This window comes from Schistocerca americana, chromosome X, assembly GCF_021461395.2.
Source record: "Schistocerca americana isolate TAMUIC-IGC-003095 chromosome X, iqSchAmer2.1, whole genome shotgun sequence".
Classification (NCBI taxonomy): Eukaryota; Metazoa; Arthropoda; class Insecta; order Orthoptera; family Acrididae; genus Schistocerca; species Schistocerca americana.
Genome location: NC_060130.1, coordinates 286,378,467 through 286,522,645, shown reverse-complemented (window position 1 = coordinate 286,522,645; position 144,179 = coordinate 286,378,467).

Here is a 144,179-nt window from a genome sequence, read left to right as displayed (position 1 = left end):
ATATCATAGTCGTTGAGGGGAGCCACATTCCTAATGGAAGGTAACTTGATGAAGACTGTAAGAAGATGAGGAGGTGGCCATGGAAGCTCCATTGATGCAATTCCGCAAGAATACTGTGTCTCCAAGTAGTGTCATATGTCTTACTGATGTCAAAGAAGATGCCAATACAGTGATGGTTACGTAGGAAAGACTGATGAATAGCCGCCTCTGGTAGGGTCAGGTTGTCAACAGTGGACCAAAATTTCCGGAATCCACACTGACGGTGGATAAGGAGTTGAGAAGTCTCTAACAGATAGACCAGACAACGGTTAACCATTCGCTCCAGGGTTAAGGTGGTACTCCTGTAACTACTTAGAGATGTGCGGTTCTTCCATGACTTTAGGAGAGGTATCAGAATCGCTTCTCTCCACGAATTGGGGAAGTAATCTGTATGCCATGTAAGATTAAATCAGTCGAGGAGGATTTCCATTGGCGCTGCTGGCGAATTTCGAAGCACGCAGTACTGAATTTGGTCGTGACCGGGTGTGGTGTCACGAGGCTCAGACAGCGTCAACTCCAGTTCGCACATGGAGAAAGGAGAATTGTAAGCCTCAAAACTGTTGCATCAGGTGTGCAACTTGCCCCTCTCTACAGCTGCACAGTAGTGACGAAATACTGGATCCTGAGTTGCACTGGCTGTAGTTTTGCAAAATGATCGGCCAGCGTCTGAGTGATGCCACTGGGTATTGTTTGGGGGCACACCTGTTTCAGCACTGCTGCTATCGGTAAACGACTGGACTTACCGTAAATCCTCCAGATGGCTTCCTATACTTTCGTAGAACACTTGGAATGGCTGATGGAGACCAGGAACGGTTGCCATGATATTTTCTTGCTCTCCTTAACTACACGTCGATTCATGGCTTCGCGACTCGAAAGGGCGTGTTTTTGTCTGCTGTTGGACGGTATTTAAACCGTTGAAGAACCACGATCGTGTCCCGGATTGCTGAACGGCACCCATCTGTCCACCAAGGTACAGGTCGCCTCCAGAGATGACCTGAAGGCTGTGGTCTGGATAAGTCAGCGGCTTGATGGATCATTCATGTGATGTGGTCCATCCATTCCTCAACACTGTTGCGATGTTCAAACACAGCCATCTGCCTGAACAATGCCCAGTTAGCCCTGCTGATCATCTTTTTTGGTGGCTTCTGTACCAGCAGTCCTCCATCCGGCAGGTGGATCCACAGTGGGAAGCAGTCACTGGAATGGAGGTCATTTGTGGCTTCCTTCCGATTGCCAACGCTTCAACTCAAACGGGCATAAGGGTATGCCTATGCCAGAAGTTTCAGTTCCTCTGTATGAGTCCTGAACCTGTTCATGTTCCACTGTAGTATGGGAGCCATCTATAATGGGGGCTTTACTTTCACCCTGTCTTTCTCCCGGGGCAGGGAGTCCACAATGGTTACAGTTTCAGCCTTGGGGCAAGATAGATGCCCTGGAAAAACATTGCAGTCCATTGGCTCTGAAGGAGAAGCAGAGGAACCATCAAGTCGAATGAAATAGACGAGGTCTGATGGTCTACCGCCTGTTTTCACCTGTGGTGGAAGCTTCCCGTTTGCTTTCTTGGCCTGGGAGGTCTTTGAGGAAACTACCGCAGCAACTTCAGAGGCAATGCTGGATTTTTTACAAGACTCTACCTTTGCAGGTACCGTGAGCTCCACAATGAAGGTCTCAGAGGGGATATGGTCTCTGAAACATCTGCCGCTTGACAAGTACACTGACAAACGCAGGTACTGGTGCTGACATTAGCAACCTCCGTTTGCGTAGAAGCGTTGGCAGTCGAAATAGGATTTTTAAGGGCGCAAGCAAAATATTTAGAGAATGTGGGAGCCTGCGTGGCCTCTCCATATGGGATGCGTTTCGATCTCTTAATCTTCTGTACCCCCCACTCTTCAAGGGAGGCGTTACAATCCTTACTCGATACAGTGTTACCCTCAGCGCAGTTTACACATTTAGGTGGGGAGGAGCAGCCAATGCCATCACGGGCGGCCTTGCCAGATTTGCCACAAGTGGCTTCAACCTAACGCCCTAAGGTGGTGTGCCCAATGTGCTGGCACTTAAAACATTGCCATGATATGCTCTGGGAGTTTCGTGCTATTGAACGTAAGGATAAAGGAGTCAGATTTTACCAGATCGCCATCCACCCTTACCAGAATATTCCGCGCATCGACGATCCTTTCTTGAGCGCACTCATCTTTCAACTCCTCCTTAGGAATGTCTACCAGATGTCTGGACGCCACAATACCTTTGCTATATTTCAAGGTGTTGTGGAACTCCGTTTCGAAGGCATATTCTCTAAGGCATTTAGTTTTTCGGAGGTTTGTTGCTTGTTGGGAACTAGCTTTTTCTACAAACAGCATACCATTACGCAATCTGCCAGACAGCATGCCAGCATGCGTTCTATTAACATTCATTGTCAAATTCTGTATAACCCCTGAGTCTGGAGGACTGGCTACACGTGCCCTCTTATTTGACTGGGTGTTAGTGCCTACCAGCGGCCCACCCTTTCCACTGGGACGAGCAGGAGAAATCTTCGAGGATTCCATTTCGAACTCACGATCGTCTAGGGAAATAAGGATGCACTCAGACAGAGCCCCGTGTACCTGAGTAAACCTTATGCAACTGAGGTGCAGCAGAGTCCCCAGAAGTGGCCAGCTAACGACTGTTCCACCCAACAGCCATGCATCTCATCAATTCGCAGCAAACCTTGACACTGAGGTGTTTTTTCTTTTTAGAGGTTTGTACCATCCTCGCGAACCGGACAGTCAAGCTAAGATCTCTGTTGACCGTGACACACAACGTTCCACTGTCACGCTGTGCGGCGGCGGCGCCGTCTTTTACAAGAGCCTGAAAACTATTTCTGTGGTCAACGAGAAAGCGATAGAGAACATACTGACCTTAGTTTCCACATTCCTGTCCCGCCCACTAGAAGAAATATTTCTATTCTCCGTTTACTCAGTGGGAACAGGAACTATGATTATAAATGTAGATTTGGAGTTCTAATTTATATATATATATTTTTAAACTTTCACACGCACAACATAGTAATATTCCCGATAATAATAATGATAAATATATATCTATTATAAACAGCACTATGAGCATTTCAGAGGCGACCTCTACGGTAAGTTCCCATTAAATGGTCTTTCGCCCTGACTTATGATAATCAAGGGTAATGGCTAGCCACAAAAGTGGAAAATAATCTCACCACTTGCCAATCGGTTTTGGTATCATTACGGGCAGCACACAAACTGTTACTTACGCGAAATCTAAGCGATCCAAGACGGTTTACAGTCCTTGCTAGTTCACTTCCTATTTGTACCAAGAACATGCGTTTAGTTGCAGTCTGGCTGTGACGTCACCCGATGTAGCGAGTAATAAGCTTTTGACTGACGCAGATCTTATCGTAGTCACTGCGTCTCAGGCCGTATTTAAAGATGGGCGCCAAGGGAACACCTGCCGCCAACCGCTCTATGCCCCGATAGTAGCCTCTACATGGCCGCTTTCTCGGACACATAATATTTTAAAACACAGTTGTTTATTTATTTAAAATTCTCGTGATTTTTGTGTGAATGTTATTAAGTTGGCTGTAATCACAGAAAAGGATTCAGCTCAACTGCATTAAAACTTCTCCGTCTAGAATTTTTAGAACGAAGCTGACAGTAGAACATGACCTCTGAACTGCAACTTTAAGATACCTTGTACTGATTGTTATTTACATCAAAGTCTTGAAACTTGTTATAGCTGTATTATTCAATGGGTTTCATCAGGTGCTGTAATCAAACATTTCTATCATTAATATAAATCATACTTAATCACCTACAAAATGGACGTTATTGTTCCAAATTTAGTTTTGAGTAAATTACTGAAAAACTGTTAGAGGTAGGTTAAAGAGGCCAGATCTTCAGGTTTTTATATCGAACTAAGGTTTCATAGCTTTATTATTTAGCGTCACTTATTTTTCATAAAAACATGGATTCTGACTAAAATTTGTTCAAATCAAGTTCAAACTTGTAACAGTTGATTTTGACATACATTTGCACATTCTGACCAATTTCTTGCTTTCTTGCTTTATTATTTAGCGCCACTTGTTTTTTACTTTAAACCATGTATATAGTTGAAGATAATCATTTGACCACTCTACGATTTGACAATTTAAACATTAATATACTAAAGCATATTTTGACAGAGTCTGGAAAGGCTTCTCTAATTTTTAAATTCATTCGTAAGTTATGACGCAATACTTGTATGCTACGCAAAGGCGCGTTATGATGACGTGGCGCTAGTAGCAGTGAACTGGGGCAAGTCGCGGCACACGCGCTTGCCTCTGCATCTCTCAAATGATACAGCGCTTCATTCGTAACAACGCCATACAGTGGTGGTCGAAGCATGCTGAGAACTTACAGTGACAGGTGGCGGCGCTTTACCACCCACCAGATCAGGAACTGCCAGGTCGCCAAGCCCGTACTGAAAAACGAATGCTGAGCCCCAGAGGGCGACTGTGCAGTATATAATTAAGTCCAAGCATTATCTTGTTTCTATTATTAATCACGACAAAACTGGTTTAATTGCACAAGATGATAAACGTTTCATACTGCCTGATAAGATGAATACAGTAGCTTGGGGTCGCTTGCACATCAAAAATGATGAAATGTAAATAGCTATAAACTGTAGCTTAAGATGAATACCATCTATTTCTGACTGAAATATTTTGTGATCCATCGTAATTATATTTTATTTTAAGTAATATAAACTGCAGTGTATAACGTGAGGTGAGTAACATCTTTCTCTGAAGGAAAAATTTTGGTCCACAGTAATTTCAAAAAAATGGTTCAAATGGCTCTGAGCACAACGGGACTCAACTTCTGAGGTCATCAGTCCCCTAGAACTTAGAACTACTTAAACCTAACTAACCTAAGGACATCACACACATCCATGCCCGAGGCAGGATTCGAACCTGCAACCGTAGAGGTCGCGCGGTTCCAGACTGTAGTGCCTAGAACCGCCGGCCACAGTAATTTCAGTTTATCGTAAAAATGAAGTAATATAAATACTTAAAAAATATCGCGTGAATATTGTAAAATGTAAATATGTATGAAAAAGCATTGTATGGAAAAATATTTTCTTTTCTCATAAATCTTGTTTGTACTATATTCTTTCGCTTTGACTTTTCCTTCCCACTCTTCTATAATCTATTTCCATACAATATTAGCTGGTGTATACGTCTCTCAGTGCGCTGCGTCTTCACAGAATGCTTACAAGGGAACCTCCCTATCGCACCCCCTCAGATTTAGTTATAAGTCGGCACAGTGGATAGGCCTTGAAAAACTGAAGACTGATCAATCGAGAAAACAGGAAGAAGTTGTGTGGAACTATAAAAAAATAAGCAAAATATACAAACTGAGTAGTCCACGCGAAGATATGCAACATCAAGGACAATGTGAGCTCAGGAGCGCCGTGGTCCCGCGGTTAGCGTGAGCAGCTGCGGAACGAGAGGTCATTGGTTCAAATCGCCCCTCGAGCGAAAAATTTTTCTTTATTTTCGAAAAGTTATGGTCTGTCCATTCGTTCATTGACGTCTCTGTTCACTGTAACAAGTTTAGTGTCTGTGTTTTGCGACCGCACCGCTAATCCTTGCGATTAGTAGACGAAAGGACGTGCCTCTCCAATGGGAACCGAAAACATTTGACAGCAAGGTCATAGGTCAACCGATTCCTCCACAGGAAAACGCGTCTGATATATTCTATACGACACTGGTGACGGCATGTGCGTCACATGACAGGAATATGTTGTCGACCCACCTAACTTGTACACTTGGCGAATGGGTAAAAAGATTCTTCTACGTTGCCCGATTGAGGTTTTATTGTGGATGTGATAATTATTCCCAAAAAAGTGATGAAAACATAAGAGTTTTCACATAAACTGCAACACGTGAATCCAAAAGTCTCACGGTCGCACACTTTTCCCTGTGCTCTGTCAAACATATGTTTTTAACGTTTTCAAATTTTTCCGTGTGTAGACCGTCAAATCCTGCATATGTCCAAGCAAATCTGAAAATGTCCTGGAATTTTTGAGAGCGAAGTTGATTATGTGTGAGTGCCTGAACTTTGATAATTGTCTGAAAATAAAAAATTAAACTTTTTGCTCGAAGGAAGACTTGAACCAAGGACCTCTCCCCCCGCAGCTGCTCACGCAAACCACGGGACCACGGCGCTCCTGAGTTCTGGCTATCCTTGATGTTGCCTATCTTGCTCATGGACTACTCAGTTTGTATATTTTGCTTACTTTTTTAATAGTTCCACACAACTTCTTCCTGTTTTCTCGATTGATCTGTGTTCAGTTTCTCAAGGTCTATCCACTGCGGCAACTTATAACTAAATCTGAGGTGGGTGCGATGGGGAGGTTCCCTTGTTAGTGGAAATACCATTGTCTACTTTATCTAACCCGCTTCAGCATGAGTATGCTGCAATGATATGTATGTCTTATGAGTGTCTATGACAGATGAAAAGCTTGAGAGATGGTACTAGCTGTACTATTTATCTGAACATGACACAAAGATGATAAGATACTTTTTTAATGCTGTGAGAAATGGAATATGGAATCTTAGAGAGAGAGAGGGAGAGAAAGAGAGAGAGAGAGAGAGAGAGAGAGAGAGAGAGAGAGAGAGAGAGTGAGTGAGAGAGAGGTGGAGGGGGGGAGGAAGGAGAGAGTAATGATTACTAGAGATCGCAGTATTTAACATACCAAATAGAGAGACATACATTATGTGATCGAAAGTATCGGGACACTTGGCTGAAAATGACTTACAGGTTCGTGGCGCCCTCCATCGGTAATGCTGGAATTCAATATGGTGTTGACCGACGCTGAGCCTTGATGACAGCTTCCACTCTCGTAGGCATACGTTCAATCAAGTGCTGGAAGGTTTCTTGGGGAATGGCAGCCCATTCTTCACGGAGTCCTGCACTGAGGTGAGGTATCGATGTCCGTCGGTGTGCCCTGGCACGAAGTCGGTGTTCCAAAACATCCCAAAGGCGTTCTATAGCATTCAGGTCAAGACTCCGTGCAGACCAGTCCATTACAGGGATGTTACTGTCGTGCAACCACTCTGCCACAGGCCGTGCATTATGAACAGGTACTCGATCGTGTTGAAAGATGCAATCGCCATCCCCGAGTTGCTCTTCAATAGTGGGAAGCAAGAAGGTGCTTAAAACATCAATGTAAACCTGTGCTGTGAGAGTGCTACGTAAAACAACAAGGTGTGCAAGCCCTCTCCACGAAAAACACGACCACACCATAACACCACCAACTCTGAATTTTACTGTTGGCACTACACACGCTGGCAAATGACGTTCACCGGGCATTCGCCATACCCACACCCTGCCATCGGATCGCCGCACTGTGTACTGTGATCCGTCACTCCACACAACGTGTTTCCACTGTTCAGTCGTCCAATGTTCACACCCCTTACACCAAGGGAGGCGTCGTCTGGCATTTACCGGCGTGATGTGTGGCTTATGAGCAGCCGCTTGCCCATGAAATCCTAATTTTCCCACCTCCTGCCTAACTATCATAGTTTGTGTATGTGTATGGAACTGGGGACCTAGAAACGACGGAGAGGCTTCGTCCCCGCCGTAGTCATCAGTGGTTCACAACCTCTCAAGAGGCTACAGCAGTCCACACACCCCACTGCCGCCCCACACCGAACCCAGGGTTATTGTGCGGTTCTGCCCCCAGTGGAATCCCCCGCGAACGTGTCATACCAACGAGCCTAACTCCATATGTCTGCGTGGTAGAGTAATTATGGTGTACGCGTACGTGGAGACAGTGTTTGTGCAGGAATCACCGACATCACCGGAATAAGAGGACCAGCCCGCATTTCCCGAGGCAGATGGAAAACGGCCTTAATAACCATCCACAGACTGGCCAGCACACCGGACCTCGACACTAATCCGCCGGACGGATTCGTGCTGGGGACCGGCATGCCTTCCCGCTCGGGAAGCAGCAACTGTCAAAGTACTTGCAGTGGATCCTGAAATGTGCTTCTGCAATAATAATTAACGCTTGCAGTTATCGATTAATGCATGTTTTGTTTCTAGATAGCTTAGGCGAAAATACAGTAATCTCTGAATGGGTCGATGCCACAGCCACTGGTATAGAACATAATTTGAGGAATATTTTGTATGATAACAAAACACGATGCCTTTCTCGACACTAAGTTCTCAGCGGTGGACTCTGATTGTGGAAGACCAGTTACTTAAATGATAATTCATATAAAGGTCTATCTACAATAATTATTTACACTTTCCGCCTCGATAGCTGAGTGGTCAGCACAATAATTATCTACTTCTTTTGTTTCCACTGGAATGTTGGAATCGTCTCGGTCTTGTGGCAACAACACCTCAGCTGGGGCCGTCGTCGTCACCATACTTTGGACTTTCATTATCGTCACGACAACCTCGTCCGTTGTTGTCGAACTACCTCATCTTGGACCGTAAACATCACCTCGGCATCACTCCGACATGCACTGATCAGCCAGAACATTATGATCACTTACCTAATAGCCGGGATGTCCACCTTTGACACGAATAACAGCGGCAACGCGTAGTAGCATAGAAGCAATGAGACTTTAGTAGGTCGCTGGAGGGAGCCTGCACCACATCTGCACAAACAAGTCACCTAATTCCCCTAAAGCCAGGTGAGGGTGGCGATGAGGTCTGACGCCACATCACTGGTGTGCTCGTTGGGGCTCATACCTGGCCATTTTGGGGCCAGCACATCAATTGGAACGCGCCAGTGTGTTCCTCGAACCATTCCATCACACTCTTGGCCTTGTGACATTGCGCATTATCTTACTGAAAAATGTCACTGCCGTCGGGAACACCATCGTCATGATGGGGGGAGGGGGCGGGACGGAGAACGTGGTTTGCAACCAGTGTACGATACTCCTTGGCCCTCACGGTGTTTTACACGAGCTCCACTGGACCCATGAATGTCCATATGAATGTTCCCCAGAGCACAATGGAGCCACCGCCAGCTTATCTCCGCCACGCAATACATGTTCAAGAAGCTGTTCCCCTGAAAGATGACATATTCTCACCCTTCTATCGGCATGGTGAAGAAGGTGTCGGGATTCATCACACCATGCAACGCTCTGCCACTGCGTCAAAATCCAGTGCCGATGGTCACGCGAACATTTCAGTCGTATTTTCCGATGTTAACATTAGCACACGCATGGGTCGTCGGCTCTGGAGTCCCATCGTTAGAAGTGTTCGGTGTACTGTATGTTCAGACACACTTGTACTCTGCCCAGCATTAAATTCTAATGATTGTTCCGCCACAGTTCACCGCCTGTCCTGTTTTTCCAGTTTGCTCAGCCTACAACGTTTGACATCTGTAGTTAGGGTGGCAGCCCAACCTCACGAGGTCTGAACGTGGTTTAACTTGGTTTCGCCAGTGGTGAAGACACTCAGCACAGCACTCTCGCAACACCCGCCAATTCGTGCAGTTTCCGAAGTATTGGTGTCTGGGCCATCACTATCTGCCCTCTGTCGAACTCAGATAGATCGCGCGACTTCCCATTCTACACACGGACAGCACGCTCACTGATACGGCATGAACCATGCGTGTGTCTCACCATTCCTCGTTAGGTGGCGCTGCTATATCCTGGACGGGCTTATGTAAAAAGCAGGTCGGTGGTCACCAGTGGCGTAGCGTGAAGGGAGACTTTGAGACTTAGTCTCCCCTGTACTCGTGCTTAAAAAAGATGCAATAGTAATTCATACCAAAATATAAACAACTTTCTAATAAGAGCTCTAAATGTGCGAAGACATCAGTTTTGTAGCCCTCGCCGCACCCTGAGTATTGGTGTATTTGCCTGCTTGAAATTCGACTGCTCTCAGTCTCTTTCTTCCTTCCCTTACCTGGCTGTGTGCTCCCCTCCACTTCCCCTTTTCCACGAAGGCCGATGCGTTGCACTTGCTAGCAGGTATCGAGACTAGTCTCTGCCCGTTCTATGCTGGCTTTTAACACGGAAGTGAACAGTCGCGCGGTTTGTGTTCGTGGTCATTCTTGTGTGATTTTAGTGCATATTTTCGTTGTGTCGCCAACATGAGTGAGCCAGCAACTGAACACCTTATAGAATTTTTATTAAAAACGCCTTTTTGTACATTAATGTACGAGAAAAAGTGCGAATTGAAGGACAAACGACCTACTCCTATACTAAGTGTAGTTTTAAGTGAAGCCAAACAAAACGCACTTTTCAGACAGCCTGGTACGAAAAGTATACATGACTGACTGCGAATGCATTTAATAATGGATTATATTGTTATATATGTCTTCTGTTTGGTGGTGAAAAGGAATGGTGCAATGAGGGCATTTGTACGATAAAGAACTTTGACAGGAAAGCACAAAAGCATCAGATATCAAAACGTCACCTGCACAACAAAGAATCATTTCAGTTATTGGGCAAAAGTAGAATTGAGCACGCCCTTCCTGAAGCCGCTCGTCTGACAGCAATAAAATACAACGAACAAGTTGCATCCAACAAGAGAATATTGGCTCGTCTTATTCGGGCAATTGTATTTCTTTGTAAACAAGAACTAGCCTTTCACGGCCATCGAGAAGGCGAATCCTCCAGCAACAAAGGTAACTATCTGGAATTGTTGGATTTACTAGCTCAAGGAGAGCAGTTAATTGGAGACCATCTGTCATTATCTTCAACCTTTAAAGGAACTTCTCCAGATATACAGAATTATGTATTGGAAATGATAACTCTGGCAGTGAATGAGAAAATAAAATCTGAAATTCAGAACTGCAATTTCATTTCGATTCAGGCTGACGAAACATTGCACGTGCCATGCAAGAGTCAAATGTGTATAATATCCAGGTACTGTATTGCAGACAAAACTGAGGAAAGATTCGTTGGGTTTTACGATGTTTCTGGAGGTAAAACTGCTGAAGGTATGTCAAACATTATTCATGCTGTATTGGAAGAATGGAATGTGAATGGAAAAGTGGTTAGTGAAACATATGATGGCGTTTCAGTAATGGCGGGCAGAGAAAGAGGACTACAGCAACTGGTGAAGTAGTTCTGTCCCTATGCGCTTTTTATTCATTGTTACGTACACCAACTGAATTTGGTACTGTTACATGCCTCCAAAGTCATACGACAAGTACGCATGTTTGTAAGTGATCTTATTGCATTCCATTCGTTTTTCAGCACATCATCAAAACGAACTCTATTGCTATCTGAGAAAGGATTTAAACTGCCACATACAAACAACACTAGTTGGAACTTTCGTTCCAGGGCAGTTTCAACAATATCTAATCATTTCTCAGAGCTATATAGTGTTTTTAATTATACGTATAATTGATGATACAGACTCTCAGTAGGACCCAGAATCTTTGAGCTGTGCTGTGGGAATGAAACGATGGCTGGATGATCCTTCGTTTGTCTACTTGCTTTGCTTCTACCGAGGGTGCTTTTTTATGTTGATAATCTCTTTAATGTTCTTCAGTCAAAATCTGTCAGTATAACTGCTTGCCACGACGAAATAAGAACTGTTTTGAGAAACTTACAACAGTTGAGAACGGAAACATTCGTTGATGAATCCATTAAATGCAGCTCGTGTTTGAATGACAATTTATTCTGTGACAGTCAAAATACATCTCTTAGGGCGCTAACTTACGATATAATGGACTTGCAAATTGTTCAGATTGAAAGAAGATTTCAAGACTTTGCCCAAATTCAGTTTGTTGAACTTTTGAACGAAAAGTGTTTCCCGAAATATCAAAAAGAATTCCCAAAGGTGAAACTGCTTCAGTTCTTAGAACAGTACCCTTTTTTCAAACAACAAATTGAAAATAAACTGTGTAACGTACACGCTGATGAGAAAAAACGCTTATCTCCTAGAATCCTCTTAAAGTACATTGTCAACAATGATTTAGACTCTTTTCATTGAAGAAACAACGAAGTTCGTGCGTTTCGTTTTGACCCTACCCGCCACTACAGCAAGCTGTGAAAGAAGCATGAGTACTCTTAAACGAGTGAAGAATTATTTAAAGAATTCAATGTCCAACACCCGACTGTCGTGTTTGAGCACGTTAGCAATAGAAAAGACACTACTTGGAGAGCTATCCAGTGATCAGATCTTTGTAGACCGAGTTATAGACTTATTCCTGGAAAGAAAAGACAGGCGCATTGCACTTGTGTACAAAAAAATGTAAGTGCTTCGTCTCTTGCTGCTGGAGTTCTACAAATTTGTCATCGTTTCTTGAACAAGTTAGTTATTATTATTATTCTTGCGGTGGTAGTAGTAGTAGTAGTAGTAGTAGTAGTAGCAGCAGTTTTTGTTGTTTTATTTCATGCATTTTGTTTCATTTGTTTAAATTGTTTAATGTACTATTTTGTCTCCCTATAATAACTGAAGAGTCTCCCCAAACTTTATAACCACGCTACGCCACTGGTGGTCACAATGATCTGGCTGATAAGTGTAGTTTATATGGCGAAAGACGCGGCTGGAGGATTTCCTTCACTAGTCTTACAGCAAGACCTCTAAATGTGTCTGATTCAGTACACAGACTACTGATAAAAAATATGAAAATATATGTACATAAAAAAGGAACAAACGTACATTCGAAGAATGCATCGTTCCAGTGAATTAAGCTGTGTGAAAGAGAAGAACAGTGATAATAATATAACAAAGTAGATAACGTAAGGTTACAACAGAATGTAAGAAAAGACAGCGAATTTTCTCTGATAAATAAATACCGAAAAACAGCGTCATCAGGTGCAAATGAGATAAGGTAGCTAGAGAACGCAGAACAATTATTGAACTATATAAAGAAAAAACTTAAATTACTTACAAACTACGGCTTGCACACACTTTATTCAACATGTAAACGTCACTACAGATATTCGGATTTAGGCTATGCAATCTATCATTGGCGAGACGTGGCGCAGACGAACAGCGAAATTCTGCATGACTCGCTGAAGTGTCGGAACATCGATGTTGTCGATGACCTAAATGGCTGTTTTCATCTCAGCAATGGTTTTGTAGTTATTGCTATACACCTTGTATTTATCATAGCCTCCAAAAAAAGGAGTCGCATGTGGTCAGATCCAGAGAATATGGCGGCCAATCGAGGCCCAAGCCAGTGGCCTCTGAGTACCCCAGAGTCAGAATGCGGTTCCCAAAGTGCTCCTCTAGGACATCAAACACTCTCCTGCTTCGAAGGGATCGAGCTCGAATGAACCACATCTTATCGATAGTCGTTTGGATAATGGGGATGAAAGCATCTTCCAAAACCTTCACGTACCGTTAGGTAGTCACCGTGTCATCAAGGAATATCGCACCGATTATTCCGTGACTGGACATTGCACACCACACAGTCAGACGTTGAGGTGAAAGACTTCTCGATCGCGAAATGCGGATTCTCAGTCCCCCAAATGAGCCAATTTTGCTTATGACGAAGCCATCCAGATGGAAGTCGACTTCGTCGCTGAACAAAACCATGAAGCGCATATTATTTTCCACCATGCCCCACGGCCAACCGAGGAGTTTGAACATCCCATCGCAAACCATTCAGAAGTTATGACGATTTTATTTCATATAATTAAGCAACTGTCACCCTGCAGAAAGAAAAATAAAAGCTGTAGAAAATATGTTAATAATTTCATCATTAGAACATGCAATGAGAGTATCACTCTGGCCATTGCCCATCTTATGTGGCCGTGATAAAGCAAAAGATCTGTCCAGGGATTTCGAGTACCTTCCAAAGGTTATCAGAAACAGCCACAGTGCAGTCGTCGCAGGCACAGAGAGAACAGAACAAGTCTATGAAAAAAAATTGTGGAGATCCATTATTTGATAAAACGTGTGTTGACACCTATTAGTGTACACTGATACAGTGTGTGTCCACCCTTCGCGCTTATGATAGATTGAACTCTGCTACGTACACATTCAATGGAGTGCCTGAATGTCAGTGGAGGATTGGTAGCTCATTCTTCCTCAGGAGCCAAAACCAGAGGAGATAGTGACATTGTACACTGTAGTCTGGCGCTAAGTCGACGTTATAACTCATCCCAAAGGCGGTCCATGGAGTTCAAGTCGGGACTTTGGGCGGGCAAGTCCGTTTGAGGAATGTTAGTCTCCATAAACACTGCCTCACTGATGTTGTTTTATGACAGGATGCATTGTCATCATCATCATCATCATTTAAGACTGATTATGCCTTTCAGCGTTCAGTCTGGAGCATAGCCCCCTTATATAATTCCTCCATGATCCCCTATTCAGTGCTAACATTGGTGCCTCTTCTGATGTTAAACCTATTACTTCAAAATCATTCTTAAACGAATCTAGGTACCTTCTCCTTGGTCTGCCCCGACTCCTCCTACCCTCTACTGCTGAACCCATGAGTGTCTTGGGTAACCTTGCTTCTCCCATGCGTGTAAGATGACCCCACCATCTAAGCCTGTTCGCCCTGACTGCTACATCTATAGAGTTCCTCTAAGAGGCCTAAACCCACACTGATTTTCATCCAATGTCTCCTCAACTAATACTCGCACTTTCCTTTCAACAATACCTGAGAAGATTTTACCCACAACGCTGATTAAAGAGATTCCTCTGTAGTTGTAACAATATTCTCTGTTTCCATGTTTAAAGATTGGTGTGATTACTGATTTTATCCAGTCTGATGGAGCCTGTCCCGACTCCCAGGCCATTTCAATTATCCTGTGTAGCCATTTAAGACCTGACATTCCACTGTATTTGATGAGTTCCGACTTAATTTCATCCACTCCAGCTGCTTTAATGCACTGCAATCTATTGACCATTTTCTCCACTTCCTCAAATGTGATCCTATTTCCACCATCATTCCTATTCCATTCTACCTCGAAATCTGAAACATTGCTGATCGTATTTTCACCTACACTGAGCAACTCTTCAAAATATTCCCTCCATCTGCCCAAGGCATCCACAGGTTTCACCAGCAGTTTTCCTGACCTGTCCAAAATACTTGTCATTTCCTTCTTACCTCCCTTTCGAAGACTGCTAATTACACTCCAGAATGGTTTTCCAGCAGCTTGAGCCATAGTCTCCAACCTGTTTCCAAAGTCTTCCCAAGATTTCTTCTTGGACGCTACAATTATCTGTTTGGCTTTGTTTCTTTCTTCAACATAACTTTCTCTGTCTACCCGAGTTCTAGTATGTAGCCATTTTTGATACGCCTTCTTTTTCCTTTTACAGGCTGCCTTGACTGTGTCATTCCACCAAGCTGTTTGCTTCATCCTACTTTTACACACTACTGTTCCAAGACATTCGTTAGCCACTTCTAGTACTGTGTCCCTGTACCTTGTCCATTCCTTCTCCAATGACTGTAATTGACTACACTCAACTAACTGGTACCTTTCTGTGATCGCTGTTATGTACTTGTGCCTGATTTCCTTATCCTGAAGTTTCTCCACTCTTATCCTCCACATATGGACCTGACCTCCTGCACTTTCGGCCTCACAATCCCAATTTCACTGCAGATTAATTAATGATCGGTGTCATCAAAGAATCCCCTGAACACACGTGTATCCCTCACAGCCTTCCTGAATTCCTGAGCTGTTATTATATAGTCAGTGACAGATCTGGTTCCCCTGCCTTCCCAAGTATACCGGTGAATGTTCTTATGTTTAAAAAAGGAGTTTGTGATTACTTAGCCCATACTGGCACAGAAATCCAAGAGTTGTTTCCCGTTCCTGTTGGCCTCCATATCCTCTCCAAATTTACCCATAACCTTTTCATACCCTTCTGTTCGATTTCCAATCCTGGCATTAAAATCACCCATGAGCAGAACACTGTCCTTGTCCTTTACTCTAACAACTACATCACTGAGTGCGTCATAAAAACTATCCATCTTATCTTGATGTGTCCCTTCACAATGCGAATATACTAACACAATCCTAATTTTCTTCTTAGACACTGTCAAATATATCCACATCAGTCGTTCGTTTACATACCTTACAGCAACTACGCAGGGTTCCATTTCTTTCCTGATGTAAAGCTCTACACCCCATTGTGCTATTCCTGCTTTGACTCCTGACAGGTAGACTTTGCATTCTCCCACTTCCTCTTCTTTTTCACCCTTTACCCGAATGTCAGTAACAGCTAAAACGTCCAGCCCCATCTTACTTGCAGCCTGTGCCAGCTCTACGTTCTTCCCAGAGTAGCCCCCATTGATATTAATGGCTCCCCATCTCATTACCATTTGTTTGCCAAGTCGTATCTTAGGAGTCCCTGGTTTGTCAGTTAGAGGTGGGACTCCGTCACCTCCAAAGGCCCGAGGCATTTTGCTCTGATTGTTGCCAGCATCATATTTAAAGTACCAGTGAAGCAGGTTGCTAGCCTTACTTGCCCCGAGTCCCATTGAGTTTTACCCCTAACGGTTGAGGGACTAACCGGTGGATTTGGTAGTCTTTGCCGTATGAGCACAAAGGTGACCACGACTCAGAATATGTCCGAGATGCCCAGCCTTATTCCAAAGTAGCTGGTATCCCGACTGTCGGGACCACTTACTTGGCCACTCGTACGTTGCCCGTGGTTCATGAACTAGGACATGACTACGGAACCCACACCATGAACCACTGTCATACTGATAAAAATAATCTTCGCCCCCGAAGTCTTCCACAAGTGTACCAAGTGCACAATACTGTAAAATGTGTTCATAACCTTCCCCACCGCCATACCGTAACACCACCCCTCTGCACTTCACTATTGGCGCAATGCATGTTGGCAGCTCACGTTCTCCAAACCCAAACCATTCCATCGGATTACCAAAGGGTATAGCGTGATTCATAACTACAAATTAGTCATTTACAGTCACACACTGGCCAGTGGTGTCACTCTTTACACCACCTCAGGCGTCGCTTAGTACTGACTACAGAAATTTGTGGCTTATGAGGAGCTGCTCGACCATTATACCCCATTCTTTTAACCTCACTACGTCAGGTCATTGTGCTGGCCTATCTGTTGGTAACATTTTGGAACTCACGAGTCATTTCTTCTTGTGATTTAAGGCGACTTTTTAACATCTGCCCTCCCCAATAGTCGTCAGTCCCTTTCTGTCAGTACATGAGGTCTACTTGGTTTTGTTTCAGCTGATGTTGTTTGCTGAATCTATAGAGCAACAACCAATTCGTTTTGCCAACTTTGTTTTATTAAGGAAACTACAACAAACCACCAGCAGTAACACACTGTTCAGAACCAACAAAACATTAACGATCCCTTCTGCGGATCAAGTAAATATCAACTAATTTCTATAATCAGAGTCCTCTTCGACTCTATACCTGTACAATTGTTCTACGTCGAAGTTGGCTGTTAGCAGCTGGTAGATAGCGTAATAAAGTAACACAACGGAAGCGACGTCTCACAATCGCTGCAGAAGACAAAAAAATTGTTCAAATGGCTCTGAGCACTATCGGACTTAACTTCTGAGGTCATCAGTTCCCTAGAACTTAGAACTACTTAAACCTAACTAACCTAAGGATATCACACACATCCATGCCCGAGGCAGGATTCGAACCTGCGACCGTAGCGGTCGCGCGGTTCCAGACTGTAGCGCCTAGAACCGCTCGGCCACCCCAGCCGGCTGCAGAAGACAGGGTGGTCGAGGTTGCACACCGATGTACCGGGCGACCATCTCCGCAATTGGCGAGTCGCGAACTGCCTGCTGAACGACCAGGCGTCAGCTTATCCAGCCCCGGACGGAAGGATATTTCCGGGACTATTTGCACCCACGTGATCGCCAAGAAATAGTTCGTTGATCGTCGCGCCCCCTTCCTCTGCTGCTGTTTGATACTTTCTGATGGACGCTACGTGTTTGTTGTCAATTGTGGCACTTGCTTGTAAACACTATTGTGTGAGCCAGACTTCGCAGCACAGTCTGCAACCCCCGTCGCTGGTCTGTCCATGGAATTGCCGCTGCAGTGATGACTGCAACACTGTCCCTTCGTGTTTGCACTTCACGGTTTTATCAACAACAATCGACGTCGGCTGCTATAGAAGGATTAAAAAGTCCTTGAAGGATTTGTTACTCAGGTGACAGCCAACGAGTAGTCACCTTTCGAAATCACTAACGTCTCCTGACCGACGAATTCTGCTTTTTCTTCTTCTTTACTAACAACACAATACTCTCTGCCGCTTTTTAAGTAGCGGGCCTGCCTCCCATGACATGTAGTGGTCAATTCCACATTAGACAGGGATACCGGACACTTTGATAAGATAGTAGGTACAGTGATATCACCAATGGCGCAAATAATAAGAACAACACTTCCCTGAAAATGGAAGAGGAAAAGTGACAGAAAACTCAAATCTGAATGGTGGGTGGGAACTGAAATCTCCAGTATCCTAGCTGCAAATCCAGTGTCTTAGCACTGCATCCCTCACTTGGCATTAATTTTGCAATCACTAGCTACCATCCACACCCCAGAAGGTTCAAATAAGGTGACAAACTCCTGAAACAGTTAATACAAGTCATATTTAGTTTACACAGGGCGAATCACTTAAGACTTGCTCTGAAAATATTGTCTACATGAAAAGCGCTATTGATGTGCGGTGTCCGCAGAATGGATTGACGTCCAGGGGCTCGTATTATTAGCCAATAAACAGACTGCAATAATACTTAGAAAGCGTGGTTTTTGTGCAAACATAACTTTTTAAAATGGAACAATGCCTATTGACGCCTGCCGGATTGGCCGAGCGGTTCTAGGGGCTTCAGTCTGGAACCGCGCGACCGCTACGGTCGCAGGTTCGAATCCTGCCTTGGGCATGGATGTGTGTGGTGTCCTTAGGTTAGTTTTAGGTTCACGTAGTTCCAAGTTCTAGGGGACTGATGACCTCAGATGTTAAGTCCCATAGCGCTCCGAGCCATTTGATTTGAGCCTATTAACACTGGCAGACTAAAAGTAGGGTAAATTAGAATGTAAGTGGTGTTTGTTTCGGAATTCTACGTTTAAAAATGGCTCTGAGCACTATGGGACTTAACTGCAGAGGTCATCAGTGCCCTAGAACTTAGAACTACTTAAGCCTAACTAACCTAAGGACATCACACACATCCATGCCCGAGGCAGGATTCGAACCTGCGACCGTAGCGGTAGCGGCTAGAACCGCTCGGCCATCCCTGCCGGCACACCCCAGAAGGTACCAAGGCATGAATTAGAGAAAACAGTTACTGAAGTCCTGACGATAAGTAAGGAAGAAGGTATTAGTAGTATTCATAAAGTCTGTACCTCCAAATCAAAATCAGTAAATTCGATGTAAAATGTTTACTATACCATTTTTTAATACTTGCAAACAGAATACTGCAGTTACAGGGCCATGTACCTAAGCTATCTACTACACTATGAAACAACAAAAGTTTGGTCAATAGCTGAGATTTAGCTGATCCAATTTATTTTGGAAGCAGTCTCTTAGAATTAATAATCTACGAAGTACGATCTTGTCAATTAGACGTCCAGGGTGACTGAGTAAGAAATGATAAGCGAAACTCTTTCTGATACCTCTGCCAGTGAAATACATGTGCTGGCATTGTTTTAGCTACAAGAAAAGAAGTCTAGTAAACCTGGCCTCTAAAATGCATACCTTAAGAGCAATGAGAACTGCAATCAATACCACACTCCCGGCGTATCACAACTGGCAACGGAATTGCTAGTTTCCATTCTACGCCGATACCAGTTGCACGGTATGCGATGCAACAAATTGCGTGTGCCTGCTGAGCAACACCTCCAGCAGCTCTGGGCGCTGATGACCTCGATGTTGAGCGCTCATAAACCCCAACACACACACACTCCAGCAGCTCTGTACTATGAGCACCCTCTGCTGCCGAAATGGCCACTCACGCTCGAAATCACATTGCTACAGGAAGCTGCATGGACACCACTTTGTAGTGGCGCCACCATTTAAGATAGGAAAAAGGTAGATTTGGTGCGTTATTTCTGAGTGCACAAGTTACAGCCAGTTGCGGGCCTGTTGACAGTAAGTTACGCTTACCAGCAGTTACGAAGTAGAATGGAGGCCTCAGGGCCGTAGAACCGCTGCAAAGAGTAAACACAGTGGTTTTCATGGCGCAAGTTACAGGCAGAAGGGGCCCATAGGCCCAACCTAGTTGTTATGAGTACATGACTCGGAGCAGCGCATTAGCAAAAAAAAAAAGGCACACAGCTGCACATAAATAGGTGCCAGTTTTCTAACGAGGGGGATTCAAGTGTGGCAGCTCTCCTGGATAGTGGGGCATGTCACACCACCAGCTACACGCAGCAGCAAATGGGGTGCCAGCGTTCCAGTCCACGGCGGGTCACTGGTTCGACTCTCTGAGGCCAACGCGGTGTCTGTAGCCATCCAGTGGCGGGCCACTCGATGGCTCGCTACTGCGGGTAGTATTGTTGGCTCCCAACAAACGCCAGAGGCATCCCAAGGCGAGGGCCGCAGATTTGGCTGTCAGATCGCTGGCGCGTGTTGTCGCCCGCGATCTTAACCACGACAGCAAAGAAGCACGCAGTGGGCCACCCCGTGGCTCCCGGCGAATGGCGCTGAGGCAACGGGGAGGAAGGCTGCCGAGTCGGCTGCAGGCACATCTTGACGTCGTCCAAACACCGCAGCTTTAAACGGCCGGCACACCGCATTACGTTGCACAGTTCGCTGAGGTAGCCCTTCTGTGTCACGCTGTTTTGCAGACAGTGAAATGGCATCCTCAGCGTCGTGGGACCCTGTGACGCAGAGAGATGGGAATGCAGCTCTGTAGCTGGGAGTAATAAAATACTTGAAGATCACGGCCGAGTTTTAATAAGGCGCATCCTAATAATTTCCATCCACATCCTACATTCCACCACTGCACGCCAACATCTACATTCGGCAGTGACAGCTACATTTGGTGTCAGAATAGCGGGCGTCGTCTGTGCAGTACGTCGATCAACCCCACCACCTGCATTACAGTCACAAAATGTGGTGAGTGTTGACAAGTTTTTCTTTCAGAGTGTTGGATGTTTTCTTTCTTTGTGTTGCCAGAGTAAGTGTTAGTGTGTTTATATACAGTAAGATCTTTTTTTCGTGCCATTTAATTACTTTTGTATTGGGTTGAGTATGATGTTTTATTTATCTCCTCCTATTACATCATCGCATAAAACATAAGGTGAGATATTGATCTGTAGGAAGTCAGTTTATTTTTGTAGTTGAATGTTTTGTATCTGCGGGATTTTATAGGTTAAAATGGGACTAAGAGGGAGCGAAAGGAACTCAATGGCAGAGTCAGGGACGCAAGGTGTGTCGGAACCAGAAGCGGTACGGATTTTTTTGGAAAAGGTAGCACAACTGATAGCGGACAATACGCAGTTGAGAAGTGCATTAACATCTAGAAGTGAGCGGGAAACCGTATCTGATCAGTCGTTGTTGCCTAGCGTGCTGCAGCAGGAGATTGATCCAGCTGCTGCGAGTTTGATTATTCCGTTTTCTGGCATTGGATCTGAGGATGTGCGTTCGTTTGTGGATGACTTGGAAATTTCAGCTGTGATGAATGGTTGGTCTGATGAACAGTTGTTACATGTAGAATGACGAAGAGACAGGGGGGAGCTGGTAGAGAAATTTGTGGACAGAATAAGAGAAATTAACGAGTATACTTACGAGTTGGGTCAGAGCGATGAAGATTCGGTGTTCTGTTACAGGAGGCCGAGCGAAGGGCACTAGATGTACTTTTGAGGGAGTTACCAGCGCATATGGCGCGGAAAGTGAGTGAAAGGACTTCGAAAGATTTGTATTCAGCCATTCAGCTGGTAATCCTGTGGTGTCACCACCAGACACCACACATGCTAGGTGGTAGCCTTTAAATCGGCCGCGGTCCGTTAGTATACGTCGGACCCGCGTGTCGCCACTATCAGTGATTGCAGACCGAGCGCCGCCACACGGCAGGTCTAAAGAGACGTCCTAGCACTCGCCCCAGTTGTACAGCCGACTTTGCTAGCGATGGTTCACTGACAAATTACGCTCTCATTTGCCGAGACGATAGTTAGCATAGCCTTCAGCTACGTCATTTGCTACGACCTAGCAAGGCGCCATTATCATTTGCTATTTATCTTGTGATGCATGTACCGTCAGACCGATGTTCACCAATTATGAATTAAAGTTAAGTATTCCAGAAGCTACGTACTTGTTTTACTAGACTCAACTCCTTTAACTGTTCCAGACCTCACGCCAGCCTGCGTGAGCTTAAACGCGTGCCTTTCGGCTACCTCATAGTGGCTTGGCTGCCTTGCCAAGTCACAACAAATCCAACGTCAGGAAGGGACGTGGCAACAGGGGTACGTGATAGACAAACCGTGTTTAAAGTGGGTATAAAATGTTATAGTGTGGTCGTACGGGACATGTGCAGAGGCAATGTACCCAGTCACTGAGGAATAGAGGAAGGGGTATAAATCAGCAGCCTGGAGGATGGAGAAGTGGAGTTAGTAGAGATGGACAACCGTTACACAGCAGAGGGGGCCCAAGACCCACCTAAGGGAGCTCCCGTTTAATTTCAATGCTACAAATATGTATGCAGAGGTAGAATGATCAGTGGTAGGATCCATAGGAACTAAAAAGTTTAAGATTTTGTTGGACACAGAGGCGCAAGTGTCAGTGGCTACTGAGAGTTTAATGTGATGAAGGAAGTTAAACTCACCACGTTATAGGTTGCGTGGAGTCGGGGATAATGAGGTCACACCTTTGGGATCAGTGAAAGTCCAATTTGATGCATACATGGAGGTAGTACCATGGGTGAACGAGGGCTACGACATGATCGTAGGAGTAGATTTCTTGCATTATCATCATACCAAAATTGACCTTGGACAACGAACTGTGGAACTTGGTGGAATTTTATTTCAACTAGGGGAAACTGTTGTCGATGCTGAGCTGTCACGAGGGGCGTTCAACGTAATGAACAAACGAATTGAGCTGCGTACATTTGCATTAAGGCTTAATTCGCGTGAGTGTGTGTTTCTAGTGGCACCGGGAAGTCGCTTTGGCTAAGTGTAGAAATGTGTTCAAATGTGTGTGAAATCTTATGGGACTTAACTGCTAAGGTCATCAGTCCCTAAGCTTACACACTACTTAACCTAAATTATCCTAAGGGCAAACACGCACACCCATGCCCGAGGGAGGACTCGAACCTCCGCAAGGACCAGTCGCGCAGTCCATGGCTACAGCGCTCAAGACCGCTCGGCTAAAACAGCGCGGCGCTAAGTGTAGAGTCAAGTCTACCTGTGGGTACGGTATGTGTTACTGAACTATTGGAGGATAATGAAGTTTTAGATCCATTAGGTTGTTTCGTGAAACGTATTATTGTATGCGTACAAGAGGGAAACGACGGGCGGGTAGTCCCCGTGAACGTGGATAAGTTTAGCACTGTAGACGCGAATTTAGATGTGCCAGATGACGAAGACTGTTGTTCGAGAGGTAGGCTTAGTGATCAGTCACTAACTGCCGATTGAACTGCTTCGTGTAACAAAGTTAAGCATTTGAAAGGAGGAGAAAAAGAGCATATGGAAGAATTGTTGTGCGAATTTAAGGGCCGTTACCAGCAACTCGATTAGTTCAACACAGAATACCAACAGGGAACGAAGCACCTGTTTAACATAAACCATACAGAATACCGAGGTATTTGCAGCCGACTGTGGAGGATTTCATTGATCAGCAGCTTGCGGATGGTATTATAGAGCGTAGTAATAGTTTCTGGGGATCGGGCATTGTCGTTGAGCCTAAGAAATCTATGGATGAAACTAAGAAATACAGGTTCTGTTGTGACTACCGACACCTCAGTAATAAGACATTAATGGACGTATACCCCATTCCAAACATATCGGAGACTTTGGTTCACTTATGACAATGTCAGTACTTTTCTACGATGGATTTGGCAAGTGTTTATCATTAGTTAGAGGTGGCTCCATAGGATCGCCCAAAAATTGCTTTCTCTACTCCTGGAGGCCATTACATCAGAATGCCATTCGGTTTGAAAAACGCTCCGACAACGTTTCAGAGGTTGCTAGACAGTGTATTGAGGGTTTTGAAACCATGACAGTGTCTTGTCTATTTGCATGACATTATAGTGTTTCCAAGTAGTATGGAGCAGCGTAGACAGGGGTTAAGGGAAGTCTTTATGAGATTAAGAGCAGCTCGTTTGACGTTGAGACTGGGGAAGTGTCATTCCCCTTGGAAGAAGTGAAATATTTAGGTCATATCATCAGTAAGAATGGAGTGCGAACAGATCCGAGGTTGGTACAGGCTGTAAGGGATTTTCGGGAGCCGAAAACAGTTAAGGAAGTGGAATCATTCGTCGGAATTTGCAATTTATATCGAATGTTCGAGAAGGGTTTTGCAAATTTAGCACAGGCATCGATACTATTGTTACAGGAGGGTGTGAAATTTGAGTGGACAGAAGAGTGCCAGAAAGCGTTTGACAAACTGAAAGAAGTGTTAACATCAAGTCCGGCTCTTGTGTTTCCAGATTTTGAAAAGGAATTTATTCTAGCATGCGACGCATCGAATCAAGCATTAGGGTATGTTCTTAGTCAGGAAATCGATGGGAAAGAACATCCTGTAGCCTATGCGTCTAGGCAGTTGAATGCAGCAGAGAGAAATTACTCAACAACAGAGAGGGAGATGCTTAGCGTAATCTATGGAATCACATATTTTAAATATAATTTATATGGGAGAAGATTTCGGGTAGTGACAGATCATGCTGCGTTGTAGTGGTTGTTGGGGTTGAAGGATCCGTCCACTAGACTCGCTAGATGGTCTGTGAGGCTTAGTGAATTCGACTAAGAGGTGGTGCATAATCCTGGGAAGAAGCGCGGTAAAGCGGATGCAAAAGTAGAAGTCATAGGTTATGACCTAGCAGTATGGCAAGAATTACAGGACACTGAAAACGATTGTAAATTTTATCAGACACAGCCGCAATTTAATATGTATGACGGTCTTCTGTGCAGGAAACTAAGTTAGGGCCAAGGGTAGTAGCGCCAGCGAAGCTGAGAAATGAAGTTTTAAAAGAAGCACATGATCACGCGTTATGTTGTCTACACTCATATCTCACGGACAGGAATTTTAACACCGACGTGCAGGGCAATCAATCAACACTGCATGGTATCCAGGCTGGAGTACCCAAAGGAAACATCCTAGGGCCCTTAATGTTTAACCTCTACATTAATGACCTCCCAGCTACACGCAACACGACGGTGGCGATCTACGCGAATGACACTGCAATCCTCGCGCAAGATTGGAAGCCGTTTAACATTAACTCACGACTACAGACTGCACTCAGAGCGGCAGAGCCTTGGCTGGTGAAATGGCGTGTTAGAGTAAACGTTGACAAGTGCGGAGCTGTTATGTTCACTAGAAGACCGAAACTACTGCGCAAACATCAACACTGCAACCCAATAACACTACATGCACGACCAATACGTTTCCGTGAGAAGATCAAATACCTCGGTGTCTGGCTGGACCGAAAACTACTCTGGGGGGGCCACATTCAACAGGTGAACAACAAAGCAAATGCGAGGCTCAAACAACTCTGCCCTATGCTTAACAGGCGTAGCATACTGAACAGGAGGGTGTCCAGGTCCATTTGCACCACACTTATCAGACCTCTGATGACCTATGCTGCTCCCGTGTGGGGATACACTGTGTCCACACGCCTGCTCCGCCTGCAGCTCATACAGAACAAAGTACTCAGTATAATAAGCAACGCTCCGCGCGACACACGCACCGCGGATCTTCACCGGGAATATCGGCTAGGTACTATATTGCAGATATTCCAAAAACTCTCCACACGACTGTACAGAAACACGAGACACTCGAGTAACCAGTTTATCGTTTCTCTGGGTAACTACGATCATAACAATAGATGGAAAGATGATAGACCAAAGACACTATTAGCAAGAAACTAAACATCTACGGTCCATAGCACTCTAACACGACAGTACTGGCGAGCCTCTGCAACACAGCCCCTGGTGCTCGACCAGCCGAAAAACAGGCAATCGCAGGGAAACCGTAGTGTACACAGCACGAAAACCTGCCACACACACCCCCTACACTGTGAGCTGATCTGTGACCGATCGCCCACCAATGTACGACGACCTCGAACTGCTACAGGGACGCAGCAACTGCAGCAGGCCCTACAACGAGCACCCGCAACGACAAAGGAAGCGATGCACGATACCTCGCACTAACATAATCATACCTAGCATGCACTGTCGCAGCTAGCAAGCTGCTACTGCCCTTACTACCCATCTTATAATCTTATAGTCGCAGAGGTTTTTTCTCCCTTGGCGCTTGCATTGGCACTTTTTTCCCTCTGCCCTTACAAACCGCCTGTGACTACCGACTCGAAAACTAACATGTTATACGGAGGTGACAGTAGAACGTTTTGTTTGGTCACCACGTTGGTGTGGGCGTGGAGGGGCCCCATCACGAGTAATATATATATATATATATATATATATATATATATATATATATATATATATATATATTATCTGATTATGGTGGGGGTACAGCAACGAATAGGAGAGTGGCAGAGAGGTATTGGTGGCGGAGAGGTAGGAAACTAGATGTGGATCAGTATGTCAATAATTGTATACCATGTGCGCAGAGAGCAGATTTGAGTCAGAAACGGATACAGCTACAACGATTGCCGAAAGCGACATGTCTGTTTTCCATGAAGGGAATTTATGTCTTAGGACCTTTCAGTCACACACCATTGGGGAACAGATTCGTTCTGACAATAATAGACTATTTTTCGAGGTATGTGGAGATGGTGGCTATGCCAAATCAACAGACAGCAATGGTCACACAAGCGTTAATAAACAACTGGATTTTGAAGTTTGGTGTACTGGAGACAACAATTACTGACCAAGGGACCAACTTCATGACGGATTAAATGAAGGAACTGTGTAAATTGTTGAACGTAAGGAAGTTGAGGACGAGCATGTTGCATCCACAGGTCAACGGAAGGGCAGAACGGGTACACAGAACAGCGGGGAAGATGCTGAGTTTTTATATGACTCCTCATCACATTCAGTGGGACGAGTATTTGAAGCATATTCTATGCCCATACCACGCAAAAATCCGTACCAATACCGGTTTGTCTCCGTTTGAGGTAGTGTATGGGCGAAAAATGCTATCACCGTTTGATTTAGTGAAGCTACAGAAAGAAAGGACCAGTGAATCTGTATGTCAATTCGCGATGACAATTCGGTATGTTTGCAAACGGGTACCAAAGGCGAATACGAAGGCTTTGGAAAGGCAGGAAGACGCAGTGAAGCAGAAAGGAAGCTAACTGCAGTGTAGAGTAGGGCTATGGGTAATGCTATCCAGCACCTATACGCCAAAAAAGAGAAAACGAAGAAGTTCGTCACGAGGAATCACGGGCCATACGAAGTAGTAGATGCCACATTTCCCGTTAATGTTAAGCTTCAGCTGCCAACTAGAACAACGATAGTACACATTGGGCGGTTGCGGCCATTTAAGGATTGTCCGAATGTGATTCCAGGCGTGTCACAGGAAGAGAAGAGGAAGAAAGAGAGTGGAGAGAGGTGTTAAGCGCAGGGAAAACCAGGTAGACAGAGTACAGCATGATGTACCATATGCCTTGTGATCCAGAAAGTAGTAAGGTATTTGTAGTTTTGTTTTCTTGTTAAGTACCATTGGGTTTGTGTAGTTTAATTAGGCATTGTATTATCATATGTTGTATGTGTTTCCGAGTATTGTGAGCCTGCTGGGGACAGCAGTCTTTTTGAGGAGGGAGGACAGGTGATGGTGGTCCCTGTCCTCAGGTCACTGAAGTGGGGAGCGTTGAGCAAGTTTGTACAAGTGAAAACTGAGGACGTATAGGCAGTTAACAGCCGATACGCCGAGATGACAAGGGGGGAATCACGGAGCTGCCATAGAGGGAAGGTAACGGTATGTCTAGCCAGGGTGATACGTACCAATCTGAACACGTGCATGGTGCAATTATTTTTAGCCAGGAGGAAAGACATTGTGGAGCCAAAATTGAGCTTGCAGTGGGTCGGGATGCATTTGATCTTCTCCACCTACGAAAATTTGATAGTAGTATCGAGTGTTTCAAATGGTTCAAATGGCTCTGAGCACTATGGGACTTAACGTCTGAGGTCATCGGTCCCCTAGAACTTAGAACTACTTGAACCTAACTAGCCGAAGGACATCACACACATCCATGCCCGAGGCAGGATTCGAACCTGCGACCGTAGCGGTCGCGCGGTTCCAGACTGTAGCGCCCAGAACCGCTCGGCCACTCCGGCCGGCTAGTATTGAGTGGCTTTGAGCAGCGAGTATTTGCAGGAGCGAAACGTATAAGGCTTGAGGAGAGAGGAATTTTAATCAATGGAACTACGTGTAACACAATAGGACCAACATTCCATCTGCCAGCGTCAATTTCAGGAGTCACGCAATTTAATGCTACATAACCACGTCTGTACTGCCCAGAAGCAACATTAGAGTTTTTGTCAAGGCAGAATCTGACCTTGTTAAATCAAACTCTGGAGTCAAGTCTGTTGAGATCCGTAAACCAGTTCATTTCAGAGCAAGAGGGGCGCATATCAGCCGAGCAGCTTGTGCAGCATGTCGCTCAATATAGGGAAAGGCAACAACAAGTAAAGATTCTTCTGAGCACCTCTGCGCCAAGTGCCATCGCAGCCTTAACTTTGTTGTGTGTTGTTTTCATTCTGATCAGGCGGAGAGCCAATTCCAAGAGGGAACCGACGGTAGTCCAAATCACAGTGGATTGGATACAAATAGCATAAGATGGGTAGGTAAGGGGTTGATTGAGCATTAAGTGGAGTGTTCATCCAGTAAGGAATTTTTACGTTTTGTCTCATGTCTTGTGTTTTAAGAGGACTACACCTCATCTAAGTTTTCTGATAGCAGTAGTAAATATGTCATAAGCACGTGTCGACCCAAACAAGTTTAAGAGTAGTTAGAGGTCGACCCTGGGACCGGGTGTTTCCGAGGGGTGGAATAATGTAGTGGAACCACCGTTTAAGATAAGAAAAAGTTAGATTCTGTGCATTATTTCTGAGCATGCAAGTTACAGCCAACTGCCAGCCTCTTGACAGTAAGTTAAGCTTACCAGCGGTTGCGAAGTATAATGGAGGCCTCAGGACCGTAGAACCGCTAAAAAGAGTAAACACAGAGGTTTTCATGGCGCAAGTCACAAGCAGAAGGGGCCCACTGGCCCAGCCTATGTGTTATAAGTACACTCATGATCATAAATTAAGGCTAATACTGAAACATGGTGAAACAACGTTCTCGTTTGCGGTTTGCAGGTTTAAATAACTTCGGGGTATGACCATGCTGTACATTTGACCTGCGGTCGTTGCATGGTGGCGCTGGCAGCTGTCCAAATACGCAGAGGTGTGTTGGTGCATGTCAGAGTACGGTGCAGCGAGAAAGTGTGCAGACGTTTTCAGACGTGCTAATGGTGACCGTGTGTTGAAAATGGCTCAAAGAACACACATTGATGACGTTATGAGGGTAGAATGCTAGGGCGACTGGAGGCTTTGTGTGCCACAAAGTGTGATCTCAAGATTATGGCAACGATTCCAGCAGACAGGAAACGTTTCCAGGCGCTACAGTAGTGGACGTCCACAGTGTACAACACCACAAGAAGACCGATATATCACCATAAGCGCCCACAGACTGCCACGGAATACTGCAGGTAGCCTTGCTCGGGACCTTACCGAAGCCAATGGAACAGTTGTCCCCAGACACACTGTCTACAGACGACTGAACAGACATGGTTTATTCGCCCAGAGACCTGCAAGGTGCATTCCACTGATCCTTGGTCACAGGAGGACTCTTAAAGCCTGGTGTCAAGAACACAGTACATGGCCATTGGAACAGTGGTCCGAGATTATGTTCATGGACGAGTCCAGGTATAGTCTGAACAGTAATTCTCGCTGGGGTTTCATCTGGCATGAACCAGGAACCAGATACCAACCCCTTAATGTACTTGAAAGGGACATGTTTGGAGGTCATGGTTTTGATGGTGTGGGGTGGGATTACTATTGGTGCACGTACACCCCTGCATGCCTTTGACAGAGGAACTGTAACAGGTCAGGTGTATTGGGACCATTTTGCACCAGTATGTCGGCCTTTTCAGGGGTGCAGTTGGTCCCATGTTCCACTTGATGGATGATAACGCACAGCCCCACCGAGCTGTCATCGTGGAGGAGTACCTTGAAACAGAAGATATCAAGCGAATGGAGTAGCCTGCGCCGGCCGCGGTGGGCGCGCGGTTCTAGGCGCGCCAGTCCGGAGCCGCGCTGTTGCTACGGTCGCAGGTTCGAATCTTGCCTCGGGCATGGGTATATGTGATGTCCTTAGGTTAGTTAGGTTTAAGTAGTTCTAAGTTCTAGGGGACTGATGACCACAGCAGTTGAGTCCCATAGTGCTCAGAGCCATTTGAACCATTTTTGAGTAGCCTGCCTGTTCTCCAGACCTAAACCTCATCGAGCAAGTCTGGGATGCTCTCGGTTGATGTATCGCTGTACGTCTTCAAACCCCTATGACACTTCAGGAGCTCCGACAGGCACTGGGGCAAGAATGGGAGGCTACACCTCAGCACCTGCTCGACCACGTGATCCAGAGTAAGCCAACCCATTGTGTGGCCTGTGTACATGTGCATGCTGATCATATCCCATATTCATGTCGGGGTACATGCACAGGAAACAGTGGCGTTTTGTAGTACATGTGTTTCAGGATGGCTTACTCAACATATTACCAATGCCATGGACTTACAGATCTGTGTCGTGTATGTTCCCTATGTGCCTATGCTATTAGCGCAAATTATGTGTAGTGCCACATTGTGTGACACCTCATTCTGAAGTTATCCTTAATTAGGAGCATAAGTGTACATGACTAGAAGCGGCACGTTAGCAAAACAGAGATGCACAGCCTCGTATAAATAGGTGCTGGTGTTCTAACGAGGGAGATTCAAGTGTGGCAGCTCTCCTGGACTGCGAGGCGTGTCACACCACCAGCTACACGCAGCAGCAGATGGGGCACAAGCATTCCAGTCCATGGCAGGTCGCTGGTTCGACCCTTTGAGGCCAACATAGGGTCCATAGCTAGCCAGCGATGGGCCACTCGACGGCTTACTCCCGCGGGTAGTCTTGTTGGCTCCAAACACACGCTGGAGGCATCCCAAGGCAAGGGCCACAGATTTGGCTGTTGGATCACTGGCGCGTGTTGTCGCCCGCAATCTTAACGACGATGCTGAAGAAGCATGCAGCGGGCCGGCCCGAAGTTCCCGGCGAGCTCGGTGAGGGAACGGGGACGAAGGCAGTTGATTCAGCTGCTGGCGCATCCTGACATCGTCAAAACACCACAGCTGTACACGGCTGGCACACCGCAGTACGTTGCACGGGTCGCTGAGGTAGCCCTTCCGTGCCAAGCTGCTTTGCAGACAGCGAACTGGCGTCCTTAGCACCACAGGACCCTGTGTCGCCGACAGAGGGGAATACGGCACTGTAGCAGGGAATAATAAAATACTTGAAGATCAAGGCCGAGTTTTAATACGGCGCATCCTGACTGTTTACATCCACATCCAACATTCGTCCAATGCACGCCAACATCTACATTCGGCAGCGACAGCTACAACTTAGTCAGAGCTCCGGTACCATTGCTGTTGGTGTTGTAATAGCTGGACTTTCTTTCTCACTGTTCTCTTTGTACTGAATCTTCACACATTTGGAGAGATACAAATTAAGTAAATCTTCTGTTTGCTGTGCTACTTGTTCCTTAATCATTTCTGCTCCTGTCCACATTTCGTATGACGACAGTTGCCACTGAACTCTGAAGCTCGACTCTCCTTACCCTTGTGTACGAAGTCGTACACAAGAAGAACTTGTTCATTATCGATACTGTGAAACATATCTGTACTTCTGCAAACTCTTTGGTTTCCATATTTTTGGTGGAGGTAGTATGGACGAAAACAAGAAAAAAATACCTAGTAACTATGAGCTGTAAAACGCATAACTGGAGACAAAAATCAAATAGTTCCAAGAACTATGAGACGTAACATCTGAGGTCATCAGTCCCCTAGACCTAGAACTACTTAAACCTAACTAACCTAAGGACATCACACACATCCATGCCTGAGGCTGGATTCGAACGTGCGACTGTAGCGGCAGCACGGTTCCAAACTGAAGCGCCTAGAACCGCTCGGCTACATGGGCCGGCACCAGGAGACCTATGAGCACTTGATCAGTAGGAGAGATGTGTTTCACAGTATCGAATGCGAAGAGTGCTCACAGCTCTAATGGTATACATTTTACAGCCAACGTTTACTGGATTTTTTTTCTTCTTTTCGTGCATTATACGACCTTTGAAAGCTGCCTGCCCTACGATCCTACCAGGAACAGTAACGGTATGTGTCTTCCACTGTAAGAGGTACCAGAACGATTTTCGCTTCTAACTTTGGACTGGATCATTTCTGGGCCAGATTTCCTCACCTCAGATTGATACACTTATCCTTCTCTATCGTTATCACAGAATAATCCTATATAAATGAGAACGTGTTCTGTGACCGACGCTGTGCAAAGCTTCTCTTACATCTCTCATGAAAGGCGTTCAAGGATACTGAGATGGAAGTATGTGTTTAAGAGACCAAGTAGTCAATAAAAGTACGTACAAGAGTAAAGATTTTCTACACGATTCCAGCAAATGGCTATATAATTAATGAGTCTTACTGCTCTTTTTCCTTGAGGGTGTGGGATGAGAAAATTATATATTTTTTTGTAGTAAGCACAAAAAATTTCAGTGGTTACTAAATAGTTACGTTTCCTTCGCATCTAAATATTTCTGGTAGACTTATTACACAATTTTAACAAAAAATGTACGTATGGCATCTGTGGCTGAAAGTCTTGTTCGGTCGGTTGGTGGAAGTTTTTCTATGTGATATCAGTGCGGCGACTTGCGCGTCAAAGATGTTGACCTAGTTCCAAACGGAAAAAATTCCCGCGTGTGCCGGTAATGGAACCAGCAGCTAACCACAAGACCTCTAGCGGATAACATAACATTCAAAGAAACTTTGTTGTTTCAGCTAAAGTTGAAGTCTAAGTCGAACGTGCACGAGGCTGAGCTGAATTATTGTAGTCCCTTCGTTTTTCTTTACAGATACAATTACAGGAGCTCTGATGTAATAAACGCAGAACATAAATTAAATGGGTTGTAATCTTTCTGCCCTGAAACAAAACAAACGGTTCTCAGCCTTTTACCAGTCTAGAAACTGTAAACGTTCCTCTTCTGACATTAACAGTTTACATGACACAAACAGATGGCTGGATGTCTCTTCAGAATTTACGTGCGCTACGCCTCTTGTATCACGTGAGCAAAGAAGTGGAATAACAGTGGGCTATATATAATGCAGCTGGAAGCGGCCAAACCCCAGAACAAAGCGTGCGTATTTCACTGTGGGGAAAGAAATCTAAGGAAGCCTTTTCTCTGACGTTCCTCCTGGAATATTCTGTCACAACACAGCAGCCCCAGAAATAAATTTTTATTCGTGCTTTGATGGTGTTCTGCGGATATCATCGGTTTTAGCCACCAAAAATTAATGAATATTGTACGTTTAGGGAGGCTAGTTTGACAAATATAACAACATACAGACACTGCTTAATGTTTACCATTCAGCGCAGAGAAGGATACGACATGAGAAATTGTGAGATTTTCTCACCTTATAACAAGGGTAAATAAATAACTTAACCCGACCATCACACAAGAGGTAAGTTTAGTGTTTACTAAAAGTTCCTTTGTTTTCAGACTGGAGCAGCACCAGAAATGACAAACAGTTTACAAGCTTTGCGCTTTTACTCGACTGTACTATCTAATTTTTCTTTACTTATTTCAAATGGACGGCAATCCTGATATGGATGACATGGGAACCGGACCTATCCGTTCATTTAACTTTGCATATGTTTTTTTGCGGCGAGATTTTTTCACGAAACTTCGGATAAATGATAATCTTAAAAAAATAAGATAAATTTGAGCTCGTACGGAAAGATTTACGTGTTCATTTTTACCACGCACCGTTAGAGAATGGAACAGTAGAGAAATAGTCTGAAGACGATGCGGAGAGCCCTCTGCCAGGCCTTTAAGCGTGAATTGCGGAGCAGTCATGTACATGTAGATGTAGATCTGTGTCCTGGTTCCCAGGAAATTTGAACCAAGTAGGAATAAACTAAACATTGCAGCACATTGGTTCGAATTTAACAACAAAACATTTCTTACATGACACCGATCGAGTCATCTAATCACGCTCCGAACAGAAATTAAAGCCATGATTCAAGAGTCACGAGCTAAAATCTGAGCATTGTCGTAGACTAAATAATTTTGTTGCTAACAGTTTCACGGATTATTTTAGTAGCTTCCGTTTATTAGGACGAAAGTAAGAAGCTGTTCTACGTATCAGTCCTTAGTTGCATCTATGAGGACAGTCGTGCGCATATCAAAATGCAACTGCCAAGTCAGAGAAATAAGCAACAACAGACCAATGCCGCTCATCTACATACAATGAAGATAATGATCTATCTATCAAACTTCATTTTCGTAGTAATTTCTGCTTCTACACAGCTTATGTTGTGGACGAGGGCGTGCTACAAGGATTAGGAAATGTCTTGCTCTCGTGATGTCCGCTGATCTAGATATTTCAAACACTGAAGAGAGCAAAACTAAGGTCACATTGCAGCTGCTTTTATATAAGGTTCAGTGGCAAACGATTGTTAGGAGATTTAAGAAATCAGTGACTTCAAATGTATGCTGTGCATATAAGCTGTATAAACATAGTCTCCACGGTTTTACAGGAGACGTTACAGGTGAAAACAAGAAAGGTCCAATAAAAATTTGTCCGGAAACAACTAATTATTTAGATACAGTCCTTTCCGCCCTGTGATAACTACCCATTTGTTCATACTACAGGGAACACACCTGGTAACCTCGGATTTGGTCACATGCGCAAGACACGTGCTCTTGTAAAGTGTGTACCTTGACCGCATCTACATGACTACTCTGCAGTTCGCACTTAAGTGCCTGGCAGAGGATTCATCGAACCATCTTCGGACTTTCTCTACCATTACCCGCTAACATCACGTGAGAAAAATGAAAACGTAAATCTTTCCGTTAGAGCTCTGATTTCTCTAATTTTATGACGATGATCATTTCTCCGCGTGTAAGTTGGCGTCAACAACATATTTTCACATCCAGAGGAGACAGGTGGTGATTGAAATTACGTGGAAAGATCCCGCCGCAACGAAAAATGCGTTTGTTTTAATGATTGCCAAACCAACTTGCTTATAATATACGTGACACTCTGTCTCCTGTTTCGCGATGATACGAAACAAGCTAGCCTTTTTTTGTATTTTTCCAATGTCCTCATTCAATCCTACCTGGCAAGGTACAGCAGTACTCTACAAGAATTCGGACAAATGTAGTACTAACAGAAAAATGCTCCTATCGGAGAACAGAAATGGGTCTGAGCACTATGGGACTTAACATCTTAGGTCATCAGTCCCTTAGAACTTAGAACTACTTAAACCTAACTAACCTAAGGACATCACACACATCCATGCCCGAGGCAGGATTCGAACCTGCGACCGTAGCGGTTGCGCGGTTCTAGACTGAAGCGCCTACAACCGCTCGGCCACTTCGGCCGGCTCGGAGAACAACAAATGCGAATATGTTCCTATTTATTTGAATGACTATGACCGAAACGTGTGTTGCCAGCTGTCTCATTCTACTTTCCTCAGCATCTTTAAAATTTTGCCAAAAATTTTGGCATGCGAACATTATTGCGCTTTTTTGAGATGCAACTCACCTCAGTCTCCCACAAGCTACCCAAATTGTAACTCACTCACTTCCACTAGTCCAACGCTGTAAGTCTCTCATACGGTTCCACTTCCAGTTGCCCTTTCTCACTGAAGCATTCAGCCCAACTTATTGTCGTTATCTCTTCGCGTTTCTCTATCATTGTCCTCACGGACATAGTCCCATTCGTTCTCTCCTACTGCTACAGTCTCCTATCACTGTCATTGTCTGCCACTCGTTTCTCATACGGCCAATATCATATTCCTTCCTTTCTACTGCTGCTATCTCTTCTTACTGCTAATATTTTATTCCTTCCTTTCTACTGTTGCTATCGCTTCTCACTGTCACTATCTCTCTCTTCCTCGTTGTCATTATCTTACAATCTGTCTCCCATTATCACTGGCTCTCTTCCAGTTTCACTTTCTATTTCTCTTCATTCCTGCCCCCCTGGCACTGTCTCCTTCACTATTTTCTTAGCACTCTTCTATCTCTGTCAGTTGTGTTCCACTGCCAGTTTGTGCTCTTTCTCTCACACTGCCACAGTCTCATTCGCTGTTTCTATAACACAACTACTGTCTACTATCTTGCAGCATTTATTACTTTTCTGTTTATTTCTCACTGCCACTGTCATCTTCTCTCTCAGCATAAAAAGCACAAATATGTTCCGATGCAAAAAATTTTGAGAAAATTTTGAACGTGCTGAGGAAGGTAGAATGAGCCAGCTGGTACCCCACTTTTCAGTCATATTTTGTTCCAGATCGGGATCTTAGAAATATATAGAAAAATTTCAGCCATTTGCTGTGTAGAGCAGATTTGGAATCCTCGGCTAGGTTTTGATCAATTGTCTTCGGCGAAAACAAAGCAAAAAACACTTGTTGTTGGGCTTGCCGAGGAGACCCCTGTGATCTAATAGTGACTCTGTAAAGCTCATTAAGCCCACAGTAGACCACATCGGATGCAAAAAATACCAACAGATTTGCTCCATTTACCTAAGCAGGAGGAGGCGTGTAATATCCACACCTTGACCCTGTATTGTAGGATAGTGACACTAAGATGATCCTTCCGTTGGGTGTACAAAGGGTCCCTATCCCAAGGGCTACCCTCAACACTGCGCATGCGGTCCATGCATACCGATGGGCAGGCTCTTTAATGGACCTGATGCATCTTCTAAGTGTTCTGCCAATAAAACGCAGTCTTTTGTTTGCCTTCCTCACCACCTTATCTATTTGATAGTTCCAGTTTAGGTTGTTCGTAATTGTAATTCCTAGGTATATAGTTGAACTGACTGCCTTTAGATTTTTGTAAATTATCATGTAGCCGAAGTTTAACAGACAGATTTTAGTACTCATGTGAATGACCTTACACGATTCTTTATTTAAAGTCAAACACCACTTTTCGCACCACACAGGAACCGTTTCTAAGTCAGTTTGCAATTGTTTTTCATCTGATGATGATTTTAACAGGTGGTAAATGACAGTGACATCTGCAAACAATCTCAGAGGGCTGTTCAGATTGTCACCTAAGTTGTTTATATAGGTTACGAACAGCAGGGGGCCTATAATATTTCCTTATTACTTCTGTATTACTGAATGACTATTCTTCGATTACTACTAACAATGATCTTCTTGACAGGATATCACGAACCCAGTTACATAAATGAGACAATACTCCATGGGCACGTAATTTTATTACATGTCGCTTCCGAGTAACAGCGTCAAAAGCATTCTGGAAATTTAAAAAAGTTTGGAATCAATTTGACTTCTCCATCTGATAGCACTAATTACTTTGTGAGAATAAAGAGGTAGTTGTGTTTCACATGAACGATATTTTCTGAATCTGTATTGGGTACTTTTCAATAAATCGTTCTCTTCAAGGTAATTCATAGTGTTTGTAAACAGTATATGTTCCAAAATTCTACAGCAAAGTGAGGTAAGTGATATGGGTCTATAATTCATCGCATTGTTCCTATTTCTTTTCATTAGTATTGGTGTGACCTGTGCAACTTTCCAGTCTTTAGATATAGATCTCCCATCGAGCGAGCGGTTGTATGTGATTGTTATGTATGGAGCTATTACGTCAGTATGCTCCGAAAGTAATCTTTGGTATACAGTGTGAGCTTGAGGATTTGCCTCTTTAAGTGATTTAAGCCGCCTTGCTACACCTTCGATATCTGCTTTTAAGTCACTCACGATGGTAGCTGTTGTTGATTCAAATTATGGACTAGTTACTTCGTTGTCTTTGGTGAAGAAATTTCGGAAAACGTTGTCTAGTAACTTCGCTTTAGTGGCACGGTCAGCGGTAAAATTATTATATTTATCGATGAAAATATCGATTGTGCCTCGCCTCTGATATGCTTTACATATGACTCGAATCGCTTTAGATTTTCTGCCAGATTTCGAACTCTGTTCCGTTGTGGAAGCTATTAAAAGCACCTCACTTTGAAGTCCGTACTAAGTTTCTAGCTTCAGTAAAACGACTCCAGTCTTAAGGATTTTGTGTTCTTTTAAATTTTTCTGTTTTTTTCTTAGTTGCAGCAACAGTGTTCTCACCTGATTTGCGTACCATGGGGCACCAGTGCCATATTTTTAGTTTAGTCGAAATAAATCTCTCAACTGCCACCAACACCATTTCTTTGAATTTAAGCCACCTCTGGTCTAGACTTACATAGCTAGATTGAAAGGAGTGCAGACTGTCTCTCATGTCGGTGTCAGGCGAATTTTATCTGCTTTTTGATATAGATAGGCTTGGCGTTTTTTTTTTTTTTTTTGGTTAATCTGGGTGTCACTACTACTAACTTGGGGTCACTAATCCCTGAATCCGTATGGGACGTGCTAGATGTCCTTTGGATACACATGTGCTGCTCCACGCAGTGATGGCCATTGGCAACAAAATGGTTCAAATGTCTCAGAGCACTATGGGACTTAACATCTGAGGTCATCAGTCCCCTAGAACGTAGAACTACTTAAACCTAACTAACCTAAGGGCATCACACGCGTCCATGCCCGAGGCAGGATTCGAACCTGCGGCCGTAGCGGTCGCGCAGTTCCAGACTGCAGCGCCTAGAACCGCTCGGCCACCCCGGCCGGCCGTTGGCAACAACCTCAGGCTGAGTGACTGAAGGCAGGACCACCCAGATCTGTGAAGAAAGGGGCACCATCTGAGCTTGCATCTGAACGCAGCGATCACAGTTCCAATCGATGTTAAACAGGGCGGAACTACGCATTACACAGTTATGAAAACATGGAACTGTAGCTACTGCATACAAAAACACGCTAGAAATTTAAGAATTTAAACTAAAACACACACAGTAAATCAAAAGAAGTCGCTTCTTGTGAGAAGCTTGCACAGCTTACATACGAAACGCTGGGCTGCCATGTTCTGCTGCAAAGACGGAAGCTGCAGCCGAACTAACGATTTCAGTGACTGTAACAGCAAGTTCACGTGAAAACAAAAGACTTCCGCGACACAAACGCCGATACTGTGAGGGATGGTCAACAAATTTTCATTCGAAGACCATTCGGTTCTGAATCGCTATGCCAATCAAGCAAAATCGCCGTGAGCACTGAGGCATTCATCCCAGCGACGCACCAGGTTGAATATATCAGTGCAGTAAAACGCCATGTCATGCTGTGCTAAGAGGTCCGTAACTGCATGCTACACATCCTTGTTCGACAGGAATCGCAGATCGTTCACGGCCTTTTTAAGGGACTGAAGGCACGACGAGACATGAGGACTACATGGCGTGTGCTCCAGTGTCCCCCACCTGAGTTGGCGTAACATCTGCGTTACGACCTCTCCGATAATGGGACGTGCGTTATCATGAAGCAGCAGCGTCCCTTGTCGCCGTTTTCCCGGATGTTTCGCCTTATGGTAGTTTGTATAACCAAATCGCTGCCGCACTGGGTTGGACATACGCTGCAACAACGCCCTCACACGGAAACTTCTTGATCGCCTCTTGTAAGTACTACACAGTTATTACACCACGGAACTGTGGCTACGAGATTCAAAAACACTCAGAAATTTAAAAATTTGAACTATAAAGTAAGTCTTTTCTTGTTGCGAGCTTGTACAACTCACAAACGAAACGCTGTGCTCTGGTGTGCTGCTGTAGAGACGGCAACTGCTGCCTTACTAACGAGTTCCGCAACTGTAACTGCCTGTTCACATGAAAACAAAGTCTGTAGCGATACAAAGGTCGGAACTAGATATTACAGACTTATTAAAATGCGGGACTATGGCAACGAGATAAACAAACATAAATGAAATGTAAGAAGTTAAACACAGACGGTAAATAAAAATAAATCACTTCTTGTTGGAAGCTCAGAAGCGAAATGCTGTGCTCTGTTGTGCTACGGCAGAGACAGACACCGTGGGCTCGAACCTCTATAATTTGATCTTCAGCGTCTTTTCGTGCAATGTACATTGGAGGAAGCTAAATAATATGGTTTTGGAATGTGTCATACAGCCACCTCAGCACTGTATGTGTTGTACTGCAGTTCGCTCTGACAGTTGAGAGTACATTACTCTAATTCGTACCTTGGTACGAACTTATACAGGCTTAAGAAAGGCTAGATTCCGCTAGAGAACAAATTTTCACATGCACTGCGTAATGAGGCACGTAAACAAGAAAAAAATTAAGACGGGCTGCACAGAGGTAGTATGCTTTTAGAATCGTATTTGTAATACAGTAAGAGTTGACAATTCTCCGTTGTTACACATTTGGGATATTTGTAATTAAATACAGATTAATGCCTATTTGACAAAAGTAACAATAAAGTGTCCTTTTGGATGTCCTGTACGAAATGGTTCAAGGTCGCGGATACGTAACTTAATTCTTGTGCTAGTCTATAAATACCAACCAGACAGCCTTCTGCACACTATAAAAAACAGATTTGGGTATTACACCAATATTCATGGACACACTAGTACTCAGACGCATACATATAGCAAAAAATGTTTGCAGGTGACTGTCAACAGCAGCAATATACTTGCAGATATGAATGCTAAACACTGTGCAGTCTTACAATACATCTTTTCACAACTGGTTTCGATCCTTGATCATTTTCATAGTGCTGACACAAGAATGAAAACAAAGTGAAAACTGTGAATATCAACACAAATTACATTTTCAGGATAACACACAAGTGTTGATCAAAGAAGCTACAAGTCGGAGTCAAAGAACAGTTACTAAAATATGTGTACACTATAATACAGTCACAGAGTAATACTTATGGACTAAATTACAATAAAAGAATACAATAAAAACATATACAAATGTACAATACTTTATTTTTATGTATTATTATTATTATTATTATTGTTATTACTTTTAATCCTATTTTTCTTTTCCACTTCATTTCAATACAATATTTTGTAATAGAATAGCCACATGATGCTAATCCTTTGACGAAAAGAACCACATAGGAGGAATATACACAATCATGTACAATAATATGCAATGGAACAGTCACATGATGCTATTACAATGTTACATGATAGTACAATGTCACATGATAAACTGACCATTTAGTAAGACCTACATCATATGAAACTGTAAGTAGGTATGCGACCTCGAAGAAATTATATTAGACAATCCAACTACCGTGAAACATCCAAACTAGCAGCAGCTAGAGGTTTGAGGATACAAATATTAAAAAAATGAGGAGTGCATACTCCATACAGTATTATGTCACATGATAATCACATGGTACTATTAAAAATCCAGTGATATTACAATGTTACATAACAAACTACAGATCTGTTGAGAGCAGTTGAGAAAATATGTACACAGACACATAATGTTAATATATTATGAGTAGCAATAACTAATACAACCAAACAACAACCAAAACAATTTCAATGTCAAGTCCATAACAGAAGTTCAGTAGTCAACGTAGTGTAACCAACTGGACACCAAAGCTAAAATCTCTCTTAATGGTGTCATGCAGAAACTGTAATTATTCATATTATTACAATATGTATGATGGTTCAAATGGCTCTGAACACTATGGGACTTAGCTTCTAAGGTCATCAGTCCCCTAGAACTTAGAACTACTTAAACCTAACTAACCTAAGGACAGCACACACATCCATGCCCGAGGCAGGATTCGAACCTGCGACCGTAGCGGTCACGCGGTTCTAGACTGTAGCGCCTTTAACCACTTGGCAACCCCGGCCGGCCAATATGTATGACCCTACTGCCTAACACTAAGCTATTTTATTACACTAATTTACGAGTAACCTGAACATTGTATATGCCCAATATCCTTTATATTATCCAACAGCACCACCTTCTACCTACTATTCCTTTGTGTTGTTAGGGATTTAATATTAGAATGGCTCCACAGACATGTGGAAAATGATTAACAGCATACATTTTATTGGCGATGCCATAGATACAAGATTTTTTATTTGCCTCACACCCCTACCCCCTTTTTATACCTTTACATTTCCACATTGTTGAAATGTTTCTGGTTAGAGACAAAATGCTATAATGGGTCTATGCACATGGTACAAATACTAAATAATATATATTCTATGCAATAGGTGATAGAGACGCATAGCAAATTTTACTCAGATCTCTGCCTCCCCCCACCTCTTTCTAAAATCTTATGGGTACACTTTCATGAAATATGAATAATTTCACAGCTGGCTTATTTGGGCACGAAAACAGGTGAGTAAGTCTTTTCTGATAGATAAATACAGATTTTTAATACTGTTGCTACTGGATAATATAAAGGATATTAGGCATATGCCATGTTCAGATTACTGGTAAATTAGTTTAATTAAATTATTTAGGGATGGACAGTAGGGCCACACATGTTGTGATAATATGAATGATTACAGTTTCTGTATGACTCCACTAGAAGAGATTTTAGCCTTGGTGTCTTAGTTGGTGACACTACATTATCCCTGAATATCTGATGTGGACCTGACATTGAAATTGCTTTGGCTGTTGTTTGGTTTTAATGCTCTCTGGTTTTAGTGGTTATTGCTTCTCATAATGTTTTAACGTTATATGTCTATGTACATTTTTATTATGGTACTGTTCTCAACCAATCAGACTCCATTAGAAGAGATTTTAGCCTTGATGTCTTAGCTGGTGACACGACATTATCGCTGAACATCTGATGTGGACCTGACATTGGAATTTCTTTGGCTGTTTTTTGGTTTTTATGCTCTCTGGTTTTAGTGGTTATTGCTTCTCATGATGTTTTAACGTTATATGTCTATGCACATTTTTATTATGGTACTGTTCTCAACAAATCTTCCGTTTGTTATGAGACATTGTGATATCACTGGATACTTTAATAGTATCATGTGTTTATTATATGACACAATACTGTATAAAGTATGCAACCCATCATTTCATTATACTATTTGTATCCTCAAACCTCTGGCTACTGCCAGTTTGAATGTTTCGGGGTAGTTGGATTGCCTAATATAGTTTTTTTAACACCACATGGCTATGTACAGTTTCATGTAATGTAGGTCTTACTAAATGATCTGTTAGTTCATCATGTGACACTGTAGTATCATGTGACATTGCAATAACATCATGTAACTGTTTTATTGCATATTTTGTACATGACTAAGTATATTTTTCTTATGTGGTGGTTTTCACCAAATAGTTAGCATATTGTGGCTGATATATTAAATAATATTGTTTTGAAATGAAGTGAAAAAGAAAAATAGGATTTAAAAGTAATAACAATTATAAATAACAATAAAAAATATTATACATTCGTATACGCTATTATTGTTTTTCATTTATTGTAACTTCAGTGCATATGTATTTTTTATGACTGTACTATGTTGTTGTTGTGGTCTTCAGTCCTGAGACTGGTTTGATGCAGCTTTCCATGCTACTCTGTCCTGTGCAAGCTTCTTTATCTCCCAGTACCTACTGCAGCCTACATCCTTCTGAATCTGCTTAGTGTATTGATCTCTTGGTCTCCCTCTACGATTTTTACCTTCCACACTGCCCTCCAGTACTAAATTGGTGATCCCTTGATGCCTCAGAACATGTCCTACCAACCAATCCCATCTTCTAATCAAGTTGTGCCACAAACTCCTCTTCTCCCCAATTCTGTACTATAGCGTACACACATTTTGGAAATCGTTCTTTAACCTTGTCCTTTGACTCTGGCTTGTAGCTTCTTTGATCAACAGTTGTGTGACAACCTACTGGATGTTGTGCCTGAGCAATGGCGCTGTGCACTTATTGCTGTCACATGGTTTAATTTATCAATGTTTTCTTTCTGCTTAAGCCGGTATTATGTCCTGAGGTATATTTTTCTGACGTTTAAAAATCAGCTATGGCATCTTTTCTGGTTAAACAGCATGAATGACATGTGAAGTTGTCACAGTATTTTTCGTAGGTACACATAGTATTTCCGACTAATAATTCTTATGAAAATGTAGTTTGTGTTTATATTCACAGTTTTCATCTTTGTTTCCAGTTTTGTACCAGCACTGTGAAGATGACCTATGTTCGAAGCCAGTTGTCAATAAGTGTATTGTAAGACAGCTGTGTGTTTACCATGCATTTCTCTAACCACAGAAATAGGTCGTGCACAGTGACATATATTAATGAGCCTCCTGAGTAGTGCGTGGAAAGATAGTAAGTTCAATTGTGCTTTGGTCTTACTCTGGAATTCTAATTATCAAGAGCATTAGATTAGCACCACAGAGAACTAAATCTGGATTTTGGGGCTGGTGTCAAACCCATAGATGAGTACTGGTTAAAAACAGTCTTGGTTGCAATTTTAGTTTTTTTTTTTTTTTTCAATGACGCGTTTCGCCTTATTTAGGCATCTTCAGGTAATCACATGGTGATTACTCGGTCCTGTGAACGGCAACGCGTTATGCATATCTTGGTGCCTCTCGCCTTCATCTAGAAAAGATAACCTGAAGATGCCTAAATAAGGCGCAACGCGTCGTTGAAAAACAAAAAAAAAATAAAAAAGTAAAATTGCAACCAAGTTCGTTTTTAACCAATTCTGTTAATCACTGGTTTGCTGTTATGCTACATATGGACTGGAAGAATTTCCATTCTGAGTTTGTACGGTACTATATCGTTGGACGCTAACAAGGTGTGAAGCAGTGTATTTCTTGACTCTTCTAGGACCGTACGCTTTCGGAATTTTCACAGTAAACCGCAATGTGATGCAGAACGCTTCTTTCCCTCCATCTCCCACAGTAGTTGGTTGATCATCTCCGTAAGGCTTTCGAGCTTACTAAATGAACCTATAACGAAACGCGCTGCTCTTATTTGGACCCCTGCTCTATCAGACCTACATGGTATGGATGCCATACTGACGAGCAAAATTTAAGTGTCGATCGAACGAGGGTTTTGTAAGCTCCTTCTTCGTTGGCGGACTACATTTCCTGGGGATTCTTTCTATGAATCTCCGTCTGACATCTGCCTTTCCCGCCCTTAGTTTTATGCGGTCGTTCCACTTTAAATCGATTCGTATCCATACCGCTAGATATTTTGTGTGTTATGATGAGAGTCGGTAACATTTGTTCCGAGGAACCAAAAGTTACATCCTCGCTGCTAATGATAAATGGGTAGAAGGTGACCAAAGGATATGTCGCCTTAAAAATCTATACGGGTAAGCGAAAGATTAATTGACACAAGTGCACTTTAACTAAATATAATTTACTCACCTTGTGCGAAAGAACTGCTACCCTGTTTACAACGTATGACAAAGGCAGCGAGGTATAAACCCGACGCGCACGTGCGCGTAACAAGGGGATCTCACGACTTTCTAATCACGGATTTACTTCAAACCATGTAAACTTTTAGTTCTCCATTAGGACAATATAATGTGGGGATCATAAGGCGTACTCCTAGGGCGATACCGAGAAAATCGCAAGAGAAGTTTCACGTGTCAGTCATGTAACTGTGCGTTGTGACCCTTAGCACAAGGTGGCGGCGGTCATGTACGTAGCGTTCAAGCTCCATAATCGGTGGATTTCTATATCGAGTACCCATCATGTTTTCCTAAATTTATATTTTTTTCAACACTAGCCAGATTAATTCATACATTTTACATTTGAAAAGTAATATGGCGAAAAGATACATGCACTTGTGTGAACTTTTTAATTGAATTTCCAGTGTTATTTGTTTGTTAAATTTTACTATAACAGTAAATATTATATTGATAACTATCGGTCAGTAAACAACCAAACGCATGTTTTCCAGAAAATGCATGTCTGTCGTGATAACCGAAACGGACGCTTAGATCTATAGACGTATGTTACAAGGACGAGGGACAGACCTGGAAAGCCTAAGTCAAACATCGATAAATAAAACTGTAAATAACTTTATTCAATAATACGATGAGTTACAATATGCCAGAATATGTGGGTAATGTACGATTAATCGTGAGATGTACTTTTTATATTACAAATTGCAGGACGATATTTTTATTACAGACACGGAAAACGTAAATTAAAACGGTATCTGCTACATCGAATGAATTCAATCTTCACGCGTGCACAAGGAATCTGCAGTGAGTCTAAGGAAAAACAATGTTAGTTGACATTTCTTAAAAATTTCTCTCTCTTACTACAATTTGGATCCAAACCATGCATAACGCAACATTTTCGTGAATATCGGTGCCGAAAACTGGGGATGTACGATTATATGTATTTTAATAGCATCTTAACGAGAACCAATTTCTCGTTTGTTGTCAGTCATATATGAACAAGTTTGTAGGCGCTTCATAATGTTTTAACATTCCTATAGTAATAAAAGCCGCAAACATTTGCCGTAATAACAATAATTACTTAACAGCGAAGTAACATTGGAAATTCAATAAAAGTTTATGGATGTACTCGTGGCCTTCCATCGTATTATATTTCAAATGTAATATGTATGCAGCGATCCGGATAACGTTGAAAAAAACATAAATTTAAAAAAAAGTGAGTGCCTCTATCCATTGACTGGGCTGCCTGAACGCTAACCACATGCCCGCCGCCAGCTCGCGCTCAGGGGCGCGGCGCAATGCTACATCACTGACGCGTAAAACTTACATACACACATCGAAAAAAGTTTTGTATCACCTCGGTTACGAGAGTTCCGGAACCTGCACAGAAAATTGGAGTATAAATCAACATAAACATCATTTACACCCTTTTTATTCCTCATGAAAACCACACATTGCATGTTGTACGACCATACAGCGAGACCATCAGAAGTGGTAGTCCAGATTGCTGCACACACTCGTACCTCTAATACCCAGTAGCACGTCCTCTTGCACTGATGCATGCCTGTATTCGTCGTGGCATACTATCCACAAGTTCATCAAGGCACTGTTGGTCCAGATTGTCCCACTCCTCAACGACGATTCGGATTAGATCCCACAGAGTGGCTGGTGGGTCACGTCGTCCATAAACAGCCATTTCAGTTTATCGCAGGCTTATTGGATAGGGTTCATGTCTGGAGAACATGCTGGCCACCATAGTCGAGCGATGTCGTTATCCTGAAGGAAGTCATTCACAAGATGGTCACGATGGGGGCGAGAATTGTTGTCCATGAAGACGGATGCCTCGCCAATACGCTGCCGATATGGTTGCACTATCGGTCGGAGGATGGCATTCACGTATCGTACAGCCGTTACGGCGCCTTCCATGACCACCAGAGTCGTACGTCAGCCCCACATAATGCCACCCCAAAACAGCAGGGAACCTCAACCTTGCTGCACTCGCTGGACATTGTGTCTAAGGCGTTCATCCTGACCGGGTTGCCTCCAAACACGTCTCCGCCGATTGTCTGGTTGAAGGTATAAGCGACACTCATCGTTGAAGAGAACGTGATGTCAATCCTGAGCAGTCCATTCGGTATGTTGTTGTTCCCATCTGTAGCACGCTGCATGGTGTCATGGTTGCAAAGATGGACCGTGCCATGGACGTCGGTAGTGAAGTTACGCATTATGTAGCGTATTGCGCACACTTTGAGTCCTAACACGACGTCCTGTGACTGCACGAAAATCATTATTGAACATGGTGGGGTTGCTGTCAAGGTTCCTTCAAGCCATAATCCGTAGTTAGCGGTTATCCACCGTAGTAGTTGCGCTTGGGCGGCCTGAGCGATGCATGTCATCAACAGTTCCTGTCTCTCTGTATCTCCTCCATGTTCAAATAACATCGCTTTCGTTCATGCCGAGACGCCTGGACACTTCTCTTGTTGAGAGCCCTTCCTGGAACAAAGTAACAATGCGGACGCGATCGAACCGCGGTATTGACCGTCTAGGCATTGTTGAACTACAGACAACACAAGCCGTGTACCTCCTTCCTGGTGGAATCACTAGATCTGATCGGCTGCCAGACCCTCTCCGTCTAATAGGCGCTGCTCATGCATGATTGTTTACATCTTTGGGCGGGTTTGGTTCAAATGGCTCTGAGCACTATGGGACTTTACATCTGAGGTCATCAGTTCCCTAGAACTTAGAACTACTTAAACCTAACTAACCTAAGGACATGACAAACATCCATGCCCGAGGCAGGATTGGAACCTGTGACCGTAGCAGTCGCGTGGTTCCGGACTGAAGCGCCTAGAACCGCTCGGCCACCAACGGCTGGCTGGGCGGGTTTAGTGGCATCTGCGAATAGTCAAAGGGATTCTGTCTGTGGTGCAATATTCACAGTCAACGTCTATCTTCAGGAGTTCAGGGAACCGGGGTGAAGCAAAACGTTTTTTGGTGTGTGTATATTCTGAAGAATAATGTACCTATAACGCCCACTAGGGGTACCACTGAAGATACTTTTACGTATGAAGGCTTCTCTCCGTTGAGAACGACATGCTGTGTTCTGTTTGATAGAAACTGATCAGTCCAGTTATACAGATAGTCTGATTTTTCGCACGCCAGTACTTCGTTCATTATGCCGCAATCCGGAGCTGTATCGAACGCCTTACATAAGTCATGGAACATGGCATCTACTTGGGCATCGGCTTGTAATGCTTTTTGGATTCTTTGGAAGAACAGAGCTCGTTGGGTTTCACACGATCACACGTGAGCATAAAACATGTTCCAAATTTGTACAACAGACTGATATTTAGCGCGTCTGTTCGACGACCCTTCCTTAAAAGGGAAACGAACTGTGGCTTTTTCCAATCACCAGGAACACTTCGCTCCTCCAGAGACCAACGGTACACTGCTGCTAGAAGAGGGTCAGTTCTTCTGAGTACTCTATGTAGAGTCATACTGGCATCCAGTCTCGTCCAGTCGCCTACTCATTGTTGAGAAACTTCACTTGCTTTTCTATCTTATGGTTATTTATTTCGATACCAGCCATTTTGAGGTTCGTGTGACGATTTAGAGGAGTCACTAGAGAGCGATCTTTCTGTGTGAACTGGTTTTGGAAAAAAGAAGTTCAGTATATCTGTGTTATTCTCCGTTTCAGTGTCATTAGGGCATAAAGTGTCTGAACAGATGGCTATGATCTGTTTACTGATTTAACAAAAGATTGCAACTTCTTAGGATTTTCTGTCAAGCCGGTGGACACAATATTGCTTTAGAATTTGTTGAACTCTTTAGGCATGATTTATTTTCACTAATTTTTGTTTCTTTTTTTTATGTTTGTGAGGCTTTCTATACGTTTAAATTTGCAGTGAAACAGTCTTTCCTTTCGCAGAAGCTTATTAACACGGTTGCCGACCTACAGCGGGTCTTTCCCAACCCTCACAACTTTGTCAGGCACGTAATTGTCTGCAGCGTGTTGTACAGTATTCTTAAACTTTTTCTGTTGATACTCAGCATTGTTAGTGCTGCAGATGAAATTTTCTATGCTGGCTGCCAAGATAATTTGAAATCTGTGTTTTGCCATTCTTCCTAAGCAGGAACATCTTCTTACGTTCCTTTGATTCTTATACACTGCCGTATTCGTTAATTCTGTGACGGCCTTATGATCATTAAATCTCTGTTCTGTGCTACTTGAGTCGAAAAGTTCTGGTCTGTTTGTCACCAACAGATGTTACTTTCACGAGTCGGTTCTCTGATAAACTGCTCAAGGGAAATTTCGTATGAGGCATATAGAACAATTTCACACTATTCATTGCCCCTACTACCCGCCTTAATCCCTTGAATTTCCTTGCCTATAGCTGGAAAGTTAAAATCGCTACCTAATACTATAGCACGACCAGGAAATTTACTTGAAATTTTTTTTCAAATTTCCTATCATTGGTTCCACCGTTACTGCTTCTGAGGCAGTGAGTGGCCCTATAAAAGCATCCGATGACAGTGTTTGATCCACTGTTAACATCTGTGTTCACCCAAATTATTTTGCATTCGGAATCTGTTCTAATTTGTAATCGGTAAGTTAAAACCATCCTGATTGCATTAATTTTTTTAATGACCTATTTTGGTTCATGTTGGTGATATGATTTCAACCAGCTTTCTATCTATAGTGTTACGTGGAAATTGCTACCATATATCTGAGACTTGTTGCGCCACCTTCCCATAGTCGCTCTTGCAGTTAACTGTTATGACCTCCCTTGCACGATGTATGGCTCTTTAGAAGATACAGGAGTGAATAACAGTTCATGAACAAAGTAATCAGATATTAACTTATTACAAATCTAATATCAAATAGTAAAAATAATGCATAACTTTGTTGATGTAGATTGCATCGTCAGTCGCTAACAGCAGATTTGAATGTAGAAATATAAACATGAACAAAAGATTAATAAATCTGTCGCTCTTGAATACAATGTCTTTTTAGAATACGTCGACCCTGGCCTCTCTGAAATGGTGTGAATGTTATTCAGCTGGTAAACTCACAAAATCGGGCTCAGTGCACGAATATTTGAACTTAGGTACGCCTGCCGCTGGAATTCCGGAGAGGGAACGCTTGAATTTCACAGGCAGCAATCGTTCGTGGCACCACACTCGTGCCGCTGTGGCACGAGTACGAAATGCAACGGCGTAATTGGCGGCGCGCGTATTTCCAAGTGCGGCCGACCGGATATCAGCCGCTACCGCATTGGCTACTACTGTATTTACATTTTAGTTCTCTAAACTGCTGTGACGAATGCTAACCTGTCTGGAATCAGAATGTATTTTATCGGGCCTGCAAAAGTATTTCTCTACCCTAAAAAAACCACTTATGCACGCCACAAGAACTCCGCTACTCTTGTACTACTTCCTGCTTGTAATGCACGCCCGACCTATTAAAGGAAGCATTACAATTCTCCACCGTATAGTGGATGTCGAGAAATCCGCATCTAATATCGCTATAGAACCTCTTGTTCATGCCTTCCACTCGTCCCCGCACCAGAGGACCGTGATCGGTTCTGGGAACGATGCTGCAAAATTAGGGAAGCTGTCTTCACCAAAGCAGTTAGCCATCCGTAAGAACCGAGTATGGCCTCTGTTACCGATGATGGTGTCACTAAAGCGGAGGTACTAAATACAGTTTTCCGTAATTCCTTCACGAAAGAAGACGAAGTAAATATTCCAGAATTCGAAACCAGAACACCTGTTAGTATGAGTGACATAAAAGTAGGTATCTTAGGTATTGCGAAATAACTCAAATTACATAAGAAAGGCAAGTCTTCCGGTCCAGATTGTATACCAATCAGGTTCTTTTCGGAGTATGCAGACACAATAGCGCCTTTCGTAGCAATCATATACAACCGCTCACTTGACGAAAGGTCTGTCCCTAAAGACTAGAAAGTAGCACAGGTCACACCAATATTCAAGAAAGGAAATAGGAGTAACCGATTGAATTACAGACCTACATCACTGGCCTCAATTTGCAGTAGGATTTTGGAGCATATACTGTACTCTAACATTATGAATAATCTTGAAGAAAATGACTTATTGATACATAACCAACACGGATCCAGAAAATATCGTTCTTGTGGAACACAACTACCTCTAGATTCCCATGAAGTAATGAGTGCTGTCGACAAGGGATCTCAGATCGATTCCATATTCCTAGATTTCCAGAAGGCTTTTGGCACCATTCCTCACAAGCTACTGTTAATCAAATTGCGTGCATATGGAGTATCGTCGCAGTTGTGTGACTAGATTCGTGATTTCCTCTTAGAGAGGTCACAGTTGGTAGTGATTGACGGTATATCATCCAGTACAACAGAAGTAATATCTAGCGTTCCTCAAGGTAGTGTCACAGGCCCTCTGCTGTTCCTGATTTACATAAATGATCTATGTGATAATCTGAGCAGCCCCCTTAGGTTGTTTGCAGATGACGCTGTAATTTACCATCTAGTAAAATCATCAGACGATCAATACCAATTACAAAATAATCTAGAGAGATTTTCTGTATGGTGCAAAAAGTGGCAATTGGCACTAAACAAAGAAAAGTGCGAGGTCATCCACATGGGTACTAAAAGAAATCCGATAAATTTTAGGTATACGATAAATCGCACAAATCTAAGGGCTGTCAATTCGCTAAATACCTAGGAATTAAAATTACGAGCAACGTAAATTGGAAAGACCACATAGATAGTATTGTGGGGAAGGCGAAACAAAGACTGCGCTTTGTTGGCAGATCACTTACAAGATGCGACCAACCCACTAAAGAGACAGCCTACATTACACTTGTCCGTCCTCTGCTGGAATATTGCAGCGCGGCATGGGATCCTTACCGGGTAGAATTGGCGGAGGACGTCGAAAAAGTGCAAAGAAGGGCAGCTCGTTTCGCTTTATCGCGTAATGGGGGTGAAAGTGTCACTGATATTAGACGCGAGTTGGGGTGGCAGTCACTGAAACAAAGGCGGTTTTCTTTGCGGTGAGATTTATTTACGAAATTTCAATCACCAACTTTTTCTTTCGAGTGCAAAAATATTTTGTTGACACCCACCTTTGTAGGGAAAAATGATCATCATAGCAAAATAAGAGAAATCAGAGCTCTAACGGAAAGATTTAGGTGTTCCTTTTTCCCACGCACCATTCGAGAGTGGAATGGTTGAGAAGTAGAATGAAAATGGTTCGATGAACCCTCTGCCAGGCACTTAAGTGTGAAATGCAGAGTAACCATGTAGATGTAGATGTAGACCCAGGTGGCAGGCATCATTCACGACTATGTGAGCCACGACTTGTAGCCGGGTGCACACAGTGCACAGAGCCGCCCGGCAGTTCCACCCGCACAACTCAAATGAGACCCCTGATAATCAGAGAGGATACTGGGCCTACGTCACGACCTGCCTGCCATTTCTCTGAGAGGATCCATCACCCGCGTAACACTGGAGCTCCCAGTGACAAGCAATCTCACCTTCTACCCTTGTTCGGACCTCTCAGGAAGACCTCTCAGTCCCTACAAGCGAAGCGTCCATTCCTGGCAATAGGCAACAGCTCAAATCTGTTTTTAAGACGTAGGGTTGACAGCAGTGTGGCAGGCACCCACTTTCATTTCCATTCATAGATACGTGACCATGCCATTGTTCGACAATGACAGATAAGTAAGTGCCGACAGGCTGGTATATGCGAATCGTAAGGTGTAGCGGAATCAGGGATCCTAGGGGCGTTATAGGCTCCAGAGGCGCTAAAGCATTTTTATGAATCGCCTTAATCCCACCGCAGCCTACTGCGTAGGACAAGAGTATGAAGCCTGTCGATCAGGACGAGCACCGTTTCCGTCTGTTTACAGAAAGTGTCCAGTTCCCCCGGCATTCGTACATAACAGGTGCAGTTACTATCCATTTTTAACTGAGTTTTAGCTGTATCACACATAACATGATACTAACCCAGAAGACGTTGTGTGCAATCTAAGTTGTGATGCTACACTACTTCTCGTTGGTGTTTTTTGCTACGCTCCAAAGTCGGCTCACACAAAGATAATGTACTCCAATTTAGGCAGAAACGTAGAATTATCTTGCAAATACTAGTCTACACAGTAAAATACAGTTACACAATTCACATCTTCGCAGAAGTATGCGAAAAAAGAAACTAAAGTAATAGTGTAGAATCTCGCTCTGCCTTTAACCGCTCCATTACTCAGAAATCTATGGCATTACGATCAGGTGAACGGGTATGCCACGATACAGGATCTTCTCCATTAATCCAGTCCTTATTAAACGTTTGTGTTATGTATTGTCGTACGAGATGTAGAAAACTGGTTAGTGCCGCGTCGTCTATAAACCACTGTCGCTGTTTTTCAGTGCTAATATTAGTCAGCAGGCCCGCTAAAGTTATCTAACAGCACGTGCAGCTTGACATGCATAAACAAGTGGTAAATAAAAGCAGTCAATTTGATCGGTTAATTGTAGGGCGTACGAGTATGACACATACAGTTAGTACCACACGTTGATACTGACGTGAACATGTTGCCTTACTCCGTGGCCGCTCTAGGACTTGCATCTGCCTTCAATTTGTAATTGTTATAAATTAGTATCGCACTCCGACAAGGAAACCCTCGAATGCGAGGTTACAAAAGGCCAATGATATTTACGGCATTCGACGCCCCACATATTGTCTACCATGCAGCCGGAATATTGGCGACTAATGGCAACAGGGTGAGGGACTAGAGATATCCAATGGAGAGCCCAGCATGACGCTATGGAGTGTAGCTGAACTGCTTAGTTGGCGAGTAACTCACATAGCGCTACAGTGCTAGTGGTGTCGATACACAGCAGAGCAATGGCAACGATAAACAAAGCAAACATTGCGTTATGACTGTAACAGCTGCAGAAGTTGACATTTCATCCGAAAAGACCCCAAGGAATTTCGCAGAATGACAAAGAATTGACAGATGAAATATTAGCATTTCTGAAAGATGAATCAGTGGAATTTGTCGTGTCGTATACGCTCGACTGTGCGGACGATGTACATGAGTACAATGATGTCTGTATTTAGTTAACCAGCGAAAGCGATATTGAAACTGGTGTCGAGCCATGTGGTTCATCATCCTTGTCGGACAGGGAGCCGCAAATCGCTTCTCCAGTGAGGCGTAGTAATGGACAATCTCTGTCGAAGGAGCGGGTACTAAACATAATTACGTACATGGAAGATCATCCGCAGCATAACAAAAAATTATAATGAACAGACTCTACAGTTTCTCCCGGGGTATTTCTTGCTCGAAACTCGTACCAGGGACGGACTCATCAACCGAGATTGCGGCTACATCAGCAGACATGGGAACCATCATTCAGTCTAATCAAAAAGACGCTCAGCAAAGGAAACGAACGTGCGACTAGGGAGGACGAGGCAATTACACCGACGCCACCACAGACGCCGACGCTAGCGTCTCAGCGACCGCTGACGCGCGGGCGCGGACCGCGGAGAGAACGCCTCGCAAGGGGAGGGGATTTAATACCGCCGCCCGCCCTCAGGAGCTCAATTCGTCAGCGCACCTGACGATGGCGACATGTCTGATCGCAGAAATATTGTGCCCATTGGACACTATGGACTGGCAGTACACCCGTGGACTGTTCGAGCAATTATGAACAGATATGCTATGAGTCTTCAGCAATATAACCGCGTAGTGCATAAAGCGGAATACTGTTATTCAAGGGAGGACAAGGCGCACTTGTTACAAAAACTGGTATTAGCGCGTTTCAAGGATGATCGGTACAATTAACAGAATGTGCATGGTAGTGACCTACTATGTTATGTACATCAAATTACACGCGGCATAGAGTACAGTGATTTCAATGCAACCAGTGAATGGTTATCACTTGAAACACTGTTATAGAACTGGAAGACGTAAGATAACGAAATCTGAAACAAAGCGTGAACAGGACGATGCACAGCAACCTGGTAAATCGATCCAACAATTTGTAAATGTGATAAACATACTAATCACATCTTTGAATAAGAAATCTGAAAAGAACGCATGTGAAAGGAACTCGGAAAATTAGAGGTACCAAGACAGCTGTATCAAGGTCAACTAACATCAATGCCTCAACGCATTCCTATTCAATGATACCGACAGTTAATTTGGATGGTAAATTGGCTGGAAAATTATTATGCGAGAAGCTAAAGGTGCTTTGCCCCCTATGATTCTCTCTCGTGTGCGTGCGTCAAAATAACTTGCTTTTGTTGGATTCCTGATCTGTGTGTAAAAACCGTAATGCCTTAGAGCGAACTATCCCTTCTGAAAATTTTGTGGCATTATAATCCAGACCACCTGAAACCATAGGACAAATTCAGCCCCTGGATGTACTTTTCCCCCGTGCCTATAAAATATTGTTGCAGTACCTGCAGGTACGCCTTAAAGGATAGCCAGATTCACGATAAGCTCCACTCCAGACTGTTTCACATTCGGCTGTATGCCATCACATTCCATCAGTTCTCATCATCCCGTTATACCAATACGATTCTATATGCATTTTTAAAGAGAGGATACCTAGCTGAACGTCCTGCACGGTTTGTAACTTCCAAGGATTTCGCTTTCGATCTTGATGTTGCTGACTTTTGTGATTATTGTGGCGCGCCGTTATTCATTCGGTGTTCAGGGTCAAGTTAATGGTTTGTTTTGAACATTCTTGTATTCGATGACGTCCAGTTTGTGAAGTGTAATACATACATCCTATAGAAGCACCTCCTGGATACTTATTTTCTGTCGCCCTGTTATGCACAAGGTGAGTCATTAGCAGCAACATAATTATTAACATAACGCTTTCAAATGAGCCTTACTACAGGCTGAACTTACAACCTCGCACTCAAAGGATTCTTTGTGGATTAATCTCGTCTTATCCATAAATAAAATTAAAGCAGTGTTCTATGGATTTACAGTGTCACGTCGTAGAATCTATAGACAGATATGGAATGTGACATGGCGATCTTGTGAACAGAGAGATTGCATGTGCTGTAAGTAATTAGGTGAATGTCCTTTTCCTCAGTCATCCCATATTTGCGAGGCACTAAAAGAGCCTACTGAACATTCTTTTTTATTGAGATGTAATACTGCGTTTAGGATATCGTTCGGCACATAGTCTACGTGGCTATCGATTAACGCCGTTGGCTAAACTATAGAAGAATGCTATGTCTTCCATTTCCCACGCTGGCCACTGTGGCCGAGCGGTTCTAGGCGCTTCAGTCCGTAACTGCGCTGCTGCTACGGTCGCAGGGTCATATCGTGCCTAGGGCATTGATATGTGTGATGTCCTTAAATGGCTCTGAGCACTATGGGACTCAACTGCTGTGGTCATAAGTCCCCTAGAACTTAAAACTACTTAAACCTAACTAACCTAAGGACATCACACACATCCATGCCCGAGGCAGGATTCGAACCTGCGACCGTAGCGGTCGTGCGTTCCAGACTGTCGCCCCTTTAACCGCTCGGCCACTGTGATGTCCTTAGGTTAGTAGTTCTAAGACTAGGGGACTGATGACCTCCGATGTTAAGTCCCATAGTGCTTAGCGCCATTTGAACAATTTAAACCATTTCCCACATGGAATAATAGGGCTCAATTTGACTGTGTTCGTTGTTCACACTCCACTGAATGATGATTGTGGTGTGATGCCAGCACAACCTCAAAACGATACTTATAGAATGGCTAACGTAGGACACAGCTGTAACTGCAATGTCTGTCAATAGCTTCACAAGCAGAAGACTAACTACAGTGACAAACGCAACCAACAAAACTCAAGATACTAACGTCAAAAGGAAGGCAGCCCATATCAGTCAATACTTGAATGAAGTGAAGTAGATCGTATCTGAATCAGGATTTTCTCCACCCATATCTTTGTGGCACATTTTTTCTTGGTAAATTTTTTCTGGTTTTGACCTGTACTATCTCCTGTATTGATATGGGATACATTTGTAAGCACCTTCCATGCAGTTATTCTTAGTCCAAACTGAAGGTTAAATTTACAATTGTAACAGGGTAAATAAGCTGTAAATTAAGTTATAACCCATTCTTTGTGTTTTATTTTTGACAGTATGTACTAAAATAATCGGTAAGAGAAGAGCAAAGGTGTAAACTAGTGGTGTAAGAAACTGGCTTATTGGCCACTTTTCTACATCTACATCTACATCTATACTCCGCAAGCCACCTGACGGTGTGTGGCGGAGGGTACCTTGAGTAACTCTATCGGTTCTCTTTTCTATTCGAGTCTCGTATTGTTCGTGGAAAGAAGGATTGTCGGAATGCTTCTGTGTGGGCTCTAATCTCTCTGATTTTATCCTCATGGTCTCTTCGCGAGATATACGTACGAGGGAGCAATATACTGCTTGACTCTTCGGTGAAGGTATGTTCTCGAAACTTTAACAAAACCCCGTACCGAGCTACTTAGCGTCTCTCCTGCAGAGTCTTCCACTGGAGTTTATCTATCATCTCCGTAACGCTTTTGCGATTACTAAATGATCCTGTAACGAAGCGCGCTACTCTCCGTTGGATCTTCTCTATCTCTTCTATCAACCCTATCTGGTACGGATCCCACACTGCTGAGCAGTATTCAAACAGTGGGCGAACAAGCGTACTGTAACCTACTTCCTTTGTTTTCGGATTGCATTTCCTTAGGATTCTTCCAATGAATCTCAGTCTGGCATCTGCTTTACCAACGATCAACTTTATATGATCATTCCATTTTAAATCACTCCTAATGCGTACTCCCAGATAATTTATGGTATTAACTGCTTCCAGTTGCTGACCTGCTATTTTGTAGCTAAATGATAAGGGATCTATCTTTCTATGTATTCGCAGCACATTACACTTGTCTACATTGAGATTCAATTGCCATTCCCTGCACCATGCGTCAATTCGCTGCAGATCCTCCTGCATTTCAGTACAATTTTCCATTGTTACAACCTCTCGATACACCACAGCATCATCTGCAAAAAGCCTCAGTGAACTTCCAATGTCATCCACAAGGTCATTTACGTATATTGTGAATAGCAACGGTCCTATGACACTCCCCTGCGGCACACCTGAAATCACTCTTACTTCGGAAGACTTCTCTCCATTGAGAATGACATGCTGCGTTCTGTTATCTGTTTTATGATTTTCACTATACACTATGTGATAAAATGTATCCGGACCCCCCAAAAAACATACCTTTTTCATATTAGGTGCATTGTGCTGCCATCTTCTGCCAAGTACTCCATATCAGCGAACTCAGTAGTCATTAGACATTGTGAGAGAGCAGAATGGGGCGCTCCGCAGAACCAACAGGCTTCGAACGTGGTCAGGTGATTGGGTGTCACTTATGTCATACTTCGGTATACTAGATTTCCACACTACTGAAAAACCCTATGTCCAAAGTTTCCGATGTGTCAGTGAACTGGAAACGTCAAGGGACACGTACAGAACAAAAGCGTACAGGCCGACCTCTTCTGTTGACGTACAGAGACCGCCGACAGTTGAAGAGGTCGTAATGTAAATAGGTAGACATCTATCCAGACCATCACACATGAATTCCAAACTGCATCAGGACCCACTGAAAGTACTATGACAGACAGGCGTTGACTTAAGTCAACGGGGACAGTTGAAAGTGTGCACCCGACCGGGACTCGAACCCGGGATCTCCTGCTTACATGTCAGATGCTCTATCCATCTGAGCCACAGAGGACACAGAGGATAGCGCGACTGCAGGGACTTATTATCTCTGGCACGCCTCCCGTGAGACCCACATTCTGAACTTACTGTCCCGCACTCTATTCATAGGCCCATTATACACATTACTCGCGGTTCAAATGGCTCGGAGCACTATGGGACTCAACTGCTGAGGTCATTAGTCCCCTAGAACTTAGAACTAGTTAAACCGAACTAACCTAAGGACATCACAAACATCTATGCCCGAGGCAGGATTCGAACCTGCGACCGTAGCGGTCTTGCGGTTCCAGACTGCAGATTACTCGCGGTCTGTTGCCGACTCCCGTAAGAGTTCGGGCACTGTTTGTGCATCCGCACAGAAGAAGATGGTCAAATGGCCTGTGAGCCTTAGCTATATGTATGTATGAGGCGAAAGGAACCTACTTTGACATGCGCTGGAAGTTTTGTCGTGTTCAAAGTAAGTATGAAGGAGTCCGATTTCGTTAGATTACCATCCACACTTTTCATTATATTTTGCACATCAACAATGCCTTCTTGTGCCCATTCAGTTTCCTGTTCTCCTCTGGAAATTTCAATGAGATCCCTGCAAGTCACAAAACACCGCCATCTTTGCCTACTTCAAGGTTCAAAAATGGTTCAAATGGCTCTGAGCACTATGGGACACAACTGCTGAGGTCATTAGTCCCCTAGAACTTAGAACTAGTTAAACCTAACTAACCTAAGGACATCACAAACATCCATGCTTGACGCAGGATTCGAACCTGCGACCGTAGCGGTCTTGCGGTTCCAGACTGCAGCGCCTTTAACCGCACGGCCACTTCGGCCGGCCTACTTCAAGGTACTGTGCAGTTCTATCGCTATTACATACTTCCCAAAACACCTTGCTTTTCAGAGCTTAGCTTCTTGCTGTGAATTAGAAGTGTCCACCTACAGTGTCTCGTTACGCAAGTGCTTGACTGTCTTTAGAGGGACACAGATTCTATTTCAATCCTTTTGGATAGAGAAGGGCGAAACCTTCTCAAAAATACCCTCTTTCCACTTGACTATTAAAAACACATTCTGTCCACCAGCATATGTTATGTTACTGCAAACACCACTACTCTGAATAAGTCCAGAATAAGGGCGACTGGCTGCATGAGCCCTGTTGTTTGACTGGGTGTTGGTACCTACCAGTAGCCCACCACTTTCGCTGGGAGGAGGAAGAGAAAATTTCCAAGGTTCCCCAAAGGTTGCCAGCTAACGACTCACAGCACATCTTGAGATGGAGGTTTTTTTTATAGAGATTTTTACCATTCTCGCGATCCAAGTGGTCAATGCAAGATCCCCGTTCCCTGTGATACACAAAGTTCCACCACAGCGCCACATGGCGGACGTTTAAGCACACCCATAGCTTATGGTGATAGAAGACTGGCGGCGCTACCGGTCCCCAGTTCAAGAACCCTATGGTCACCAAGCCCTTCCCCAGCAAACGAATGCTGAATCCCTGGGGGCTAAAACAGTGCATTGGGTTGAGGAATTAACGCCGCGAGCTAACGTCAAGAAAACCTGCCTTAACAAGCTATCGAAGTTTCGTGTTGTTGAAAGTATAGACGAGTTTGATTTCACGCGATCGCAGTCCACCCTCTTCGTTATGTTTTGCACATCAACGATGTCTTCCTGGGGCCACACAGGTTTCAGTTCTTCTCAGGGAGTATAGACCAGATCCCTGCACGTCACAACACCGTTGCTATAGTTCAAGGTGTTGTGCAGTTCACTTTCTATTTCATAATTTCATGACACTGAGCTTTCTGGATGTTTGTTTGCAATTAGATGTTTCTATCAACAGGGTCCAGTTTGGCAAGTGGTTGACAGATTTTAAACTTCCAGCGATGCCTTCTAAACCTTTTTGTTTGTGAGCAAGTGAAACTTTCTCAAGGCTCCCTGTCTGTCCGTTTAAGTATAAGAAACACATACTGGTCACCAGCATGTGTTCTGTTATTCGAGAATGAATAACTCTGAAACCCTCAAGTCTGGAGGACTGGCCACATGAGCCTTCTTGTGCGGCTGGGTGTTAGCACATGCGTGCAGCACACCCTTTCCATTGGAAAAAGGAGGAGTAAATTTCAAGGGGTCAATCTCCGTCCCACGAGCAGAGAGGGAAATAGAAGTCCCCTTAGACAGAGCCGCACATACCTTGGTAAGCCTTATACAACTGAGTTACGGCAGTTTCACCAGAGGTCGCCCACTATCGATATTTCCACCTCAACAGCCACGCATCTCAATGGAGCGCAGCACACTTTGAGGCTGAGCTATTTTCATAGATGTTCTTACCATCACTGTAACCTGGGTTGTCAAGTCAAGGACCCTATTCCCTGCAACACACAACATTCCACGGTCACGCCGCATGGTGGTCGCTGAAGCATGTCAGCGCTTATGGTGACAGAGGACTGGTGGCGCTTACCAGTTCCCAACTCACGAACTCTGGGCTCGCTAAGCCTGCTCCCAGCAAATGAATACTGAGCCCCCAGGGCACTAATCGCTCAGTCGTCCAGACTGTTGTCCCAGCAACCAATGAAAAGGCTACTGCCCGTCTTCAGTATCTGTATGTCATTCTGGTCTCTCCAGAGATATCCCATGGGTGTGGGTGCACATATCGTACAGCTACCGGTATCATCGAGACAGAAGCCTCACCATCGTGACCATGTCCATGATTGGTGGCAACAGCGAGAGACAAATATTTCGTGGGTGTTGTGACAAGAACTGCATTCTGATAAAAATGTGTCTGATATTTAAAGAAGCGGTGGTAGCTGTTGCAAAAGAAGTTCGCTAAACATTGGCCTCGAAGCAGATAATCACTATACATCTTCACCTACAACTAACTATATACACCGCAAGCCACCGTACGACGCGTGGGGGAGGGTACCAGTTACCACTACTAGTCATTTCCTTTCCTGTCCCACTCACAAACAGAGCGAGAGAAAAACGACTATCTGTATGCCTCCGCATGAGCTCTAATTTCTCGTACTTTATCTTCGTGGTCCTTCCACGGGGTTTATGTAGGAAGCAGTAGGATCGATCTGCAGTCAGCCCCTAATTCCGGTTGTCTAATTTTTCTCAACAGCGTTCCTCGAAAAGAACGTCTGCGCCCCTCTAGGGATTCCTATTTGAGCTACCAAATCATCTCCGTAATACTTGCTTATTGTGCGAACCTACCGGGACGAATATATCAACCCACATTTGAACTGCTTCGATATCTTCCTTTAGTGTGACCTGTTGAGGGTCCCAAACACTCGGACAGTACTCAAGAATAGGTCGCACTAGCGCCCTACGAGAATATATGCGGTCTCCTTTACAGCGAACCGCATTTCCGTTAAATTCTCCCAATAAGCCGAAGTCAATCATTCGCCTTCGCCACTACAATCCTCACATCTTCGTTCCATTTCACATTGCTTTGCAACTTTAGGCCCGGATGTTTAAATTACGTGACGATGTCAAGCGGCACACTACTAACGCTGTATTTACACGTTACGGGCGACGGTTTCCACATGAGGGGACTGTGTGGATGGGCTAGACCGCTTTTTAGCTTTGAAGGTCTCAGGAAACTACAGAAAGGCCATCAGTATAGGAGGGTGCAGGACAAACACATGAAGGTAGACCTAGCGACAATCGGTGTTCTAGCTGTAAATTGTCATTGCTGTGTTGGGAAAGAACCAGAGCTCCGAGCGCTAACAGAAAGTACTGAAGCTCTTATCATTATACGTACTGGAAGTTGGCTAAAGCCGGAAATAAGTTCTGCCGAAATTTTTACAAAGGACCTAACCGCGTTCGATAAATATAGACTAAATATAGTTAGTGGCGGAATGTTTATTGCTGTCAGAAGTAATTTACCTTGTAATGATATTGAAGCTGGTTCTTCATGTAAGTTGTTGAGGTCATACTTGAAAACCAAAATAAATTAGTAACAGATTCGTTTTTCCTATCTCCTATTCAGATAGAACAGTTGCTGAACAGTTCAAAGAAACCTTGTGCCTTATTTCAAATAGGTACCCTACTCATAGAAATATAGTAGGTGATGACTTAAATCTACCTCGATATGTTGGCAAAAATAAACGTTTAAAGCTTGCCGTATGCATAAAATTTTGTCTCAAACGGTAATGAATGTTATCTCAAAAAATTATTTAGAACAGTTGGTTCAGGAGCCCATTCATAGTGTAAATAGTGGCGGAAACATAATTGATCTCCTGGTAACAAATAGCACTGAGCAATTGGGGAGCATAATCACGGTTACAAGGATTAGTGACCACAAGACTGTTGTAGCGAGACTGAATACTGTAACACCCAAACCCACCAAAAACAAACGCTAAGTACATCAACTTAAAAAAAGCAGATATAAATTCTCTTAACGTGTTTCTAAGAGACAGTCTCCACCCCATCCGATATGAATACACCAGATGTGGTTTGAACTCAAATAATATCGCAGGCAGTCGAGGGATATATACCAAATAAATTAATAAGAGATCGTACTGATCCCTGATGGAACACGAACGGGTTAGAATGATATTGCAGAAGCAACGAAAAACGCAACCCAAATTCGAAAGAATGCAAAATCCTCGAGACTGTTGAAGTTTTACAGGAGCTTTAGCGCGAACTTTAGTGAGAAGTGCTTTTAGTAGTTTCCACAATGAAACTGAGTCCGGAAATTCGGCAGAAAACCCAAAGAGATTCTGGTGATACGTAAAGTAAACCAGCGGCAAGACGCAATCAATACCTTCACTGCACGATAAGAATGGTAATGTCACTCATGGCAGTGCCACTTAAGTAGAGTTACTAAACACGGTTCTCCGAAAGTCCTTCACTAAAGAAGGCCAAGTAAGTATATCAGAATTCGAATCTAAAACAAATGCCAAATGTTAGAAGCAAATTTCCTTTGTGTAGCGAAGCACTTAAAGTCACTTACTAAAGGTAAAGCCTTTGGTCCTGACAGTATTCAAGCCAGATGTCTTTAAAAGTATGCTGATACAATAGCTCCATACTTAGCAGTAGCAATCAAATACAACCGCTCGCTCTTCTAAAGACCCGTATCTAAAGACTGGACAGTTGCGCAAGGCACACAAATACCCAAGAAAGGATTTAGGAGTAATCCACTGAATTACATACCAACATCAATAACGTCCATTTGTAGTAGCATTTTCGAACATATACTGTGTTCGAACATCATGAATTACCTTGAAAAAGCTGATTCAGAAAACGTCGTTCTCGTCTAACATATTTAGCTTTTTATTCTCACTAAGTAATGAGTTTCAGCGACAGGGAATGTCAAATTGATTCCATATTTTTAGATTCCCAGAAGATTTTCGTCCCCACTTCTAATCAAGTTGCGTGCGTATGGAGTATCGCCTCAGTTGTGCGACTGGATTCGTGAGTACCTGTCAGACAGGTCACAGTTCGTAGTAACCGAGGGAATGTCACAGAGTAAAACAGAAGATTTATTTTGCGTTCCCAAAGGAAGTCGTATAGACCCTATGCTGTTTCTCGTCTACATAAACGACATAGGAGACAATCTCCGTAGCCCTCTCAGATATTTTGCTGATGAGTCTGTCATTTATCGTCTTGTTAAGTCATCAGATGATGAAAACCAATTGCAAAATGATTTAACAAGATACCTGAGTGGTACTGAAAGTGGCAATTAACTCTAAATAATGGAAAGTGTGAAGTCATCCACATAACTACTAAAAGGAATCCACTAAATTTCGATTACACGATAAATCACACAAATCTAAAGGCTTTAAATTTTATTAAATATTTAGGTATTACAATTACTAATAACTTTAAATGGAACGATCACATCGATAATGTTGTGGGGAAAGTAAACCAACGACTGCGATTTACTAGCAGAACACTTAGAAAGTGCTACAGGTCTACTAAAGAGACTGCTCACACCACGCTCGTCCGCCCTCTTCCGGAGCACTGCTGTTCATTGTGGGATCCGCATCAGGTGGGACTGACGGAGAACATCGAAAAAGTTCAAAGGACAGCTCGTCTTGCATTATGGCGAAACAAGGGAGAGGGTGCTACGGACATGAGATGTGAACTGGAGTGGCAATGATTAAAACAAAAGCACTTTTTGCTGCCACAGAATCTTCGAATGAAATTTCAATCACCAACTTCCTCCCCCTACTGCGAAAATATTCTGTTGGCGTCATCTTACATTGGGATAAGTGGACGTCATCATAAAACAAGAGAAGTTAGAGCTCGCACAAAAAGAGTTAAGTGCTCGTTGTTCCCGCGCGGCATTCGAACTGGAAAGATAGAGAAATAACTTGAAGGTGGTAGATGTATAGTGACTACTTAAGCTGAAATTGGACGACGACGATTGCCTGGTGGTAATTCACCCGCCATTGCGTGTGCATCGTAAATCTCCTGCATGCTGTACACTGGCGGATGACACGCATGAGCGCTCGCGAGGTGACACGTCCACCAATCCGGCGTCACGCAGAACATCGGAAGGACAGCCTGCTCTTGCGAAGCTGTTGTGAAAACCTAGCCTGCACCCTCGCTACTGTTCCCCATCTTGTCAACGCCGCAGCGCCCTAGGGAGCGTATTCATGTCGTCTTCGCTGGTCCATCTCACAGAGATACGTGGCTCAACGGTATAGACTCATCCTCTAAGTTGCCTAATGTAGTTCGAATGTCAAATATCATACCAACAGAGAGAATAAAAGCCTTACCGGAAACATTCGCCCAGAAACAATCGTTTTGGACAATGGCCCTCAATTTTCAGCCAGTATGTTTCATGGCTTCTGCTCTCAGAACGGCACAACGCACCTGATTACGGCGCCGCTCCACCCAGAGTTCGGCGGTGAAGCCGAGCGGTTAATCTGCACCTTAACGCTGTCAGCAGCACCCAAGACCGGAGTCTTAAACCCGTCCCTGGCCTCCTACAGGACCACACTAATACGAAGTTTTCGAGGACCGCAGAGGTAAAGAGATGTGAAGTGCCAAGTGACTTCAGCGTTCCCATGCCTTCTGTGCAATAAAGTGTGTATCGTACCATAGTAGGTGTAACACGCTCCTTCTTATTCAGTTCGGAATTCCACCACGAAGTTGAACCTTTGAGATACAATGATCTACGTGTTGGGCATCTACGATCTGCCTGCACGAACACAATGAAATGTACTGATATTGCCTATCTTTTCTATCATGCTCTCGACTGTCACTGTGTCTGCTAGTATAGGGTGACGACGTTCCAGCTACATTACACACTGAACTATCCCAGTCACCCCAGTCACCATGGCAACTGGAGTGCCCATTCTCCAACATTTAATTCAGGTACTCATGAGTGTAGGTACCATCATACACAACACATACACAGCAGCACAGCTAACCTGGTTAGTCATTCTCTGTACAAAATTTGTGTGCTCTGTCAAGCTGGTAGCACCATCGTTTACGTCTCAAACATGGTCGATACTGATATCACAGTTTATTCTTGTCACGCTCTGTGTTTCACACCTTGATTAATATTCATCATATTCGACACATAATTGCTTAAATTATAATTATCAGCATTTTTTATTTCTGTCTTGATTTGAGAATACCAGTATACGTGACTGGCTACAGTACTATTTTGTTACGTAATATCAAAACAGATAATAGAAAAATAAGAGATAGTTATATAGAACGTTCTACACGATTAATCCGTAATCTATGATGCAAGTGCACGTTGGCGTTACGACCGTGACGGGAAGCGCGCCGAGGAAAGCTGGAAGTAGAAGCTGTCATGTGTACTGCAGCAGCGCGTCGAAGCGTGAGAGGTGAGCGACAGCGTACACCGTAGCTTAAGCCCGCAGATCGATGGCTAGAGTGACACGCCTTGCTCATCTGCACCGGCTACAGCCGCTTCCCATTTACCGCAGTGCGACGCTCCAACTCAGCACTCCCTCATCGCATCGACACTTTCCCTTTTCCGTCCTTCGTCCGGCGGATAGCTAGGGTTTCAGTCACGAAGATCATTATACCGAAAGTGTCTACATTTCGGAAGTCTTGTTACATTTCCGGAGCTTGTGGGAAATATGCTTCAGTAGTTACACAAGTATACAGTATATCGGTCTGTGTTACACTTTACTGTAAAATTAATATAGTAGTTTTCCTATTCTGAAAATGTATGCATTTGCCTTAATGTCACACGATTTAGCGCGCTGTACAGACGAACAGTAAGTTATTATAATATTTTATGCGACTTCATTCTCGTCAGAGGTGGGAAAAATACCAAACACTTTTCTGCGGAAAGCAGAAGTCTCAGCTAAAAGATGTTTTGCCTACAATTTTAAAGTTAGCGAGACTGTTTATGTGTATTTACTATGGGACTTCAGGGTAACGCTAACGAGATCTTCGCCGTTGCATGTAACGTTAAGCTTGCCGTACTGGGTGGCTCAGCAATGTCGACAGCAGGAGTGAAAGCGTGTGTGGTCTTCTGGTATTATAATACACTCCTGGGATTTGAAATAAGAACACCGTGAATTCATTGTCCCAGGAAGGGGAAACTTTATTGACACATTCCTGGGGTCAGATACATCACATGATCACACTGACAGAACCACAGGCACATAGACACAGGCAACAGAGCATGAACAATGTCGGCACTAGTACAGTGTATATCCACCTTTCGCAGCAATGCAGGCTGCTATTCTCCCATGGAGACGATCGTAGAGATGCTGGATGTAGTCCTGTGGAACGGCTTGCCATGCCATTTCCACCTGGCGCCTCAGTTGGACCAGCGTTCGTGCTGGACGTGCAGACCGCGTGAGACGACGCTTCATCCAGTCCCAAACATGCTCAATGGGGGACAGATCCGGAGATCTTGCTGGCCAGGGTAGTTGACTTACACCTTCTAGAGCACGTTGGGTGGCACGGGATACATGCGGACGTGCATTGTCCTGTTGGAACAGCAAGTTCCCTTGCCGGTCTAGAAATGGTAGAACGATGGGTTCGATGACGGTTTGGATGTACCGTGCACTATTCAGTGTCCCCTCGACGATCACCAGTAGTGTACGGCCAGTGTAGGAGATCGCTCCCCACACCATGATGCCGGGTGTTGGCCCTGTGTGCCTCGGTCGTATGCAGTCCTGATTGTGGCGCTCACCTGCACGGCGCCAAACACGCATACGACCATCATTGGCACCAAGGCAGAAGCGACTCTCATCGCTGAAGACGACACGTCTCCATTCGTCCCTCCATTCACGCCTTCCGCGACACCACTGGAGGCGGGCTGCACGATGTTGGGGCGTGAGCGGAAGACGGCCTAACGGTGTGCGGGACCGTAGCCCAGCTTCATGGAGACGGTTGCGAATGGTCCTCGCCGATACCCCAGGAGCAACAGTGTCCCTAATTTGCTGGGAAGTGGCGGTGCGGTCCCCTACGGCACTGCGTAGGATCCTACGGTCTTGGCGTGCATCCGTGCGTCGCTGCGGTCCGGTCCCAGGTCGACGGGCAGGTGCACTTTCCGCCGACCACTGGCGACAACATCGATGTACTGTGGAGATCTCACGCCCCACGTGTTGAGCAATTCGGCGGTACGTCCACCCGGCCTCCCGCATGCCCACTATACGCCCTCGCTCAAAGTCCGTCAACTGCACATACGGTTCACGTCCACGCTGTCGCGGCAAGCTACCAGTGTTAAAGACTGCGATGGAGCTCCGTATGCCACGGCAAACTGGCAGACACTGACGGCGGCGGTGCACAAATGCTGCGCAGCTAGCGCCATTCGACGGCCAACACCGCGGTTCCTGGTGTGTCCGCTGTGCCGTGCGTGTGATCATTGCTTGTACAGCCCTCTCGCAGTGTCCGGAGCAAGTATGGTGGGTCTGACACACCGGTGTCAATGTGTTCTTTTTCCATTTCCAGGAGTGTACTTATAGTACGGCTGTAGTGAGAGCGAGTCTTGAGTGGATTCTTATTTCCTTTCGTAAATTTTGTTCTGTGTAAATACAGAGTTTATTTAACTATAAAAATAGCAACGCACCAACAGCACATATTAGAAAAGTTAGGTGTAACTGTTCTACAGAGACATGAAATGTATTCGCATTTGCGAATAACAACGTTCATCAGCTGTATAATGGAACGACGACAGTAAAAATTTGTGCCGGACCGGGTTTCCAACAAGGATTACCCATTTATCATCGGCGGTTGCCTTAGCACTAGGCTATCTGAGCACGCCTCACGGCCACACCCAAACTTACATTTGTCGTCAACCATATGACTGCAACGTGCACTCGTACGTCTACCGTACAGGGGAGACATTTTAATTAAAAGTCGTTTGCTCTGTGTCGGTGGATATTGCATGCATGTACGAAGGAACATTGCATCGTACTTCTGAACAAAACAGGCAGTGCAATATCGTATTTAACCACCAACGTCCGGTAGGCGACTTTCAATTACACTACTGGCCATTAAAATTGCTACACCAAGAAGAATTGCAGATGATAAACAGGTATTCATTGGGCCAACATATTATACTAGAACTGACGTGTGATTAAATTTTCACGCAGATTGGGTTAATAGATACTGAGAAATCAGTACCCAGAACAACCACATCTGGCCGTAATAACGGCCTCCATAGCCTGGGCATTGTGTCAAACAGAGCTAGGTGCAGCTACCCATGCAGCTTCAATATGATACTACAGTTCATCAAGAGTAGTAACTGGCGTACTGTGAAGAGCCAGTTACTCGGCCACCATAGACCAGACGTTTTCAATTGATGAGAGATCTGGAGAATGTGCTGGCCAGCGCAGCGGTCGAACATTTTCTGTATCCAGAGAGGCTCGTAAGGGTCCTACAACATGAGGTCGTGCATTATCCTGTTGAAATGTAGGGTTTCGCAGGGATCGATTGAAGGGTAGAGCCACGGGTCGTAACACATCTGAAATGTAACGTCCACTGTTCAAAGCGCCGTCAATGCGAACAAAAGGTGACCGAGACGTGTAACCAATGGCACCCCATACCATCACGCCAGGCAATACGCCAGTATGGCGATGACGAATACACCCTTCCAATGTGCGTTCACCGCGATGTCGCCAAACATGGATGCGACCATCATTATGCTGTAAACCCTCTTGAACCCACCGACTCCATATTCTGCTAACAGTTATTGGATCTCGACCAACGCGAGCAGCAATGTCGCGATACGATAAACCGCAATCGCGATAGGCTACAATCCGACCTTTATCAAAGTCGGAAACGTGATGGTACGCATTTCTTCTCCTTACACGAGGCATCACAACAATGCGGGTCAATTGCTGTTTGTGTATGAGAAATCGGTTGTAAACTTCCCTCATGTCAGCGGGTTGTAGGTGTCGCCACCGGCACCATCCTGGTGTGAATGCTCTGGAAAGCTAATCATTTGCATATCACAGCATTTTCTTCCTGTCGGTTAAATTTCGCGTCTGTAGCACGTCATCTTCGTGGAGTAGCAATTTTAATGGCCAGTAGTGTACAACGTCTCCCTGTATGGGAATATATATAATGATTGTGCGAGTGCAGGTCGTAGACATGTTGAAGTCTGGATGTGGCCGTGAGGTGTTCCCGGAAAGCCTATGGCAAGGTGACCTTTCACGATAATCGGGAACTCCAGTTTCGTGTCCCGGTCCAACACAAATTTACACTGTCGTCATTCCATTATACGGATGATAGTTATCCATATTCGCAACTGCGAATACATTTCATGTATTTCATAACAGCTGTAGTCACCGCAGAGTCTGTTCCTGAGGGAACATTGAATCGTACTTCTGAACGACACAGGCAGTGTGATATCGTGTTCTACAGTTGGCATGTCAAAGCAAAAATAGGCCGTGAGATAGCTGTGGGAATATTTTATAAATGCGATGACGGCACGCAAAGTTCAGAAGATTAACCCAAATTGGAGATTGTAGACAAAGCAAATTTCATCGAATACAGGACAAGCAGAATAGGAAAAAGATATCGATGCCACAAGACACGAACAAGGCTGTCTTCCGGCTAGCATTGGCCTTCTGAAAGCCTTCCATGGTCAGGAGAGCTGCAACAGCTGGCGGTGCCGCTCAAGCCTGTAAACTGCACGAAAGTGGTTGGCCTCCACTTGAGGTTATTGTGGTACCATTATATGTATGGTACCATAAATCAAAAGTTAAAAATAGACTACGTTAATATTTGCAATGTAGCATTTCTTGATGTATAGCATCCTTCATGAAACTGAGCTACGCTCCAGGCACAATCGTAGTTTCATTAGTTTGAAGTTATCTGGGGAGTAAATACAAGATGTGGAGGGTAAGTTACGGTAGTGGTAACAGGTACAATGGATGTGATCGTCGGAAACGAGAATCGGCACCGAACGTTGAAAGGCAGTATGATTCTATATGTTGTTGAACACAGATCAAATTAAAGGGATACAGAAGCAGTAAGAATATATAGAATACTTCATGCATCGATTGGCAAGAGCAGGGAAAGGATTTAGTAAGTATTACTGTGCAGACTGTAGTGTAAAAAGTTTGCTTTCTTAATGCTCAGATACTGCGCTTCAACAGAACGCAGTTGACAGTATCGTCTGTAAAAGTGGTAATTTAAACTTCATCATGAATGAAGCTGAACGCACAGAGTTTTATTGAAAAGAAGAGGAGAAGGGAGAACAGATAACGTGATGTAGAAGTCGACAAGCAAATAATAGTACTGGCAAAAAGGGATGATTAGAAATGGAATACAACTCATGGTTGGACCGAGGCTGAAGGATGAAATGGGTCGTGTCACTTTTAATAGAGCCATCCCAGCATGTGTATAAATAGTTTGAGGGAAACCACGGAAAACCGAATTATAGATGGCGGGATGGGGATCTGATCAGCGCTCTTTCCTAAATGAGTCCAGCGACTCAGTCATTATGCCGCCTCATTCGGTTTTAGGAGTCGAGGAACTTAGGATTGGTGGAGAGCGTGGTGGGCTATGCGAAGACGGGCATTTCGCATTCGTCGTATGCACATAATTTCTCTTTTGAATTAAGAGTAATAATGGATTTATAAGAAGCATGGCGACAGCATTACAGAAACGAGTGAAGTAAACCAAGTCTGTCTAGAAAGAAGGAGAAACGAGAACTAGAAAGTGAAGTACAAAAACAAGGAAAACTTGAAGGAAAAAATATATTACGTGAAAGTGGAGAACAAAAACCAAGTGTTATTTAGAAATAATTTATGAAATTCATAGACAAGAAGGAATATTTTGACACAAAATAATGGGATGAAACTCGTCAGTATAAGGAAGGCTGCGAAGGAAATGCTGTGGTTCTTTGTGAAGACATAGGCCAACAGAAAAATAAATACACACACACACTCGACGGTATGGAAGAAAAATTAACAGAAATTGGAAGCGTAATAGTAAAATGTAGCGAAGATGCTATAGTTTACGACGTTGGACACTATTCTCGAGAAGTTGAAAGTGTCGAAGAAAGTGTGCAATTTCAAAATAGCTGACGTAAACATGAAACAGCAACATATGGTGCGTGCTGGGATCACTGAGAGTTCGAACAGCGAGTATCGAGTGCGTTGTGGATGGTATGTACAAGTTATGGTGAGATCAGGCTGATACCGGATGCAAGCATAGCAAAGAGGGCTCATCATCGGAAAAAGACAGATCCGAAAATTTGGGTTAGTTGCTGTACAGTTATAAAGAAGTATAAGTTTTTAGTCGTTCGAACATGGCCCTGAGGTACCATCTAACATTACGCGCGGACAGATTGTGAGAATGTAACGCCTTTCATTTGCCAAAGATGCTGTTAGCAGTATCAAATATTAATAGACGGATTAAACATAGCAATTTTAGCCATCATATTTACTCTAGTATGACCTTACATTAATATTTACTCAATAAAATATCACTTAACGTTGACGACGCACAGTGGCTGAGGAGTGCAAACATCGCATAATATTTATTCATTGCTTTAGAACGGCTGCAGTATTACAGAGCGGATATCATCCAAGGAAATTCAGAATTTATTTCTTGCCCTCTGAAAAGTGGAAGTTTTCAGAGTTCCTTAGATCCATTCAATAAGGGCCCCATACATAGTAAGACAGACATGCAGGTAACAGCAGTTAGGCAAGCTCCCTTAATCAGTTACTGCGTTATGATGTCGATGTCTGCGTGGTATATCTTATCAACTTACGAAATATCTATGGAAGTGGAGGGATGTAAAGATCGTCCGTGATGATACCATCAAGGGAAAACAAGCTCTAAGTGAGTGAACAAGGAGCGATCCTTCGCGAGTTGTTGGAATATTTAATATGTTTCTGCAGTCAATTAGTGACTAATTCAAAGACATGACGGGTGGAACAATACACTCGTATGCCTGGATGACAGACGTAGCCACTGTCGCATAATTATTATATAACTTCCTGATGTACGTCGCTCTAGAAGAATGCAGCTCTCATTTCAGTACAAACCGACGTTGAACGGCTACGCCGTTTTCCACACGTATTCTAGCAGACACTAAGTAATATCAGTCGCTAATGTCGCCATATAACTCACCAACAACACAAACGTTTGAAAACAGGAGGCAACATCCTAAACCGAGGTAGTGAACCATTTAATTGGAGACATAATTAACTTTGCACCGAGAGCGTTCCAGGCGCTACGCCTAATGGGATAATTTGGCTCAGACTTCGTGCAGGCTATCGGTGAGACGCTCGAGTACAGCATGGATATCTGTGCATTTGATCGAGACCAGGAGTCGGTGTCCTACACATGGAGCACATCATCATCGAGATCGTCCAAACACACACTGAGTTCCTCACGTGGCACCGTTTCAAGGGCGTACCGTGGGTACCTCGATTCGGCAAACCATTCATAGCCAGTTGTAGGCAAGAAAGTATAGAGGACCAAGTGTATAGTAGAGTGTAATAATTGATATACGGACTAAATAACTAGTGAAGTTACTTACGTCAATTACCAGTGAGCACATTTTCGCTATGGGTGACATAAGTTCGTCCATTACGTGTGCTTCTCGTCGTGGGACATTGCCAGAACATAAGCATGCGAACACTCTCAATGATCTCCCAAAGCATACCGTGAAAACAATATCGTCTTCACTAATGAGTTATGGTTCACCCTGGTACATAACGAAGGCAAAATATGAACGCATTAAACGCAACATAAAGCGATGCTTCACCTTTCCTATAAGGGCTCCGATCGATCCGTAATTCAGTACGAATTGATTGAGGAACACTTGGGACCTCGAGGTCACCTGGCCATAATTCTATTGAGCACACACGGAAAACCATCGAGCGTCATTTTCATGCCTTGAACCCAGTTGGAGTTATCTTCGTGAGATGTCAGGGGCAGTAAACGAGTTCTGGGTCAAGATGACTTCAGCTCCAGGAATACCTCTCTGAATCCATGGAAAAACGCATCGCTGCATTCATTAGAGCGTAATATTTGCTACGATGTCTGAAACATGCCATAATGAATATGTCTACAATGTTTGCTTACCTAATGTTTTTCAGAGGTCTGTTAATTGACGTACGTATGAATGTTCAGATAATCCGAGTAATGCAATTCATCTACAGTTTTAGGATTGTCTAAAATTGATTACACTTCGGAAGACACAATATTCAAGCAAGATAATTAGACATAGGTCTCTAATTCATTTCTGCTACTGTTATATAACTAGGCTAAGTGTAGAAGTATTTAATCAGAAAAAAATGTTTTGTGTTTAAGCGCAAGAGCTTTTCTTTTAATCATCCTTACAGTTTATTTCTGGAATCTGCTCTGATACCTTCCTCTTCCGTATAAATTGCACGACAGAAGTGGAAGCAACAACTTTAGTGTCTCCTGTTACCGGTATTCCGGAACTCAATACATAGGAGATGCAAACATGATGCACGTAGGCAGGGGAGACAAAAGAGTAATTGGCTGGTAGTAACAGGCGGCGCTCCACAAGCCGATGAGCGCGTCGGAAGCCGTCCCCCCAAGGCTAGCGACTCTCTCTCAAAGTTTTGAGAAGCGCTCAGGGCCCGCTCCGAATATCGATTCGGCGCTCACCGAGCTACCAACAGCTCACCTCGCAACAGTGGCTGCCACCTTAATACTAATGAGCTCTGGGAAACTCTCGCTGCGCAACTTGGCGTCCCCAGTCGCGAAACTAAATGGGTTGCATCGCGCGATTTGTTACGTGAAGCCGCTTTCATATCATAATCTACTTTCCCTCATTGAACACCAAGACAAACGTTCCCATATCGAAACGCTTATTGGCAGCATTGATGGCCTACGATAACTGAATTCATAATTTAATTGACTATATTAAACTGTGCCGGTAATAGCAGATAGAGGAAGAACTGAGGTCCCCGGCTTAAATGTAAACTGTGTTTCTAACACCACCCAACTGAATGTTGTGAACTCTGCACAAGTTACCATAAAACTTTTTTGCAGTCAAAATACGATTTCTAACATCCAATACGTCGTTCATCTATATCTACATCTACACGGATACTCTGAAAATTACTCTTGAGTGGTAATATATATCATATTGTACACTAGATCTGTATTTACTCACTTCTCTGGCCACATGTCTAACGCCAGACCAATAAATAAATATATAAATAAAAAAGTTCTTGCTGTAGATAAGCCTCGAGGCGGCCGAGGGAAAATTATATGTCCTTTCGTACTCTAGGCTACGGGGGCCGTTGGAATCCAGAACCCTCTGAAAAAATTTAGAGAACCAATATTTGAAACTGACTGCAGAACTATTCTACAGCCACCATCATGCATTTCACGTAAGCACGACGGAGATTCGACATGAGAAATCGGGGCCCATAAGAAGGCATATAGACAGTCGTTTTTCCCTCGTTCTATTCACGTGCGGAACAGGAAAGAAAATGACTTGTAGTGGTACAGAGTCCTCTCCCCCATGCACCGTACGATAGCTTCTGGAGTATGTATGTAGATGTCGATGTAAAAATTCAGTAAAGTAGAATCATGCACTTTACAAAACAAAAAAAACCTGGCATCCTATAATTACAGTAGATCTATGAAAGAGTCACATGTGGAATCTATCAACTGCCGGCCGTGGTGGTCTAGCGGTTCTAGGCGCTCAGTCAGGAACCGCGCGACTGCTACGGTCGCAGGTTCGAATCCTGCCTCGGGCATGGATGTGTGTGATGTCCTTAGGTTAGTTAGGTTTAAGTAGTTCTAAGTTCTGGGGGACTTATGACCACAGATGTTGAGTCCCATAGTGCTCAGAGCCATTTGAACCATTTTGAATCTATCAGCTCATACAAGCAGCTCGGTGTAACAATTTGTACGACTAAGAAATGGAACAATTACATAGTAGGTAAAGCAAGTAGCAGACGGTTGGTAGAATATTAGGCAAATGCAACCAGCCTAGGAAGGAGATAGCATATAAAATACTCTTTCGACCCATCCAAAAATATTAATCAAATGTGTGGGATCCTTACCAGATAGGACTAAATGGGGACACTGAACGCATACAAAGAACGGCTGCACTAATGGTCACAGGTTTTTTCGACTCCCTACACATCACTCCCATAGGGATCGCGACGACACGACCACACTAATTACAGCGCGCATACAAGGGTTTAAGCAGTTATTCGTCCGACGTTACATGCGTGATGGAACACGGGAAAGCCCTATAAACTAGTACAATGGAATGTAACCTCACCCGTGCACTTCAAAGTAATTTGCGAACTATAGATTTAGATGTCGATGTACAGATGGAGCCGTTAGGATCCTGCACGGCTGGACGGCATATAATTATTAATAACAAAATTATAACGGTCTCGCTGTCTTCTGATCCTCTCGTCCTGGCCACGACAGAGATGTGCGCCCACGTGCCGTACCGGCACAGTGAAAGTACGGCGTCATCGTGATGGTGTGGCGCTACTTACGCGACCACTCACCTCCCCTTAATCAAATCATTTGACGATTACCTACAGCGGGCCTGGCAGAGTGCTCGCTTTCTCCAATTCACTTCCCCCATTGAATGTCTTATTCAGTATTTCCAGGTTCAGGGCCATACTGACACATCACTATTTCTTTAAAAAGTATGCCGATAGTAAAAGTTTACATCAATGAATGATACCTGCACTTTTTAAATTTTTTCTTCTGAGCATAACGTACTCCCCGTTTAAGGTGCACTGATAATGCGACAAGATACCTTCAGGTTCTTGAACCTACTTACACATCAGTACCTCTTTAAACAGTATATTAATATACTCTACTGGCCATTAAAATTGCTACACCACGAAGATGACGTGCTACAGACGCGTAATTTAACCGACAGGAAGACGATGCTGTGATATGCAAATGATTCGCTTTTCTGAGCATTCACACAAGGTTGGCGCCGGTGGCGACGCCTACAACGTGCTGACATGAGGAAAGTTTCCAGCCGATTTCTCAAACACAAATAGCAGTTGACCGGCGTTGCCTGGTGAAACGTTGTTGTGATGCCTCGTGTAAGGAGGAGAAATGCGTACCATCACGTTTCCGACTTTGATAAAGTTTATCGTATCGCGACATTGCCGCTCGCATTGGTCGAGATCCAATGAGTGTTAGCAGAATATGGAATCGGTGGGTTCAGGAGGTTAATAAGGAACGCCGTGCTGGATCCCAATTGCCGCGTAATCACTAGCAGTCGAGATGACAGGCATCTTATCCGCATGGCTGTAACGGAACGTACAGCCACGTCTCGATCCCAGCGTCAACAGATGGGGACGTTTGCATGATAACAACCATCTGCACGAACAGTTCGACGACGTTTGAAGCAGCATGGACTATCAGCTCTGAGACCGTGGCTTCGGTTACCCTTGACGCTGCATCACAGACAGGAGCGCCTGCGATAGTGTACTGAACGACGAACCTGGGTGCAGGAATGACAAAACGTCATTTTTTCGGATGAATCCAGGTTCTGTTTACAGCGTCATGATGGTCGGATCCGTGTCTGGCGACATCGCGGTGAACGGACATTGGAAGAGTGCATTCGTCATCGCCATACTGGCGTATCAGCCGGCGTGATGGTATGGGGTGCCATTGGTTACACGTCTCGGTCACCTCTTGTTCCCATTGATGGCACTTTGAACAGTGGACGTTACATTTCAGATGTGTTACGACTCGTGGCTCTACCCTTCATTCGATCCATGCGAAACCCTACATTTCAACAGGATAATGCACGACCGCATGTTACAGGTCCTGTACGGGCCTTTCTGGATACAGGAAATGTTCGACTGCTGCCCTGGCCAGTACATTCTCCAGATCTCTCACCCATCGAAAACGTCTGGTGAATGGTGGCCGAGCAACTGGCTCGTCACAATACGCCAGTCACTACTCTTGATGAACTGTGGTATTGTGTTGAATCTGCATGCGCAGCTGTACCTGTACACGACATCCAAGCTCTGCTTGACTCAGTGCCCAGGCGTATCAAGGCCGTTATTACGGCCAGAGGTGGTTGTTCTGGGTGCTGATTTCCCAGGATCTATGCACCCAAATTGCGTGAAAATGTAATCGCATGTCAGTTCTAGTATAATGTATTTGTCCAATGAATACCCGTTTATCATCTACATTTCTTCTTGGTGTAGCAATTTTAATGGCCAGTAGTGTAATTCAACAACATTTAACAAATTTTCTTGTTTTTTTAGGATGGGCTTGTAGTACCTCACCTCACCAGCCCCCTCCTGCACCCCCTTCATCCCACCGCCGTCGGTATGAAGAATGCATTGGTATTGCCAGGGTTAATGATTACTAATGGGCTTGCAGAACAGCGGAATACGCTGTTATATTGCTTCGCAGGGGATCTCTGTGCATCCTCTGCAAGTTATGCTTTCATATGTTCTCTTATTTAACTGCGTCACGTGTGGTTTTCTGCGCGTCATGAGACAGTAAACAGTTACTTGTTGATGCGCGGCTGGGCGCCGCCGAGGGTGGTATCGCGTTGCAATAGGTGTGGAGTGTCCGGGTCCGATATTGCGAACATGAGCGAATCAGGTGTGTAAACGCCGGTATCTGATCGCCTAGAAGACTTCCTACCCGCCCGTCCCTCGTGGTGAAGTTATACCACTTTAGAAGCTTACTACAATAACAAAGGCACACTACAATGCTACCGGTTTACCAGAATTTTTAAGTTCAGTGTGATCGTGTGTGTTTATGGAAAGTAATCAGATGTAATCCGTCTCCTGAAGGGTTAAGCATCGAAAAGGACGAAGTTAGTCGAACGGGAGTCGAACCAACGCTACATTGTTTAAGAAACAAAATTTGTGGCCGCGAAAATTAAATACTATCGCCAGCCTATATTTAGGCAAAAGTAACTTCAGCTAAACGTGGACTAAAGATGGTTATTTATCTGCTGAAGTAATCTTCTCTTTCAGTAGAACTCTGGTGATTAACACGCAAACAACAGCACACTCTAGCATGTATTAGCAACATGACTAGCCACGAACACAGCTGCTATCTGTTAAAGCTCAGTGTAACGACCTACTTCACACAAACACTAACAGTTTTCATAGATAATATGTAAACCTTTGCCTAGGGCAGGATATCAGTTGTGCATAGAGTCCCTGAATCTGTTAGGGTTTAAACAAGTTAATGCAACTCACGATTTTAAAAACAAAACTAGTTCAGAAATAATTAATTACGTGTTTCACGAATATTCACTGTGGCTTACCGGTTAACTTACTTTATCAAGAGGGACAATAAAGCCGTTCAGTCTCAGAATACTTTTCTTGATCAATTCCTTCAATGATAAACAGTAATAACAAAATGCGTAAAAGCTATATACGCCTACACACAAAATCACTATTTGCAACCTGGTATACCAGTATCACTAGTGTAGGCCTTCAAACTCCTGTGGCCTAGACTTTGTTTCTGTAATTACAGTTCTCCAGTAAATTTTAAATTCTAAGACATAGTGTTAATAATCTTTGAAACTTTCACTTCAAAAATGGTTCAAATGGCTCTGAGCACTATGGGACTTAACTTCTAAGGTCAACAGTCCCCTAGAACTTAGAACTACTTAAACCTAACTAACCTAAGGACGTCACACACATCCATGCCCGAGGCAGGATTCGAACCTGCGACCGTAGCGGTCGTGCGGTTCCAGACTGTAGCGCCTTTAACCGCTCGGCCACTCCGGCCTGCTTGCACTTCAGAATGAGAATGTAATTGAAGACCCTTTTACCGTAGATTGAACTTAAAAACTTTAACTACCACGTGGAGCACTTCACTCAGAAGAGTATTCGCAAAAACAATCCCTGTAGCTACAGAAAATTTAGCTGCACTTTTAATTATGGTAATCAGTTATTTAACATCTTTCACTTTTTCAAAAACTGAAAACTCAGAATAATATTGTAAAAGGTACAGGTTCCTATAGAGGTGAGTGACATAGGACGTGGTTCGTGATACAAGAGTGGTTCAAATGGTTCAAATGGCTCTGAGCATTATGCGACTTAACTTCTGAGGTCATCAGTCGCCTAGAACTTAGAACTAATTAAACCTAACTAACCTAAGGACACCACAGACATCCATGCTCGAGGCAGGATTCGAACCTGCGACCGTAGCGGTCGCTCGGCTCCAGACTGTAGCACCTAGAACCTCACGGCCACACAGGCCGGCGATACAAGATTGATTTAATAACTTATTATTTGAACTCCTCAGCAAACACTGGTCCACGGGTGAATTCACAATATTAAACTTTGCCTTGCCTGAAGGAAGATGCAGTGACGATCTTTTGTGACGATAGAAAAAAGCCGCATTGTGTAATTAGAGCTCTTGATGCCATATGCTCTATATAATATCTTGTTGGCGTCATGAATGCAGATTGTACAGCAACCCAATAAATACCATGATACACTGGCTAATAGTAATCCATATCCGAGGCATAATCTATCAACTTCTAAAGAAATCTTTGTCTCATTGATCATTCCAGATGTTGACCCGTCGAAAGCTAACCACGAAGATTTCTTATGACAATTTGCACAGCCAAAGCTTTTCCTTTGCGAAATGATTTCCTTCTAGCTTTTGCATTGTAGAGATGCTACATTCCATAAGCATGATCCAGTTATATATTACAGTTTAGTACACAAAATTTCATAGCTTCGGAAAAGATATTTAAAAATATTTGCAGATTGTATCAAATAACACAATGGGGAAAAAATATTTCGAACATCTCAAGATAGAAAAGTTACATAATACAGAAGTTACAGCTTCGAAAATCGACGTAAGTGTTAGAAAGTGTCGCAGGATCGTCTCCCGTTCTACCAGACGTGGCCCACGTATCACCAGTCGATTGTGCTCAGCCGCTGCCGCCCCGACATCGTCTTCGTCGGAGCCTAAAGATGTCCACAGTGAGTGTTGAACTATTATTAGTCTAGGCCATTGATATGACTGCTGAACCGGAAATGCAATAAGAAGAACCGAAAGTATTTGTTTTAGAATGAAGCTTTATTTACAGCGTAACAAGGGTCACGAGATAAAGCCTGGTTATCTACACATTCATTGAAGCGGCATTCACTAGACAATATTTGCTTGTTAGTATTCATATGTTGTATTCTATCACGTTACTGCCAGTGTAAAAGTTGCCTGCTCGTATAGCGTAACACGCTATGTCGCTAACGTGCAAGAAAGGAAGGTGAGCCAGACCAAGGTCAAATTCGCGCGGTGGGTTAACGACTGTGGGTAGTGCAGCGGTCAGTTTGAACGTGGTGCTTAGGCTGTTACAGCTCGAATGGTCCTTAATTTCCGCCTCAGAAAGTAGGATACGGAAACAGTTAAAATACCATCACACACAGGGTAAAGTTTACACAATTTACAAGCAGGAGGTGCACGTGATTTCTCTCTCTTATTCAACTGACAACTGCGGCATCAGCGAGGGCATCCTGTCGCAAAGTTAAATAGAGTGAGTTTACAAATTCTTGAGTACAACAGACGGGTACTAGACTGGATTAACTCTAAGAGAAAGAGGAAGAAGACTGTTTGTGTTGAAGCTGAGAAAATTTCTGGAACGTATATTGAGACAAAGAATCGTTAAGACTGAAACTCAGGAGAGAAATGCATGCCATGTATTCATACCCACTGCCAAATGTGGCGACAGCCATCGACCAGAACACCGCGCACACGAGTGCCGAACACTACGTTGTGTCCAGTGTAGAGAAATAGGCCATATGCAGCATGCCGTAGGCTAGATACAAAAGGTGGGAAATATCAGACTGATAAAGGAATTAGACAAGAAGAAGTGAATATACTTTTTCATACAAGTAAGCTTACTATTCTCTACCTCCCTTTCGCTCCCTTCCCCTTTCTTGACAGGTGTACCAGGCACGCGGCAACTTCACTGTCGTGTGAGTGGTTCTGCATGCTTGCAGGAGGTTTGGTAAATAAATACCTGCAGTTACAGTTGAAGTACCAACTCTGACATACCCAGGGTTTGATGTGTTCCTAGGATGTGATTTCCTGTAGTGTGTTCGTGATGCAGTTAACTCTTGGTCGCATACTGCCTGAATAAGTGACCAGGAATTACTACTTGATAGAGTCAGTGCCGCGCAGGCGTCTGAGAAGGGGAGTCAAGGATCTGTCCTACAATTCTCAAAAGACCGACAAACTTTAGCGCTTAAGTCAACTCACTGCAAAACTGTGTGTGGTGAAATAATACAGAGCCTATGAGTGAAGATAAAATCTAAATTCCTAACGCATACAGTTATTCTGGTGTGTCTGATAACTAGAAATGAGAAATTACATGAATAACAAGTACACATCTAAAGAAGTGTATGTGAATCAGTGTCATTAGAGATGGAGAACAGATTTGGATTAGCCAAGGATGGAGATGTCCTTTCAAAGAAACCATCCCGACATTTTCGTTAAGTAATTTATACAACCGTTCTGTAGTCCTTGGGCTTTGCCTACGTTCCTAAATGGACCCATGATGAAAAAGGAAAGCGCGCGAAGTAATAATTCTAGACCTTTAACCACTCCAAAGAATAGGCAAAAACATTGGACCATTTGGTAAACTGCTAACATTTAACATCTTTACTTATGTGTTCAGGATAGAACCATATGCCCATCGTCCCTATAGATCATGAGAAAACTATACTTGTTCCTGTAGGGCACTATGAACATTTGAGAATGCTATTCGGTTTACAAAATGCTTCAGAAATATTTCAAGAGTATGTGGACTTATTTCTGAGGCTTTGATACGTTCCATGTGCCTAGTTTATTCAGGCAGCACAACTGTGTTTTCCAGTTCACTATAGGAACACGCACAACGACTATGAGCTGTTATTTCGTGTATACGAAACGCACATTGCAGTCTGAAATTTGGGAAATGCGAGTTTACGAAACAATAAGTTAATTTTTTGGGCCACATAATTTAGGGTGATGGAGTTCAACCCAATCCATGGTTAAATCACACTGTAAAAGACATTCCTTCCCCTCATACAGAGGAAGAATTAGCATTTTTCTGTGATTGGATAACTACTGTCGTCACTTTGAACCAGACTAAGCCACCATACTCAAACCTTTCAACAAATTCATAAAGAAATGAGTAGTATTTACTTGGAACCTTGTGTGAAAAACAGTAATAACAAAACTGAAAGAAACTGTAATACAATCACCTATCTTGGCATATCCTGATTTTGAGAAATCATACTCTTATGTGATGCCAGCGAGTTGGTAATTGTGTGCATTTCTAGTCAAGTTCATGGAGAACTTGAATTCCTTATTGGGCATATGTCTGGGTAGTTGAATCAAGCTGAGCTTAACTAAAGCACAAGTATTTGGCAAGGCCCCATATATCGTGAATGCATATCCGAAGGAACTGGCACTTCGGCGATTACAGCGCTCATAAAACACATGAAATGTATACGGAGTTGCAAATATGGACAACCATCAGCTGTAAAATGGAATCACGACAATGAACATTTGTGCCGGAGCACGACTCGAACTAGGAATTTACACTTATCGCGCGCGGTCGTCTTATCATTTGGGTATCCGAGAACGACTCGCGGCCAGACCCAAACGTTCACAGTTCGTCAGACATGTGCCTAAAGTCCGTGCTCGTCCATCCATTATGTTGTTTCCTGTACAGGGGAGACATTTTACTGGAAAATAGCTTAGCCGGTCGATGTGGCCGAGCGGTTCTAGGCGCTTCAGTCCGGAACCGCGCTGCTGCTACGGTCGCAGGTTCGAATCCTGCCTCGTGCATGGATGTGTGTGATGTCCTTAGGTTAGTTAGGTTTAAGTCTAGGGGACTGATGACCTCAGACGTTAGCTCCCATAGCTCTTAGAACCATTTGAAAGTCGCTTGCCCGGTGTCCGCGGATAAATGCGATGTTGTAGTGTCTGTGTTATTCCAAATCACGGTGTAATGCTTCATGCATGCATATCAGAAGGAACTTCGCACCCTAATTCGGAATAACTCAGGCACTGCAATGTCATATTTATCCGTCACCACCGGGCAAGAACTTGCAAGTAAAATGTCTCCCCTCGACAGAAATATACATAATGGAAGTACGAGTACAGGTTGTGGACACATGGTTGACGACATGTGGAAGCTTAGGTCTGGCCGTGAGTAGTGCTCTGATACCCAAATGGTAAGGCGGCCGCTCACGATAAGCGGGAAATCCAGGTTCGAGTTCCGGTCCAGCACAAATTTTCGTTGTCTTCATTCCATTATACAGCTGACGGTAGTCCACATTCGCAATTGAGAGTACATTTCATGAATCATTAAAACGTGAATTAGTCGTCTTACTGAATTATCACTCTGCCAGTTCTTGAGATTTTCTCATTGTTCTGCATCTCTCACCGAGTTGAAAGCCCTCTACGTCTGTATACTTACTTACACTCAAGAAGGGACTGCAGAGTGAATGCAGAGAGTACTTCGTACCAGTATTACAGATTTTCTGTCCTATTCTATTCGCATATTGATGAAGGGACAAACGATTGTCTGTACGTCTTCGTATGCATCCTGAGCTTTTTTATGTCATTACCATGACCCTACACGAGAGGTTCTACGGTGACAGCAAAATGGTTACTCCGTCATTTTTCGGGTACAGGGTCTCTAAACTTACTCATTAGAATTTTTCGAGAATTACGTGTTCTTTCTTTCTAGGATTCCCATTTAATTTCCCCGAGTATTACTGTTCCACTTTTCCATGGGCAATACTGACCTGTGTCGAACCTAGCAGTGCATTTCTGAATCCGTTCGATGTCTATTGCCTTATCAACTTGACAAGGACTAAAAACACTGGAGCAGTAATTTAGAGTTTTCCACGTTAGCGTCTTATATGGAATTTCCCCTTCTTCAAAATGTCTGTCTTCCAGTCATCTACCCTAACAATGATTTTACATGGCTCTTTCACTTAATATCGATTCTTAGTATTCCATCTAAATACTCGAACTTACACGATGGAGCGTGCTCAAGATGCTCACCACCTATGTTGTAATCGGATAATACTGGGTTTCATTCTGTTTGTTAGGGCTTATCTTGCACTTCTCTGCATTTACAGAGAGCTTCGATTAATTACACTTTGTGAAAATTTTGTAAAATTCTGTGTTTCTACATAATCATTCAACAACGATACTTCGTTGTACACAGTGGCATCGTCAGCGAACAATAGTCCTATCTGATAAATCTGTTGTGCGTACTGAAAACGTTAGAGATGTTACTACCCACCCTTACGGCACACTTGGTACTGACTTCGTTTGTGCAGGACATTTGCCGTCCTGTATAACGCATTGGGCTCTATTATTTCAGTCATATATCTGTAAAGATTCTTCAGATGATCCTAGCTTTGTTAGGAACTGAAAATGTAGTATAGTATTGAACTCCTTTAGGAAATTTAGGTAGCCGGAATTAACGGACGGAGTACATAATATTCTATGAATAACTGCATTATTTAGCATGTTTTTTTTAATTAGCTAGACAGCGCCACAAAAATGAGGAATAAATGATAACCGGAGATGCTATAAGAACGGTAGTGTGTGTCGTACGGTGCCTTACACTAAAAATTGCGAGATCTCACTTTCCTCTACGAACCAAGACAGTTATAATTTTTCCATCCTATATCTGTCATAACGAATATGAGGATAAAAGTAGAGTAATTCGGGAGCATATAGATTGTACCTATAATCCCCTCGCACAGTCCGCAAATGAAATATGAACAGGAAAATTTGCACGAGTACATTATGTGCACTCTGTCGCACGACGTACTGTAGTTTTTTTGTAATAGTGAATTCAAAGTTGAGACAAAATTACAGGTGTCAAAAGAAAACAAATATTATGCGTAAGAGGTTGCAAACTGTTTTAAAGTTATTATGTCTCGTAAACGAGCACTTATTCTCACTGCAACTGTAGGATATTCGTTACTGACGTTACTGAGTGTAGAAGATAACACAAAGAAATGTGGTTTTGCTCAATGAAATCTTCCATTAGGGTGGAGTTAAAGCCATTCCTGGGAGAAATGCGTAGCTGTAATATTTCTCATGGCGCGAAATTAATTTTGAGAAGCAACACGCGCAGTAAGCAGGTCTGCCCGCTAGAAGTAATTTCGCAGCGGGTCGCGGCGGCACAGCAGGGCAAGGCGACGCGACGCGCCGTTGTAAATTGCTATTGGAAACTCCGCCGCTAGGAGACCCGCAGAAGAGAGACGGATTTGCCTGCCGACAAATAGCTTCTCGCTTTCACTGCTCCCTCAGAGCCTCTGTGTCACGCCAACCACTGGTGCATAAAATAAATATTTAGCGACATTCATCGATCAAAGGGCGGAGCATCAAAGCTTCTCCTTTGGCACAAAAATGAATGTAAACGTAATAATCACTTGAAGTTTAAGACATAAATGATTCCCATCGGTAATAATTTCTTTTTGTAAAACCAATGCTGCACTTAAAAGCAATCTGAAGGGCGCACTATACCATATCTAGTTTCAGTGCCGACGGCACAAAAACGAAAGTTAAACGTGATAATCGACTTGAAGTACAAGACGAAAATGAGTTTCATCGGTAATAAAGTTCATCGATAAAGCCAGTACCATTCTTGAAGGCAGTGTGATTAATGCACTATACCATTTATAGCGTCAACAATTACTCGTTACATTATTAATATTGTTGTCGGCTTTTCGGCGCGAGGCTTGAAGGTGTTACACTCTCTGACGGTGTAATTTTTTTCTGAAAAGCAATACAGAGACTGCTGAAACTACACTGTCTACATTGCTCGTAACATGAGTAAGTTAGACGGTTAACTTTAATTGACGATGACATATTTATAGCCGCAACTGCAAGAAGGGCTTGAAACGTCCCATTTGAACAATTATACACGACTGTCCTTAAACTGATACACAATATTTTTTTTTAGCGCAACGCAATCTGACTTTCAAAAATCCCTACAAAAGAATGGCCCTGACTAACATTAAACTATACCTTTCACAAATCACTTACCTCACAAAAATCTTCGCTGCTCAAGCTACTGCAATACAGCGAGCGCCACTACTGCCAGCTAAATAAAAGATTCAAACTATGGAACGCACTAACTACTGATAGGGATAGTTAGCAAATGAAAGATATTAGTAGAGAACAAACAATGTATTTACCTTGATATCATCATATATAAATATAGCAGTTCATGACAAATTACAAATCTCCGCCATCTCTCTCCCCACATCCACCACTGCTGGCGGCTCACCTCCAACTGCACAACGCTACGCGCTGTTCACATCCAGCTGCCGCTGCCCAACACTACAATGGCAGACAACAATGCAAACTAGCCACAGACTGCACACAGCACAGCCAGTGATTTTTATACAAAGGTGGCGTTACCAATAAAAAAACCTAAACAGCCTATTTACATAGAGAAAACATAAACAGCCTACTTACAGGCTCTGCTAAATCGTTAGAATGAGACGTAATAATTAGGTATGTACCTAATAAAATAGTTAGTGCAGAGACACTTAGCTAACAAACCTATCGCTTGAGAAAGTGTTAGCAACTTCAAAAATGTTTGAAATATCGGCTGTAACACAGTAGTCTTATAATGAACAAGACATTTCTTTTATGAAACAGCGTTCCCAGTCGCGCTATACGAAGTATGACCAGACGTTTCACATTCATCTTCTTCGTCAGACTCGGGAGTCAAAGAATGACGCCCACATAATAAGAACTCGGCAGCACCCACGTATCAGTTGTGTCAGTCTCAGTCGTCAGTCTGAGCGGTCTAACCTCACTTTAAACAACAGTAAGGCTCTCGATCGAGGTTGTGCAGGTTGCTCCTCGTAGCAGCCTCGTGCTCAGTCAACATATTAGGAAATACTCTCCAGCTGAGTCCAGACAGCACAGACATAGTGCAAACGTGCTTCAGACACAGTTGAGTGATTTTCTAGCCCGACCACAAAAGTTTCTCTTCCAATTTAATTCAGAGTCTATAAACCTTCTTGATGATGCCAGCATACCATGTCCAAATTAGTTCACGACCACTTCATCCGACGGCAGAAAAATGACTTCCTCCAGAGAACACCATATAATATAGCATGGAGAACGTAAGGTAAGAGTGTCGTACAAAAAAAAATAAAAAATAAATAAATAAATAAATAAAATAAAATAAAAAATCTGCGGTTCACAAAAGTTTTCAGTTCTGCCCTGAACAAACGCAAGAAACATATTTACGAAAGACGCTTTCAACGCTTTATAATAGACAATGTTGACGTTTTATCTGCAATGTTACCACTTGACTTTCTCGGATCACTATGAGGAGAATTTCCTGATGTCTTTTCTGTGGATTTGTGGCGCGCCAACAATTATGCGGCTCACATTCAATTAAAATCTTCAGCGACGGGAAGTGACTTCCGAGTGTAGCCAGTCCTAGTGGCATAGTGACAGGAACTCAAAACTAAGATAAATGGATTGGTGAAATGCGATATCCTCATGCCTATCGAGCCTAGTATACGGACAAATCCGTTGGTAGTTTTAAACAAATTAAAAGGTGTCTCCGCTTTTCCAAGCAATGTAAACTCAAAATTTGACGTAAATGTCCATCACATTCCATGGCCAGAAGAATTATTGTCAAAACTACCTGGATGGCCACTTCTTTTCCAAGGTAGACATGAGCAAATCATATTTGCAATTGCCACCAGCGGAACAGTCGCACCAACTCATGCTAATCAAAACGCCTTTCAGATTGTATAAATTTAGCTAGTTGCTTTTTGGAATCGCTAGTGCACTGTCACTTATCCAGTGCTGCTTGGAACAACTGATTCAGAATATCTACATCTACATGATTACGTTACAATTCACAATTAAGTGTCTGGCAAACATAATTAACTACTGGGAAGATTTATTTGTCAATGGTGCTACAAGAAACAACATATGCCAAGCCTATTTATGCTCCTTCGAACGCTCAAACAAAATTAACTGAAATGTAATCCAAATACTTCCGACATTTTCAAAACAAACTGGCATACCTGGACCACATATTGAGTCACTAGGGTTTGGGAAACACCCAGCAACATTTAGAAACCGTAGACAAAAATCCAGTACTCAGAAGTTTAAAAGACATTAAATCATTTCTTCACAAAATTAATTATTACAGCAAAATTATTTCTAATGACACACTGATAGCCAAACAGCTCAGCAAGTTATGAAAGAAAGGAGTAAATTGTTAGTAGTACCAGCACTGCCAGGATGCCTTCCACAAATTAAAACAGTATGTTAAGTCTACGTCCTGTATGGCGATCTATGATGGTGATGATGATGATGATGATGATGATGATGACGATGGTTGATTTGTGGGGCACTCAACTGCGGGGTTATCAGCGCCCGTACACAGTCCCAATCTGTACAGTCCAGTATAGACACTTTAATGAATGATAATGGAATGATTAGGACAAAACAAACACCCAGCCCCCGAGCACAGAAAATTCCCAACACGGCCGCGAATCGAACACGCGACCCCGTTAACATATCCGACCTTCTGGTGACAAACAGACCCGAACTATTTGAAACAGTTGACGCAGAACAGGGAATCAGTGATCATAAAGCAGTTACTGCATCGATGATTTCAGCCGTAAATAGAATTATTAAAAAAGGTAGGAAGATTTTTCTGTTTAGCAAAAGTGACAAAAAGCAAATTACAGAGTACCTGACGGCTCAACACAAAAGTTTTGTCTCAAGTACAGATAGTGTTGAGGATCAGTGGACAAAGTTCAAAACCATCGTACAATATGCGTTAGATGAGTATCTGCCAAGCAAGATCGTAAGAGATGGAAAAGAGCCACCGTGGTACAAGAACCGAGTTAGGAAACTGCTGCGGAAGCAAAGGGAACTTCACAGCAAACATAAACATAGCCAAAGCCTTGCAGACAAACAAAAATTACGCGAAGCGAAATGTAGTGTGAGGAGGGCTATGCGAGAGGCATTCAATGAATTCGAAAGTAAAGTTCTATGTACTGACTTGGCAGAAAATCCTACGAAATTTCGGTCTTATGTCAAAGCGGTAGGTGGATCAAAACAGAATGTCCAGACACTCTGTGACCAAAATGGTACTGAAACAGAGGATGACAGACTAAAGGCCGAAATACTAAATGTCTTTTTCCAAAGCTGTTTCACAGAGGAAGACTGCACTGTAGTTCCTTCTCTAGATTGTTGCACAGATGACAAAATGGTAGATATCGAAATAGAGGACAGAGGGATAGAGAAACAATTAAAATCGCTCAAAAGAGGAAAGGCCACTGGACCTGATGGGATACCAGTTCGATTTTACACAGAGTACGCGAAGGAACTTGCCCCCCTTCTTGTAGCGGTGTACTGTAGGTTTATAGAAGAGCGTAGCGTTCCAAAGGATTGGAAAAGGGCACAGGTCATCCCAGTTTTCAAGAAGGCACGTCGAACAGATGTCCAGAACTATAGACCTATATCTATAACGTCGATCAGTTGTAGAATTTTGGAACACGTATTATGTTCGAGTATAATGACTTTTCTGGAGACTAGAAATCTACTCTGTAGGAATCAACATGGGTTTCGAAAAAGACGGTCGTGTGAAACCCAGCTCGCGCTATTCGTTCACGAGACTCAGAGGGCCATAGACACAGGTTCACAGGTAGATGCCGTGTTTCTTGACTTCCGCAAGGCGTTCGATACACTTCCCCACAGTCGTTTAATGAACAAAGTAAGAGCATATGGACTATCAGACCAATTGTGTGATTGGATTGAAGAGTTCCTAGATAACAGAACGCAGCATATCATTCTCAATGGAGAGAGGACTTCCGAAGTAAGAGTGATTTCAGGTGTGCCGCAGGGTAGTGTCATAGGACCGTTGCTATTCACAAGATACAAAAAAGACCTTGTGGATGACATTGGAAGTTCACTGAGGCTTTTTGCAGATGATGCTGTGGTGTATCGAGAGGTTGTAACAATGGAAAATTGTACCTAAATGCAGGAGGATCTGCAGCGAATTGACACATGGTGCAGGGAATGGCAATTGAATCTCAATGTAGACAAGTGTAATGTGCTGCGAATACATAGAAAGATAGTTCCCTTATCATTTAGCTACAAAATAGCAGGTCAGCAACTGGAAGCAGTTAATTCCATAAATTATCTGGGAGCACGCATTAGCAGTGATTTAAAATGGAATGATCATATAAAGTTGATCGTTGGTAAAGCAGATGCCAGACTGAGATTCATTGGAAGCATCCTAAGGAAATGCAATCCGAAAACAAAGGAATTAGGTTACAGTACGCTTGTTCGCCCACTGTTTGAATACTGCTCAGCAGTGTGGGATCCGAACCAGATAGTGTTGATAGAAGAGATAGAGAAGATCAAACGGAGAGTAGCGCGCTTCGTTACAGGATCATTTAGTAATCGCGAAAGCGTTACGGAGATGATGGATAAACTCCAGTGGAAGACTCTGCAGGAGAGACGCTAAGTAGCTCGGTACGGGGTTTTGTTAAAGTTTCGAGAACATACCTTCACCGAAGAGTCAAGCAGTATATTGCTCCCTCGTACGTATATCTCGCGAAGAGACCATGAGGATAAAATCAGAGAGATTAGAGCCCACACAGAAGCATACCGACAATCCTTCTTTACACGAACAGTACGAAACTGGAATAGAAGGGAGAACCGATAGAGATACTCAGGGTACCCTCCGCCACACACCGTCAGGTGGCTTGCGGAGTATGGATGAAAAAAAAAATTAAAAACAACGTGTATCTGTGAAATTTCTGGTACCAAAACAAATAATTTATCAGCTGCGGCTCCGAAAATACAATTCTCCAACGGAAAGTGTGGAGAAGGCAATTAACTATGTGAAAGCTTTATCTAGGTGCCACAGTGTTGAATGCTATCCAAAAGCTATAGCAAAATAAATTTCTTAGCAACTTCTAGATTCTTTTTCGATAACAGATGGGTCCACTACAGTCAAAGCATAGGGTGTACGGTGTCGCACTGTACCAAAAAAAAGCCAAGTGGGTTTCGTTGCTTCTGGACAGTACTTCCTAAGATTAAAGGAGATGCATCACACTGATTACCATAAATATGGTAAAATTAATAACTGTTTTATGTTACTCAAGTCCTATGGACCAACTGGATGTTAAAATACATGAGAAGAGGCACATTTTATTGCGGTGAGTTGTTAGCCATTTTCTGCCCACTTTCTACACGGAACCACTATGTAAGCATGAGGCTGAATAGTTCCATTATGTCAGTTTTAATTTACCATTACATAAAAGGCTTCTCATTTACCTTAAAGCATACAACGTGAATGGGATTTCTGTGCTTCACATGTACGTATTCTATTCGCTAAAGGAAACACGACAGTTTACTATTTTACAAAACGTTCCCTTTCAGGGTACACTTTTAGTAAGTTCGTTGTATGGTTTACCATTGCCCTCAGGCAAATACAACGTGACAAAATGGAAAGGCGATCCCTCGCTTCTTTGTTGAACAGCTGTGTCACGGGGCGTGAATTCATTACAAAGGTCGTTAGGAGATTTATCAAACGCTGATGTAATAAGCTTACGCAATTAATACCAGCGCTGTGTTAATGCGGATAAAAGGAATTTTTTAACCACTTCCACAAATTATCCGAGTGATTCTGACGCTAAATTACTTTCTCTCCGTCTGGGCAAGGCAGTCCACTTAAGACATTAAACTCAAACCCCTAACAAAAGACGGCCCTCCTGGGCAATTACGGCAGTTCTCCAGCGCAGAGCAGCTGACGCCGCCGGATTACGGACAGGAGTTTTCCAAATCATTAACCACTGACGAACAAAATACATAAAATTGTTATAGTTTACGACATTCCACCGGTAAATCTCACCGCGAGTACCAGTTTCACTGCTTCCGAAAGTAATCTTATCACAGTTTTCTGCTAACGTTCACTGTTAGTGACTTACTCATTCGTTATGTACAAACTACACAATGGGAAAACAGTGTTTGACGGTGTTAAAAGTTTTGTTGCTTCTTAGCAGCGTGCCCTTCTTTGTGCAGATTACGTAACAGTAGATGCTGCGAGTTTTTACGAGCAACAGGAGCGACTTCAGTAACGAATAGGAACAGTGATTGCTGTGCACAGATGCGAGCTGAGTTGTTGACACTTCGCTCACAGCTCCAGCCTCTGTTAGCTTCTGTCATGCAGCTAGAGGCTGCTGCCCAGGCGCATCACAAAGTGGGGTCAGACGCGGGTATGCGAGGGATGTCGAGCAGGTCCCACGTGTCCTCCGATCTGTGGCAGCCCCGGGTATTGCCTGCACTGAGGTTGATCCCTGAGCTGTAGTCGAGTGGGAGATCATTCCAAAGTCTGGCCGACAGCGAAAGACTTCCCGAGGGGCCGATCGTAGGGTCTCCCCGGTTCGTTTGACGAACTGGTTTCGGGCATTATCTGTTGCTGACGAAGTCTCTGAGCTGGATGCAGTCATCCACCCTGTTCCAGAGGAAGTGTCTCGGCCCGCAAGGTCTGGGCCCTCACACAGGGTGGGTTTGCTGGTAGTTGGGACATCCAAAGTTAGGTGCATAATGAGGCCTCTTAGGAACATGGCTTCCAAGGAGGGGAAGGAAGCCAGGGTGCACTTCGTGTACATACTGGGGAGAGTCATTCTGGATGTGGGAAGACTGCTTCCAGATGCCATGAAGAGTACAGGGTGCAGCGAACTGTAGGTGGTGGCCTATGTAGGTACCAATGACGTGTGTCTGGTTTCGGGTGGCTAGAGGAGATGGTAAAGACTGTCAGTCTTGCTTGCGAGATTAAGGCGGAGCTTACCACCCGCAGCATCGTCGACAGATCCGACTGCGGTCCTTTGGTGCAGAGCCGAGTGGAGGGTCTGAATCAGAGGCTCAGGTGGTTCTGTGACCGTGTAGGCTGTAGATTCGTTGACTCGCGCCATCGGGTGGTGGGTTTCCGGGTTCCGCTTATAGGTCAGGAGTCCACCACACGCAGGAAGCCGGTACACGGGTATCGGGGGCTGTGTGGAAGGGACTGGGAGGTTTTCTAGGTTAGAGGGTCTCAGAAAACCACAGAAAGGGGGTCCGTCTAAAAGAGAGCAGATAAAACACAGTAAGGTATTTGCAGAAAAGATCAGTATTGTAAACCGGCCCGAGTGGCCGTGCGGTTCTGGGTGCTACAGTCTGGAGCCGAGCGACCGCTACGGTCGCAGGTTCGAACCCTGCCTCGGGCATGGATGTGTGTGATGTCCTTAGGTTAGTTAGGTTTAATTAGTTCTAAGTTCTAGGCGACTGATGACCTCAGAAGTTAAGTCGCATGGTGCTCAGAGCCATTTGAACCATTTGAACCATCAGTATTGTAATTGTAAAAATTGTCGTACCTGTGTTGGGAAAGAACCAGAGCTCCAAGCCCTAATAGAAAGCACTGAAGCTCAAATAGTTATAGGTACGGAAAGATGACTATAGCCGGAAATAAGTTCCGACGAAATTTTTTCGAACTGCCCAACTGTGTTGAAAAAGGATAGATTAAATACATTTGGTGGTGGAGTATTTATTGCTGTCAGAAGTGGTTTACCTTGTACTGAAATTGAAGGAGATAGCTCCTGCGAAATAGTATGGGTAGAGGTTTCACTTGACAATCAGACAAAACGATTAATTGGATCATTCTACCGACCCCTCGACTCAGAAGATATAGTTGCTGAACAGTTCAAAGAAAACTTGAGTCTCATTTCAAATAGGTACCACGCTCATACAGTTATAATCGGTGGTGACTTCAACTTACACACGATATGCTGGAAAAATTATACGTTTAAAGCCGGCGGCAATCATAAAACGTCATCCAAAAATGCACTGAGTGCTTTCTCAGAAAATTATTTTGAACAATTAGTTTATGAACCCACTCGAAGCGTAAAAGGTTGCGAAAGCATACTTGACCTCTTAGCAGCAAATAATTCTGGAAAAATAGGGAGTATCATGACGAATATAGGGATTAGCGACCATAAGGCAGTTGCTGCTAGGCTTAATACCGTAACTCCTACAACCATCAAAAAGAAACGCAAAGTACATTTATTTTAAAAAGCTGATAAAACTGCTCTTAACGCCTTCTTAAGAGACAGTCTCCACTTCTTCCGATCTGACAACGTATGCGCAGAAAAGATGTGGAATGATTTCAAAGAGATAGTATCGACGGCAATTGAGAGATATATACCACATAAGTTAATAAACGATGCTACTGATCCCCCATGGTACACAAAACGGGTCAGATCGCTGTTGCAGAAACAACGAAAAAAGCATGCTAAATTTAAAAGAATGCAAAATACCCACACTTGGCCAACTTTTGCAGAAGTTCGAAATATAGCGCGTACTTCAACGAGAGATGCCTTTAATAATTTCTACAACGAAACTCTGTCTCGGAACCCGGCAGAAAACCCAAAGAGATTCTGGTCATACATAAAGCGCAACAGTGGCAAGACGCCATCAATACCTTCACTGTGCGATAACAACGGTGAAGTCACTGATGACAGTGCCACTAAATCAGAGTTATTAAACACGGTTTTCCGAAACTCCTTCACCAAAGAATACAAAGTACATATTCCTGAATTCCAATCAAGAACAACTGTCAAGATGAGAAACATAGAAGTAGATATCCTCGCTGTAGCAAAGCAGCTTAAATCGTTAAATAAAGGCAAGTCCTCCGGTCCAGATTGTATACCAGTCAGGTTCCTCTCAGAGTATGCTGATACAATAGCTCCATATTTAGTAATTATATACAACTGCTCTCTCACAAAAAGTTCCGTGCCTAAAGACTGGGAAATTGCTCAAGTCACACCAATACCCAAAAACGGAAATAGTAGTAATCCGCTGAATACCACTAACGTCGATTTGCAGGGTGTTTTGGAATATACAGGGTGTTACAAAAAGGTACGGCCAAACTTTCAGGAAACATTCCTCACACGCAAAGAAAGTATGTTATGTAGACATATGTCCGGAAACGCTTACTTTCCATGTTAGAGCTCATTTTATTACTTCTCTTCAAATCACATTAATCATGGAATGGAAACACACAGCAACAGAACGTACCAGCGTGACTTCAAACTCTTTGTTACACGAAATGTTCAAAATGTCGTCCGTTAGCGAGGACACATGCATCCACCCTCCGTCGCATGGAATCCCTGATGCGCTGATGCAGCCCTGGAGAATGGCGTATTGTATCACAGCCGTCCACAATACGAGCACGAAGAGTCTCTACATTTGGTACCGGGTTGCGTAGACAAGAGATTTCAAATGCCCCCATAAATGAAAGACAAGAGGGTTGAGGTCAGGAGAGCGTGGAGGCCATGGAATTGGTCCGCCTCTACCAATCCATCGGTCACAGAATCTGTTGATGAGAAGCGTACGAACACTTCGACTGAAATGTGCAGGAGCTCCATCGTGCATGAACCACATGTTGTGTCGTACTTGTAAAGGCACATGTTCTAGCAGCACAGGTAGAGTATCCCGTATGAAATCATGGCAGTGAATCGAGGAAGCACAGTACATACTGACGAAACTAAAATGAGCTCTAACGTGGAAATTAAGCGTTTCCGGACACATGTCCACGTAACATCTTTTCTTTATTTGTGTGTGAGGAATGTTTCCTGAAAGTTTGGCCGTACCTTTTTGTAACACCCTGTATACTGTGTTCGAACGTTATGAATTATCTAGAGGAAAACGATTTATTGACACATAGTCAGCACGGATTCAGAAAACATCGTTCTTGTGAAGCACAACTAGCTCTTTATACCCATGAAGTAATGAGTACTATCGACAGGGGATGTCCAATTGATTCCATATTTTTAGATTTCCAGAAGGCTTGCGATACCTTTCATCACAAGGGTCTTCTAACCAAACTGCCTGCCTATGGAATATCACCTCAGTTGTGCGAGTGGATTCGTGATTTCCTGTCAGAAACGCCACGGTTCGTAGTAATAGACGGGAAGTCATCGTGTAAAACAGAAGTATATCCGGCGTTCCCCAAGGAAGTGTTGTAGGCCCTCTATTGTTCCTGATCTACATTAACGACATAGGAGACAATCTGAGTAGCTGTCTTAGATTCTTTGCGGATGATGCTGTCATTTACCTCCTTGTAAATTCGTCAAATGACTAAAACGAATTGAAAAACTATTTAGGTAAGATATTTGTATGGTGCGAAAAGAGGCAATTGACCCTGAGTAAAGAAAAGTGTGAAGTTATTCACCTAACTACTAGAAGAAATCCACTAAATTTCGATTACGCTATAAGTCACACACATCTTAAGGGTGTAAATTCTTCTAAGTACTTGTTGATTACAATTAAAAATAACATAAATTGGAACCATTACTTAGATAATGTTGTAGGTAGAGCAAACCAGAGACTGCGATTCATTAGCAGAACACTTAGAAGATGCAACAGGTCTACTAAAGAGACTGCTTAGACCACGCTTGTCCGCCTTATTCTGTAGTATTGGTGTGCGTTGTCAGATCCACATCAGCTGGGACTGACGGATGATATCGAAAAAGTTCAGAGAGATAGTGCCACAGACATGACACGTGAATTGGAGTGGCAATCATTAAAACAAAGGCGTTTTTCGTTGCGACGGCATCTTCTCATGAAATTTCAATCACCCGTTTTCTCCTCCGAGTGCGAAAACATTCTGTTGTCACCCACCTACATAGGCAGAAATGATCATCACGATCAAATAAGAGAAATCAAGGCTCGCACAGAAAAATTTAAGTGCTCATTTTCCCGCGCCACCGTCCGAGAGTGGAACGGTAGAGAGACAGATTGAAGGTGGTTCATTGAAGCCTCTGCCAAGAACTTTATTCTGAACAGCAGAGTAATCACGCAGATGTAGATGTGAATGTGGTCGCCCACCTGGTAGCCGATTTAATCGTTCGGCATTCACTATGCACTTCGACTTCAAAAAAATGGCTCTGAGCACTATGTGACTTAACTTCTGAGGTCATCAGTCGCCTAGAACTTAGAACTAATTAAACCTAACTAACCTAAGGACATCGCACACATCCATGCCCGAGGCAGGATTCGAACCTGCGACCGTAGCGGTCGCTCGGCTCCAGACTGTAGCGCCTAGAACAGCACGGCCACTCCGACCCTCACTTCGACTTCATTCAGGGCTGTACAAATAGCAGAACACAGCTTGTCTCTTGGCGATTGTTTCTATTTTAGTGAGACAGTGAGGTGATAATTCCCTGTGTAACATTTCTGGAAACTATCAGCTTCTTGGTGTCCTTCCAGAGGTATCGGCCTTACTATAAAAGTGCACCATGAACAGAGTTTTTGTTCACCGATTGATAGTCATATAGGTACATATGAGTATTTGATGAGTTAGTCGTCACGAAGACTTAGCCAGACACATAAACAAAAACGGCATAATCCTTTCTTTTCTCAAACGCATCCTCTACATGCTGAACTAAACGTAAAGTGTGCGAAAACAGTAACTCCTCAGGACTACAACCAAGTTGTGCAGGGCTGAGAATGTTATTGAAAACCGCTGTAAATCTCTTCAGTACTATTCATCTTCATATGCTCGACAATCTGATAGAGCAGTGAAACAGGTCAAAAAGTTTCTTTCCATCGATCTGCTTTTCTGGCTTCAGTGGTGCAACGGCATGAGCTCATTAGGAATGAAACAGAGTATTTTTCTATCGAAATTGCAAAAGAAGTTGTTCTTAAGATGTAGCAGCGGTGTATAGTTTTATTACGAGACGGTATTGCTCATTACCTCAGTGCCGTACACACAATCGACAAAAGTAGACACCACAAGTCAGAGACGCAACAGGCTAACCAAAAACATGCCTCCATATTCACAACTAAACGTCATATTAAGTGTACAAAGGCGTGGACGTACTCGTTAAATGAGATTCACGCATGTCACTATTAGTCACTTGACAAACGCAAAATCTGTTATCTACTTTGTCATTTACAACAAGATATTTAAAAGACATACGTAGCGTTCTTATCTTTCGTAGCACCTGCGCGTGGGGATTATTGGGGTGAAAGAGGGTAAAAGTATTTCTCGACCTAAAGGATAAAACTTCTTTGCGAAAAATACGATTATTTTTAGATGTAGTTGCCGTTTACGAGTACTGTCTTTGTCCGAAGTTTGTCCAGTCAGTATATTCCATACTTGGAATCTGATTACGGAAGGTTTGCTGAATACTGACCTACGGGTATCACAATATTTGCATTAAATTCAAAATATTTTCTAGCCACAAATTTGTTGAGGTGGTACAATAACTGGTTGCAAAATATGATGAATATGTTGAATATCTTGACATATCGCACTTCAAAATCCCCAGTTTAGTAACAGTTATCCTGACGAAGTGATAGATTCTTCTAAGGCATTTTTATAACTAGTTGGACAAGAAGGTTTGTACAATACGCTCTTAGTACTATTTTACCATCTTCAAGACAATCAATCGAAATAATCCTTTTTGAATTCCAAAATGACAGAACAGTGATCATAACCTTCCCGGAAAAGGCATCGATTGTGGCCATCCTGGTGTAGGTACACTGCCACTTGTCCACAGCGTTGTGCTTCTTCCGCGCGTGAAGTAGTGAGCACACACCTGATGGACAGTAAGAATTTCGCACAAAAAACAATGACAAATCACTTTCAGATATTCTTCGGTGACTAGATTAAAAAAACAATCGTAGAAGAAGTTTCTCATAGCCTTCCTTGAACGTCTTCCATAAGATATGCTCACAGTGTCTATTATATGCCCACAGTGTCTATTACCTTTAATCGACGATGGTGTATTGCCATAGTTGACTTTTTCCCGGCGTTTTAATGTGTGATTTCAGTTTCGTAACGTCCTCCACGTCGATCATCTTCATGAAAATGCAGTCTCTTTTGAGCTCCATTCTCAGAGCAGGGAGAAGTTTAGCAGCAGTAGCATCAGCTTATCCATTGTACGCAGACTGCATGCATCGTTTACCTCAGGTTCACTATTACATGCTTCTGAGAAGCAGTGAACTGTAGTTGTTTATTTATCTGATTTAGTAGTGCCATTTATTTTGTTGATAGAGTTTTTGTATATTTCGATCGTTTGAATAGAATGACTTTAACTTTTTGGTTTAGTGTTATATTACCCGAGGTACAGACAAAAACCGACTAAAGATAGGTAGCACTACGCCTCTTGGATACGGATGCATGAATAATATTATTTTTCACTTTCTACATTTCGTTGAAAGGAAACTAGCAACTTTATTAAATTTCTTAAAGCGTTTATTAACTATTCTGTCAGCAGTTGCAGTACTTGTATTAGGCGACTAGTTTCAAACCTTGTATGTTCATTTTCAAGCCTGGCCTACTGAAGCTGCACTGACAGTTCTCGATCGTAATAAAAACGGCAAAGTGGCGGCAAATGCTTTATAAAATGTTTGCAGAATGAATGTCAAAATCCAATCGTGCCTCTTAGCAAGTTTTGACCTGACTTGCTAAGAAACACGTGTGGATTGTGACGGTAATTCTGAAAATATTTTATGAACCAGGTGTTGCCACTTTAATGTTTATTGTTAAGATCAGGCACTGTCAGTGCGGCCTCAGTAGATCAGTCTTGAAACTGAATCTGTAAGTTTGAAACTAGTACTATATAGATATTGCAACTGTTGACATAACCATTAATAAAAGCTTGAAGAAATGAGTAATATGCATATGTACACATAATTGCGAGTGTTTGAGTTGTGTTGTCGAGAGGTGTATGGTTACTCTGTACTTAATAATTCACGTATTTTTTTTTCGTTTCCCGCTCTAATTAGCGTGGTATGCTTAGGTTTAAAAGATCCCGACAGTAACACTTGCTGAGATGGATCGCGAGCAAAGCGTCAGCATGGCCCCTAACAGCCACCAGAGCGAGTTGGGATAGGACACGAAGAACGGGAATGTTTCCATAACGGACAGAGGATCCTTTGGCGATAGTGCAGCAGGGACAATGGCTACGAGCTTATCTGATACGCCAGGTAAAAGGCAAAATACGGCCTCTATGGACGTCAGATTGAACGCAGAACACGTAACGGCTACGATCAAACAATGACACCGAGAGATGAACAGTGAAATCGAGGGAGTAGAATAATATTCGAGAGGAACAACACTTTAACGGTCGATGCAGTGCACGTGCGTGATGCCATCACTGAAGCGACGAAGGAACAAACAGCGGCGCTACAGGATGTCCTCCAACATGGCGGGGAGACGCATCGGGCGAAGTGGTACTACCGACTGCGGTCGTGGGGCAAGAGTCGTTGCGAGCAGAAAAACAGTCCAGCCGCACTTGTCCTGTCACAGTAGGAGACGCCCCTGAAGTCCATTCAGTGCTGAACTTTATACAGCCGCAAGCAGGTACTAACGACAGGAACCGGAAAGGGGTACATGCGCTTCGGCGGGACAAAACGATCCAAAGATAGTGACAGTAATGATATAGGTCACAATGGGAGAATACAAGCAATGGACGAAGGAGAAGAATTTGAGGAAATAGCGGCGTGACACTGTCAGCTCCGCGGAGAGCCAGCACGTAGCGAAGTGCGCAAGGGGGCAGCCTTGTTTCAATGAGGACGAGGTGTCGAGCTCTGAGTCTCACCCAGTCACTTGGATTGCGCAGTTCAGTAGTGTCTTTAGAATGTCATGGAACAATGAATTTTGTGTGCGAGCATTTGCGTGACGATTTAGTCGCAAGGATGCGTGTCTTGATGAATGAATGTTGGACGTATCAGGACTTTAAAAGCTCATTTTTCTCAGAGCTCTGGTCACAGAGTAAACAAGAGTGGGAGAAAATGAGCATCCCAATCATGGCGCTATCTAACGGTCCAATTTCCCTAACTCGATACTCTGTTTTCAGGAGATGCTTAAGAGGAATTTGTACCTTTACGTACCATACGATCTGGCTTAAGTTATTCGAATACGTTGAACCAAACTGCCACGGCATCTTCAATGCGAGATAGTGCTTGCCGGATGGTGTATGGAGGATGTGCGCACGTTCCAGTCCTTACTACAAGAATTAAGATCACATCACGGGTGTATACCAAGAGCGAGCGCCATGCCACTGAGCAATGCTGCATGCTCAGAACATCGTTCATATCGATGAAGGGGAAGGTAGCCTTGTCACCGACCACAAAGATATAGAAACAGGTGGCAATGCAATAACGGGAGAGGATGTTGGCCCCCTGACAACAGCAATAACAAGAGATAAGAACCTGCCCATTACGAGAACAATGCACCCCTGGAGATTGTAGGAAAGACGTACTGTGGACCCAAGCAATAACGGTCCAATTACAAGGAAATTAGAAACTGACTTGAAGCTAACAGGTTGAGTATTGTTGGTAATGTTGTACCTAGTGAGTAGCTTCCTAGCATATTAGATATAAATTTTGAAGAGCTAAGAGAAAAGCGTTTGGGATAGGATGATTTCCTAGAAATACCGGGCTATCACGTACTTAGTATAAGGATAGGCAATAGAGAAGTTTATTGAATTCTCCACACCGGAAGTCTGTTGACGGCCATGAATGAATGTCTTTATGAAGAATGTTTAAGACGGACAGTAAGGCCAGAGCTCTCTATGCAGAAAACTTATGTTAAGGGAGTTGTTGTCGGTAAGAAAGTAGAAGTGAAATGCCAGTCGAGAATAGATTTCTAGTGCGAAAAGCTTGAAATGTGGGCGAATTCCTTTCGTACCATCCACCACAGTGGAAATGATTATCGTGCTCAATTTCATTAATCACTGTAAGTTGGGTTGGCTTGTTTTGGGGGAGGAGACCAGACAGCGAGGTCATCGGTCTCATCGGATTAGGGAAGGGCGGGGAAGGAAGTCGGCCGTGCCTTTCAAAGGTACCATCCCGGCTTTTGCCTGGAGCGATTTAGGTAAATCAGGGAAAACCTAAATCAGGATGGCCGGACGCGTGATTGGACCGTGCCGGCCGCTGTGACCGAACGGTTCTTGGTGCCTCAGTCCGGAACTGCGCTGCTGCTGCAGTAGCAGGTTCGAAACCTGCCTTGGGCATGGATATGGGTGATGTCCGTAGGTTAGTTAGTGTCAAGTAGTTCTACGTCTAGGGGACTGATGACCTCAGATGCTAAGTTCCATAGTGCTTAGAGCCATTTGAAACATTTTTGATTGAACCATCGCCCTCACGAATGCGAGTCCAGTGTGCTAGCCACTGCGCCAACTCGCTCGGTTCATTGTAAGGTGCCAATGGAGTTTGAAACAAGAATGATCGTAGCCAAAACACAACATGAATCTTTCAACTTAGAATTTTTAGAATTGTTTGGAAATGGCCTGTTGGAGAAGGAGTCCTCCGTACGATTTATAGATGCGTTACACATGGGTATGTGAAACACCAAGTGGACCATCTGGCAATAGACTTAAAGTAGTTGATAAATCAGAAGCTAGGACACCTAGAGCACACCAGGGAGACTCAACAGCTCCATGAAATTTTAACATCGCATTGTTAGGTATTCTCTGAAGCACCTGGTAATTTAAAAATTGTGTGTGCCACTTCAAGACTAAACCACAAAAGAAGTTTTTTATGTGGTCGTATTCGATCCTGCTGAAGTGCAGGGAGCAGCTGAAGGATGCGGTATGATCTATGGTTGCGGAAGAAATTACTGATACTGGAACCATCTCATATAATGATCCATTACTGTGTGTCACTAAGAATCGTGGCCGCATTTGGCTGGTGCTCGAATCGCACGAAAAGATGATTCACGAGTCTGAGACTGTTAGTCCTGAGGTGCTGGAAGAGTTTCTGCTACGTTTCCATGAAGTAGAAGTGCTCAGCTCTGTCTATCTGAGGGCGAATTATTGGGAGATTGCGCTACATCCTGAGTGCCACTCATACAATGCTTTTGTATGTTTTGGTCAATGTTTCCAGATGTGGAAGCTGCCATTCGTGCTTAACATCTCATCAGCTGCATTTGTTAAAGGCTTGTAACTGTGTCATTCCGGAGGAGCTGTGCAAAAGAGTATAACACTGCACATTGATGACATCCTAATTACAGAGAAAACGGGGCACAATCACAATAGAACGTATTGAAGATAGATGGAAGTATTTAGAGGCCACTGCTTAAAGGCGAACCTTGTAAAATCTGAATTCGGTCGCAAAAAAATTAATTCTCTGGTTCAAGTAATTTCTCAGGAGTGAATTCAGCCAGACCATGACAATCGCCATACATTTACCAAGCCCAAGTGACAACGTTGGGCTTGTCTCTGATTGGTAAATTTCTAAGAACTCCCTGACTCTCTGAGCTCCCAGCCAAGAACACTGTTTAGTCATGGGACGAGCGCACACAGCGAGATTTAGTGGTCCTAAAGCGTGCTCTGCTTAGTGCATCCAAGCTAAGTCACCTGAAGCTTCTGGTGGAGTTCTGCCTAGTGTCTAATAGCTCGAGCGCAGCATAGGTATCCACCTGTTTCTGGAAGACGAACGCGGTGGCAAGATGACGGTTCAGACGATAGTGTTTGCAAATAGCGTGTAAATGAAGCACCAGGATAACTATTCAGTTACGCAGCTCCAGGTCTACGCAGTTGTGTGGGGGTTTATGTAGTTCAACTACTTCCGCTTTGGGAGACATTATGAGATGTATTGTGATCACAAATTTCTGCTTTAAAATTCATACGCTGACAGCGATGACCACTTGGTCAATAGAAAATAACTGTATGTTTCACAGTAGCGAATATGAGCCCATGTTTAGTGGACTTCCCTTTCTGTTTTGGTCCAGACGACCACCTCTCAAAATATGGAAAGCAATGACCTTTCAGTAGAATAGATTTGTTTCACAATATCAAAGAAGAAGAAGAAGTGTTCATAGCTCTTAAGGTACGAATTTTAGAGCTCATGTTTACTAGACTATTTTCCTTCAAATAATCATTCCTGTCATATCCCTGAATACAATTTTGTCCTATGGTCCCAGACTACTGAATCATCAATACAGACTTTGTCCCATGAGGCATGGCTTTTCAATCACCCTATATATAAATGACACAGTAGACAACATCGGAAGTTCCATGAGGTTTTTCACAGGGGCGAATACACCAATGAGTCCGGATTCGCTGCATGGCAGAACTCACAGCGCGGCTGTGAGGTGTAGTAAGTAGGGCGTCTGTCCACTATTGACTATTAATACGATGCAAATTTCAACATTTCATTCAGGTTGAGTTAACTAGACCTCACTACATTTAACTCGAAATTTGCAGAGTGACCAAGCCGGCTGGGTATCCCCTAGAGGCATCACACAAGAATATAGTGAACAACTAAAAAAATGCAGTGGATGCAGGAAGAACTTTCAATATATATATATACCAAACCGGAATTAGAGAACTGGTTTTACGCAGAAGCACTTACTAATACTTCATCTGACAGATGTAAACAGCATCAGCTGGGCCATAAATAGAAATTCGAATACAGTCTATTTATTGCATGTAAACAAATTTTGCAAAGTACCTCACATTATTAAAATAAAGCTTCAATCGTATTTGAAGCAAGCACTGGTATTCATTCACCACATAAAAGCCTTAGGAGAAAGACTTCTAATCATCCAAAGATCCCTTCAAATAAGGGGACAAACTCCTGAAACAGTTAATACAAGTCATATTTAGTATACACAGGGCGAATCACTTAAGACTTGCTCTGAAAATCTTGTCTACATGAAAAGCGCTATTGATGTGCGGTGTCCGCAGAATGGATTGACGTCCAGGGGCTCGTATTATTAGCCAATAAACAGACTGCAATAATACTCAGAAAGCGTGGTTTTTGTGCAAACATAACTTTTTTAAATGGAACAATGCCTATTGACGCCTGCCGGAGTGGCCGAGCGGTTCTAGGGGCTTCAGTCTGGAACCGCGCGACCGCTACGGTTGCAGGTTCGAATCCTGCCTCGGGCATGGATGTGTGTGGTGTCCTTAGGTTAGTTAGGTTTACGTAGTTCTAAGTTCTAGGGACTGATGACCTCAGATGTTAAGTCCCATAGCGCTCCGAGCCATTTGATTTGAGCCTATTGACACTGGCAGACTAAAAGTAGGGTAAATTAGAATGTAAGTGGTGTTTGTTTCGGAATTCTACGTTTAAAAATGGCTCTGAGCACTATGGGACTTAACTGCAGAGGTCATCAGTCCCCTAGAACTTAGAACTACTTAAACTTAACCAACCTAAGGACATCACACACATCCATGCCCGTGGCAGGATTCGAACCTGCGACCGTAGCGGTTGCGCGGTTCCAGACTGTACCACCGAGAACCGCTCGGCCACTGCGGCCGGCCGGAATTCTAGTGTGAGTCTTTTACGAGATATTGTATTTTGAAGTACTTTGAAAAGTTTCTACATCGATACTTGTTTGTGCTATTCAACCTGCGTAGTTGCTAGGTACGATGTGTCTATGTTTGCTTACAGTGTGCTTGTGTGTTTCATGATCGCACAGTGACTTACTAGTCAGTGTGTCGAAGTCCAAGCAGTAGGTTGTCAGTGGAATATGGGATTTACCAACGCAGAAAAAGCCAACGTGCTCATGGTGTAAGAAAGGTGTAGGGAGAATGCAGTTTGTTCTCTTACGGTGTATGCGGCAAGGTATCCCAATATAAGCCAACCATCTCGGCAATTACTTATCAACCCGTTCAATCATTTACGTGAACGTAGTAGTGTAACATCTAGAAAACGTAACAGAAGGAATTAAGTAACGACATAAGAGGGGGAAATTAATGTTCTTGCGGCTGTTGCAGTTGACCCGCAAATTAGATCCCGTATAATCGTACGAGGAAGTGGCGTGAGTCGAGCAAGTGTCCTACGTATTCTCCATCGACGTAGGTTCCATCCCTATCACACATCTCCCTATCAAGATCTTTACATGAATATTAAGATAGGATACTCCAGATTTATCACGTAATAATGTTTAGTGATGAAGCCAGATTTACCAGGTAAACAGCCGAAACCTGCACTATTAGTCCGTTGACAATCCCCGATGGCTTCGTCAGCTGATAGTCCCGTGTTTCATAGACGGAACACTGAACGCGCAGAAATATCGTGTTTCCTATCAAACCATCTTCCACGGATCATAGAAGACTTTCCTCTGCAGACTAGGAAGGACCTGTGGTTGGTTCAAATGGCTGTGAGCACTATGGGACTCAACTGCTGTGGTCATCAGTCCCCTAGAACTTAGAACTACTTAAACCTAAGTAACCTAAGAGGATCACACACATCCATGCCCGAGGCAGGATTCGAACCTGCGACCGTAGCAGTCGTACGGTTCCGGACTGCGCGCCTAGAACCGCGAGACCACCGCGGCCGGCGGACCTGTGGTACTAAGCCGTCCGGAGTGGCTGTGCGGTTCTAGGCGCTACAGTCTGAAGCCGAGCGACCGCTACGGTCACAGGTTCGAATCCAGCCTCGGGCATGGATGTGTGTGATGTCCTTAGGTTAGTTAGGTTCAATTAGTTCTAAGTCCTAGTCGACTGATGACCTCAGAAGTTAAGTCGCATAGTGCTCAGAGCCATTTGAACCAATTTGTGGTACTAACATGATGGCTGTTCAGGCCATAGTGCAGGAAGTACTACAGCATGCCTACACGAATGGTTTCCATACCATTGGATTGGACGCAGAGGACCTGTACCTTGGCCGGCCCGTTTCCCGGATTTGACGCCTGTAAACTTTTTTCTGTGGTGACACCTGAAACACGCTGTCTGCAAGGACATTCCAACCATACCCTATGATATGCAACGACGTACAGTATTACAGTATTACTGCAGCCTACTCGGACGACTCCACTAAAATAGTAGCGCGTATGTAGCAGTCGTTCCACACAAGACTTGAAGCGTGTATTGCCACTGCCGCACTTGCCCGCGAAAGGCAAAAGTCCTGCGTTCGAGTCTCGGTCCAGCACATAGTTTTAATCTGCCAGGAAGTTTCGTATCAGCGCACACTCCACTGCAGAGTGAAAATATCATTCTGGAAATATCCCCTAGGCTGTGGCTAAGCCATGTCTCCGCAATATCCTCTTTTCCAGTGGTGCTAGTTCTGTGAGGTTCGCAAAGAGCTTCTGTGAAGTTTGGAAGGTAGGAGACGAAGTACTGGTAGAATTGTAGCTGTGAAGGTGTGTCGTGAGTCATTCTTGGGTAGCTCAGATGGTAGAACACTTGCCCGCGAAAGGCAAAAGTCCTGAGTTCGAGTCTCGGTCTAGCACACAGTTTTAATCTGCCAGTAAGTTTCAGTGTACGTTTTGATGGTACCGCCGTAATCACACTCAGATTTATTGGTTTTTAACATTTTGAACTGTAATATCTCTATACAAATGCGACTTTTATTTCAGGAGTCAGCGTAGTACAGGAACATTCCATTTGTCTGTCACTGACGCAACTTTAAATGTGAATCATAAAGTGAATTTAACTTACCATTACAGCGTGTTCGTCGAAACATATACAGAAATGGGTGTAAGTATCATTTACATGGAGTATAGTAGCTTCATTTGTGGTTTCATTATCTGTCGCATATCTCATTTATCAGTCCATTATGGAGGTGGATCAAGACTGTTAGAGTATAAGGTTCCGTCGACCTCGAGGTCATTTGAGACGGAGCACACGCTCGGAATTACTCAATGATGGGGAATGATATCGGGCACGCCCTTTGAAAAGAACCATCCTGGCAATTGGCTGGGCCAATTTAGGGAAATCACGGAAAACCTAAATCTAGATAGCCCGACACGGATTCGAATCTTTGTCCTCGCAAATGCGATTCCTGTATGCTAACAGCTGCGCCACCTAGTTCGGTTCCATTACGAACGAAATAATACGGGCTGGTTCAAAACGACACCTACCGGGAACCATATGAACTGGCACTTCCAACTGGCCCCCAAGTAAAGTTTGGCTTTCGATGCGTAAATTAAAAAGTATATCGGGTTACAATTTTCATTCGTATTGAAGGAATAGTCTTGTGAAGTCGGATGAATCTCTTTTAAATATTCTGTATAGCATGCTATAAATTATGCAGAGTAGTTAATATGCAACGTATTATATTTCACGCGATATCAAGGACGTGTTCCGTAATTGCGTGATGTTTACAAAATGAGTCTCTACTTTACAGTAATATTAACGTAGATTTATTTGGGCGACCACAGTCAGATGATTAGTCACGCTTTAGCTCAAGGCAGTTCATGGCACTCGGAATTATTACTGTGTGTTTTATACGCATAATATTAATCATTCCGCGTCGAAATCTGAGACTCATTCATGTTCGGGTCTACAATGTTCAGCTGCGGTGGACTTTCAGCATGACCCATAACCGTTGATTAGAAAATATACGGTAAGGGGAAAATTACACTTTTACATTTCCATCCTCCTTAAAACTATGATTTCCTGAGCAAAGCTTTCATCGGTGTAGGCAGTCACTGAACCTCATTCCTTGGGAAATCTTATACTACGAGGGGGGGTTTGATAAGTAATGCAACTTATTTTTTTCTGAAAGCAAGTTGGTTTTATTCAGTATTACAGTACACCACACTATGCCCCACTATTCTGAGAGCAAAATCTTATTTTTCCACATAATCTCCGTTCAATGCGGCGGCTTTACGCCACCTCACAGGGAGGGCCTGTGTGCTCGCATGCTACCACTCTAGTGGTCGACGTGAGGGCCAGCGTCTTGCTGCAGCAGTAAACTCCCAATCCTCCACGAGTTCCTCTCGGGTGCTCTTACTTGTGTGACGCCTTGCGTTGCCATGGAGAAGGAGAAGGTCGTGTGACGCCTTGCGTTGTCATGGAGAAGGTCGTTTGCATTTTTCCGACGACGAACACGCAGACATCGTTTCTTTAATTTCCTGAGAGTAGCACAATATACTACAGACTTGATCGTCGCACCATGAAGGACGAAATCAAAAAGTGTAACTCCTTCACATTTCCAGAAGACCGTCGCCGTGAATTTACCGGCTGAGGCCGTGGCTATGATGTTCAAATGTTCAAATGTGTGTGAAATCTTATGGGACTTAACTGCTACGGTCATCAGTCCCTAAGCTTACACACTACTTAACCTTAATTATCCTAAGGACAAACACACACACCCATGCCCGAGCGAGAACTCGACCCTCCGCCGGGACCAGCCGCATAGTCCATGACTGTAGCGCCTAAGACCGCTCGGCTAATCCGGCGCGGCGTGGCTATGATATTTTACTTCGGAGGAGAGGTCGTGTGGCGACACTCCATGAATCACCGGTTCATCTACATCTACATTTATACTACGCAAGCCACCCAACGGTGCGTGGCGGAGGGCACTTCACGTGCCAGTCATTACCTCCCTTTCCTGTTCCAGTCGCGTATGGTTCGCGGGAAGAACGACTGCCGGAAAGCCTCCGTGCGCTCTAGAACCTCTCTAACTTTGCATTCGTGATCTCCTCGGGAGGTATAAGTAGGGCGAAGCACTATATTCGATACCTCATCCAGAAACGCACCCTCTCGAAACCTGGACAGCGGGCTACACCGCGATGCAGAGCGCCTCTCTCGCAGAGTCTGCCACATGAGTTTGCTAAACATCTCCGTAACGCTATCACGGTTACCAAATAACCCTGTGACGAAACGCGCCGCTCTTCTTTGGATCTTCTCTATCTCCTCTGTCAACCCGACCTGGTACGCATCCCACACTGATGAGCAATACTCATAGGTCGAACGAGTGTTTTGTAAGCCACCTTCTTTGTTGATGGACTGCATTTTCTAAGGACTCTCCCAATGAATCTCAACCTGGCACCTGCCTTACCAACAATTAATTTTATATGATCATTCCACTTCAAATCGTTCCGCATGCATACCCCAGATATGTTACAGACGTAACTGCTACCAGTGTTTCTCAGAGTCTGCCACATGAGTTTGCTAAACATCCCCGTAACGCTATCACGGATACCAAATAACCCTGTGACGAAACGCGCCGCTCTTCTTTGGATCTTCTCTATCTCCTCTGTCAACCCGACCTGGTACGCATCCCACACTGATGAGCAATACTCATAGGTCGAACGAGTGTTTTGTAAGCCACCTTCTTTGTTGATGGGCTACATTTTCTAAGGACTCTCCCAATGAATCTCAACCTGGCACCTGCCTTACCAACAATTAATTTTATATGATCATTCCACTTCAAATCGTTCCGCATGCATACCCCAGATATTTTACAGAAGTAACTGCTACCAGTGTTTTTTCCGCTTTCATATAATCATACAATAAAGGATCCTTCTTTCTATGCATTCGCAATACATTACATTTGTAAAGTGATGAACTCATATTTCATGGCATGTGGCGATGTTCGACTAAAAACTGCCACGATCAGCTTCGTACCGCGCAAGCAATTCCGCACGGATAGTCTTTCGTTGCTTTTTATGGTCCTCCGTTAGGCGGCGAGGAACCCAGCGGGCACACACCTTTGAGTACCCCGGCCGGCGGACGAGTGTGTCAGCACTGCTAACGGAGACGTCCAGTTGAGCAGAGAGGTGTTTGACTGTGATCCGTCGATCACCTCATATAAGAATGTCAGAACGTTCCCACACTGAAGGACCCACAGTTGTGTGCGGCCGGACGGTACGCAGGAGATCAGACAGGTTTGGGAGACAGACGCCTAGCCCAACGGCTCACTGTGCTTTTGTTCAATACCAGGCATCCGTAGACATTCTGCAGCAGCCTATCAATATCCGCGATGCTCTGCTTTTCCGTCAAACTAAACTCAGTAACAGCTCTCTGGTGGGAACGCACTTCCGTTGCGGACACCATTTTGAAAGTAACACATAGCGGTGCCACATATCTGAATTTCATGAAACCATAGGGGCTGAAGTTGGAATATTTCAAACGTCCCATAACAAATTCCAGACGTTTTTTAACGGAAACTGTCTGAGAAAACCTTTTCATTACTTACTGAAAGCACCTTGTATATTGAAATGAAGGTAGCGTTTACAGTTTCAAGTGCAAACTCGGAAACCAACCGATTCTGTAAATTATAATATACACTACTGGACATTACAATTGCTACACCACGCAGATGACGTGCTACAGACGCGAAATTTAACCGACAGGAAGAAGATGCGGTGATATGCAAATGATTAGCTTTTCAGAGCATTCACACAAGGTTGGCGCCGGTGGCGACACCTACAACGTGCTGACAGGAGGAAGTATCCAACCCATTTCTCATACACAAACAACAGTTGACCGGCGTTGCCTGGTGAAACGTTGTTGTGATGAGCCGTGTAAGGAGGAGAAATTCGTGCCATCACGTTTCTGACTTTGATAAAGGTCGGATTGTAGCCCATCGCGATTGCGGTTTATCGTATCGCGACATTGCTGCTCGCGTTGCTCGAGATCCAATGACTGTTAGCAGAAAATCGAATCGGTGGGTTCAGGAGGGTAATACGGAGCGTCGTGCTGCATCCCAACGGCCTCGTATCACTAGTAGTCGAGATGACAGGCATCTTATCCGCATGGCTGTAACGGATTGTGCAACCACGTCTCGATCCCTGAGTCAACAGATGGGGACGTCTGCAAGACAGCAACCATCTGCACGAACAGTTCGACGACGTTTGAAGCAGCATGGACTAGCAGTTCGGAGATAAGGGCTGCGGTTACCCTTGACGCTGCATCACAGACAGGAGCGCCTGCGATGGTGTACTCAACGATGAACCTGGGTGAACGAATGAAAAAACGTCATTTTTTCGGATGATTCCAGGTTCTGTTTACAGCATCATGATGGTCGCATCCGCGTTTGGCGACATCGCGGTGAACGCACATTGGGAGCGTGTATTCGTCATCGCCATACTGGCGTATCACCCGGCGTGATGGTATGGGGTGCCATTGGTTACACGTCTCGGTCGCCACTTGTTCGCATTGACGGCACTTTTAACAGTGGACGTTACATTTCAGATGTGTTAAGACGCGTGGCGCTACCCTTCATTCGATCCCTGCGAAACCCTACATTTCAGAAGGATAATGCACGACCGCATGTTGCAGGTCCTGTACGGGCCTTTCTGGATACAGAAAATGTTCGACTGCTGCCCTGGCCAGCACATTCTCCAGATCTCTCACCAACTGAAAACGTCTGGTCAATGGTGGCCGAGCAACTGGCTCGTCACAATACGCCAGTGACTACTCTTGATGAACTGTGGTATTGTGTTGAAGCTGCATGGGCAGCTGTACCTGTACACCCCATCCAAGCTCTGTTTGACTCAATGCCCAGGCGTATCAAGGCCGTTATTACGGCCAGAGGTGGTTGTTCTGGGTACTGATTTATCAGGATCTATGCACCCAAATTGTGTGAAAATGCAATCACATGTCAGTTCTAGTATAATATATTTGTCCAATGAATATCCGTTTATCATCTGCATTTCTTCTTGGTGTAGCAATTTTAATGGCCAGTAGTGTACGAATGCTCAAACTCAGAATGATCTCCCGTGAAATTACAGTCTTAGAGGAAACTGCTGATTACCGTGGGATAGTGGGGTTGTGAAGCTGATAAATGCGTGCTGGCTAGTGGGGCTCATATTCAAAAGGAGCGGCGTTCACATCCACAATTTACTTTTGGTCATACTGATTAAAGTTTCTCATGGTTTCACTGAATCACTTACGGCTGAATGAGTAAAAAATCCATAGGCTGATAGTCTCCACCACCCTTGCCCATCTACGTCAGTGATTAATTTCTAATGACACAGTCCGTCACAAGTCAATTAAGCTCTAATCTGGAGTCCAGGACCGTTATCATACTGAATAGTTGTAATTCATATCATGGAAGAATGTGATAAGAATAGTAATTTACAGTCCAACTTTCATGAAACTACCAACAACGGAGCCAATATTTTCCACAGAAACAAAGGTAATCAGAGTATAGTGGGCTCAAAACTCAAAATATCGAACATACTGAGAAGTAAACCGACCAAAACATTTGTCAGTCTCAGCAGACATCACACTATTACCGTGAACATCAAGTATAACCTTGGAAATGGGATCCCGTGTAGTTATGAAACTACGAGGATACTGATTTCTAAACTTCATCCACTGATCCAAATAGCCGGAGATATTTTTTATAAGTGAAATCGATTGATTTAACAAGGGTGCCACGCTGTGAAGCTATGCCTAAGTGCTCGTCGAACGATGAACGCGTGCGTGCAGCCCTTTGAACACGGCTTTTGTCATCCTGGAAGACAAAAGTGCCCACGGCTTACTCATAAGGAAGATATAAAAGGAGGGCAAGACACAAACACACACACACACACATATATATATATATATATATATATATATATATATATAGTCTTTTGCGTAGAAAATCCCTTGAAGCTGCCGCGAATCGCACTCGGGGCTCCATAACCGAGAGTCGGTAATATTAACCAAGGCCGCGAGCTGCTAACATGTTGAAATAAACATAATGGTTCATGTTCACAGTAATCTCATTGTGTGGAAAAAAGTCATGGTGCGAACAACAATTCCAAAACACTGCAAAACCATTTCCGGCCCTAACTACGTCCTACACACACTAAGAGCTAAGCGAACCACGGGACTTCCTGTGCACTCGACTCCTTGCATCATTTGAAAAGACGTAAATTTGTGACTCGTTGGACCACAATACACGCCTCCAATCAGTCACTGTCCAGTTTAGGTGTGATTTAGCTCACTGAAGACATGTAGCCTTACGTGCAGCTGTCAACGGTGAAAATAGGTACCCGACTCCAAATGTGCATTGCATGCAATCCCCTTCACAATATTCGCTCCGAAACTTGGTAACAAAAGGGGCGTTCAATAAATACTGTAAGACTTCTTTTTCTCAGCCAGTTTCAGTTGAAAAAATGTGGAGTTTGTTGTGGGAAATCTTGACATATTCCCGCTTCAGCCCGTATAGTTTCATGAAGTTCCGATAGGTGGCGGAGTTATACATAGTCTTCAAAATTGCGTCTGTAACGAAGGTGCGTTTCGAGCTGAGAGCTGTCATTGAGATTCTTTTTTCCTAAGAACAAAGCATCGCAGAAGTCTACGGAGACTTGCCAGTGAACAAAAGCACGGTGAGACGTTGGGCGAGTCGCGTCTCATGATCGCATCAAGGTCGCACAACCTTGGCCGATCTCGCGCGTTGGGATTCTTTTGGCGTAAGAACAGAGCATCGCAGAGGTCTACGGAGACCTGGCAGTGAACAAAAGCAAGGTGAGACGTTGAGTGAGGCGTCTCTCATCATCACATCGAGGTCGCGCAAACCTGGCTCATCTCCCGCTGGCCGGTCGGCTGCACACAGCTGTGACTCCTGCAATGTTGAAACCTGCGGACACATTCATTCGAGGTGATCGACAGATGCAAACGAACTTCTCATTCTCCACGACATTCCAAGGCCTCACAAAAGGCTGCGCACCCGGGACGACCTCACAAAACTTCACTGGCCTGTTCTCCTCATCCTCTATAAAGCTCCAATCTTGCACCTTGCGACTTCCATTTGTTTGGCCCAATGAAGGATGCACTCCTCTGAAGCAGTACGTGGATGATGAGGAGGTTACTGATGCAGCAGGACGTTGGTTTCGACGTCGACAATAGTACCATGCGGGCGTACAGGCCCTCACAGTAAGGTGGAGTAAGACCGTCACACTGAACGGCGATTATGTTGAAAAATAGGATTTTGTAGCCAAAACAATGTAAAATAATATGCTGTACTGGAATTGTAAATAAAACCAACCTGCTACGCAAAAAATGTGTTACGCTTCTTGTTGAATGCCTTTCGCATGTAACTGGATTACTTGTAGCAGCGATTCCTGGCGCGTTTGACATCGATTTTAGTTCACAAGCAGTGTCGTCCAGTCCTGTCGGTTAGGCCCCATTTCCGGGCACTGTTTCTAGGTGTGTTACATAGCTGCAAGCGGCACACAGTTCTTTGCAGACATGTTGGACAAACTGCGTTGATACATCTGGCAATCACGGATAAGTCCAAAGACGATAGCTCCTTCCTGCCATTCTGTCCCATTTTACTTCTCTGGTTCTAAACAACCGACTGGCATGTGCCTAACAATTACTAGTTTGATGGACACCGGCAGTAGAGGGTACACTATCTCAAGGTACCAGCTCTACACTGTCTAGTTTTCTAAAGCGAGTAGTCTGCTCTTTTAAGGAAGTGACTAATATCCTGTATGGTCGACATATGGGGCACCTGATAATTCAGCAACTGTGATGATACTTGAAATGTTTTATATCGTTTTTTCTCTTCCGTGTAGCCCATTTTTTACTGCAGGTCTATGACTAGTTTCTAGCACAGCTGATCACCTTCAGATCTCTGTAGTCCTGTAAGCAGCTCATTGTGTCTATATAGGAACTACACATCAGAATACAGGGTTCTTACACTACTACATAGATCTGAAGATGATTACGTGTGATCAAAGCAAGTCATACCATTAAGGGCATATCTAGGGCAAAATCCGAAAAAATACGATTTTTATTGCTTAATTTATTAGACTCATCTTTTAATAAAGGCGTCTCAAAGTTTCTGAATCTAAATCTGCCTAGAAATCTGTTTTTTAAAAAAATACTTTTGCTCTTTGCACCTGCTTCGCTCCCTTTCTTCGTGCTTGATCCAGACATTCTCTTCGCTAGACATTATTTTGCGTAAATGTTTGGGTCACACAAACTAAATAAACTGCAGATGTATGTAGACGGTTTTTAAAGAAAAGAAGGACAGGACATTAGAAGTTAGAAAAACCACAGGAACAGACTGACACACAAAGAAATTGATACGCTACAAACATATTATGGAAAATCTTTCAGGGGCAATGTACATAATGTGAAAACAGTGCAGCAAACAGTGTGGACGATATACTTCCACAAACTTTCCTCGGATGAGAATCCTCAGCACTTCCTCTGTGACATATCGTGGTGCGAATTCTTCAGGTAGACGCCAGTGGAAATCCATACATCCATAAGCATTGTTTGCCACCTGATATTTTAGATGGCGCAGACCAACTCTCAGATACCTAGCCAATCCTAAACTGCTGAAACAAAGTGTACAGGGAAAACACAAAATACGGTAGAGAGCTACAACCATCTTTTATGGATGCGTTGTCCAAAAACAATATGTGAGTCCTCAAATGTTGTGAACATTGTTACATGCGATGCTTATCTAGCGTTTAGAGGCGGAAAGGTAGATAGGATTAAGTGCCTGCAGAGGTTAGGCTTTTATCCAGAGCTATTCGCATTGAATATGCTCAGCAGCATCGGTGAAGCACGAACTGACAAAATCCAGGCAGCAAAAGAAAATATTCAACAGTTGGCTAGACAAAGGAGGCAGGCAAAGAGAATGTTCCAGGAAGAGAAGAAAGAGAATGAATATTATGAATATTGACAGCATTAGTGACTAAGGGTTGTGGCAAAATTCTTAAAAATTTAAGTAAAAACTGAATAAGATTTGCCAAAGAGTGATTTTTTTAGATATAATATACCTTTCCTCAGGAAATACAAGAGCTAACATTCTAAAATTTGGCACAATTCTTAAAAAAATCATTTACTAAATAATCCTGTGCAAAGAATTTTGTTTTTCGTGCGTCTGAGAAAAGTCCTCGTTTACTGTATGAGGGAAACAGAGCAGTCTCGGTTAGCAAAAAGCTGAACAATTAATTTGAAAGTAACTATGAGCTTAAACAGAAATCTGTTGCACACGTATTACCAGCCTTTTATGCATATGTTTTGTGTAGTTGTATGCAGAGTTTCAGCTTTAATGCTTAATTAGTTTACGACAAAAGGTACATTATATGTACACTGATAATTAAAAATTGAAGTGCTTGTAAAATAAATGTCCATGAAGATTACAAAGCAAAAACTGCATAGATTATTGTGCACCATATTCTGCATAATAGTCTCAATAACACTTTAACTGTTCTACTAGAGTAGATATCAATGTTTAAATGGCAGTACGCGTTTTGGCCTACATCTGTCCTTAAATATGTGTAACTCAGGTGGAAAAATAAACGATATATATTTTTTTGTAGTGACTAATAGTTTATCTGGTGGGCTTTTATATTACCGTGCCACTTAACAAACATGTTGGGACTATAAACACGCTTTACGGATATAATAGTACTAAAATTACTACTAACAAATTATCGTACAAATGTGCTTCTTCCATGCCACGTCCTAAATTATTTGTATACAAAATTACGAAAAGTACTACTCTTGCAATAGGAAGATTATAATCGTAAAAAATTCCATTAAAATCTGCAATGTTTTATTAGTATAAGAGGGTTAAATATGTAGATTACAAACAGGTTATTCACAACTACCATCATCTTTTTTACTGCGTTGATGACAAATGGTTCAAATGGCTCTGAGCACTATGGGACTTAACATCTGTGGTCATCAGTCCCCTAGAACTTAGAACTACTTAAACCTAACTAACCTAAGGACATCACACACATCCATGCCCGAGGCAGGATTCGAACCTGCGACCGTAGCAGTCGCGCGGCGTTGATGACAACTCTGATCTTCACGTAATGATATTAGCATATATACTAGGTTTCATGGCTGTCAAGACAGCTATGTTAGAAAGTGTACGCTAGGTTTCATGGCTGTCACGACAGCTATGCTAGAAAGTGTACGTTGAGGATTTTGTGTGCCTACGCATCGTCAGCCTGATAATGAAAACTGTATGGGGAAATACTAAATTCATTCACCGCTATATGCCGTTCTTTAGACTGAAACTTAGACTAACAATGAAGGACACAAAAGTCAATAATCGAAGAATCTAAAGATGACCAATGGTACTCCACAGAATGAAGTTGGCTGTTCTCGACGAGAGCAACAGAGTGCCTCATCTAACAATAAAAGCGATAGGCACAGCTTGTAAAAATTTGCGTCGTAGACTGACGTGTTCGTGAACTGTTACTGAACAAATGATCTGCTACTACTTCAGTACAGCACATATCCCTAATAGCAATGTTTCTGGTATTTATGAGAAACGTGGATTCACTGAAGAGCTACCCATATCCCCAATAGTAATGTTTCTGGTATTTATGAGAAACGTGGATTGGTTAACGAGCTACCTGGCAGACAAGTAGAAACACTTAATACTCTGTAGAGATTTCAGTGCATAGTTTTTACAAGATTATCACATAAAAATGAGTTGTACATTTTATTAATCAATGATTCGTTTTTAAGTTCATGCTTTGAATATCGCTCCTGTGATTCTGCGTGCTATAACGCTAGCTGTTACTTCTGCGAGGCTGGAGTAGCCCGCCATGCCACCGGACAACACTTTTAGCGCCAATTAAGAACTCGCGGCCGGTTTATGGATTCCGCCGTGCGGCAACACCGGACTCATTGTCAGTGGTATATTCGCTTCAGCATCCTTTCTTGGTCATAACGCACTGTGGTTCTTTTTCTACACTTCTCCTTTCTCTCACCCGATTATGCGTTGCACAGTTGTTCTGTAGTGTCGTCTCCAGTAATCCGTTCCCTTGTTGATTTTCTTTCTACAGTAAAACTTGCTGAAAGTGGCACGTGTATAGTTCGGAAATCTGCCCAAACCGTACAAGTATTTCACTCCCGTCGCATTCAGTGCACTTTTGTATGCTGATTTCTTGTATAAAGCGGAACGTGCCTAACGCGGAAACGGAAAACAAAGCTTAGAACATACTTAATAATTCATTCTATAATTCGGAAAAGAGCCTATACAGTACTACTGTATTACAGTTCATTAGTTATTCACTTCTCTACAAGGACGTTACTTTTAACACCTCTGTTAAGCGGCGCAAAACCAAGAAAAGGGGTCCACGGGAGCGCGGCGCTGCTAGTGTGGATCTAAAACCGCACCGCTCTGTGCAAGAGCGAACAAGTGACGTTCAGTCGGTACTGTACATCAAAGGAAACAGTTCGTTTGTCAGCGCTCTGTTTGTCGGCTTTCTCGTTTTCCTCATTATTGACGCACTCCGGTGCATACAGAAACGTTGTTGCGCATCTACCAACACTCTGCTGTAATGTGCGCAGTAAAAGAGGTGGATATTGTTCCGTTAAACGATGGTTTTACCCGACAAGGTCATTATTTTCTACCAGATTAAGTTGACTAGAAGCACTTTAAGAGATACGGTAACATGATGTCGAACAAACGGTATGTGTCGTTAACACTTAAGGAAAAGGTTAATGTAATCGAGGCGAGTGAGAAAGACAAACTCTCTGTGCGCGAAATTACGTTGCGTTTCCAGTATGGTAAAACACAAATTTATGAGACTTTATGAAATAAGGATAAGATTCGGTACGTTTGGATGAAAAGCAATGGGTAGGTGAAAAGAAAGGCGTAGAAAAGCGGAAATGAAGAAATTTACGAAACAGTGTGGGAATGGTTCGTGTATGCGCGAGCAAAAATATTACCTTTATCTGGACCAATGTTGCAGAGCGAGGACCTCAAAGTCGCTAAAGAGCTTGGAATTACGGAGTTTAAGGCATCCACAGGATGGCTGGACAGTTTCGAAGCTAGGCACAACGTCGTGTGGAATGAAGTGTGTGGGGAAGCTAAAAAGTGCAGGAAAGTGTAGCAACAGAATGGAAGACTATACTGTCCAACATTATTGTGAATTATGACCCAAAAGACGTGTTCAATGTCGATCAAACGGGACTGTTTTATCGCGGGCTGCCTTCAAAATCGCTAGGAATTCGAGGTGAAAAGTGCACCGGCGGAAAAAGTCCAAGGCAAGACTCACTGTACCGCTCTGTGGAAATATGCTAGGTGAACTGGAGAAGCCACTGGTGATTGGAAAGGCAGCAGAACCGCGTTGTTTCAAAAACATAGACGTCAGTAAGCTTCCAGTCACATGGCGAACGAATCAAAAGGCGTGGATGGTGAGTGGTCTTATGGAAGAATGACTGGGCTCTTTCAATGCTAAAATGAAAATAGGAAATCGCGAAGTTCTTCTATTCCTAGACAATGCAACCGGCCACCCGAAACTAAAGTTACCAAACGTGAAATGGGCTTGGTTTCCTCCAGGTTCAACCAGTCTCACACAACCCATGGACCAGGGGGTTATTTACGCATTCAAGTGTCATTATAGGCGATTACTGATGCAATCTCTTGTTCTTAGTGTTGAAGAAGCCGAAAGTGCGTTTGCTCTTGCACGGTCAGTTTCTGTCCTGGATGCAGTAAGTTGGATTGGCTTGGCAGTAAAGCAAATAAAACCCGAAAATGTCACCAAGTGCTTCAGCAAAGCGGGCTTTGAGGGTCAAGAGCAAGACGCGTCTATGACCATCAAAGTTCAAGAAAATACAGCATGAATTGCTGAATTAATGAAAACGCGAAACATTTCATCATGTAGTGCAGACGATTACATTAGAAGTGATGACTTTCTATCAACTCACTCCACCTTCACTTCAGCAACAAATTTAATATAAATACGCAACACAGAAGATGATGAAGAAGAAACAAAGGAAGAAGAAGAGGAGCAAAATGATGTCCCTAGATAAATTAATACGCCATTGCACGCATAAACGATGTTATGCAATTTGCAGCACACACAAATTCTCCCAACTTGTTTGAAGAATAGTATGGTGCAAAAAATTGCCTAGAAAGAACAATTTTGAACAGGAAATTAAAACAAGTTTCCCTTCTTGATGTGTGGCGAAAAAAGTGAAATGTAAAGCAAATAAATATGTATGTACATACAGTCATAAACGCATTTAAAGTTCGAGTAAAAATATAGGTTCAAATGCCTCTGAGCACTATGGGACTTAACATCTGTGGTCATCAGTCCCCTAGAACTTAGAACCACTTAAACCTAACTAACCTAAGGACATCACACACATCCATGCCCGAGGCAGGATTCGAACCTGCGACCGTAGCGGTCACGCGGTTCCAAACTGAAGCGCCTAGAACCGCACGGCCACACCGGCCGGCTAAGTAAAAATATAGAAATGTCGTGTTATTTGTCACCTAGTGTAATAGTCCAGTGTTCTGTTGTCCAATATACAGTAAATGAACATCTACTGTGCTGGAGTGAAGGTACAGTATATGCATAATTAAATTTTTTACTGTACTTTTATAGATGATACCTGACAATTATACGTAACACAATGAGTTTTGTGTAATCCGGAAACTTGTCCAATTTGGAAAATTATTTTAGTCCCAGGCGATTCCGTTTAGAGCATGTTTTACTGTATTTGCTCTCAGCGTTTCGCTGTCATGGCCACATGCCAGTTGGTCCAGTCTCAGAGGTTTTCTTTTGAATAATTCCGGAAATTCAGTCCAATGCCGGTCTCAATAACTGGCGACAAGATGACATGTTAATAGTGTACCATGGGCGCAAATATTGTGAAACTCTTGAAACAGCGACACCAACAGCTGCTACTGCAGCATCAATTGCAACAGAAGTTTCAGCAGCAGCAGCAACAATAACAACAACAACAACAGCAGCAGCTTAATGAGTTGCTCCTTCAATAAATTAAGCTTCAGAACGAGCAACTGCAGATATAGGGTAACTACCTAAAACAAGCAGTAGCCACCCGCGTTTCGCGCAATTAATGATGCTGGAGAGAATTTGGACTCGTATTTACAGCGGTTGAAACTTTTCATCGCCTTTTAAAATCATTGATAGTCTCTAACCAACCAACAAACTTTCGGATCCCTGGTACGCAAAATCCATGTTGTATTTCGTTCCGAAGGCGGACAAACATGCTATTAAGTAGATGGCCATAATATTTTGGCTCATCAGTGTATTACAGTCAAGGAGAAGGAGGAGATTAGTGTTTAACGTCCCGTCGACAACGAGGTCATTAGAGACGGAGCACAAGCTCGGATTAGGGAAGGATTGGGAAGAAAATCGGCCGTGCCCTTTCAAAGAAACCATCCCGGCATTTGCCTGAAACTATTTATTGAAATCACAGTAAATCTAAATCAGGATGGCAGGAGACAGGTTTGAACCGTCGTCCCGAATGCGAATCCAGTGTGCTAACCACTGCGCCACCTCGTTCGGTGTTACAGTCAAGCCCGTGTCATTTCCGGTATCTATCACTCAAGACCAGTGCCTTAGTATTTGTCCTACGTTCGCATTAAAATTCCCCAGTATAAACTTGTGATTTACTCTCTGTCGTCAGTTTGTATTACTTTTAATATATGTCTTCTTTGACGTTAATGTAAAAAGAGATGAAAATGGAATAAATATGTCCGCTTGTCATTTGAAAGAAACTGAAATTCAGAAAGTAATTAGTGGGAAAAATGTACACCTTGGTATATCTCATCACGTATTTTTATCGCTTTCCTCGGGAAGCGTTTTTCATGAAGGTGCTTGAACAATGGGCTGCCCGACAAGCTACCGTGTTCATACAGTCAATCCACTCTACAAAACGACTGAAGGCGAGACAATGTCAGCATGGCGTAACTTCAACTACTACATACTCTGACAATCTTTTCGTGGTTTTGGGTCATTGTTTAAATGAAGTTCCACCATTTCGCTACACACATTGTTTAATCTATTGCACAATTACAATTTCGGCCTTCGGCCATTTTCAAGTCCCATAATGTTAAGCACGGCCAGACTTTTGTAAACGAGGTCATAGGCGAAATGTATTAAACTTGGTTAAGAAATGCAGGTGTTACAGCATACGAATGAGAGTATATTCATAAAGACCCTGGCAGTAATAGAATAAAAATGTCTGACATACAATGAGTAATTGAGCCATAAAATGTTCACCAAAAACAGTCATCACATAAGGAGGCGCCATTATCTAAAGTCACACGCTCCAACTAACTGATGAATACGCAGTAAAGATGTTCTCATTTATATTCTGTGACACCTGCATTATATAGTTAAGATTAATATATTTCGCCGATGATTTCGATTATGGAAGTCTGATTATGCTTAACACTGTGTTGCTTCAAAATGGCCAAATGTTGAAATCATGACTGTATAACAGAATAAACAAACTCTGCATTCAGATATCAGAACTTCCATTTAAACATACTTCACACTCGTCGGTCGGGCATGGAGGAATCTCAGGACACATACTGTTGTAATTGTTGATAGTCTAGCGGTCGTGAACTATGAATTACTTCCTGCAACCGTTGTTTTGATTTTTAGATTGGAACTGCAGAACGGGACTACTGAATGTGAAATGCTAAATTAACTCCAGCGTTACCCAAAGGCAGGAGACCAAGCACTTTCTTAGTGAGTCAAGAGTAGAAACAGTATTCTCGTATGGTGCAAGTCCCAGTGCTGCCACTTGCCTGGGGAGAGCCTGTGCTATGGAACAGACGGCAACAGCACGCTGGTGACACCGTCAAGCTCTTTTCGTCTCTCTCCGCGCAGAATGCATGCGCCACCAAACCAGCATGTCACTCCTGCAGACGCAGTTCACAGCTCGCTCGCTACATCTGATATCTCGGTAAAGCGACAATTTCGCAAATTGCTCATTTGATCAGCAGACGTGGTCTTAGGATTGTTCAATTCCGTGTTCTTACTTGACCTTCTTCCTTGCTTCTAGCTCATCATGCTCATTTATTTGGGCTTCATTGTCTGGTTTGTGGTTTTCTTGAAAACCTTTACGTTTTGTGTTCAGAAACGTCAAGTTAAAATTTGTGTTTATTAATGTTGAATCCACTACAATATGCTCGGCAAGTGCCATACGTAGATATAACAGTCACATGCTTTCTCAGTTCGTTATTTTAGTGACTACTAATTCTTTGTCTGCCCAGTATTTAAATCGATATCCCAATGCAACAATGCCGTAAGCTTGCTGACATGGGAAGAAGAAGCCTATGATCTAGCATTAGAATATGAATCACAACATTGTTTGTGATACCAAGGTCATAGCTTAAGCAAAGACAACACGACTTTGTTACACACGCAAGTTTGTCACGATCTGTAATGGAAAAGTTTTAAATGCGTCTTTACATCAAAACAATCGCCCTTGGCAGGTAGGCCACTAATGTATGCCGACTCCTACTCTTTTCGAAAGCAAAGCCACGAAGCCCATGTGTATTTTAGCTTGAAAAAGCTCCTTTGTTTAATGGGATAGAGTGTACATAGAAAGACAATGGCTTCAAATGGCTCTGAGCGCTATGGGACTTAACTTCTGAGGTCATCAGTCTCCTAGAACTTAGAACTACTTAAAACTAACTAACCTAAGGACATCACACACACCCATCCCCGAGGCAGGATTCGAACCTGCGCCCGTAGCGGTCGTGTGGTTCCACACTGTAGCGCCTAGAACCGCTCGGTCACTGCGGCCGGCCACAGAAAGAAATTCGAACATGAAAATTCTTTGTCTTAGTATACAGAAATGTGCACAAACGTACACAGCGCGGTCTTCTTGTAGGTCCGCCAGCGTGCAAAGCGTTTTTAGGACTATTTCGTCTATTAACTGACACGCAAAGTGATGGTGTTGTGGATGTTAACTCAGAGAAAATGCCGAGCGCTATTTGTAAAACGACGGAACCAGTGGCAGCCACGAGCCAGGGTGGTCTTCCTGCATTTGAAGAACTGATGATACCTGAACTCTGTTGGTTAGGTGTGACGATTATAACTGTCAAAAGAGAGCATTTTGATGGCATTGCATGCCATCCGGTATGAAGGCCTGAATTGAGGAAGTTTATTTGTTACAAAGAAGTGTTGGCTCTGAGCACAGTGGGACTTAACTGCTGAGGTCACCTGTCCCCTAGAACTTAGAACTACTTAAACCTAACTAACCTAAGGACAACACACGCATCCATGCCCGAGGCAGGATTCGAACCTGCGACCTTAGCGGCCGCGCGGTTCCAGACTGAAGCGCCTAGAGCCGCTCGGCCACTCCGGCCGGCTACTGTTAATCCTTAACTGATATATTATTCTTCACATTGGAATAACGCACAGTCATGAACAGAAATAAAATTTCTGCAACAGCTAGTAAGGAAAAATAGCTCCGTGAGACTGTTTTAGATTGAGCTGCTGTGCATAGAGAGGTCGCAACGGCTGTAAATTTTAGTGGACCGCAACCAACTGGCGGTTGTTGCAAGGACTGACAGTGGATCCTCAATATAAACAAATGTGGCGTATGTCACATAAACTGGCAGGGAGAATCATATGATTAACATGACTGACATTCCATAAAACCACAATTATACACTTGTCTTCGTCTCTATGTTTTTCATAGGTTTATAACGAGGCCTCATTTTCTAGTAGAGATGTTATCAGAGCACACCTGTGTAACGGGTGGCATGCTAAATTTAATGTAGATGTGTTGCGGTAATGAGTACACATTCAAAGAAAAATGGAATTTGTCGTAATAGGAAGATACTTGTATAACAGACGTAAGTGTAGTGTAACCGGTAGTAATAACGTAGTGCCCACACAGTAGTAACTCAGGGAATTTGTAAGACTATGTTTTTGGAACCCTCGCCTGAGGGTTCCAAAACTTTGATTAAACATATCCGAATGAAGGAAAACATACACTGCTGAGCCGAAACATTAAGATCACCTGCTCAGTAGAGTATTTGCCCATCTTTGAAATACATGGCGACTCACCTGGTGCAACAAGGCAGGTGATTCATCCGACAAGATGATACGTTTCCATGGATCCATGGTTCAGTACAAATGTTTGGTAGGTTTAAGGAAGTATGTAGCACCACATGTCTATGCACTGGTCACGTAATTCCCGTAAATTAGGGGCCAATGGCTAATGGGCGCAGAGTATTCCAGATGTGTTCCATTGGATTAATAGCAGGCAGATACGGTGGCCAAGACGTCAGGTTAGTTCAGTATTATGTTTCTTAAACCACAGTAGCAGGATATCGCCCTTGTGCCACGAACAATGTTTTGATGGAAGATGCTACTTCCGTCGGAGAATGCACACAGGGATACAGCTGGGTATCTGGACACCTGGCTGAAAATGACTTACAAGTTCGAGGCGCCCTCCATCGGTATGGTGTTGGCCACCCTAAACCTTGATGACAGCTTCCACTCTCGCAGGCATACGTTCAGTTAGCTGCTGGAAGGTTTCTTGGGGAATGGCAGCCCATTCTTCACGGAGTGCTGCACTGAGGAGAGGTATCGATGAGGGTCGGTGAGGTCTGGAGCGAAGTCGGAGTTCCAAAACATCCCAAAGGTGTTCTATAGAATTCAGGTCAGGACTCTGTGCATGCCAGTCAATTACAGGGATGTTATTGTCTTGTAACCACTCCGCCACAGGCCGTGCATTGTGAACAGGTGTTCGGTCGTGTTGGAAGTGCAATCGTCATCCCCGACTTGCTCTTCAACAATGGGAAGCAAGAAGGTGCATAAAACATCAATGTAGGCCTGTGCTGTTTCAGTGCAACGCAAAACAAATGGTTCAAATGGCTCTGAGCACTATGGGACTTAACAGCTGTGGTCATCAGTCCCCTAGAACTTAGAACTACTTAAACCTAACTAACCTAAGGACATCACACACATCCATGCCCGAGGCAGGATTCGAACCTGCGACCGTGGCAGTCGCGCGGTTCCGGACTGCGCGCCTAGAACCGCGAGACCACCGCGGCCGGCAGCGCAAAACAACAATGGGTGCAAGCCCCTCCATAAAAACCACCACCACACCATAACACCACCGTCTGGGAATTTTACTGTTATCACTACACACGCTGGCGTATGACGTTCACCAGGCATTCACCATACCCACACCCTGCCGTCGGATCGCCACATCGTGTACCGTGATTCGTCACTCCAGACAACGTTTTTCCACTGTTTAGTCGTCCAATGTTTACGCTACTTACGCCAAGCGAGGCGTCATCTGGCATTTACCGGCGTGATGTGTGGCTTATGTGCAGCTGCTCGACCATGAAATCCGAGTTTTCTCTCCTCCCGCCTAACTGTCATAATACTTGCACTGGAACCTGATGCAGTTTGGAATTCCTGTGTGACGGTATGGATAGATGTCTGCCTATTGCACATTACGGCCCTCTTCAACTGTCGGCGGTCTCTGTCAGTCCACAGACGAGGTCGGCCTGTAGGCTTTTGTGCTGTACGTGTCCCTTAACGTTTCTACTTCTACATCATATCGGAAACAGTGGACCTAGGGATGTTTAGGAGTGTGGAAATCTCGAGTACAGGCGTATGACACAAGTGACACCCAATCACATGGCCAAATTCGAAGTCCTTGAGTTCCGCGGAGTGCCCCATCCTGCTCTCTCAAGATGTCTAATGACAACTGAGGTCGCTGATATGGAGTACCGGGCAGAAGGTGGCAGCACAATGCACCTAATATGAAAGACGTATGTTTTTGAGGGTGTCCGGATACTTTTGGTCACAAAGTGTATCATGGTGTCTTCGATTACAATCAAAGGTCCCGTGGAAACTCAAGTGAATGTCCTCCGTACCATAATACTGCTTCCACCGGCTTTCGTCCGTGGCGCGGTGTATATTTTGACCAGCGGTTCGCCAGTATCACGACGTATGCGGACATGAAGACTGACCTGGTGTAAGAAGGCATGTGATTCATCCGACCAGGTGACACGTTACCAAAGATCCATTGTTCAATCACGATGCTCTGGCTTCCATTGCAGCTGCAGCTGACAACGTCGGTGGGTCATCAATGGAACACATAGTGGTGGAGACCCCTGTTTAACGCTGTGCGTCTTGAGAATGAGCACCGAAATGTTTGTACCTGTACTAGAATTTAACGCTGTCTTCAGATGTGCCACAGATCGACGCCTCTTCCGCTTTACAGATAGGGCAAGCCTCCTACCTCCACGTGCTGAGACCGGTCGTAAACGTCCATCATCTTATCGCCTAATCGTGATTTCACCGTCCTTCAACTGCTTTCCATAGTTACTCACGACAGTAGCACGCAAAGAAGCGGCATCTTTGACATTTTCGAGATGCTCCTTCCCAGGAGTAGTGCCATAAAAATCTGCCCTTTATCAAAATCCTTTATATCAGTGGATTTCCCCATTTGCATTCCGTGTAGTCGCTAGAATGATTCCCTGATAGTTTCTGCTCAGCTTTTTTACGAGGGGCGTTCAGTAAGTAATGCAACACTTTTGTTCCCGAAATCAGGTTGGTTTTCTTCATGATTCCAATACACCATATTATTCCCCACTCTTTTGGCTAGAAAACTCATTTTTCTATATATTTGCCGTTCAACGTGTTGGCCTTACGCCACCTCAACGTGAGAAACTGTACGCCGTCATGGCATCGCTGTACTGGTCGACGCCGGAGCCAAAGTCTTGCTGCATCAATTAATTACCTTTCCATCATCCACGTACTGCTTCCCGCGGTGTGCACACTTTATAGGGCCAATCAGACGAATGTTGGAAAGTGCGAGATCCAGGCTGAACGGTAGATGAGGAAAAGCAGTCCAATGAAGTTTCGTGAGCTCCTCTCGGGTGCGCAGACGTTTGTGAGGCCATGCGGGGTCATGGAGAAGAAGAGTTCGTTTGCAATTTTCGGGCGACGAAGGCAATGAAGTCGTTTCGTCAGTTTCCTGAGGGTAGCTCAATACACTTCAGAGTTTATCGATGGAAGGACATGAAACAGAGTAATCCCTTCTGAGTCCCGGAAGTCAGTCGCCAAGAATCTACTTGCTGGGGTGCGTCTTTGAACTTTTCCTTTGGAGGAGAGGTGGTGTGGCACAACTCCATGGATTGCCATCGTGTTTCAGGTTCGAAGTGATGAACTAATTTTTCATCGTCTCTGACAATGTTAGACACAATATGGTCAGGACCAGTATCGTAACGTCCAAGCAATTCCGCGCAGGTGGTCCTTCATTGCTCATTATGGCCTTCTGTTAGGCTGCGAGCAACCCGAGCAGTGAGGTATTTGATCGTCATCCGTCGGTCACTTCGAGTGAGAGTGCCCGCATGTTCCAAAATAGCAGGAGACACAGCTGCGTGCAGCACGCGGGGTATCGGAGAGGTTTGCATAATTTTGTTGCGATGATAGCAGTCGCCTCGCCCAACGACTCACCGTGCTTTTGAACACCGCCAGGTCTCCGTAGTCACTCTGCAAGCACCTATGAATATCTACGATGTTCTTGTTTTCCGCGAAAAGATACTCAATGACAGCTCTCTGTTTGGTTTGGAATGCAACTCCGTTATGGACGCTATTCTGAAGGCTGTATATAGCGCCGCCACCTATCGGAACGTCATGAAATTATAGCCTCTGATGTGGGAATATCCCCCCAAGTCCCATAAGATTTTACGCACTTTTAACAGAAATTTTGCAATAAAAATATCTTGCATTACTTGCTGAACGCCCTCGCACTTTCCTTGCCGCATAACGTGTCTGCAGCGCCACCAGGGAGCGTTTAGTATCACTGTCGGCAATGGTCATATTTTTCTGTGTCATCAGCGTAAACCTGTATTTTTCTGGAGAGGAGGGAACCAGGGCTTAAAATCTGAGAGCAAAGAACTGTTAGACGACTGAAGATTAATCAGAGGAATCACAAGCGATTAAACTGGAAGAACCACGTAAAATTTGTCGTAGTACAGGTAGACGGCATGCCGAGGTTCATCGGCGGATTCCCAAATAGTTCAGCCAGGAAATTACTTCGTCAGTCTTCGATTGACAGGAGACACTGATGTGATCGAAATCACAGTGACGCGTTTCGTAACAGTTCCGTTTGCAAATTCAGCTCCAGTGGAAGACGGTAGAAGGGTATCTTCGTTCGCCCTGGAGATGTTTACTGTGAAACATTTGAGAAAACTCAAGCTTCAAGAGGTGTCCGGCAACGTGTTACTTTCTCCTACTCACATCTCTAGAAACGACAATGGTGGAGGAATCAGGGACACTCGAGATCATCAGGAAATTTATGGGCAGTCGCTTTTCCGTCGAACCATCTACGAGAGGGATAGGAAAACTGGAAGTAATGATGTTACACGCAGTTCTTTTCTTCGCATGCCGTTATACGGTGTTTTGTTTATACAGGGTGAAAAGTATTTAAACCGACAAACTCTGGGAGGTTGTAGGGGACATCAAAACAAATATTTTTCTGTAATGTCATTTTTCTTCCTATGAGGAGTATTTAAACCGGTAGAGGAAGATTTCTTTGGCGGCAAATTAATTAAACCATCAACACTTTTCCATTTTTTTATGACCAAGAGACAACACATTAACACAGCCCAATTTCAATTACAGTAGATTTTCAAAGATGCCTCCATTGACACGTAAACAAAGGTTACCCGTCGTATCATGTTCCGTCTGACACGGGCGAAAACCCAAGGAGTAACCCTGAATTGTTCCTGCTGCTGCTACTATCCAGGCAACCAGAGCCTCTTCTGATGCAACAGTAGTTGCGTAAACAAGGTTGCGCATTTCTCCCCCACACAAAAAGTCCAGAGGGGACATGTCTGGGGATCTAACAGGCCATGGTACAGGACCACATCTGCCAATCCACGTTTCTGGGAACCGTCGGTCCAGAAATCGACGCACACGACGACTGAAATGTGCCGGCGCCCCGTCATGTTGGAATCACATGCGTTGTCTTGTAGGGAGCGGGACGTCTTCCAGCAATTCTGGCAATGCTCTGGCGAGAAAATTTTAATAGTGCCTGCCATTTAATGTCCTAGGTAGCAGATACGGGTAATTAAACAGTCCCCAACAACACCGACCCACACATTAACGAAGAAATGCACTTGATGAGCTCTAGTAACTGTGGCAAGTGGGTTATCCTCACTCGAAACATGCGAATTGTGCATGTTGAAGACTCCACCACCCCCGAACGTTGCTTCATCTGTAAACAACACAGAGGATGGAAATGTAGGTACCACAGCGAAAAATGTGCTCTGGGTGGATAATCAACTGGTTCCAGGTTGTGGACATGCTGTATGTGAAATGGACGTAACAATTGCTCTAGAAAGACTGTTCTTACTTTCGTCTGATTCGTCCCCATGTTACGTGCAATTGCACGAGTGCTGAGTGAAGGATCCTGCTCCAAGTACTGCAAGACAGATTCCTCAAATTGCAGTATTCTTACCGTGCAACGGCGTCCCTGTCCAGGTAATATGCAAAATGACCCGGTCTCACGCAGACGTTGGTACGCAGCAGCAAAGGTCGTATGGTGCGGGATACGGCGATTAGGATATTATTGTTGATAAACCCGCTGTGCAGCTCGACTGTTGTGGTGCGCTACATAGTACGCACCAACCATATCAATGTACTCACTCCAGGTGTATCGCTCCATTAATAAACAGAGATAATGCATTACTACACTGGTGGACAGCAGTTGCCTACAACTGAAGAGCGTAATACGCCCTCTAACAACTGAAGATCGTAATACGGCCTCTAACAACTGAAGAGCGTAATCCGGCCTCCACCGGTTTAAATAATCCTCATAGGAAAATATGACATTAGGGAAAAATATTTGTTTTGATGTCCCCTACAACCTCCTAGAGTTTGTCGGTTTAAATACATTTCAACCTGTTGATTAAGATGTGGATGTTCACATTTATGGTTATAAATTCTGATCGTAAATCGTATTGTTCTTGAAGGTGCTACGATAGCAGCTGCAACCTACAGTTTCCTTTCACGATCGAAGTTCCGTCCACAACGCCGGCCAGAGTGGCCGAGCGGTTCTAGGCGCTACAGTCTCGAACCGCGCGACCGCTAGGGTCACAGGTTCGAATCCTGCCTCAGGCATGGATGTGTGTGATGTCCTTAGGTTAGTTAGGTTTAAGTACTTCTAAGTTCTAGGTGACTGACGACCTCAGCAGTTAGGTCCCATAGAGCCATTTGAACCAGTTTTGAACCGCGCACAGCCGGAATTGTGAAAGGTCTACTGGAGGGGACTGTCCGAACGCTTCTCCATCAGTTGGCTGGGTGGATACTTATCTTAATGCGCATTTACTGACGCAGTGTACGTGACGTGGCTTCGCGTACCTGCACGGCCGAGAGAACAATATGTTAGGAATCGCATGCGCTAGGCAGCTGGGCCCATTGAGATCTTTACAGCGTTGCGGATGGCTTTTTTAAACCTATCAATTCCGTATTAGCGTGACAGTCGTGGGATTCGTCCAACACTAACACCAATAATGTGCAAGGAAAAATCGCAGTCTCAGTGGGCCACCATCTTACCGCTGACGAATTGCGACGCGATCCCTTAAACGTTTCTTCTTCTAACAAACAGACAATATTCAAATGCGATTTCTGAAAGAGATACCCATTGTATAATCATTCCTCATACACAGAATTATGACACCGTTACTCCTACCTAATCTCTGTGTTTGTGCCGAAATGCTAATCATTTGCATATACAAACATGTGGTATATTTGATGCCAGTTTGATGGTTGTTGTATGCCACATTCAAGATTTCATCATTCATATCACATAAAACATTCGCTTTGACATTTAACAACTACGACGAATTTTTAAGTTGCAGCGTGGCATCAAGATTCTTCAACAGTCCTATCAAAGGCCTTATTATTAATTGAAACCCAATTTTAGATGATGGAAGGGACTGAATGTGTAATTAAGAGATGCAGGTTGTTACTTCTCTTTCCCAAACCAGTCAACGACTGACGACTAAACTTTCTACAGTAGGGTTCCTCAGGACTGCACACCACTGAACTACATTTTGCTGGCAATTTTGGAAACAGATGCAAAGGTTCTGCTAGCTAACCACACTACATCGTCGTTGAAGCGATAGGCGTCAACAAAGACATGATTTCAGTTATCCCGACAGAACTGATTTCAGTGGATCGCGTTTGAATAAGCTGACAATCTAGGCGAATATACTCTCCAGTTACATGAATGTGACCACCAGTCAAGAGCCTCAATAAGCAGCTTTTGCAGTGCGGACAGCTGTGAGACGGCAGAGTGAAAGTGAGGTTCTGGAAGGAGCTGACAGGGATGAGGAGACGTGCCGTGTCGTGGCCAGGTGCGCCATGTTCCTAGGCGCTAACAGCCTCATCGAGGTGATTCCACTAGATTAAATCCGATGAGACTGGTGGCCAGGGGAGTACGGTAAACTCATCGTGGTACTCGTTGAACCACGCACATACACTGCGAGTTGTGTGACACGTTGCATTGTCCTGCTGGTGGATGCTATCGACCCGACGAAAAACAATCTGCATGTAGGCGTCTTCTTGGTCCCCAACGATAGGCCGGCCGGTGTGACCGAGCGGTTCTAGGCGCTACTGTCTGGAATCGCGCGACCGCTGCGGTCGGAGCGCAGGTTCGAATCCTGTCTCGGGCTTGGATGTGTGTGATGTCCTTAGGTTAGTTAGGTTTAAGTAGTTCTAAGTTCTAGGGAACTGATGACCACAGAAGGTAAGTCCCATAGTGCTCAGAGCCATTTTTTAACCTAACGATAGATGCAACTCGTGTTCATCCACTGTGCCTTCCAGAGTGACGACGTCATCGAGGCAATATCCTACGGCGTGGACCTTCCCAACTATTCATCTACATCTACATCTAGATATATATACTCTGTAAATCAAAATTAAGTGCCAGGCAGAGGGTTCATCGAACCACCTTCACAATTCTCTATAATTCCAATCTCATATAGCGCGCGGAAAGAATGAACACCTATATCTTTCCGTACGAGCTCTGATATCCCTTATTTTATCGTGGTGATCGTTCCTCCCTATGTAAGTCGGTGTCAACAAAATATTTTCGTATTCGGAGGAGAAAGTTGGTGATTGGAATTTCGTGAGAAGATTCGGTCGCAATAAAATCGCCTTCCTTTTAATGATGTCCAGTCCAAATCCTTTATCATTTCTGTGACACTCTCTCCCATATTTCGCAACAATACAAAACTTTTTCGATGTACTCCGTCAGTCCTATCTGGTAAGGATCCCACACCGTGCAGCAGTATTCTAAAAGAGGACGGACAAGCGTAGTGTAGGCAGTCTCCTTAGTACGTCTGTTACATTTTCTAAGTGTCCTGTCAATAAACGCTGTCTTTGGTTGGCCTTCCCCACAACATTTTCTACGTGTTTGCTTTCAGACATTTTACGCTGCACCCGCCAAAGGCTATCATTCCGCTGGACCATAAAACGTGATTGATCTGAAAGGCCCACCTGCCGCCTCTCAATGGGTGTGTGGCTGCGGTACTGGCGTGAAAATTCAAGCCTTCGTCGCCTATGAATAGCAACCAGCATAGATGTTGCTGCGGAGGCCAATAGAGAGCAACGTTCACTGAACGGTCGTTGAGGAGACACTGTTAGTAGCCACTTGGTTCATCTGGGCGGTCAATTGAACAACAGTTGTGCGTCTGTTTGTTCGCACACACCTCCACAGCCGTATTTCACCCAAGTCATTTATGGCCTGTGGTGCACCACGGTTGCCTCGGAGCCGGTTTTGGATAGCGCCTTTCTACCACTCACGGCATACTTTAACCACGGCGGCACATGAACTGGTTACAGCCTTAACTGTTTAGGAAAGACTTGCACACTTGGCCAGGAAGCCAGTGATCATGCTCTTTTGAACGTTAGATAAATCTATGCGTTTCCACATCACGAACCGGCCGCGGTGGCCGAGCGGTTCTAGGCGCGCAGTCCGGAACCGTGCGACTGCTACGGTCGCAGGTTCGAATCCTGCCTCGGGCATGGATGTGTGTGATGTCCTTCTTAGGTTAGTTAGGTTTAAGTAGTTCTAAGATCTAGGAGACTGATGACCTCCGATGTTAAGTCCCATAGTGCTCAGAGTCATTTGAACCATTTGAACCGCATCACGACAAGGACTGCACTGTTGTCCGGTCCTCCCTAGGCTGCTAGTACTGTCGTTCGCAAGTGGTCATTGCACGTTGACGACGAACAAAGACGGTGGTCACATTAATGTGACTATACTTAGTATTCCCCGTCTATTCTATTTTCTGAAATATGTGTTCAAAAATCTTATGATTAATGTCTACATGCTCCACTTCTTGTTGCTGCATCCATCTGCGAGGCTACGAATAAGGATGGGACCGATATTCTACTTACTTGGTAACTAACAAGGAAACGACACCAACTTGATCTGATATTTTGTAGGAGAAAAGTCACACTTGTAAGATATCAGCTCCATAATCGATCCCACGTAGAAACTGGGGTATAATTCTGACGGTACACAGTTATAAAATTATTGAAAACACAGCTTTTGAACTTTGCACACACCAGTTTTTTGTCACCAGTTCCGCCCCACTGCAGCTGCCAAACGCCCGAGCGCAAAATACTGAGCAGAAAAGTGAGTAAGAGTTTTGTCAAACTGTTTTGACACTTATGAATGGCGGGCTCCATGTGGTTACCAAGTCGTGCAGAGACCGTAAACCATAAAATTACCAAATATGCAGCAACCAGTCGCAAAAACATGTTTAGTAGTAATACTGTCTTAAGCAGAGGTCAAACATGTTTTTGCGACTTGTTGCTGCATATTTAGTAATTTTTTTTTTGACACTGGTAACATGCATTGTCCTCTGTGTCAACGTGTGCAGTTTCTAAACAGTACCTAGTGCCTGAGATGTCTTTGCTTTGAACAGATTTACGTTGCGATTCACAAATGCAGTGTAAATGAATGAAAAAAACAGGTATGTCATTAAATAGGTAACTTATTGCTATTTAATTACTTACATCGCTCCTGTGCGTTTTCTATTTTGTATATTATTACTAAAATTATTATTATTATTATTATTATTATTATTTTAAAGCTGTCACAGTCAAAGTGAAGTACATTTGCTGGTGGTTTAGTGTTCTTCAACGTGATCGGCATGATAAAATGGTAGAACGAAAATAATTAACTTGATTTTATCACAGTTAATCAGTTGTTTAGGTTTATTCATTTTGAGGTGTATACATAACTTCAGAATATCAGTATTAAAATAATGTTGAATGGTATATATGTGTAAGGTTGACATATTACGTACTCATATTACTTACTATTTTCCACGCAGAATAATGTGTGTTCACGAACAAGATTTCAAAAGAAGTTGAGGGGACATGCCCACCTCCTCTTCCCTCGCCTTCAACATATCATGAATAGGAGGGCTTTGACTGTCACTCCACTGCGTTGTACTTTGCACTCGGGCACTGAGCGGCTGTAGCGGGGCGGAACGATTGCAATGACCGGCGCGTGCGAAGGTTTAAACGCTCTACTTTGGGAAGGTCATTACTGCGTACTGTCAGAATTACGGTGCTAATTTTCGTACGGGATCGATTTTTGGGCGTGATAACTTGCAACTGTGGTTACTTCTCCTTAGTACAAGAGGTCAGATGGGTGTTGTTTCCTTTTAAGACTCTTCCGCTTTCAGGAGCGGCGTCACATTATTGACCTGTCAGGCAGCGCAGAATAGAATAAAAACCCGATAAATTATCGACGAGGAAAACTCTATAAATCCAAATTGGATAAGTCGTGGTGTCGACTCTTCGAGTGAGATGGTTAAAACACTGCACGCATTGCAGGTCCTGCTCCATCTACACTCCTGGAAATTGAAATAAGAACACCGTGAATTCATTGTCCCAGGAAGGGGAAACTTTATTGACACATTCCTGGGGTCAGATACATCACATGATCACACTGACAGAACCACAGGCACATAGACACAGGCAACAGAGCATGCACAATGTCGGCACTAGTACAGTGTATATCCACCTTTCGCAGCAATGCAGGCTGCTATTCTCCCATGGAGACGATCGTAGAGATGCTGGATGTAGTCCTGTGGAACGGCTTGCCATGCCATTTCCACCTGGCGCCTCAGTTGGACCAGCGTTCGTGCTGGACGTGCAGACCGCGTGAGACGACGCTTCATCCAGTCCCAAACATGCTCAATGGGGGACAGATCCGGAGATCTTGCTGGCCAGGGTAGTTGACTTACACCTTCTAGAGCACGTTGGGTGGCACGGGATACGTGCGGACGTGCATTGTCCTGTTGGAACAGCAAGTTCCCTTGCCGGTCTAGGAATGGTAGAACGATGGGTTCGATGACGGTTTGGATGTACCGTGCACTATTCAGTGTCCCCTCGACGATCACCAGTGGTGCACGGCCAGTGTAGGAGATCGCTCCCCGCACCATGATGCCGGGTGTTGGCCCTGTGTGCCTCGGTCGTATGCAGTCCTGATTGTGGCGCTCACCTGCACGGCGCCAAACACGCATACGAGCATCATTGGCACCAAGGCAGAAGCGACTCTCATCGCTGAAGACGACACGTCTCCATTCGTCCCTCCATTCACGCCTGTCGCGACACCACTGGAGGCGGGCTGCACGATGTTGGGGCGTGAGCGGAAGACGGCCTAACGGTGTGCGGGAGCGTAGCCCAGCTTCATGGAGACGGTTGCGAATGGTCCTCGCCGAGACCCCAGGAGCAACAGTGTCCCTAATTTGCTGGGAAGTGGCGGTGCGGTCCCCTACGGCACTGCGTAGGATCCTACGGTCTTGGCGTGCATCCGTGCGTCGCTGCGGTCCGGTCCCAGGTCGACGGGCACGTGCACCTTCCGCCGACCACTGGCGACAACACCGATGTACTGTGGAGACCTCACGCCCCACGTGTTGAGCAATTCGGCGGTACGTCCACCCGGCCTCCCGCATGCCCACTATACGCCCTCGCTCAAAGTCCGTCAACTGCACATACGGTTCACGTCCACGCTGTCGCGGCACGCTACCAGTGTTAAAGACTGCGATGGAGCTCCGTATGCCACGGCAAACTGGCTGACACTGACGGCGGCGGTGCACAAATGCTGCGCAGCTAGCGCCATTTGACGGCCAACACCGCGGTTCCTGGTGTGTCCGCTGTGCCGTGCGTGTGATCATTGCTTGTACAGCCCTCTCGCAGTGTCCGGAGCAAGTATGGTGGGTCTGACACACCGGTGTCAATGTGTTCTTTTTTTCCATTTCCAGGAGTGTAATTAAAGCAGCTGCTTGCAGCTTCTTAAGACGTCTACGAATTTGCGTCTTCCACAACAGCTTTCCGTCTACCATAGTGACAGTAGGCTGATTTACTTCACTGCAGTTAATAGACTATCAGCATAAACCTTCTATGTACGTTAGAGCTTGCGCATTTGTAACGAGTAGTGCATCACGCATATCACTTACGTGTGCAAAGGCCGCCTCTACGATCTAATGGTTGGCGTCGCTAGCTACTGTTTTGGAATGTCATTGTTTAAGTACTAGGTGAAAATCGTGTATTAATCTGGAATGATGGATCTGAGACCGGGTACACATAGCACCGTGAGACTAAATGAGAAGCTCCTTGATTACGTAAGCAGCGACGTTCACAAGCAAACTGCCGAAGAAATGTTAAGCAACAGGTTTGGAAATGATACCAACCACACGATGTGAAATCTGAAGCAGGTAATGTTGCTCTACAACGTTGAAGCTTTTCTTGACTTAAGGCACTGAAACGTTTACAACTAGGTGTACGAGGCAAGTTTACTGTATTTAAACAGAATCAAGAAGGGGACTTTATTACGCAATTCGGAGGGATTTTAACGCTAACTGAAGCTTCTGCTAGGACAGGACAACACAGCAGCAGACGCTACCGAGGTGTTATGGAATCTATGTGGTGCTGACGTCATCGAATACAGCAACGAACCGACTAGGGTGCAGCGCTCTTCGCTGAAAGCTGCTTCCCTGCTCTGGGTAACTGCAGCCCGGATAAAGGGCTCTGTCGAGGGTCGTAAAACTCAGACATGGAAGTACTACGCTCCTAAAAAACCGATATCACCCGCACGACCATGGCTCCCGTATAAACAAAACGTACCATACATGATAGCGTCGTCAAAGTTACTGCAAATGTGTGTGCCTGTGCACCGTTCTAAATAAAAGTATCCGTAAATTGCACAGCTATGCTATAGTTTCGTTTTACTTTTACGAGATGAGAAGGAAATTACGATCTTTAACGATCAGAAGTTTACGTTCCTATAGACTTCAGTCAACGTCGATATCAGTTTAATTTTCCGAATCGTTGAAGCTGACGCCGAACACGTTTTAAATATCAACAGCACATTGCTTGCAAAAAATAAGTCCATAATTCCGTTCAGAAATTAACTGAATGTGTGACATTATGACAAAAACCTTATTTTATAAATCACTTTGTATGAGTCTAACATAAAGAAAACTTGTGTTAACCAAGGCTGACTAAACCTCTAAGTACCAGTGAGTGTACGCTCGTGATATTGATTGTTTAACATTATCTAAAACTGACAGCACAGCGTCAGAGAAGGAAAATTATCATTAGCGTTCACTGATTTCTATCCTAAATTACGTTGGTAAATATGCACGCTTTATTCACAAATACACTCACAAGGTTCGTTAGCTGCAATGCTCTTCTGTACTGACGCCAGGTTGAAGTTGTAATATATGCTTTTATTACATGAGTCTTCATTATTCTAAAATTTGCAATAAAGATGATCTCACAGTGATCGAAATCGATTTCTTGCAATAAACAACTTCAAACCTCTTACGACGGAAGTTTCCATTTATCTTGTTTAAATACTGCTATTGCAGTCATTGAGCACATGGTTCCCAGTGGAATCAACCTCCAGAAAATATATATCAGGTATCGTGTACCAGCATAACTGTGATGGTGTAGTGAAATGTGAAACGACGAGGTAGATGCGACTAAATTTAATATGTTAATAGGTATTACAAAACAAGAAAGATCATAGTAGCTCAAGATCTATGTATAGAATATATAGAGCCATTATCGCAGGGAAAGGAACAAATAAATCGGAGAATACCGGCAACATGGATAGCATTACAGTGTTTAAGAGAGGTACAATCAAAATAGAAACACACACTCTTGTAGTAATAGGTGCATAATACAACACACAGTCTAGGTGCTAACGTGACATGGTGCTCTAGGTCTAATTTTAGTGTAGTGAGCTACTAGTATGAGACCAAAGATAAGTAATGAATAAGTGTGTGTGAACAATTTGCAGTATAGTGATGTAAGCACAATGCTGCAAGGGTGAAACGTAACCAGATGTGCCATTATGTACTAACGTGTAGCCAAATTGCTACCGTGTGTGTGTGTGTAATGTCAAATTAAGAAATATGTACGTAAATATGTAACCAAAACTGGTTAAATAGTAAATGAATATGTAATGAAGCAGTTATATATAAAAACCAAAATTTTCAGCTTAGGTGAAGGAAGTTCTGATCTGTACTGCTTTACAAGATGTGTGTAACTATAATGAACAGATACGTAGCTGTTTTATGTTATTAGCTGATTTGATGATAAGGTTAGGCTGGAAACTAGTCATCAAGTAATAACGGAAATCAGTATTGCAAATTCGAAAGAGGTTTCATTATGGATACTTGTGTGCTCCTTAAATCTTGTAAAAACGACCACCCCACATAAAATCCAATGCAATCACCACAATTTAATTTAAAAACGTCTGTTTTGTTATATTTGTCGTCTTCAGTTTTGTGCTCTTAACTTGGTCTTTAGCGTATTACAGATATTAAAAGCAAGAACAACATCTGCTTTCCGAAAAAGCCTTACAATCTTGTGAGGCAAGTTGTCTCTGTAGGTCATGGGAATATAATTTAGATTTTTTGCTTTTTATTTTTGCATTTGACGCAATATATTTTTTATTTTTATTGAGCTTCCTCTACAGCTTTATATAAAGATCTTCACCTATATCCTGGGGGAATAGCCATTTACAACAGCAGTATGTTTCAATGTTGTCGATTCCCGTTCTTTGCTTATAGCATCCAATGGGAACCTTACATTCTGTACAATATTTTAATAGAATATGCACTCTTATAATGCATTGGAGACATACAGAGGCGTTACTAATCATGTCGGTATTTAGGGGTTTCCTGAAAATGTTAAAGAGTATGCTCACCGCTTTGATTCCTAATGATTATATCCAAGTAATTAATGACATTATCTTCTATTTCTAATGTAAACTGTATCTTGGCTCTGAGCACTATGGGACTTAACGTCTACGGTCATCAGTCCCCTAGAACTTAGAACTACTTAAACCTAACTAACCTAAGGACATCACACAACACCCAGTCATCACGAGGCAGAGAAAATCCCTGAACCCGCCGGGAACCCGGGCGTGGGAAGCGAGAACGCTACCGCACGACCACGAGCTGCGGAATAAACTGTATCTTGTTTTGCATCTTAGAGTTGTTAAATAATTCGGAACATCACTCTCCTAGCTCCTTATGAAGATGATGATATCATCTACTCAACGTCTAAAATATACAGGTTGAACATTAACAGCCGGCCGAGGTGGCCAAGCGGTTAAAGGCGCTACAGTCTGGGACCGCGCGACCGCTACGATCGCAGGTTCGAATCCTGCCTCTGGCATGGATGTGTGTGATGTCCTTAGGTTAGTTAGGTTTAAGTAGTTCTAAGTTCTAGGGGACTGATGACCTTAGAAGTTAAGTCTCATAGTCCTCAGAGCGATTTTTGAACATTAACAAAACCGATAAACTGCGAGGACGGGTTCCTGGCTGGAAATAGAGGAAAAAAGGTCCTATGAACATGTGTCCGGAAATGATCATTGCCGCGGTAGATAGCGCTCACAAATGACTGTTCCTGGTCTCTTATTCATGTCGGGAATAAGCCGAGGTTGTATTTGTACAGGGCTAAGATGACGGATACGGTCGACAGGCAGCCCGGCAATACCAAAGCAAGACAGAAACCACATCACACAACATCTCATGCCCTTATTACGCATTTGTGTGTCCTTTCAGACACACGAACTTGCAGGAGGCGGACTGTACGTTCGTCAGATTTGGAGGACCAGATTTCATGAGATACTGAGCAGAACCCTTATACAAGCTCCAGGAAAGTGGACCGCCAACATGGTGTCAACCAAAGTACGATTATGAATATCCTGCATGACAACCGCTACTATCTCTATCACCTACAACGAGTGCAAGGATTATCAGCAGCGGATTTATCTCTATGAAAACATTTTGTCGATGGTCTTTGCACCAGACCACCACAGTTAGGGATTTTTGTCATCAGTCCTCTCTGCAGACGAAGGGGCCTTTACCAGAACAGGCATCATCAATCAGTATAATCATCACCTGTGGGCTACAGACAATCCTCGGGGTATGGGTGAGGCATCTCATCAGCATAGGTTCCGCATCAGTGTGTGAGCAGGGATTCCTGCGACCACATACTTGGACCGGTTACTTTTCCCCAACGCCTCGACGGAGGAACCTACCTGGACTTCCTGCGGAATACTCTGTCTGAGCTGCATGAGATTATGCCATTGGCAATACGATAGGTTATGTGGTTTCTGCATGACGGAGCACAACCCGACTTCCGCATTACAGTTCGCCGACACCTCAATAACTTTTTCCCCGGGCGTTGGATAGGATGAAGAGGCCCTGCAGCATAGCTTGCTAGATCATCGGACAGACGTCCTGGATTTTTACCTCTGGGGACATCTGAAAAGCGTTGTGTATGCTGAACCAGTTCCTGATAAACAAATCCTTCACCACTGTGTCCACGAGGCCTGTGACGCTACTCGGAGAGAGGCCGGGAATTGCGAGAGTCCGGCAGTCCATGCTGCGACGTGTGAACGCGTGCATTACGT